Raw genomic sequence first — 115,220 nt, 5'->3', positions numbered from 1 at the left:
AGTTGTCCTTTGTGTTTGTTGTGGTGTAGGGAGATTTTGGTTGTGTACACTTGGATGGAATGGAATGAGGGGAGAATGGAATGAAAAATTATAAAGAAGTTTTCTTGAGAAAGAAGAATGTATGAGAAAATAGTGACTAAATAGGAGTGAGTCTAAATTCTTTATAATGAAAATTTTAAGAAAACACGAGGAAGAAGTGGAATGAGCATTCCTTCCAAAACATGTGGGTTAGATTTCGATTTCAAATAATTTAGAATAAAATGGATGAAGGAAACCACAATTTTAGTACAGATTTCATTCCATTATCCCCTCATTTCGTTCCATCCAAGTGAACGCAGCCTTAAACACAAGATTGTGGACAATGTGGATATGTCCACATTGAGTCAAGTCATGAATGTACCTACTCTAAGTCTGTAAGCCTGGAAAGGACTACTTCAGTATGCTGAAGAATCAAGGGGGGTACGCCACGGTGCGGTACGCCAGGTGGCCTAGCGATGAATTTCGGTGATCGATACGTGGGGGTGCAGGAAACTCGGCGCGGGAAGAGCAAAAAGTGTAATTTCACAAGGTTTTAAACAAAAAAAAAAAAAAAAAAGATCGGGTTTAAGTTCTTTACCAATCGTAAAAGCCCCAACTGAAGAGAGATGATTCGGAGCCCTAATTGAAGCCCTAATCGACAAACCCCGGCCACCAACCACAGACCATCGTTCAAATCTGGCGGCTACTTCTTCTCGTAAGTCCAACTCCTTCACTCCTGCTTTCCTTTCTTTCACTGATTTCCTTCATTGATTGATTTCTTTGACTGATTTCTCTGAGATGTCAGATTGTTTGATGGTGAGATTGTGTGCATCTGCTATGCGTGTATATCCATATATGGTGGGATGGTGCTAGGCGGTATATGTCTTGTATTGGGCCTGGTCTTTTTCATTAAATAAATATAGCCGCTGTTGAGCTGTTTCTGTTCCCTTTTAATTTTTTAATTTTTTGTTTGCTGTTTTTTTTTTGTAATTCTGTTAATTCAGTATTGTTATATATGTTTATTAGATAACATATAAACATTTAAAGTTTGAATTTTGAATTTGTATTCATCTTATACTTTTATTAAATGTCTATTTGGTTTAATTGGAATGCTACTTCTAATGATTAAATATTTGATATCTTTTATTTACTTATCCCCGCACCCGCACCCGCACCCGTGCCTCCCACTTCCCAGCTGTAAGCTTATCAGGAAGCTTTACCCCGTCTTGCTTTCTAAAATTTGTACAAATGTGCATCCTGAAAACATTTTTCAAAAATGTCTGTTCGCTTGGTACAGTCATGTTCTAATGCTTGCTTACTAACATGTCAATGAGAATACTAAATTTTTATTGCTAGTATTTCGAAGAAAACCATCTAAGAATCTTATAAATTCATCTACTTTAATGTAACCATCTTCCATATTATAAGTATATTGATAAAATTCTACACATATCAGTCGTAAAACTAAGCAAATATAAGCATCAACTAACCGCTTTACTCATATCTGTCTATCACGTATTCTCCACACTGTTCAGACAAAAGACAACTTAGGGCTTGAAAGTCAATTAAGATTAAATGAACTCGACTGTTGGAACATATTGAGCAGATCTAATTACCAAATGCATTGAACTAATGCAGCTACAAGTGCTCAAACTTGAGACCTAGGATAAATTCTGCTGAGAAATCATGATCTATGCTTAAACATTAAGATTCTATGTTTTGGGCCTAGAGCCATAAGTGTACATGAAGCATTCTCGACAAAAAGAAACGATAATGTATATAATAAGGTAACAAGTATAAATCATCAAAAGATACTGAAAAAATAAATAGCATGCTTTAGATAGGATGGACATGCTTAAAACGATAGCAGCAGTAAAATCAAGCATTAAATTTGCAGGCAGCTAATGAAGAAAATAATATAATCAGAGGGGACACCAATTTAAGCCTATTGAAAATGTGTATGTAAGTTTTATAGATTCAAGAATGAAAATCCGTTACAAGATCATATGAAAAATACAACGTCTAGGCCAAAATTTAGAAGTGGGGGACACCATATGAAAAGCTATCATGATACATTCAATATGCCACGCCGATATAGAGCAAGGCTTCCTGCAGTAAATATTGACCATACAAAAACAACCCACCATGCCATAAACAAAGCCACTTCATTTACTAAAGCAGTGCAAGGAAGCAAACCACATAACAATTGGATATTTTTATGCAAGTCATCACCAATTCGAGATAAACCGAGAAAGAGAAGTACCAATGCTGGTGGCGCAAAAAACTGCAACGCTACAAGACACAAGTAGTGGTTGTGCAGGAAAACCTTTGCCCTGCTGAATTCCAAGTCTGGAACCTTACTAGCATGCAATCTCTGGTACCAAGATAACACTGCTTCATTTAAAAATATTTGTAAATTTGACCGTAAAGTCACCATCTGCAGGACACCTACAACCAACAAGCACAATTGCCTAAACTTATCGAAATCCGAACTTGACATACCCACATTACCAACCAACTCATCAGACATCGATCCCTTCCGGCCACTGGCAATATTCTTATTAATTAATAAATCTGCAAATGGACTGATCCAAAGCAATGCAGTAAATATAGCCAACAATGAACTTCCATAAAGAAGCAATCTTTCAATCCATCCACAAGATATAATCGACAAATAACTACGACTTTGATCCGTCCCAAGCCAAAACGCGCGAGCATTCCTAGCAGCAGGCATATACAACAGACCGGCTAAACAACCCATAGCCACCGAAACAACAAACCTACCAAATCCATCCAAAAATCCCAACCTAATATCAAAAGCCCACTTAGGAAAAACATCTAACACAAACATAACCCCTATCACAAACCCTAAAATCCCCAACACAACACTACATTGCTTATCCAATCTCTTCGAAGCCGACCGCTCAAACGACACCAGAAAAACCAAAACACACACCCTAAAAACCCCCACAAAACACAACAAAACAGGAACAATAGTAGCATTCTCAAGAACCCCATTATCTCTATCCACCTTCAAAAACAAATGCATCACTACACTAAAAAGGGCAACAAAAGCTGAGCTAAAAGCCTTATGAAACTGATCAAAATGCAACCTTGACTGAAGATGGGCATGACTGAGCTTAAGCCTAAAGATCTGAGCTTTATTCTCATCAAATTCAAAGCTTTGTTTGCCTTTTTTCCTGGGTCTGAGCTCAGCTTCCGGAGCACCAGGGCGTCGAATAGCAGCCCTTGTGTTGGAATTATTGGGGGAGACATCATCAGGGTGAATGTAAGTGTTGAGAGCATAGAGAAAGAGAGAGGGGATGTTGAGGAGAGAGATTAAGAGAGTTAGGAGGAGAGAGAGTGAGGCGTGGAGGAAGAGATTGAGGTATGATGTGAGAAGTATTGATGATGCAAACATGGTGTATGTCTATGTATGTATCGATTTGAGGATGAAAGTGAGATGGGTTTGGTCTGAATCAAAAATGTTGTTTGTTTTTAGCAAGTGTTTGATGAAGGTTGTTTGGCAGTCTTCTTGTCTACAAGTACATGGAATTGGGAGATGCAGATGTACTATTTTCAACATACATGATTCAAATAAGGACGAATTGAGAATTTACGACTTCCAATTTGATTTTACAGTCGATTATAATCACTATTTGAGTTGCAACAGATGTTGAGAGAGAGAGTTATACAGTGTCCTCACGTACTTTAATATTTTTTAATTCTTTTGATTAAAATTTAAAAAAATAAATTTTCATTAAAAAGTCTTAAAATTAGATTATAAAATAATATTTCATATGAATATTAAAGCATGTGCAACATCCCGAGAATATATAATTCAGGACACTCCATAAATTGAATTGATATAGAACAATTTAAGAGACAATTTGCAAAAAATAAACAAGTCAACTTGCAATTAGGTTAACCAGATAAATTACTTGATATTTGTAGGAGGTAACAAAAATTTAAGATCACATATAAACATTTAGATAATAACAGGAGAAGTATATATTTCTGTAAAAATATTTAGAAAATTAAAGATATATTCTTACCAAATATTAAAGACATTATGGGCTTTTTACAAATAAAATTTTTGATTTAAATTCTTTTCAAAAATATGATATTTTATAAAGTAATTTCAGAAATACTATTTTGTAAGCTTTATTTGTAAAATTACATTTTGGAGCATTTGCAACTTAAATCACAATTCAATTTTTATAGTTTTCAAAACGCGGTTGATTTGGATTGCAGCCAGAAACACTATAGACACAGATGAATAACTTCAAAATTAATTTTTTACAAATAATATATGGGTGTGTTAGGTTGCAAAAATTACAAATCGTGTCTAGAAATATAATATTTAAAAATCAAATTTTAGAATTTCTTTGAAAAGTGAATACATTTTCATGAAAAAATTCAAAAAAAAATAGATATTTAATATAACCCCTTTATTTTACAGGTGATTTTGTACTCCAGTAACCTGCATAAATTATTTGATGGAGTGTGCAAAGAAATACTGTGTTAGTTCATTTCACTGTAATGATTCACCCTGAAGTTCATTTCACTCATGTCAAGCATGCAGTGCAAAATGATCATTTCAAGTGTTGGCCAGGGTGCTGCTATCATCACATCTGTTCAATTTGCTACGAACATGTCACAAATATATGATATCTGTAACAATTTAAACTCCTACAGTCATGGAAAGGGGACGAAGGGATGGGTATAAAGCAGCTATCTCCATATCCCTCGAGTTAGGGTTGTTTTACAAGTCAAATTCTTCTTCCGTCCAGAAAAATGATGTTTAGACCAGAAGATGTATTTAAGAAATTATGCGAAAACTGACAAGCCAAATTCAAACCAACCAATTCTCAATCTAGAATATAACAAGTTAATCTAGCTTAAATATATAATACAATCAACTGGAACATTGGCAACCCAGCTAAAAAACCTGATTAATTTTCATATATTACAGCATATAAACCGGTTTTTATTTGATTCAATCTGATAGCATATAAACAAACATCAATAATAAGCAAGTTTATATCAAGCCAGCTAAAGTCCATGAAATGCTCATGAACTTAGATATACATACTAATAATTAATGACCTTAATCCATCAACAATGTGTATCCATTACTATTCGATTAGGGAACACATGATATCTAAAACGAAGACAGCAACCAACTACTAATTGTAGATGTCTGGAAGCAATATATGAAATTCATGCTAATTCATTTGAGCATCAGAACCTGGTGCTTTGAGCTTGGCCTTTACTACTGGTTGTGAGCCTGCACAAGTGTATATAATGATAAGAAAAAGTCCAATGATAATACTCCACAAGTTTGTTCTCAGCTAACAGATGGACACAAAGTAACGTGACACAGTGAAATTTATTTGTACTCAAAAGAGTGTCAGCAGACAATTTATCATGCAAGGGCCAAGGTGCCTAAATATATACACGAGATTTGAACCATCTTATCATGAGATTTTCTCCAATTTCTGCCATGTACGATGAAATTATGAATAACCTTAACATTGAGCATACTGAGTAATTATCATTAGTCTGTATGTAAAGAAAACTTAACAGGATTCAGCCCTGTTTTATTTTGCTTCTTTTATAAGTCCCCATGTCATAATATATACAGGATTTTAGAGTCCATTACCAAAAATAATCTAGCACCCAAAATGTAGAGAGCTCGGTACATTAACTTTTATAAACAATATAAAATGTAGTAATTGACACTAACCCAACACAGGCGTTATTAAACTTGAGTAACCACATTACGAATCGAAGCTGTCATATTCTGTAGACATTACACCCTCCAATTTGATATAGTTTTTGTAGGTACCTGGGGGACATTTGGATTGTTGATGGGAATAGAAAACAGAAAGATTTGGCATCCCATAGGTATGTGTGGAATGGGTTACACAGTTAACAGGAAGGATTTTATTATTCCAACCATGTAATCCGCTCAACAAATACTAACACTTAAGAATAATTTTCCAATTTCCGTTAACCAGGTTGAATTCCATGAACCAAACAACCACTTAGAAGAAGAATACATATCATCCTGTCTGTTATGACACTTAACTCAAGTTTATTTAACACAGGCAGTCGCAGTAGTATTTTCAGTTAGTGCTATGGATATAGAACCAAACACACTTAGGTGCATCCTGCTTGTAGAGCAAGGTCTTTGCTCCTAAGAACAGCTGTTAATGTACTTACTTTTTATGTATATTTCAAATTTTAAAAAATGTTAAGAGGTCATGTCAGATGAACGAACTGGCAAGACTTTGAGGATCAACATATAAATTATAACACATAACAGTAAACAAACACAGCAGTTGCAGCCAAATCAAGCGAGCATCTTACTAGATATCAAAGCCTTTGGTCTGTTCTTGAACAAAATCCGGTGTCGAACAATTCCAATAACCTCCAATTCCACCTTAGACGATAAACCAGTATCATCGTCGCCCTTACCCGCAACAGAATGCTTAATTTTCTTCATCACCAAAAACGGCTTCTTTAGAGGCACCTTTGACCCACTCAATTCATGATAGCCAACAGTAAAAGTATAGTTCTCCTTAATTCATCAAGAAAACAAACATATTATTCAATACACACAATTTTCACCAAAGTCAACATTTTTATTCATTAACAAAGCCAAATTAAACAAACCCATCATTAAAATTACAAGATAATTATTTATCCGAAAGTAAAACAAGCAATTGGGTAAATATGAAATTACCTCTGAAGAGGGGCGACAGAGTTTACCCATAGGGAGAGTACGAAAAGAGTCTTTAAAATCAGGCTGAACTTCAACGACGCCTTGAAGCTCAACAATGGCCCATTCTTTACACTTCTCTTCTCCACAGCTGCACTTCACTTTAATTTCCATTTCTTTTTGTGATTTGGGGTTTGTTGTTCTTGGAATTAGGGTTTATGAAATTAGAGGAAATGGGTCAATTAATTTTCGACCCGAGTAGGTTTTGGCGGGAAATGGAACTCGTGTGTGCAAATAAAAATAGTGATTAAACAAAGGGAAAATCAATTTTTTTACCACTAAACTCTTGGGTCTATTAGAAAGTAACCACTGAACAATTAAATATTTGATAATTAACACTAACGTTACTGATGTATTTGGTTTTTATCATTCTGTTTATTTTTAATAGCTGGCAGTGTATGACATGGCTATTAGTGCTGAATAGGCTGATGACCTGGTATAGTTTAAAAAAGAAATTTTAGAATATAACCACTAAACAAACATGATATTGTAAGGGAAAATCAATTTTTTTACCACTAAACTCTTGGGTCTATTAGAAAATAACCACTAAACCCTTGAATATTTAATAATAACCATGGACGTTAATAGTGTATTAGATTGTAATCATTCTGTTTATATTTTTTAACAGACGTTAGTTTTCAAGCTGAGGTGTCATGTGAACTACATCTGTATGTGACCTGGCATCTTACATGTCAATTAAATTTTATTGTCAAAATATGTCTAATTAAAATTGAAAACTAAACTATATCAAAGGACATATAACCCACTGACCCAGGGTTTTTGGATAAAACAGAGCGGGTTGTAGACTTATACATCCTCGACGTCTTTCCACGGCAATCAACACTATCAGAAGGTATGCAAGCTATTCAAGTTCATTCTTTTACATATATATTGTTCTTATCAGTCGATTAAAGGGTTATATAATATATTTATAATCTTAGGCAGATTGTATGGATTCTACGATAAAAATTGAGTTTAGTCATGGCGGAGAGTTCAAAACAAAGGATGGAATCTACTACTATCATGGAGGTAAGACAGAAACAGTGTATAATGTTGCGATCAGTGGTTTGTCTATTGAAAGAATTCGAAACTATCTTATACAAGATGTGGGTTACAGTAAAAATATAAAAGTATATTTTAGGAAACCTGGGATGACTACAATAGATTGGTACAAGATTTTGTGGAATGATGATGGTCTTAAGGAAATGAGTGAATATGCAAGAGAGTTTGGCTATATTGAAATTTTTGCTGATCATAGTTCCGAAAAACAGAGTAGTGCTGAAGTTGTGAGAGATATTGGAGTCGGAAATGATGGTGGTGAATCTGATGATGATTATGAGGACGAAAGTGACGGGGAAAGCGATGAAATACTATCTGATGTGCCACTGTCGGAAGATGATGAAGATACAGAATTATATGATGGTAGGTTGTTATCAAAGATGATTATGGAAGGGCAAATTAATCCATTACGGAACAACAACCTGATTGATATGAACATAGAAGGTGAAAGGTATGAGCCTGAAAATGAAGTCCAATATGAGGAAGATGTGGTCCAAACCAAGAAAAAGGTTGCTAGTGATAATCATGTTGGTGATAAACCGACATTTGGAGATCAAATGCAAAATGTAGGAGGAACTCTGTACGAGGAAAATAATAAATTAGGTTGTGAAAAGATTGCTAATGTGTGCGAAAATAGTGATGATGAGGACTCTTTTGGCAATCCAGAGCTTCCATCGACGGATTCTAGTGAAAGTGATGATTTGGCCAGCATCAAAGATAAATCAGAGAAAAAATATCCAACATTTAGTCCATGTACATCCATGGAACTTATAGAGTTTCAGCCAGGCATGATTTTTACTTCGAGGGAACAATTGAGGGAAGCTATAAGAGACTACGGAGTTGCTCAACAGAGGAAAGTTTGGATTAAAAGAAATGATAATCTCAGGGTGCAAGCAAAATGTAGAGAAGGTTGCAATTGGAATCTTTGGGCTAGTAGAGTAACAGGTGATGTTTCATATCAAATTAAGACTTATGAGAAAAAGCACAGTTGCATAATTGTGAGCAAACAAAGGATGGTCAAGGCTAATTGGCTGGCAAAACAATTTGGTAGCACTATTAGGAGTAATCCTAGATGGAAACTGAAAGACTTTCGAGAGGCAATACAAGCAAAATATAAGATCATTTGTACTTCAAACCAGTGTTGGTGGGCCAAAAAAATTGCCATGGCAGAACTTGAATCTGTTTTAGAGGAACATTATAGTAAATTGTGGGACTATGGAGCAGAAATATTGAAGACTAATCCAGGAAGTTCAGTTTATATTAAAGGAGAGACTAGTGACACATGTGAACAGCTAGTTTTCCGAAGGATGTACATTTGTTTTGATGCTCTAAAGAAAGGTTTTGCGGCTGGATGTAGAAAGGTAATAGGATTAGATGGATGTTTCTTGAAGGGTTATGTTAAAGGAGAGCTACTATCTGCAATTGGAAGGGACGGAAATAATCAGATGTTCCCTATAGCGTGGGCAGTGGTAGAAGTGGAGTGCACAGATTCATGGCAGTGGTTTATCAGGCTACTAAAAGATGACCTCAATCTTGATGATGGATACAGTTACACTTTGATAACGGATCAACAAAAGGTAATTATCTATTAACTTTTGAAATTACTACACATTTTATCATAATCAGCGTTTAAATATACTTTAACTTACACATTTCTTATTATTGTAGGGATTAAAAAATGCTATTGATGAACTTCTACCAAAGGCTGAACATAGGTGTTGTGCACGGCATATTTACGCAAATTGGAAAAAAAATCATCCTGGTCATGCTTTAAAGTGTGCATTTTGGAAAGCTACATGGGCATCAACTATTGCGGACTTCAACGCAGCTATGGATGAGATCAGGTCTATCTCTCCCTTTGCTTATAGTGACTTGCTCAAAACAAATCCTAAATACTGGAGTAGAGCATACTTTGCAACATTAACACAATGTGAGGTAGTGGATAATAATTTGTCAGAATGTTTTAACTCATGGATTTTAGAAGCAAGGTATAAGCCAATTATAAGCATGCTTGATCACATTAGATTGCAATGCATGGAAAGGATTCACACAAAAAGAGATTATATGGCCAATATTAACAGTGATCTCTGTCCTAGAATAATTAAAAGACTAAATTTTAGTATTGAAAAGTCGAAAATGTGCACTTCAATTTGGGATGGAAAGGATAAGTGTGAAGTGAAGGATAGGGAAGGAAATCAGTTTGAGGTGGACATGAGAAAAAGAATTTGTAGTTGTAGAAAATGGGATCTCACTGGAATTCCGTGTTCTCATGGATGTCAAGCTATTTTATCTATAAATGACGAGCCTGAACGATATGTTGCTGATTTTTTTAAGAGGACAACTTACATGAAATCTTATTTAAATTTGATGTCTCCGATGAGAGGAAGTAAGGACTGGCCTGTGTCAAATCAAACTAAATTGCTACCTCCTAAGGCCAGAAGAATGCCAGGAAGACCGAAAAAACATAGGAGGAGAGAGGCGGATGAGGAAGGTTCTGGTACGAAACTGTCTAAAAAGGGTATTGTCATGAAGTGTAGTAGGTGCCTGATAATCGGTCACAACAAAAGTACATGTAAAACCCCTGCTCCCGAAGTTGAAGAAAATCGAAAGAAGGCAGAAGAAGCAAAAAGAGTTCAAAGTGAAGCTGCAAAAGCACATGCTTTAAGAAATAAGCAAAATATCAGAAAGAAAACACAGCATGTTCGGAATCAAACACCAAGTGTGAGTAACTTTAATTTCTTAAATAATTAATTTTAGTTATACAATAATGTACATTGGTATGTACTCTAATCATAAACTCTTAACAGGAAACAAATGGGAGGGAAGCAACAGAGCCAGTGCAGAAGAAAAGAAGAGGAAGGCCGCCAAAAAATAACAATGTTCAAGCGACAAAGAGGCCTGCTGGTATTGGTGTTTTAGCTGCAGATGATGGAAATATATATATATCTTCAACAACATCAGTTGTTAAGTTGCCAACGGCACAGTAAAAGTGGCATTTGATGAAAATCGTACCAAGACCTTATTTTGTGATATTGAATGATTTGGCAGCTAGATTATAGACTAGTTTGGTTGTAGCGCTCATGTCGGATCATATTTTTAATTTGTTGAAAATTATTTTCAGATGATGTTAATTATCTTTATAATATAATGTTTGTTTAATGGCTATATCTTTTTAATCTCGGTCTGCTATGTTTAATGAAGTCTGGCTGATTCCAGCCGGTGCTTTTGTTTTGATGGCTGCTGCGTTCTTATAGAAATTGGCTGTTGCTTTGTTTTTGGCTGGCAAAAAACTATTTTTTGTGCAAATCAGCGATGCTGGTTTATGCAGATCTAGTGGTGGCTTTTTATTAAACCTTGTTGGTTTTTTCTTCAGGCTTGGGAGTATATTAAAATAGTGGGGATGTTCTTTTTATCCCCGACAAGTTTCTGTGTGTGGGAGTTTAATGAGGAATGCCATAGTAATTCTCAGATCTTCGAGTGTTGGTGGGTCTATTATATTATTCGCAAGTATTCCAGGAATTTTCGGTGTTGCATGTTTCTATTAACTCACTACTGGTATACAGTGTGTTTGGTGCATTCATTAGGAGATTTTTGAAGTCTATTCTGCGGGCATGCGGGCATGAATAGTACATTCTGGGTGCTGTGATGAGTTGTGCTGGGTCAGATGGTTAGAGTGTTGTTTTATATGAGTGTCATCTTTACAATATCATGTTTGTTTAGTGGTTATATTCTAAAATTTCTTTTTTAAACTATACCAGGTCATCAGCCTATTCAGCACTAATAGCCATGTCATACACTGCCAGCTATTAAAAATAAACAGAATGATAAAAACCAAATACATCAGTAACGTTAGTGTTAATTATCAAATATTTAATTGTTCAGTGGTTACTTTCTAATAGACCCAAGAGTTTAGTGGTAAAAAAATTGATTTTCCCGATATTGTAAAGATGACACTCATATAAAACAACACTCTAACCATCTGACCCAGCACAACTCATCACAGCACCCAGAATGTACTATTCATGCCCGCATGCCCGCAGAATAGACTTCAAAAATCTCCTAATGAATGCACCAAACACACTGTATACCAGTAGTGAGTTAATAGAAACATGCAACACCGAAAATTCCTGGAATACTTGCGAATAATATAATAGACCCACCAACACTCGAAGATCTGAGAATTACTATGGCATTCCTCATTAAACTCCCACACACAGAAACTTGTCGGGGATAAAAAGAACATCCCCACTATTTTAATATACTCCCAAGCCTGAAGAAAAAACCAACAAGGTTTAATAAAAAGCCACCACTAGATCTGCATAAACCAGCATCGCTGATTTGCACAAAAAATAGTTTTTTGCCAGCCAAAAACAAAGCAACAGCCAATTTCTATAAGAACGCAGCAGCCATCAAAACAAAAGCACCGGCTGGAATCAGCCAGACTTCATTAAACATAGCAGACCGAGATTAAAAAGATATAGCCATTAAACAAACATTATATTATAAAGATAATTAACATCATCTGAAAATAATTTTCAACAAATTAAAAATATGATCCGACATGAGCGCTACAACCAAACTAGTCTATAATCTAGCTGCCAAATCATTCAATATCACAAAATAAGGTCTTGGTACGATTTTCATCAAATGCCACTTTTACTGTGCCGTTGGCAACTTAACAACTGATGTTGTTGAAGATATATATATATTTCCATCATCTGCAGCTAAAACACCAATACCAGCAGGCCTCTTTGTCGCTTGAACATTGTTATTTTTTGGCGGCCTTCCTCTTCTTTTCTTCTGCACTGGCTCTGTTGCTTCCCTCCCATTTGTTTCCTGTTAAGAGTTTATGATTAGAGTACATACCAATGTACATTATTGTATAACTAAAATTAATTATTTAAGAAATTAAAGTTACTCACACTTGGTGTTTGATTCCGAACATGCTGTGTTTTCTTTCTGATATTTTGCTTATTTCTTAAAGCATGTGCTTTTGCAGCTTCACTTTGAACTCTTTTTGCTTCTTCTGCCTTCTTTCGATTTTCTTCAACTTCGGGAGCAGGGGTTTTACATGTACTTTTGTTGTGACCGATTATCAGGCACCTACTACACTTCATGACAATACCCTTTTTAGACAGTTTCGTACCAGAACCTTCCTCATCCGCCTCTCTCCTCCTATGTTTTTTCGGTCTTCCTGGCATTCTTCTGGCCTTAGGAGGTAGCAATTTAGTTTGATTTGACACAGGCCAGTCCTTACTTCCTCTCATCGGAGACATCAAATTTAAATAAGATTTCATGTAAGTTGTCCTCTTAAAAAAATCAGCAACATATCGTTCAGGCTCGTCATTTATAGATAAAATAGCTTGACATCCATGAGAACACGGAATTCCAGTGAGATCCCATTTTCTACAACTACAAATTCTTTTTCTCATGTCCACCTCAAACTGATTTCCTTCCCTATCCTTCACTTCACACTTATCCTTTCCATCCCAAATTGAAGTGCACATTTTCGACTTTTCAATACTAAAATTTAGTCTTTTAATTATTCTAGGACAGAGATCACTGTTAATATTGGCCATATAATCTCTTTTTGTGTGAATCCTTTCCATGCATTGCAATCTAATGTGATCAAGCATGCTTATAATTGGCTTATACCTTGCTTCTAAAATCCATGAGTTAAAACATTCTGACAAATTATTATCCACTACCTCACATTGTGTTAATGTTGCAAAGTATGCTCTACTCCAGTATTTAGGATTTGTTTTGAGCAAGTCACTATAAGCAAAGGGAGAGATAGACCTGATCTCATCCATAGCTGCGTTGAAGTCCGCAATAGTTGATGCCCATGTAGCTTTCCAAAATGCACACTTTAAAGCATGACCAGGATGATTTTTTTTCCAATTTGCGTAAATATGCCGTGCACAACACCTATGTTCAGCCTTTGGTAGAAGTTCATCAATAGCATTTTTTAATCCCTACAATAATAAGAAATGTGTAAGTTAAAGTATATTTAAACGCTGATTATGATAAAATGTGTAGTAATTTCAAAAGTTAATAGATAATTACCTTTTGTTGATCCGTTATCAAAGTGTAACTGTATCCATCATCAAGATTGAGGTCATCTTTTAGTAGCCTGATAAACCACTGCCATGAATCTGTGCACTCCACTTCTACCACTGCCCACGCTATAGGGAACATCTGATTATTTCCGTCCCTTCCAATTGCAGATAGTAGCTCTCCTTTAACATAACCCTTCAAGAAACATCCATCTAATCCTATTACCTTTCTACATCCAGCCGCAAAACCTTTCTTTAGAGCATCAAAACAAATGTACATCCTTCGGAAAACTAGCTGTTCACATGTGTCACTAGTCTCTCCTTTAATATAAACTGAACTTCCTGGATTAGTCTTCAATATTTCTGCTCCATAGTCCCACAATTTACTATAATGTTCCTCTAAAACAGATTCAAGTTCTGCCATGGCAATTTTTTTGGCCCACCAACACTGGTTTGAAGTACAAATGATCTTATATTTTGCTTGTATTGCCTCTCGAAAGTCTTTCAGTTTCCATCTAGGATTACTCCTAATAGTGCTACCAAATTGTTTTGCCAGCCAATTAGCCTTGACCATCCTTTGTTTGCTCACAATTATGCAACTGTGCTTTTTCTCATAAGTCTTAATTTGATATGAAACATCACCTGTTACTCTACTAGCCCAAAGATTCCAATTGCAACCTTCTCTACATTTTGCTTGCACCCTGAGATTATCATTTCTTTTAATCCAAACTTTCCTCTGTTGAGCAACTCCGTAGTCTCTTATAGCTTCCCTCAATTGTTCCCTCGAAGTAAAAATCATGCCTGGCTGAAACTCTATAAGTTCCATGGATGTACATGGACTAAATGTTGGATATTTTTTCTCTGATTTATCTTTGATGCTGGCCAAATCATCACTTTCACTAGAATCCGTCGATGGAAGCTCTGGATTGCCAAAAGAGTCCTCATCATCACTATTTTCGCACACATTAGCAATCTTTTCACAACCTAATTTATTATTTTCCTCGTACAGAGTTCCTCCTACATTTTGCATTTGATCTCCAAATGTCGGTTTATCACCAACATGATTATCACTAGCAACCTTTTTCTTGGTTTGGACCACATCTTCCTCATATTGGACTTCATTTTCAGGCTCATACCTTTCACCTTCTATGTTCATATCAATCAGGTTGTTGTTCCGTAATGGATTAATTTGCCCTTCCATAATCATCTTTGATAACAACCTACCATCATATAATTCTGTATCTTCATCATCTTCCGACAGTGGCACATCAGATAGTATTTCATCGCTTTCCCCGTCACTTTCGTCCTCATAATCATCATCAGATTCACCACCATCATTTCCGACTCCAATATCTCTCACAACTTCAGCACTACTCTGTTTTTCGGAACTATGATCAGCAAAAATTTCAATATAGCCAAACTCTCTTGCATATTCACTCATTTCCTTAAGACCATCATCATTCCACAAAATCTTGTACCAATCTATTGTAGTCATCCCAGGTTTCCTAAAATATACTTTTATATTTTTACTGTAACCCACATCTTGTATAAGATAGTTTCGAATTCTTTCAATAGACAAACCACTGATCGCAACATTATACACTGTTTCTGTCTTACCTCCATGATAGTAGTAGATTCCATCCTTTGTTTTGAACTCTCCGCCATGACTAAACTCAATTTTTATCGTAGAATCCATACAATCTGCCTAAGATTATAAATATATTATATAACCCTTTAATCGACTGATAAGAACAATATATATGTAAAAGAATGAACTTGAATAGCTTGCATACCTTCTGATAGTGTTGATTGCCGTGGAAAGACGTCGAGGATGTATAAGTCTACAACCCGCTCTGTTTTATCCAAAAACCCTGGGTCAGTGGGTTATATGTCCTTTGATATAGTTTAGTTTTCAATTTTAATTAGACATATTTTGACAATAAAATTTAATTGACATGTAAGATGCCAGGTCACATACAGATGTAGTTCACATGACACCTCAGCTTGAAAACTAACGTCTGTTAAAAAATATAAACAGAATGATTACAATCTAATACACTATTAACGTCCATGGTTATTATTAAATATTCAAGGGTTTAGTGGTTATTTTCTAATAGACCCAAGAGTTTAGTGGTAAAAAAATTGATTTTCCCTTAAACAAATTAAAAGATAGGAAAAACTATTAAACAGGTTTTCGAGATTGTATTTAAGGTAATTGTATTAAAAGAAGGTCAATTATTTTGATATGTGAAGTGGTAACAGAATAACATATATTGAGATGTATAAAAACATTGTGCATTATAAATTAGTAGCTTCATTTCGCTGATTACAAGATACCACAATTTAAGTTTCTTTTAATTTTCTAACAAGTTTTTTGCTTAAATTTTTTGTGAAATCAAATAAATGTTATAAAAGTAAAAAAAGAAAATCTAGAAAATATTTTTCTTAATTTTTTTAAAAATATTTATTTTCCTACTCGTATTTTTTAAAAATACCCCCATCCACTCATCCAGACATTTTTTCATCCACCTTTATTATTGTTAACGTTTTTCATCCAATTATTTTTCCTACTCATTTCATTCATTTCCACTAAACGCTGCAACCTCTTTATAGTGTGAAACATGGCCTTGACTTGGACATTCTTCTTGTTCCATATGTATCGGTATAGCTTCACCTAGTCACCTACGGTTGTGATTTTGTTTGTTTTTGTGGCCACAGACTCTGATGGAGCATCTTTTGCATCACCTCTCATAACTCCAGTAGCTTTGGCAGTTCCAATGGGTTTTCACTCCTCTGGTCACATATTTGCTCTTGAAATTATTTTCTCATTCTTGCAAGACTGAGCTCAATTACACCAGGACCAGTAATGCCCGAGTCAGATCTTCATCCTTGATAAATATCATCTTCGCAAGAGCTCTATTCACGTCCTTTCTGGCAAACAATGCATGTGGCATACCAGGTTCATAAAACATTCTCCATCTCAGGTAGTAGAATGCATCTATTTATATTATAAAGCCTGAAGGCTAATACACTACCTGATTACTAAAAGGCCTCCAAAAAAACCACGTATTTACAAGAGAATGCAACTCCTCACATACGGTTTGCTGCTCCAAGCCTCACACATGTGTTGAAATACAGAATAAAAATATGTGAAAGATTGTGTATTGGGCTACTTTACCAACACTGAACTGATCCACCATTCATTTCAGAAACGTGTCGCCGGATTAAGCAACTCTTACACCTACAGTACTAAACCTAATATCTTTTCAAATCGGTGATGAAACAATTTGGTTCAAAATTCAAATCGACGCCTCTCACAAAATTTTGTAAGCGATGGATCAAACAATGGAGCTTCGAAAAGACTATGGTGATTTAGGTATTCAACCACCAAACAGCCACAATGTCTGTAAGTTGCTTGACGTTTTTGTTATTATCTTCTTGGTTGATTGAGTTGGGTCTTTTGACTTCATACAAATTGCATTCCGTATGCAGTTAGACACGATTTATCCATGATGAAGGGGAACAGAAAACCCAGGCTTCCATATACTTTTGAAGATTTGATACACGAGGAAGACGAGCGTGGTACTATAGCCAACTTCTGTCCTCTGATTTTATCTCATTTATAAATAGATTATTTAACCTCAGCCACTGAAATATTGTTGGGTGTGTAGTAATTAATTTCTCACATTTATTGTTGGGTACTCAAAGGATGAAGATTGGGTTTCAAAGGATGTGATACGTGTTCAAATTCATCGACAATGAAGCGCGTGATGAGGATCGGGTTTCAAAAGATGTGATAATTTCAGAGACATTAAAGGTAAATCACTGTATAATTGTCTTTGTATGAATAAAATGTTTGGCTAAAATTCTTTTCAATTTTATTGTACTTTTTGGAAGCTGATATGCAAGTACATATGTGATGATGGTGATGATATGATTCAAATAATTATTATTGCGATTGTATATGAATATGGTAGTTGTTATGAAAGAGTAAATTTAGTTGATAATAAATACCTGAAAATTGCATATCAAGTGTCTGATTATAGTTCTGAAAGAATTTTTATTGATTTTAAGAGTTTTACTATACTTCTCAAAGATTTTTTATTGATCTGAAGTGTATACTTCTTTTGACTTATACATATACAAGTGTGTTATGTTGTGATCATGTTTCAGAACTCAAATGATTGACCAGTAATTGATCCTTTAAATCAAATGGTATTTTACTGGGGATGTTGGATTATTTATCTTAAAGTCTTGAACGCACCCAAACTTCTGAGAACATATACACAAGTTACAAACGTGATCATTCTTTTTTTACTGTAGAATTTTTAATGTTATCTGCAGTCAAAGTGTCGAAAGCAGAATAACAAAGAGACGGGAAGATTGTGATGCTTGCAAGTAAGGATGATTGCACTTCTAAATGAGCTTACACCATTCACCTCATAGAGATGATTATAATAAAAATTGATTGAAATTTATTTTTCTTTTGTTTTGTTTTACATTTTATAGGGAAACAAAGGAGAGACCGGGATGGTGTAAAGATCCTCATTTACCACCCTGCACAGCGTATGGATTTCTATTTTTTCAGATTTTACTATATAATGCGGTTGTTTCGCATGGTAAATGCTCAGGGAATATGGAGTTTTTTTCTCACTGACCTCTTCTGATTGCAGGTTCATGGAAATCATGGCCCCTGTATTTTTAAAAAGGCATGGTAATGTGTGTGGCATATGATTCAGGTATTCATTATAGATCAAAAGAGGTAATGTGTGTGTAACAAGAAACTGAGGCTCGAGCCAATTTTTATTTTTGCAGACATCCTATGACTCCAGATCTTGAATTAGAATACTCCGATGATGAGATTTGCGCGACTACAGGGCAGCCTAAAAAGGCCATGAATGTAATTGGTATAATTTTCTAATGTATTGAATCTGCAGGGGACGATGACAGTGACCAGAGCAACAGGATATTCACCAGCATGTCTGAATTTGTGTATGGGAAGCAGGTTAGTTGCTTACATAAGCATCAGAAAATATACATGCTGAACAATAGGTTTCAGCTATTGCTTTCTTTGGTATTTGAGTTTGCGCCTAATGGGACCCTATTTCAGCATTTGCACAATAAGTATTCAATTATCTACATTCTTTGGTATCCTGTTGTATCAGGCTATCAGCAGCAAACTGGCAATGGTATGTTTTTTTTTTTTACTCTACTATTGCAATTCAGTAGTTTCCACATATAAACTAAAATTAAGTGTATTTGAAATATTTTCTATGCTCGGTTGTATGCCTGATGACCATAAGGCAAAAGCATCATTGTCTCTCAAGGCATTTATGAGATTACTCCTATAAACAAACGACTGTGTCCTTGTGGATAGCTGATATATTTTCACGTCAGATTTTCTATTTAATCACAATATGCTAATATGTTATCCCTTTGCTGTAGTTCAAGAGTTGTAGCTGTTTTAGTTCTTCAATTCCAATGATTTTTGATGAAGAAAATGAAAATCTTAATTATTTATATTGTTATTTTGGCATAGGATGCTCAGCTGACTCCTTTATTGCGCCTTGGAGCTGGAGCTTGTGCTGGAATAATTGCAATGTCTGCCACTTATCCTTTGGACATGATGTCACTTATCAAACCTTCTGCTTCTTCTTGGAAGCTCCCAGAGGTTGAAACATGCTATTTGGTAAAATTTTCAGGTCTGCAACTTTACTCTCCCCAGGTTTGTGTAAAATGATAAATAGTTTCACACTCAAGTTCAGTTGTTGGTTTGAGTAAGAAGTTTAATCTTTTGTATTCACCAGGTTGAATCACTCAAAGAAAAAGTATTCAAGAAGAAGTTTGAGCTGCGAAATGTAAAGAGCTCAGTTGATCCCGAACCAGTAAATATGCCATCATGAAGTCCAGTTTTTCAGGATATAATTTTAATAGATGATCCCTTTTATTGTGAACTTATATGTGTGATATTTGGTGGTATATTGTTGTTTTTAAAACAGATATATATTATTTGTAGTTGGGCAAAAATGAGAATAGATATTTTATTAATAGTGTGGTGAATCATTTTGATGCCGGCCGTATGAGATGGAGTGTGCCAGTAAATTAAGTTTGCAACAGTAAGTTTTGGATGAGAAACTGATGATTTAAAGATGCAAAAGGTTTCTGTTCAATTTTTTTTGAATTTGGATTGTGCTTTTGTATATCATATGACCTGAACTTAAAAAACGAGTTGATAGTTTTCAAGTTAATATTTATAATTAAAAAATGTAAAAATTTGTGTGAATTTTTATAAGATAATTTAATTGAAAATTACTCTAAATGTCGAAATGACTAATTAAATTCTTTTTCATATCCATGTCATGAATGTAATATCATTTATTTTGATACAAAATTCAAAATTCTAACTTTTAGTATGTGCCGTAAAGTATTATAAATTACTGTTTTTCTATTCACGTCTTGATTCAAAAATTAACATATTTAATATGTGCACAATTTTCACATAAAATATTATTTAATATTAGTGGATGAGCAAATTTAATATTATTTGAAACTACTTCTAATACTATTTAATATTCTTTGAAACCACTTTTGTTGGATGACATCTGTTTCTGGCTGTGCTTTAATTATATGTTTGTGTTTTGAGATTGCTGGCTACAGAGTGAAAATCCAAAGAAAACTCGAACAGCAGAGTCTCATCGCCTTCAAGCTTGAAGTCGTTGCAAACTTTCTCACCGTCTTTAAATTTGAAGCTATTGGCGGAGGAGATCTTTTACGGTGAAGGTTTAGTCGTTTCATAGAAGAAGCTCTCTGTTCAGCTTTTTAATATAAAAATGGGTGTAAATACTCTTTATTACAAGCAAATTATTAGTAACAAAAAACAATTAATTTTAATTTTTTGTAATTGCCCACAAGCTAACATTTGAAATCATATGAACTCAAATTAATGTTCACTTTTATTATGAGCATAATACATTTTTCATCCACAAAATCAGAAAATTGTTTCAATAAATTATTTTTTTATTGCATTTCTTTCTCAAAATCTTTGCATAATTAATTTTAATTAAAAACTCATCTCTATAACCATGCGTAGCGGGCAAAAAATCCTCAAAAAATCCTAGTTAGATATAGTCTGTCATTATGTATAGATACTTGTATAGAGACTGATAATATTAATTCGTCACCACCATGAATATCCGAATTTTAGCTGCCCTTTATCCCATCTACAAATGTTTACATAAGTGACAACAAAGTATTGTTAGCTTGTCGCACTTTTTTTTGCTGAAAAGTAAGAACACGTCAATTCACCAAAAGCAATAAATTAGAATTAGTTTCATCACAAAACCAGATGAAAGGTGAAAATCTTGAGCTGATGCCAAAAAGTGAGTTTAGAAGAGGTGCCCACGCTGCAGATTGGATTCCTGTTTATTCAGATAACAACGGCATTAATTCAACAACCTGGTAGTTTGACACGCAGAATTCATTATTTATTACAGCTTAGTATCGAAGTTTAATCTGATCCCCTAAACTTGGAATATGCAATGACGTTATGTATATATAAGAAACACAAACACCAAAACATCATTCACACTTCCATATATATATCTTCATCATTAGTTTCTCCACCAGAACATCTCTGCAACACTTCTACGACATCCATGAAATAACACTTTATCAGGTTTCACCTACTGCTGGGATTTCCTTTGGTTCTGTGGCCACAGACTCTGATGGAGCATCTTCTACAGGCTTAGCATCACCTCCAATAGCTTCGGTAGCTTCAGTTGTTCCACTTGCAGTTGACCCATCTGTCACCGGCACTGTCTGCTTGATGGTTCCAACTTTAACATACTTGCTCATGAACTTATATTCCCAATCTTGCAAGGCCTCAAGCTCAAATACACCAAGACCAGTAAGATCTGAAGTCAGATCTTTGTCCTCAAATGACATCTTCGCAAGAGCTCTGCTTGCATCCTTTCCGGCAAATAGTGCATATGGCCCGCCAGGTCCATAAAACATCCTAAATGCTCATATAGGTTCAGTATACCAATTAATAAGACGTATGAGATATGTATATTGTATCGCATCAAATGTAAACAAATACGAATTTATCAGCAATAGCTTGTTAAGGTGTGTTGTTTTTTGATATCATCACAAAATGTATGATCTACATGCTCTATAAGTCAATATCTTGTGTTTTTTTCTTTTAAGGGGAAACCTGGGGGAAGGAGATAGTTGTGATATAGCAATCTTCTTGACAAATATATATTTTCGTAAACAACAATTTTGTTAGCTCATTGTCGAACACTACTATTCCATTTAAGGCTATTAGTCAAGACAAATGTCAAGGTTCTATTTTAGATACACAAGCAAGCTCATTCAGACATTCACAATACATATCACATATAAACTTATCAACCAATTCCTCTCAAAACACATATCTACTTCCCAAAAAAAACACCTTTACAAATCCACCAACAACATTCTACAAGCCAATCAAAATTGACATAATCGAACTAATTCATTATAAACCAACACACAATTTCACAAATCAAGCTCAAAAATCTGAAATTAAATTAAATCAACATATCAAGACACCTCAAATCAATCATACTAACATGATTCATATAATAACAATCAAATTCACACACACGAGGGGTGGGGGAGGGAGGGGGGGGGGAGAGAGAGAGAGAGGGAGAGGGAGAGGGAGAGAGAGAGGGAGAGGGAGAGGGAGAGGGAGAGGGAGAGGGAGAGAGAGAGAGAGAGAGAGAGAGAGAGAGAGAGAGAGAGAGAGAGAGAGAGAAGGGGGAGGGGAGGGAGAAAGATGTATACCTGCTCTGAGAGACATCATAGATCTGACCTTTAATAGCCATAAGCAGAGGCTTTTTAGGATCAGTCCCATCATAAGTTTTCAACTCCTCCTCGGTAATCTCGCCGAGCTGAACCGGCGGGGGAAGAGGCTGCGCATCTTCATCAGCATCTCTATTTCTCTTATACTGAGCCTGAGGAGACGGTCCAAACAGCTCCGAAACGACGTAGTACAAGGCAAGTCCTATAGCCACAACCGTGAAAAAAGTCGCCGGAGATAGACCGGTGTAAACCGTAATAGACTCTTTGAGCGTCTCCCATAACTCAATCGCCATTGATCAATTAGCTAGGGTTTCAAAGTGTGTAAGTATAGATTATAGATACACAATTGAAGAGCTGCTGCTTATCCGCTACCTACTCGCCTTGTTGTTGCTCTATAATTTAGGCGTCTTGTCTTCTCTCTTCGTCCGGCTTTGACTCCCTCATTAAAAATGCACCTACCTAAATTTTTGAGAATATTATATACTCCCTACATCCTTTTTTATGTGTCCATTTTGGAAAAAAAAATACATACTAAGGATTAATTGATTGTATGAACTTTTTCATTAAATACCTCTAATTAATATCTTGAAAATGGTGGAATACCTCTACTTTATGTCTGGAAAACATGAATTCAACCAAGTTTTAAATAAGTCAAGCCTTGAAAATTGAAATTATGGAGATATATTTGAAAAACTATCATTAAATTAGTTTTGAAAGTATAAATAGACAGATAAATAGGGATAAATTTTTACTTCCAAAGTGACAGATAAATAGGGACGGAAGGAGTATTAATTAATTTTAAATTACCATACAAATCGTTTTCATAATTGCTGAATACACTTCACTTTTACTTTGTGCAGTTCACAGAGATTACAAATATGTCCTTCCTAAGGTTTTGTGCAGCTGGTATACGGAATTAAATTTAGCCCTAGTTTTTTGTGCGAGTGAACAGGATAGATGAATGCAATAAACACATTCATGCGCCAACTAAGTAATATATTTATTTATTTATTTCGATCAATATATTATGTAAGTGTCTACTAATATTTTATCAATATATGTTGATTTATTTTTTTATTATTTTTTGTTTAAACATTACTTATTCATTCTCAACTTTAATTTAAATAACTTAAAATTTTGAGGTTATATTAGATGATATTTAATATTTTTATATTATAACTTTAAACTGGCCTAGAACCTTTAATATGTATTAAGAATTTAGAAAGATAATTTAAATATATATATATATAATATTTATTCATATAATTTTATTTGACTATATATATAATTTTATTACTAAAATATGTGATTTTAAATATAATTGGGAAATCTACAAAACTACCTAACTTTTCTTTTATTGTTTTCAAAAATACTACCTTCCAGAATTATTTTTAAAAATACCTTTTCATAAAATTTATTTTTCAAAAATACAGTTTGCAACTTTTGGAACCTCATTTGCAACTACAGGCGGCGCCAGCCGTGTTGCAACCTGATTTCCAGTTGGAACTGGAAATAAGGTCGAAAATGAGGTCGAAAATGAGGTCGAAAATGACATTTGAAAACTGGAACTCGAAATCAGGATTTGTAATTGCATATATGGTTGCATATGGTTGTATTCAGTTGCATATGGTTGCATTCAGTTGATTCTATTGTAATCTAATGGCCCCGCCAGGGGCACACCAAACATCTGTTGTTACTTACAGTTTTCAGTTGCATTTAGTTGCAACTGAGGTTGCAAAAGTTGCAACTGCAGTTGCAACCTCATTTGCAACTTTTGCAACCTCATTTGCAACTATATATAGTTTTCAATTGCATTTAGTTGCAACTGAGGTTGCAAATGAAGTTGCAACTGCAGTTGCAAAAGTTGCAACTGCAGTTGCAACTTCATTTGCAACCTCATTTGCAACTTTTGCAACCTCATTTGCAACTTACAGTTTTCAGTTGAACTAGTTGCAATTGCAGTTGCAACTTTCCATTTTTATTTGCAACTTTTGCAACCTCATTTGCAACTTTTACGGCTGCGCCGCCCAAGGTTGCAAATGAGGTTGCAAAAGTTGCAAATCGTATTTTTGAAAAAAAATTTTATGAAAAGGTATTTTTAAAAACAATGAAAAAGATGGTAGTATTTTTAAAAAACTAATTTTACAGATGGGTATTTTTAAAAAGATCCCAATATAATTTTATTCACTTTTTTGATTTTTGTCGATGTGGAAGTTTTTTTTACTTTGTTCATTCTCATTTAATCAAAACAAGTTAAAATTTTGAAACTTCACTACGAGTCCAGTGGCAAAAAGTCATTATGGCTGTAATTGGCTAAAATCTCAATACATAAAATATTAAAAAGTTAACACTAGTGTTCGATATAAATATTTTAGTCAAATAGAAAATACTTAATTTTTAATATTAAAAAAATAATACTAGCGTTTGATATGATATTTTAGTTAAAATAAAAAATACTTGATATTTTTTATAATATAACCTTTAGATGGTCTAGAATCTTTAATATGTATTAAAATTTAGAAAGATAATTTATATATTTAATATTTATTCATATAATTTTATTTGACTTTATATGTAATTTTATCACTAAAATATTTGACTTTATATATAATTCCATCCATCTCTTTAAATTTTTATAGACATGTTTATTTTATTTTTTACTTTGTTCATTCTCATTTAATCAAAACAATTTAAAATTTTAAAACTATACTGTCAGAGCCTGATAATTGGGATGGACTAAAATCTGAATAACATAAAATTTTAAAAAGTTAACAGTTTCTTACTCTATATATATTTTATAATTTTTCTCTGAAGAGAATATATGTTTTCGAGTTAAAATCTAAGCATCTTAAAAGTTACAAAAAGTAAGAAAGTGTTTGAAGTGTGAGTGCTAACAAATGCTACAAATATACACGTACGCGTGATATCATTACCTGAGAGTCACAAACGTATTTATTAGGGTTGAATACAATTAATAAGTTAAGGGTTATACGTGATATCATTACCTGAGAGTCACAAACGTATTTATTAGGGTTGAATACAATTAATAAGTTAAGGGTTATATTTGGAATCTCTGTAATTTCTAAGAAGCACAAAGTAAAAGTGAAGTGTATTTAGCAATACCCATCGTTTTTTATTAGAGAATCTTTATTTTCTTTTTTATTTGGGTGTTTTGAGTAATAATATAACCGTTTTACTATTTTAATTGATTTTCAGCAAGAATATTTGACTTTTTCTTTGTAAGTTGAAGCTGTAACTTACTTTTCTAGTACATACAGGGTGGGTGAGGTGCAATCTGATCAAACTTAAAGCATTGTTTGGTTTTTAATGAAAGTATTTAATCTTTGTGAGTGAAAATTTATTTATAAATAAGAAATGGTTTTTATGTTACGTATTCAAATTTTTTGATACTTATAAATTATCAGATATAAAAGTAAATAATTATCTAAAAATTTAGATGATTATTCTAAAAAGAATTGATTATCTAAACTGGTTTTGTCTGAAAGTTTAGTAACCCCAATGATTATTATCTAAATTTGAAAAATTATACTCATATAGTTTTTGGTTTAAATTTTGATATTTTAAAAAAGTTATTACAAATTATAATTTATGACTTTTAGAAATTTTTATATATACTCCACTTTTAAAAGATATAGAAGACATATTCAAAAATCTAAAGTAGTAATGTTAATTCTGTTCACAAGAAAAATTTATCATCATTTATCAAAAAAAATCAGGAGATCATTATAATCAGCACAACTCTGTTGGCGAATCCTTTTCACCAACACCCGTTGTAGGAGCAAACACTCTACATGGATGCTTCTTGGAAACTTCCGGTTCGGTTATATACTTAACTACAGAATCATTGATCTCTCTAAGAACAAGGGTCCGCTTCAAATAATGTCAAACTGATTGAAGTTGAATGACAAGGATGCAACCTCCCTAGCAACTTCAAGCAGTTTGATCTCTGCTGTTAGCTCATTCATTGATGACGCGCACTGTTAGAAAGCTTAAGGCTGATGCCTGGTTTATATCTTGCAAAACCAATATTCATGTGTTACCCTTACTCCACATTTGTGTACTTACTGGCCGATTTGCTGATCTTTTTTTCTGCTTCTTTTATAGTATAAGTGGCTAGAGATCCGAGGTTTGCAAAAACCAGACAACGGACTTGTTCCTGTCTCCAAGAAGGCGTAGACAGCTCGCTGCCAAGATGAGTTGGACAGAATTTATTGCAATCCCGATTAAGAATTGATCAAGAAGTGTGTTCATGTGATCAGCTACTTCCGTTTTTATTTCCACAAATAGACAAAATTACTAGTATCCACCATACACAATATTATGTATAAAGCATAATATCTGCAGTTAATTAAACACATGTTACTTCAGATATTAGAAATAAATAAATAAATAAACAAATAAGCTCCAAAATTTACTCTATAGGCCACTGTAGATGTTCCACAATCGACATCTAGTGATTTAAACTAATATTAAACAGTAGAATTTGGAATTTGTTTACTATTTTTCTATTTAATTTGTACCTCTTGTAATTACCTTTAAGAAACATGCTTACCAACTGCAATCTCTCATTCTTTACATGAAAATTCATATATGATAACTATACGTTTCTTTGAATATATATGTTCAGACTTAAAAATAACTCTTGAACTACCAAGATCCAAGTCCTTGATCATATTCACAGCTTTCACCTCTACAATTCTCCTTCTAACAGTTACTGATTTTCCCAACTCCCATCTTAAAGCACAAGTCTTACTATCAAAATATTTACAATATCTCTCATCGTAACAAGGATTTAAAAAAATCGAGTGAGATGGAGAAATTTATTTGATAAACACTTACATCGTAACAAGGACAACCGAAGAATCTTCAGTAACCTGAGCAAGAAATGGTTAAGAAAAGGTTACGGTGAGTAACAAGATATATTTCAAACAAGCATCTTCTAGTACAAATCTTCAATTACTCCGTCAATACCTGTAAAGATCAAATTTATCTAGTCGCCCGAACTATCTCAATCTTAATCTTAACGACTTATACCAATATACAACAATATTATTTAGATGAGAGGCCATATATAATCAGCCGTAACTTGTGTAGCTAAAGTGCTTAGAATGGCTCCCATTATTTGAGAAATTAAGATACTAGCCTCAGATACTATTAGGTGGATCTTGCACTAGTGTTCTATGGGCTTTGTGGAACATTTTCTTTTGAGGGTGTTGTATCTTCTTTTTGTTATCGTTCATCTATAAACATTTAGCAGTACTATTCAAGCACTCTCCTGGAGTCCTGGTCCTGTGTTTAAACATATTTGGACAGTTAAATGTCAACACATTGAATTTTCTGGTGAAACTTCTTACATCAGGTATAAAACATGACCCAAATTAGATTTTTTTTTTTTTTTTGGTTGCTAAATAACTGAATAACAATTTTGGAGATCAATATAAATGCAAATCTATTCACATATATTCTCTACCTTTATATTTATCAGCAATGGCTCCTATCCATAATCTGTCTCTGTCGTTATAAGCAAAACTGATGCTTGAAGCAACCAGAAGAAAACCCTTAGACTGCTCCTCAAAGAGCACAGGTTGCACCAGAAGAGAGCGAGTCCCAGCTGGGAGAATCTTCCACAGTTCAGAGTCTGAAGAACGGGAAATTATACAAATTCAATATAATTCATCATGGTTGGCACAAAAAATAATAAAATAAAATGATCACGATACAGAAATCTAAGAATTAAGGATATACAAGCATCATTTTGACTAGAAAAAACCCATTCTTTGACGTTTTATGACTGTTGTAAGGTAGAATTAAAAAATAATAATAATTATATATTTCTCACCAATGGTGAGGCTTCAAACAAAAATCTAACACATCAACAAGACCATTAATATTATCTTTAGTTAGCCCATTTTGGTCGCATGATTGTAAGATATGCACACCTGACTCTATTTGCACTACGGAATTAATGAGCCAGCAACATAGCGTAAATTATACGTTTACAAGTCTCGATATTAATCCCTAGCATTTTTGTCTAGTGGATATCCCTCTTTTCTTAATAAGAAGTCTGAGGGATCATTTCCTTTGCAAAGGCACAGATGAGGGAGTATATAAATTCTTGCAATTGAATTGCAATTTGCAAGAAAAGGTCTTGATATTAGAAATTACTAACAGTAATCACATATGGAACAAAACTTAAGAATATGTTTTATAAGCAACTATTATACTTTTTGGTTGATTGCTTGGACAATTGAATTGTTCTATAGCATTGGGCAAGAACAAATCACAGACTCCTTTTCCTTTCTGTTTAAAAAGTGCAATTGCATTACTGTTGATTTTATATATAATTTTTGATTACATTATGTAAATAGGGTCATGTTCCTCTTAGAACCCTTAGTCTAAGAACCCTTGGAACCTTCGACTATTAATAAGGATTCTGCAACAGAACTACACATGCAAAAAGTGTCGTATTTATATATTATATTTTAAAATTACTTTTGTACACACACAACGATGCAAAAAACATGTATTTAGATTTAGATCCTAAAAATCTATTTAAAATTTAGGGTTCTGCAGCAGAACCTCAGTAGCTCTATGGTTCTATTTTAAAAATTGGTTCTCTCTTGAGCGCGACCCGTAAATATGTGTCATGATTAGGGTATACAAAAGGTTCTGTGATTATGGTCAGAAATTGTTGCCACAGTCCAAGACAGGGAAAAACTACAGCATACCTGTGCTCTGCGGAAAATAAAGAGTATCCTTCAAATTAGAGAGACCAAATTGTTCAATTTGTTTCTCAAACCAATCAAGTGCATTACTTTTCGGGATATTTTCAGGTGTATTCCAGTAGCCACGCACACAGAATGCACCTTGAACTGAGATAAGCTAGAAAATCAAAAATTAATTATTGAAGAGTATCCATTAATACAAATATATATAATCTATACTAGTTTGTTATAGAATTATCAATAATTAAGCAAATATAAGTAACAATCATAATCTTCTTAGATCCAATCAAGTTTTATGAAACCTGGCACTTACCACTGATACAGTGTTTGTATTGCGCAATAGAATATATGTTCCCCAAGCCAAATCTTCCTTTATGCTATCTGAAATATCTCGTGACATTAAAAAGACTTGCTCAGAACCATCAGGAAGAATTGCTTCATCCACTTGAGAAGCACCCTGCATAATGTTTTACTGTACTTAGCAGGTATTAACCTTGCCTAAATGTCTAATTAGCAATCGACACAGAATGATTATCTTAACATACTTACAATATCATGCCTGCACACTGAACTCTTTTATAATAATTATTACTGGCACAGAACTCAGAAGTTGTCTAGTCTACCAACATGCATATGAGAAGCTCTAACGAAGACGGTAGATTTTGAACTCTAATTTTCGGGGTAAAGGCCTACGGTCTCTGATGCTAACACATAATGTCACTGCAATCAAAGTCCTAAATAATTGATTGGACATGTATATTTGAATAAACTGGAATGTCATATAGCTTGACACCTTCGACTGTTCTGCAGTTAAACCAAGAAAAAGATAGTTCTCCGAAAGGTTCACCAATATATAAACTCAGTACCACAGTGGTAACATGAAGAATTTCCGTCCTTTATTTATACTGAAGCACACGCCTATATATAGACACATAATCCACAGCATAAGCAAAGTAGGAGAAAAGAATTACCTTCAAAAATTTGCCAAGAAAAGGCACAAAAACCGAAAAAGCAGCCAATGAAATCCCCAAAGCTTCAGTTCTCTACACAGTAAACACAACCCCTATCAACAACAATCATCATAACACAAATATAATCAAACAGAATCATCTTAAAGAGAGGTTTTGTTGTATATATACTCACAAGCTGGGAAGGCGTGATGTAATTTGAGTCAGAACCCACAAAATGGTTCAACATTAGAAGTGAACCAAAAGCATATCCAATCCATTTGGGCAAGTTTGATTCATCCAATCCAGGAATCCCTGCAATATATAAAAACACAGACACACACACAGTGAAGTTACAGTTATATACCTAAATATGTGTATAATGAGAAAGAATTAGTAAGTACCTAGTGTGAAGCGAAGAACAGAGAGATTTAATTGTTGCTGTTGGTCTTGAGAGTCATTGGTGCAATAGATTCTTGAGTTTCTCAACTTGGATGAGTGTGTATATTTATGAGTGGAAGATGTGTAAGTATTGTGGGAGCTGCTAATGTGGAGAGGGAGATTTGAGAGAACTGACAAGTGAGTGGCCGAGGAGATGCTCATTCTTGATCGAACCCGGCAGCGTCTCTAGTTTATAGAGTAGTTGCAAACTCAAGCCAGCATCGATCCAAATGAGTCCACCCAACACCCAAGTGTTTCTGTATTCGAGTTTGAGGTTGCTATCGGATCCAACAGAGATAGCTTGCAGGTTACAGTATTGAAATATTGAATTGAGTTCGAATTTAATTTTTTATTTTAAGTCGGTTTCTCGTCGATTGATTCCTTTTCAGATTAATAAGCTAAACGGTTGGATTAAAATGACCATAAGACCATTTGGTAGATGTGTTATGTTTGAATTATTTATATTATAATAATTTATGAGTTATTAAAAATACAATAATTAAATTTATAAATATAAATAAATAAATTATGAAAATGTATTTTAACAATTTTTGATTTTAGACTGGTTTTTAATTTATTTTTAAATTTAAGTTGACTTCTAACTCAGAGATTTAAATCAAAAATACTTGAAAATTATTACTGATGTGCTTCATAAATCGATAGAAAATTAGAAAATAATTATTAATCAGATATATAAAATCAGTATAATATTCTATTTGTGAATTTTAATTTAATAAGTAAATTATATAATATTAATTTTAATTGTAATTTAATAATTAAATTATATAATATTAATATGACGAATAAAAATTAATAACATACATATTTGTTACCACCCCAAATTTTAACTCTGACTAAACGAATATATCTGTACTAAATAGAAATTTAGATGCATAACTTTATTCAAACTGAAAATATATTATAAAAATATTTTTTTGAAGAGATAAAATATTATTTTTATATACACATATTTTCTCTCTGATTTTTTATTCGAAAAAAACCGAGAGAAAACTGAGATGGCTCGTAAACTAAAAAACAGAACATAACATAACAAAATTACAAAACTGAGATGGGCATCGATTGTGTGACTGTGCGTGTGTGTGTGTGGGGACTGTGAATTGTGATTCTGTGAACTTGTGAAGTGGAAACCCAAGAACAAAGAGTTTATGCAATGAAATTGAGGTAACTTCTCAACTCAATACATACAATGTCTCTATTTTCAGTTTGTAGATACCTTTCCACAACTTCCCTTAAAATCACTAATCCTATCTTCCCCAAAAATTTGAGCCCATCTTCATCTGCACACATTTACTGGACCCATTTACAGAAAGATGTTCCTAACATTGAAAGAACCCTTGATAGAGTCAAGATTAAATTAGACCCTTTATGCTTAATTTCTGTTTTACAGATTTCTGCTGATTTTAATCAGCCTTTGTTGGGTCTCAGATTCTTTATCTGGGCTGGTCTTCAGCCTAGTTATGGTCATAGTTTGTATATGTATAATAAAGCTTGTAACTTGCTGAGAATTGATCGAAACCCGGAGATTATTTATGATGTGGTGCATGCTTATTGGACTGAGAGGTGTTCTGTGACTGTTAAGACTTTTAAGGTTGTTTTGTGTTTGTGTAAGGAGGCGAGGCTTGCGAATGAGGGGTTATGGGTGTTGAGGAGAATGAAGGAGTTTGGTTGTGGGGTGAATACGGTGGCGTATAATGTTGTGATTAGGTCGTTTTGTTATGTGGGGAATGTGGAGGAGGCGGTGAGGTTGGTGAGGGAGATGGGGTCAACTGGGAATTTTCCTGATATGATAACGTATGGTGCGATAGTTAAGTGTTATGTGGATGGGGGTAGGTTGGATGAGGCGTTTGGGTTGTTTAGGGGTATGAAGGCGCATGGGTGTGTGCCTAACACGGTGTTGTATTCGATTCTTATTGATGGAGTTTGTAGGTTTGGAAGTTTTGAAAAGGCGCTGGAGTTGTTGTGTGAGATGGAGAATGGTGGGAAGAGTTGTAGACCGAATGCTGTTACTTATACTGCAGTAATTCAGAGTCTTTGTGAGGGCGGTAGGTCGGTGACAGCATTGAGTGTTCTCGACCGAATGAAAGCATCTGGTTGTTCACCTAATAAAATTACTTTGAGAACTTTGATTAATGGCCTTTGTGTGGAAGGGAATGTGGATGATGCTTATAAGCTGATTGAACGAGTTGTGGAAGTGGGTGATCTTTCTGTTGGCGAGTGCTATAGCTCCCTCGTTGTGTGTTTGTTGTGGGTTGGAAAATTCGAGGAGGCTGAGAAGGTTTTTAGGATATTGTTAGTAGGTGGAGTGAATCCCGATGGTTTGGCTTCTAGCCATTTGCTAAGAGGCCTTTGTTTGAAGGGAAGGATTCTGGATGGCTTTCGCTTACACAAAGACATCGAAATATTGGGGAGTGTATCTGGCATAGATTCGGATATATACTCTCTTCTTCTGGCTGGACTTATTGAGAACAACTATTTGGTCGAAGCAGAAAATCTTGCTGGGCTAATGTCCGAGAGAGACATCCAATTGAAGCCTCCTTACCTTGAACATGTAGTTGATTATCTTAAGAGTTCTGGAAAGAGTGAGCTACTTTCACATTTTTATAGGAGTCAGAAGTGATGAGTAGGCCATACTGAATCAATGTCCTGCAGTTCCTGGATCTTAAAAGGTTGTGCTTGATACGACTTATATATTGATCTTTTAATAGCCAGAATAATGTTCTGGTTTCTTTTTTGGAATTGTTTATTGTCATGCACAGAAGTTGAGTGGATGGTTTATAACAATGTTACATTTACCTATATGGATATACATCAGAAGAGGTTCGAGATAAAGATCTTTGAGTTCCTCCAAAATTCACTTCTTTTACGTGACAGCTCCATTTAATATTTTTGGAGTTCGATCACTGAAGTACTTCTTGATGCATGGGGAAAGTCCTTTTTTGTTCGGAAAAACAATGCTATTATACAATTTCAATGGAATAACTTTCAACAACATTCAAGATATAACGAGGCTATCAGTTGAAATCAAGTTCTATCAGTATTAAATTTAGTGAGCTCTGAAGCTTAATATCAGGAACTGTAGAAGTGTAAATTGTAAGGAAAATCTATCAGCATAGCAATATCAGTATGTTGTCTTGATATTTGGGGAAGATTCCAGATATGCCCCAGGTAATGAGGATTTGGGGTGACCTGGAGGTAGAACAGACTTTATGTGTTTTTTTGTTCTGATTTATGCTGTGAGCAATTCTTCTCAGCAGCATTAGCTGTATGCATTGATATACAAAGGTTAGTAAGAAATAATGTACTGCAATGCATGGAATCCTTTGGACTATTGGCTTCTTGAGAGGTTATAATCAACAAATGCGGTTGATGGTTGAAGATTTTGAGAGGTTATAATCAACAAATGCGGTTGATGGTTGACCATCTTCTTACCCTATCTTTGTGATTCAGAAGATTCAGTTAGGTGGCACTAAAAGTGTATAAGATGAGTACCAGCATTTTGCCCCTCACACGCTCTATCTTTAGCTTTGCCAGTATTTTCATCCATATATCTATACACTTCTCCGTTCTGCAGCTTTTCTTACAATCAGCTATCTATAAAACTCTAACTAAGAAGTTTAAGCTTCTCAAGTTCTTAGTATTTCTTTTGTCCACACTTTAGGCTGAATTTTGTTTTTCCTTAAAGTTATGCTCTCTGTAATTTTATACATATTATGTTCTATCATCTATGTTGTATCAAGTTTTTTCAAGGTACTTGGAAGATATGTTAAGGTGAAACCAAGTGGTAACTTTTCTGGACTCACCAAAATATCCTGGGTCCCATGGTCATCAAGTCGTCTGACTAATTGGTAATTCAGGAAGCTGCAGCTGAGTAGTTGACCAGGTTTTTTTTTTCGTTTTTGAAAAAGTTAATAATTGATAATGTGATGTTGGGTAGTGGTGGAAATTGCTGGGTCACTGGGTTTGATATCGTTTGATATCAATCTTGAAATGAAATTTTATTTGGAAGTTTAGCTTATTTATAAATGCGTCATGCGCTTCAGAAGTTCAGATTGTATATTTAGCATTACACAAAAGAAGAGCTGATGTAGAAGTATATCAAAATGCTTAAAAAATGGCTTCTAGATTTCTTTAATATCTTTAGCTTGTTATGAGTTATGAACTTAAAAGATACTGTTGGTATGTTGAGTATGCTTGAGTGTGATGTGTATGAGATATACTAGTTCTATGAGTTAGAGACTTCGATCTGTGTTATACTTGTAGATGGCAAAATTAAAATTACGTTTAGAAGGAAGATAAGCTGAATTACAAGTGCAGGGTAAACTTTAGATTCCATCAGAAGTGTCGCACAAAATGAAATTAAAGATTGATATCCAAAAAAGAAAAGATCCAGAGCTAACCATATATAGTGCCTTTTGTTGCACTTAGTTCACCAAATCTGAGAACATTTAAGCAGTTAAGTTCGGCAACACTAGCCACCAAAGACTCAGGTACAACCACTATCCTCTTTCAGAATAAACTTATAGCCTTTGAACATCTCTATCGCTCACACTATTTCTTGTACATTTTGATTGTTTTAATTAAATTGATCATTTGTACTTTTTGTGGTTATCTTTTACTGCTATAAACAGTGGCTTAACTTTTATCAAGTCACGGGAGTACCTAGGTAAAGAAAAGTACTTTGACAACTCAAAAATTAACACTTGTGAGATCAGCAATTGAAATATCAAACTTCTGGGCTGTTAATTGTTATGGCTCTGTTTGAGAATTAGTGGTTAGCGGTTAGCGGATTGAAACAGATGTTTTGACTAGCTGATTAAAGTAGATGTTTTGACTAGCGGATTGAATTAGCTGTTTGTCTCGTAAAACTGTTTGGTAAATAGCTGATTGATTAGCTTTTTTTGACATAAACCAAAACCTCTAACCCAAAAAGCTCATCAAAGTAGCCTTTTCAAAATTAGTTTTTTGGATCAAAACCTCTATTTTAATCCGCTAACTACCAAACACTAATTTTAACGGATTCTAGTGGTCAAACCTCTAAAACACCTCAAACCTCTAATTTTGCCCCAAAACTCTGACTTACAAACATGGCCTATATAAAACTTCTGAGGAATAGATATGTTTTGGCATGAACATTCTAAAGTTAGAAATGTGATACAACAATGTGATGACCTGTTGCTTATTGCATAACCTTAATCAGAAATTGCATTCCCAACATAGAAGAGACTAATACACGTGATGATAATGAAGTTGCTAAAACAGTCCAATCATATAATTTTTTCGAGAACAGATTCTTGAAAACTGAAGGCAATGCTACTCATAAAAATGCTATTGTTTTTCTTGGCCTTCAGCTAAGTTGTATATTTGCACCTTGATCTATATTTGCTTTCAGGACATGTACTCACTATTTTGGTTCATAACTAGTGATATAGACCTTGAATATCGAACAATATCTTGCGTGTCTGTTGACTGCTGAAGTGAATGTCTGGACTCCCGAGAGAAATCAACTTCATTTGATACATTGGATTGCAGTTCAGAAGCTTTACGATTTCAGGTATGAATTTTGAATATTACAGATAACCTATGTTGCATTTCACACTTAATTACTGACGAGGCAGTATCCTTATCTTTAGGTTCCAATGGCAGTGGTCGGTCCTGGACTGAGTACCTGGAAGCAAATTACGCAAGGATGCCCCTGACATCTTTGAGACCCCTGTTAAGGTTGTCAATAATTAAGACAGCATTGTGATTTTCAGTTGTAGTGTCAGGCAGTGGTCTGTTAAGAATGCCTGCAGAGACTAGAAATTAGTCTGAGATCAAGAACACATCATGTCCTTGCTGTAGTATCTGACGAAACATGCACACGAGTGGCATTATACTCTTGCTGCTTTTTAATTCAGGGCAGATATTCCCAGTGCTGCCAGCCAAAATTTTATCAAATTCAAATTCTTTTTTTATCAGATGTGCAATATTATCAAATTTCTAATTTCAAATAAAGTCCAAACTCTGGAATTTACCTGCATAAACCTTTTATGGCAAATTATTCTAAAAAAATTCTATGAGGCTCCATTACTTGTTGTATCGGTTAAAACTTAAAAGAATAAATGATATTGCTGATTATTAAGACAACAATATTGCTAACGGAACATAAATGTTTAACAATAACGTGTCTTCTGTCTTTGACAACGGCATATCCGTAATAACAAAAGTAAAATCTGTCCAAAACTCATCCAAGAGTTAGAGCAGAAATATCTATCATTCTCAAATAAATTCTTAAATATCTATCATTCTTATTCATGCATGGAATTTTGTCTTCTGCCTTCTGGTATATCGATGCAGAAGAATATTAACACAAACGGAGGGATTTAACATAGACTATTTATCTAATGTCTGTTGCTAAATCAAACAATCGATCCCTCCTTTATTCACATTCATCAATTTTCTTCATCTGTTTCTTCATTTCTTCATTCTCTGTCACCTTCTCTTATGGAGCTCCTCGTGTCCTACCTGCACCATTCTCAGGTTGTCAGCATAAATTATTCGCGAATGCGTGATTTTTTATTTATTTTTATGTTAATTAGAATCAAATTGTTGCATGCATGAATGCAGATGGGAGAGAGATCAGAAATGCGGTTGATACCAGAAGGATTGCAGCTGAAATTCATTTGAGCAATAGCACAGCCCCCTCCCCTGAAGCCGCGTCGACTAAATTGATATTAGCAGCAAAGAGAACACATCGGAGATGCCCCGCTGATGGCTTCAATTATTATGATGGTGGCTGGAATGTCTCCGATTCTCATTACTTGTATGTGAGTCACCTTTCTTCTGAGTCTGTTTTTTTTTTTTTGCACATAAATTATGAAATTTCCTCATTTGCAGAAATTTTTTCTGGTTTCGAATAAATATTGGTTTGTATCTGCAATTAATTAGTTCTTGGCAGGCTAATGTGAATGAAGTGAATTAGTTACGTTAATGTGCAAATGCGTGAAGATATTGTATTGTTCACGTTATTTTTGCTGCCTGTAATTTGATCTGTTTTGATAATTTGTTACAAATTTCATTTTACTTTTTGCAATTGCACAATTTAATTCCTCTTCAGCTGTATGTTGATTCAATGAATTAAATCAGTTCCCTCTTGATTGCAGTCGGTTGCTTTCTCAGCAGCTCCACCCCTGCTAGCTGGTATAATATGGTTCATACTATTTGGGCTATGGCTCCTCGGCATGATCATCCGTTTTTGCTGCTGCTGTTGCTGCAGCTGTTGCCGTCCCAGAAGGCAGCGTAATATTGACCATAACCGGACTGCCTACACGATCACCTTTTCTTTACTCCTACTTTTTACACTTGCTTGCATGTACGTACCTTACCCTTTCCCCAATTCGTGTTGATCATGTATAAAATTTCTTAAACGCATTGTTACCTAGGTACGTTTTGTTCTAGTCTGGCCTTGCCTAGGAATAGGCAGGCAAGGGCAGCTTCCTAGCGTCGCTAATTCTGGAAACACTGCTTAATAATGTGATATGGTACCATTGTTGATTGATTAATGAATCTGTCTTGGAAAATTATGAAATTTTCAGAGTCGGGGGTATTGTGGCTTACGTGGGAGAGGAAAAGCTGGAGAGAAGTGTTGTCAAAGTAACATTATATGTTTTGGATCAAGCAGACGTTGCATTTGGTAATCTGAGGAATCTGATCAATAACCTTCTGGCAGCTAAGAAGATAGGGGTGGACCAGCTTGGTTTACCTGCTGAGGTACAGTCTCAAATCGACCAGATCGGAGGAAAGATCAACTATTATGCTGATAAACTCCATACTGTATCCAAGCATAGTACAGTAGATATTTGGATGTTCATGAGACCCATGTAATAATATTCATTATTGGCATCTTCTTTCTTGAATACATGTCTTGATATCGTAACTTACACATATTCTTTGTTCTGCAGAAGGCGCACCCTAATTAGCGTTGCCATTGGACTGCTTGCACTGATATTACTTGGCTTTTGTAAGTCCACTATATACAATACTCGTGATTCTTAGTTTTTCATTTAGTTATAACATTGTTATTGCTTAATGGTCCGTTTGGGAACCTGGATTCCATTTGAAATTTTGAATTTGAACAAATAACCTATTTGGGAATATGGATTTGGATTTCAATCCAGAACATTCAGATATTAGCATAAACATAAAAATCTGAAATGACAACTCAAATCCTGTCAATTGAAATGAAATGCACATTTCTAAACGCCCTCTAATATTGATCTTGTGTTGACAATGATTGCAGTTATTGCTGCTTTTGGCCTGAAGTTTCTTATATACTGGTACGATCCGAATGATTGATTACACGAATTCCAGTCAGTTAGATGCATGAGTTCAGTTAACTCTTGTGTGTTATGTTTGCAGCTTAGTGATCATCGGTTGGATTGTTGTCACGGCAGCATTTATATTAACAGCCATGTTTCTACTTATTCACAAGTAAGTTCTGTTAGGAAAACAGTTTCTGTATAGAGGTTGTGATAATAGAAACAATGTAGTTCATATATTGTCATACTAATAAGCCTTTTTCTGTCCAACTTGACATATGAATACAATCAGTGTTGTTGCGGACTCTTGTGTTGCCCTAGATGACTGGCTTCAGAATCCGATGGCAGATTCAGCCATCGAAAACATAATTCCAAGACTGGATAACGAGACTTCCCAGAAGATCTACTCGACTACTAGAAAAGTAACTTATGGAGTTGTCAATGTTATTAATAGTGACATTATCAATGTCACCAATGTAAACATGCCGCCAAGTGCTGGACCTCTGTACTATAATCAGTCCGGTCCACTCATGCCTCTCCTTTGCAATCCATTACACCCTGATCTTTCTGATCGCAAATGTTTGCCTGGTGAAGTTACCTTTGACGATGCAAGTCAGGCAAGTCTATTATATAATGTACTTTGCATTTCATTCATAGTTAACTTGTACTATTTGGAGCAATTAAGTTATAGTATCATTGTATGCAGGTTTGGAGCAATTTTGTATGTCAAGTATCAGATAAAGGGATTTGCACGACACCAGGGCGGCTGACACCTAACGGCTACAATCAACTACTGGTAACAACAAATATAAGCCAGGTATTGTACGAAGAGGGGCCTTTTCTGATGAGCTTGGTGGACTCGACTTTCGTAATTAATTTGTTTCAGAGCCTGATGGACAACAATTGTCCGGGTTTAAGCAACTACAGCAAAATGACCTATGCTGGACTCCTGGCAGCCTCCATTTTGCTCTTGTTGTCCGTCGTGGCGTGGATTGTTCATGGAGAATATGCCAGGCAGCGTCGACTGGCAACGTAAGAGACTACAAGTTCCCAGCCATGCCATTGAGTGTGCAATTTATGTCATCAACAAAAGTGTTCTTGTAATGTACTTAGTTCTGATATTAGTTCTGATCAACGGCTACAAAATCATTCAGCTGATGAGATTAAAACGACACGGAGGGGTGAGTATAAAATTATGTGTATTCTAAATTCTAATCGAAATTTTGAATTTTCGATCTAAAAAACAAAGAGTTTGTTGTAACCACCTAACTCGCACTAAACCAGAAATATGAAGCCGAGCTTTGGGCGCCAAACTAATAAAGTCGACCAGTCGTTTTCGGGCCATACATTCTTAATGTAAACCGAAGTACATTAAGCAGGCTTTTTAGTTCATGAATCAATTGTATATACATAATGTTTCTGGTTGCCATTTGCCAACAACTGTTTGATGTTTTCTAGCACAGACTGTTATGTCTGACTAGCGTTTGATTTTTGGCATTACCCGGCTGGCACATTGTGAATCACCAGGATATATAAATTTCAAACAATATTTGTGTTTACTAATTTTTTAAAATTATAATAATTGTTGTTTCTTATTCTCTTTGTTGAGCAGAAACCGAACCGAAAATCAAAATCGAATCGACCGCAAAAACCGCACGAAACCGCACCGAATAAAAACCGAACCGAATACAAACCGCACCGAACCGCAATAATATTTATATTAATTTAATTATTTGTTTTATATATTTAAATATAATATATAAATTATATGTATAATAAAATATATAATTAGGTATGTGAGTTTTTGTACGCTGCCCAGTGACTTTATTTGAGCCTGGCTGCTTTTTCTGCTTGTGGAATCCTTCTCTTTGTTGTTTGCTAATTAGTAATTAGCATGTATTGATGGAATTCTTCAATTTGCTGGTTGATCATGTATTGTATAGTGTAGTGTTAGTCTTGGCAGGAGTTAGTAATTTTCACATTTAGCCATTCTCAAGTGCTGGGAAATAGTTCTACTTGGTAGCAAACTACAGCTATATTTATGGAATTCTAAAATGTATCTGAACTCTGAAGCGTTGGACAATTCTGGTAAACTTGTTAAGGCTCCGCCATCTCCCTGATATTCTGGTCTACAATGTAAAACGTCCACGGTTACCAAACCAAACCGCACCATATAAAACTAAAACCGCTTATATTATAAATCGAACCACGCCATTGATATTTAGTTTGGTTTCGATTTTAAATTTTAAAAACCGCACCTACATGGTTCTGGTTGCGATTTTAGGTGTAAACCGCACCAAACCGCATCATGCACATCCCTAGTTTTTACGACGCTTGACTTTTTACGCACATTTTAACGTGTTTTGATCGGACTCTTAAAAATATTACAGTATCTTTAAATTTTCTTTTTTTTAAAATAAAAATAGGTAAGAAATAGTTTCATTCAAAAAAAAAGAAAAAAAATTAAGAAACCGGTCAAAACACATTGAAATGTTTGTAAAAAATCAAACGTCATATAACAAAACAGAGGGAGTAATTGAACTCGATCAATTACGGTTAAAAAACAAACAATCGAAAATAAAGAGAAAAACATACGATTATGTTGATCAACGATGTTTCAGAGTATTCCATTTGAAACGCGCTATTGCAACTTTCCAATGTGGACACTTCTTACTTTTCGTAGAATTTGGTTTGGAGCCAAAGTTGAGGTCGACTAAAGTTCTTCCTTCTCGAACTTCTTTAATCACTCACCGAAGAAACATTACTATCAATCTATGCTAAAGAGATCTTTCTAAAATAGAACTAAATTCTATTCCGATTTCTGACTAGAAAATCAATTAAAAAAATATATTATATTCCTATTAAAATAATCTACTACTTTTGTAATTATTTTAACTTTTGATAAAATTTTGAAATCAGAGCGCTATAATTTGATCGAATAATGTAATTTTATTGTCCGATCGACCATAACGAGATCAATTTACATACAATTCTGTTATTTTTTTTTTTTACTAATACAATTATATTATTAATTCACAGGATGACTGAGTACTGCTCCTTCCCCCTAGATTGTTTAGTTTGGGACGGATTTTTACACTGTATTTTATAATTTTTTATATAAAATATAATTTCACAAATTATTTTAAATTTTTTGAATAAAAATTTAATGTTCAAATATTTATATAAATATTTCATGAATAAATTATCAAATTATATTATATATATCTTAAAATATGTATTAAATAATATAAAATGGGCGACTGAGGAAATAATATTCAAGAGTCAAGATCCCGTGATTAGTGAGCAGTGTTAAGTTTCAACCTTTGCGAACCAAGAAAAGAAGGCATTCCACTATAGAACTTTCTAACTAAACAACCACTTTCTTGCTTAACAACCACGTTAGTACTTAATACTCCTTTCTTTAACGGCTCCCTCTTCCGTGCTTGAAAACGGGGGCGCACAAAGTTTTAAAGAATTACTACGCGATTTTTTAATTTGCGTTTACGTTGACAGGGCACTGTTTATATATTCTGATTATTCTCTAACAATAAATCCACCTCCAATATGTGATTTTGATCATCCATGACTCTTTCCTCTGTTGCTTTTTCATCTTAGTATCTAATGACTATTTTCCTTTAAATATATAAGGGATCAGATTCTTTAATAATTAAGACTCGTTCATCTGAAAAAACATCTGGTTTATTTCGACAATGTTAATATTCATAATTGCACAAGTTCCTGACAGTAGAAAAAGTGTTTTTTTTTTCATTAATAAAAAGAAATATCATCTGATAGAAATTAAGCAAGTACTCTGGATATTTAGACAATATTACATTCAATGTCCCAAAATAGGTATTCTGTCAAAAAAAAGTCTTAAATGAAAAAAAAAAAAACTGTATTTTTACGTAGGAAGCCACAGCCGCTACCTCATGGGCACGTAATAAACATAAAATTTGATAATTTTGTCTTCGTGTAATTGGCTTACATTCGTATGTGTCCCTGGGCACATACTAGACAAACCCAAAAAAACTATCTGCATAAAAAGAAAATACATCATTTATAAACGTTCTTTTTTCTATACAAGTTGTTTGAATTTTTTATACACGCTTTCTCTTCTTCTTTTTTTCACTTTATAAATATTAGTTTATTTATCAAATAATGTGATGACCTATTTTAAAACATGAGGAGTATATAATTAAATTACATACCTCTTTTGCTTTGTTGTCTTCATGGATAGACATGCAAAGATAAGGATCATGATCAAGTGAGTAATATTTAAGTGTGTGTTATTCTAAGTATTTTTAGGATATCTCGTCAATGCCTCTAACTCCCCATAAACGAGGCTATACAGCTCATTTGTAACATTAATAATGTGATTAACAAGTTAAAACCTTTTGTAATCAACAAGTGATAGCATGTCGCCATTGTATTGGCCAAAGATTAACCCAATAACTAAAATACTATATCTTACCAAGATATACACACACTAGTACACTATTGTATCAAGTCCATACAACAAGTTCAAGCCAAGCAAGTGATTTACGCATTGGATACATGTTTATAGACTAAGCAACTAAGCAAGTGCCAATGGATTAGTCTTACAATAGAACCCACTTAGGGGTCGTTTGGTTCAGCGTTTTCAAGTATCAGGTATGGGTTTGGTTCATTCCAAACCCATACCTGATGTTTGGTTGGAAAATTTATTCGTCCAAACCCATACCTCAAACCCCCAAGATATGAGTTTTTGATACCTTAGGGGAGAGGTGGGTATGGAACATGGGTATGAGGAATCAAAATTATTTTTATTTTATATACAATTACATCAAATGTTTGACACAAAATTAAATCAACAACTCAAAATTGGATAAAATAAAATTATAAAATTATTTTTCATCAATAAAAAATAATAATTTAAAAATATTTAAATTCAATATATTATTCATTCCATCACTCAACCAAACACATGATATCAAGAATGATACCTCATTCCCATACCACCTTAACCCGATTCCTCATTCCAACCCCATACCACTCCATGAACCAAACGACCCCATTGCTACATTGCTAATAGAGTGAAGGTATAATATTGTTAATAACAGCCTCCTCGTGTCATGAGACTAAACGAATATTAATAATGTTAATTATGCGTAGAAAAATTTAAATTAATTGAAGACAGGAGCAGACTTTTAGCTTCCAACCAGCACTACTGATTATAGAAGGATCCATTAAATTATGTTTACAGAGTAGCTTTTTTATTACGCGAGGTGGCTGTGATATTATTGACCTTCTGCCTATTAAAAATACAAGTTGGTCATTATGTAGTTGCCCAACTTGGATGTTGTTAATATAGTATAAAGTTTCTTCACGTTATTAAATTATTTTTCTAGCTCATCAATACCTATAATCAAGAAAATTGAACACCAAAAACCGAATATAGTTTGTCACCAAATTTTTCAATAGATTTTTTAAGAGACGAATAAATCAGTGTAGTACATACGCATGTCATGAATAAGCATATAGACTCCGGACCGTCGTTATGATTGAGACGTTTTACATATATTTTATCAAGTTATTCTTATCAAATAATACGAACATCTACATTGCTTTAAAAAAAAAACTGTGATGGTATGCATAATTAAATATGGTAAATTAGTCGAGATTTATGGCCCTTGACTCCTTGAGACCGGCGAGAGGAAACAAGCAAGCTAGGGACATATTAGGTGTTCGAAATTAAAAGGAATAAATCTAATTAGAGCATTGTTGGTTATAATTGTTGGCTAAATGGGACCTGTAAGATATTATGTAAAATTTGCTAAACCTGCAAGACATTTTGCTTCAATAGTATTGGCTATATTGGTTGGCTATAATTTAAAAATAGTATGTTATTAATATTTTAGATTGTTAAAATAGAATATATCAGTTCAACATGGTAATAAATGATGTGCAATCTTCCTACAAATTTCTTACAGACCTGTAGAGGTTCGACAAATTTAGTCATCCATAAGAGGTTGGCTAAAATTATAGACAACAGCTCGATGTGGTTGGAGTATGAGTTTTTCGAGCTGTTGGCTAAATATTTTTATTTATGGTATAACACCACCTTTTAGCTAAGGATTTTAAATTGTTGGAGATGCTCTTATGCAATTAATTAAAATCGATTGATATAAAGAGTAATGAAGAATGCACAGTTGAAAATTTAAATTATAGATGACTTGCTTGCTTAGAGCAAGTCCAAGAGTGTCTTAGTGGATGCCCTATATAAATAATAAAATATGATGTCCTAGTAGTTTAGGACATCACTTTTATAAATTCACTCCAACAAAAAGCCTTATCCACAAGCCCTATTATTAAAATATTAATATTTTGAATGAAAAAGTAGAGGGAAAAGTAGTGGGGAGAGAGAGAATGATAATATTTTATTATTAAAAGTGAAATGAGGCTCAAGTAGGTGAGCCCTAAAAATAGGGCTGAAGTAAGTTGTCCTAGTGATTTAAGGCATCACTAGGACACTGTTGGAGCAATGTTTTCAATCAAATGCCTCAAATTATGACTTAGGACATTATTTGAGGCAGCTGTTGGACTTCCTCTTAGAGGCTTAGCGCCTGTGGAAGTTTCAACAAGTAGCGTAGTCTTCGCATCGTGCGTTCAAGAAAAGTGCGCATTTCAATAGTCCATCGTTCAAGAAAGGACCTTCCTCAATAGAGGACAAAAGGCACAAGGAAACGCATTTTAGTCAAGCCTTCAGACATACTCCCTCCGTCCCAGTGAATTGTATACAGTTTCCTTTTTGGGACGTCCCATCAATTGTATACATTCCAAAAGTAGTAAATTTTTATAATATAAAATATCATTACACCAACTACTTTCCTCCACTATCTCTATTTTATAATAATATAAACATTATTACACACACTACTTTCCTCCACTATCTCAAATCTATTATTAAATATTAATGGGTCCCACCACTCTACCCACTTTTCATCTAACTCTACTCATTTCTTACACAATTTATTGGTCTCCGTGTCCCAGCCATTTGTATACAAATGACTGAGACGGAGGGAGTAAGACACAACATTTAGAAATTAGAGTAATTTTTTTGGTTAGTTAATACTACCTCCGTCCCATTTTAACTGATTTTGATTTTTTTACACGTATTTTAAGATGTTAAAAAAATCACATCTAAACATAATTATTTCTTATAAAATTTATATCAAATAAAAGTTTAGAATCTAAACTTTTATTTAATATAAGAATTGAATTTTTTTATTAAGTGTAGATATTGTTTTTTTAAACCTCAATATACGTGTCAGAAAGTCAAACATCAGTTAAAATGGGACAGAGGGAGTAAATTTTATTAGCTCAAATTAAGGATGCGTATTCAACCCGCCTTATTCGATTTTGATCCGGACATTCACCTTACCTTACTCGATTTCGATCCTATATCCGTCCCCTTCAAGTCGGAAATTTGGGGAATTTTTCAAGGACGGGGGATGTAGAAAGTTTTATAAAAAATTCGAAGTTCGGGACGGGAGCGGGAATTCGTGTCTCCACCCCCGATCCATGACTCAATTGTATGTATATATAATTATATATATAATAATATATTTATATATATTATATTATATAAATTATTATAAAAAGATACCTTATATAATAGGGGAATTATCTTGTATATCGACTCCAAAGATTAGGTCGAAAATGACATTTGAAATCTGGAACTTGAAATCAGGAATTCGGTTGCATATGGTTGTATTCAGTTGCATTTAGTTGCATATGAGGTTGCATTCAGTTGATTCTATTGCAATCTAATAGCCCCGTCAGGGGCACCCATGCATCAGTTGTAACTTACAGTTTTCAGTTGCATTTAGTTGCATATGAGGTTGCATTCAGTTGATTCTATTGCAATTGAATGGCCCCGCCAGGGGCACCCATACATCAGTTGCAACTTACAGTTTTCAGTTGCATTTAGTTGCATATGAGGTTGCAACCTTATATGCAACGGAAAATTGTAAGTTGCAACTGATGTATGGGTGCCCTGGCGGGGCCATTAGATTACAATAGAATCAACTGAATACAACCTCATATGCAACCATATATGCAACTGAATTCCTGATTTCAAATTTCAGTTTTCAAATGTCATTTTCGAACTCATATTTGAAAACTGAAACTTGAAATCAGGATTTGTAGTTGCATATATGGTTGCATATGCAACCACGGTATTTTTGAAAATATTTTAGAGAAAGTAGTATTTTTGAAAATAAGATTGAAGAAGGTAGTATTTTTAAAAATAAGATTGAAAACGTGGTTATGAATAAAAAAAGTCCTATATAATATTATTAAAATTAAAAAATAATCTTTGTTTTGTTGATCCAATATCAATATATTATGATATAATATAATTTATAATATTAAATTATCATTTATATATATATATATATTATACAGTTTGTATTATGAAATATGAAATAATATCATTCTATCAGCACTAGAAGTTAACAGTTTGTATTTTTATTAAAAAAATTATATTATATATAATAAAATTATTATTTTTTATTAACTAATTGAAATTTTCTGAATCTCCGCGGTGATCCTCGTTCCTAGTTCGGGATGGAGATCGAGAAGGAAAATAATTCTCATTTCAAATTCGGGACGGATATAAATTTGTGGATGGATATTGAACTCGAGACGGATCTGGTATTACACCGAATCTGTTACATGTACATGTACCAGCCCATAGATCGAATGAATCAATGAACTAATGAGTAATGAGTGACGAATGTAACGTGGGAGAGAGATTGCAATGTGTGATAGATACTCCATAGAAACAAATTCTACTATATTGGTGTACATATGTAACAAGAGTAGAGATTCGGATTTATGTCTGCCGTCCTCAAACGTCGGATCAGTAGTAGTCACTAGTCAGGGCAGGCTCGATGGTAAAAGAAGTCATCTCATAAACTTAAGGGGCCGTTTGGGTGAGTTTAAAATAAGTGCTTATTACTTAAAATAAATAAGTGGAGTAGAAGTTAGAAGCAAGATGAGACTTATAAGTGATTAAAGTGTTTGGGAAATAAGTAGAAGCCCTGAAACAAAAGCTAGCATTCCTAACTTTTTTTAAGTGCTTCTTGACTTCTTACACAAACGGTACGAAATAAGTGCTTCTAACTTATAAGTCGAGAAGTCGAGCTTATAAGGGGGGCCAAACACCCACTAAATATTACAGTAGAATTTTTATTAGAAAAGATTTATATTTTATAAATAACTTCATTATATATTTCAATAAAATTTAAGATTCTCATTATACTGATCATAACTTGACCATAATTTATATATTTTATTATATAAAAAATCAATAATCGCCAAACTTTATTCTTTTTTTTTATCTTCTTTTTTCGAAGGTTGGAATCCTATTATGTTCGATACATATGCCAATGTATGGCTTATACAGTCATGAACCAGCTTCACCGATCTACTTACTCCCTTTTTTTATGTAACACTTTTACTTTTGACACGACTATTTAGATAATTTGACTCGTTAATTTTTTTAGTTAATATTTTTTTATAAACTAAAATTCTGATTATATTATTCAGAAAAAATCAAAAATAGTAAGGTACTACCTCTGTCCTATAATATTTTTCATGTTTATTTTTACCACGTTTGCCCATATATTTTTGATCTTTTATATTTTTAATTTCATATTACTATTAAATATAAAATTTTCACCGTATTAAAGTACTCATGAATACGAATCCAACAAGATCACTCACGACTATATTTAGTCTTATAAATTAGATGTGAATTAATAATTTGTCTTATGTTATGAACAATCCCGATATATCAAACAGGAAAAATAAATAAAAACGGAGGGAACATCGCGTTATAAAAAAAAGCGAGTATCCACTGTGATTGATGCGTGGGCTCCATTGTCGTTCTCCGCCTTTAAGTTCAGACAGATCATCTATTCAACAGGACAGGCGATACAAATTATTTATGACCATGTTCCGTAGAAGGAGCTAGCGTTATCCGATGAATTCATTGCATCTTCAATTCATCAACATTAATATATTTCGAACCTGTCACAAATTTATAATATTGGTATCATCTCCGATGGTACTTATATATGTATTTTTGATTGATAATTATATCCTAATAACTTTTAAAAAAAATTAATATAGTTCGGTAATAATCTCTTTAGAAGTAGATTAGAAGCCAAATTGTCACGCACATACGATAGGAGATATTGCGTAACTAATACCTACCGGTGGGTGGTAGGGATTGAACCACTGTCCAGTCACTAATGTCGCACCAAAACTAGTATTTAAAAACTGAAATTCAAGTATGATGCAGCAGAGATGATTTTCTAAACCTAATTTCCAATATTCAAATTGTTTTATTTACGGCATCATCGGTGTTGTATAGCTCACGGGGAGTAGCAAATTATTTCATAAAATTCACAATAACTTTCTGAAAATGAACTTTAGTCTAAAATATTGTTCTAAATCTAATACCTTCCCATATTTTAAAAAGTAGTTTTTTTGGCAACAATATTATTATTATTCTTATTTAATGACACAATATATACTCTTATCATAGATATTATTCAGCAACATTGATATGGATTTTGCAGTAACATTTTTTTATCGGCGTTCGGTCGAATTTATAGTTACTCATAAATTTACTTGCACCATATATAAATTACCGTAAGTTATAAGGTTTTTGTGGATTATTTTAAATATCTTTAAACGAGTTGTATCAGTGAAGTTATTTGCATGAATTTGTATTACTCATCAAATTTGAATGCTTTAACTGGATTTGAATTGTTCAATCCCACTTAAATTGTTAAATCGGTTAGTTGGTCAAAATAAATTTAGACCATCCTTGAAAACTACCCACGAAGTTAAAATCAAAATAATTTAACATATAAATATATGAACCGAAATATATTATAATAAATTTAAGAAAATATAAACACCATGCTCCTAATAAAACTACGGTTTTTCTATAGTGTGCCTATGGGCACACAATAAGCACAAAATTTGATACTAATTTTTTCTTGTTTTGATTGGCTCACACCTCTTTAATAACGATGGGCCCCTTGCATTCACACCAACCACACCAATCAAAACACACCAAATTAATGAGTTTCCGTGCTTAGCATGTGCCCATGAGCACACGCTAGACAAACCGATAAAACTAATCGAATCTTACCGGACTCCCATTATCCTCACAACAAGCTCATAATAACTGTTTAATGTTTGCAATAATTGGGACAAAACAGAGCCTAATTTGAAATAATCTGCTGGGCCCCACATCTACATATGAATCTCCCACGCCTAAACCACACGATCTTCCCGAATCCCAATTCTTAAACTTAAAATACTCCTACTCGTATTTACTACTCCTAAGCAACAGCTCACACTTTTATGCCTATATCGCAACGCCACGCCGTTAGTTTGAGTAAACCTAACCACGGTTAATATCTAACCATGGTTAATGGATACACCATTTTTTATCCTATAAATGCATACCTTGAGTAAAGCTAGGTTTGCCGAATTGAACTCCCAAACACACCTTTACAAAAATCTCTCCTCTCTCCCCCCTCTCTCTTCTCTCCGCCCCCAATCTATACACACAGTCACACAGTAAAAACACACACAACTATGGTGGATACATCACGGAGAAGAAATGGTCCGGTTCTCAGATCTCACTCGCCGTCGGGGAGATTCTACTCTCCTTCTCCGGCTTCAGCTTCTTCATCTGCTTTTGCCTCATCCACGTTTCGATCTACATCCCCGACGCGTGTCAGTCTCTACAGCACTCCCTCAGCCTCGTCGGTGAAATTCTCACTTGACCGTCCCGGTTCGCCGAGCCGCTCGATTTCTACAACCTCGCGAAACCAGATCGTAAAAAAGCCGAGTCACAATCCGCTGTCGAATCAGAAGAGGACCTGTATGTGCTCTCCGACGAATCATCCAGGTTCGTTCAGGTGTAGTTATCACAAGAATTTGGCGAATCAAACAGCCTCGTATCCGGCGAACAGATTGAACGCGAGGAGATCAGCTATGACGAATTCGCTGGTTCGAATCGGAACAGTTGAAGGAGATCTGGTGAAACGAGCGTTAGCAGCGTTGATTCGACCTTCTTCGCACCACCAGAAGCGACGAGGTTCGTTCGAATCGAGGCCGAGTAGGCTTTCGGTTATGTCGAAAGCTGAAGAAGATTAATAAAACAAATTTAATTAATTATGTTAATTTTGATTAGTTTTGTGTCCTTTACTTTTCCTAATTTCTGACGATCGACGGTGATGACGTGGATCGGAATGGCGCAGGAACGGAACGGACTGTTTTTTAGTTTTCCGGTACCGAAACGATAAGGATCCGATTGAGAAGGATCTATGAGATGCTTTGTGTGTATGTATATACATCATCCATATATATAGAAATCGATTATATGAGTAGTAGCTGTGATAAGAGTAATCTTGGCAGCTTCAAATTTGATTTCTCCATCAAATAAACCAAATAATCCTCTCATAATCGATTTTCGCACATATCCACCTTACAAATTGATCACACAATTCAATCAAGTGTCGCCGTGATATTTCCGTCATTTTTCTGGTCACCGCCTTGATTTCTCCGTCATGTGCCTCGTCAGCGTCGTCGTAATTCCGCTGTGTTCTCATCACTGCCGTGATAAGTCCGTTGTTCTTCTCGTTATGTTCCCGTCAAGTTTCTCGTCACAGCCTTCAGGATTCCGTTGAGTTGTCGTCACCGCCGTGATATGTCCGTTATTCTTCTCGTGACCGTGATTTTGTTGTGATGTTAGCCGTGACGTTAAATTAGACGGTGAATGACTCCGTATGATGATTCCGTCGCGTTCCGTGAGGTTTGATTTGACGGAGGTTTGTATTGTACGCAAGGTATTATTTATTATTTTTATTTTATCGTCATTGATTTAACACATATCCTGCTATTCTAACTTTTTTTTTTTAATCTTTCAGGTTTTGCCATCATTATTTTTTAATTCTCGTGACATTACAGGCTGGATTTATATGGATTTGAGACATTGGAAGACATGGGACGTGACTATTGTACATATGGGAGAATAATTGACTTTGAAAAAATAATTTGGAACCGGTGGTTCAGAAATTATTCATTATTAGGTTCGCTGGAGGAGATTAATTTATTGAATACTAATCGGCATACGGAGAAAAAAATGATTGACGAGCATATCATTATCAACTGTGTTTTAGGCGAGATTTGTGCTACGAGATAGGCCAGTATGAACCATTGACAAATGAACATATACTTTGGGGGATGACAGACCGAGGGTATGGACCAGAACGGGGACTATATTGAAAATCTCGAAAGGAAAAAATAATATCGCTAGCTACTAATTAAAATTGAAGGATGGGCCAAACAGTGGGCAAAAATAATATGGTTGAAAGTTGAAGGATGGACCAAGCAGTGACAGGATGGGAAGCAGACGTATAAAGTATAAACTGAAACAACGTGAATACTCAATAAACAAACGAAAAGAGTGGCGAAAAATAAAACTTGAAAAAAACAAAGGAAAACTGAAGGCTAAGTTAAACATACGTATACGTCGTGTAATTGACCAATACAGTAAAAGGGAGCAAAAGAATTGTTCAAACATCTAAAATTCAAGACCATGATTAAATAGCAAAAACGACAGAATACTGTGCTGGATCGGCTTTTTATCCCGACTCATCTCAAAAATGCCGCTCATTTCATAATTCTTAATTTAAATATTTCTTTCATCTCAAATAAAAGGTAGTATATTTTATCCAATTTAATATATAAATTATAGAAGGATAAAAGATACTCCCTCCGTTCTTCTAATTTTTATACAGTTTCCTTTTCGAGATGTCCTATTCAATTCTATACATTTCAAAATTTCCTCAAAATAGTAAACTTTTATAATATAAAAATCTCATCCACCCACTACTTCCATATGGGTCCCACCATTATACATACTCCCTCCGTCCCAGTCAATAGTATACATTAGGGGACGGGGGCGCGGCACGGACTTTAATGCTTCAATATAGTATAGTTCTGTAAATTATTTTTAAGATTTTCTTTTTTTGTATAAAAATATAACATTTATACTTTTATACAAAAAAGAAAATCTTAAAAATAAGTTGTAGAACTATGTTTTATAAGAGCCTTAAAAAGCGTGTCGAGCAGTGAAAAAGAAACGTATACAATTGACTGGGACGGAGGCAGTACTTTTTTTTCTCCTACTCATTACTTTACACTACTTTGTATACTTTTTTTAATCTCCGTGTCCATTCCAAACATATACATTCCATAGGGACGTAGGGAGTAGAGTACTACTCTACAATACCCATTTTAAAATCTGCTCCAAGGACCACCTGAAGTGGATGGAGATGCAGGGGTAGACAGAGACATTGGGACTAAGATGAATTTATAGGAGTTGATATATTAATGTTGTAGACTAGTACTCCTTCCGTCCCTAAATACTTTTTCTGTTTGTACTTTTCACGTTTGCCAACACACACTTTTTATCGTTAATATTTTTCATTTCGTAGCAGCATTAAATATAAAAACTTCACCGTATTAAAGTACTCGTGAATACGAATCTAACAAGATCACTCATGACTATATTTAGTTTTATAGATTAGATGTAAATTAGTAATTTGTCTTATGTTATGAACAGTACCGACATTACAAATAGGAAAAGAAAAAAGATAGGAGGGAGTAGTATTAAGTATTTAAGTTGAAGATATTAACGCTGACATACATTCTTATGCACGATAACGTAAAATAAGTAACTACATATGTTTATGACTTCTTGCTATCACCAAGGGCCACAACTCCGTGAAAGGCATTTCTATTCTAGCAAGGTGGATTGTTACAAATATCTGGCGATATCAGGATGTCGATTGAATATCTTTCGGAGCACTTTATCTTCTGTACCAACCACATCTCATTTTTACATTCCTATTTTTTTGTTACACTTAAAAATTTGGTTCATATGAGCGGGTGGAATTGAGAGAAGCTCTAGGAATTATTACTGTACTACAGTACTAATTACAATGAGAGTACCTGACTCAAATGCATATAAAATATAATCTTACAAATTTCCTATTTTATTTTTTCATGTAAAAATACAAATAGTAACACTTTTATTCAGAAGAATTTTTTAAAATTTATGGGATTTTGTTTTTATATAAATCTTTGAATAAGTGTCACAAATAAAGAGAGCGAAAAGATATGACAGATATATTAAACAAGAATTTCAATTTCGCATATAACAAGTCAATTTGTGTTCAAATTACTTAACATATGTAGCTACGGTTGAAGCAGTATTGTCAAGGATACATAAAATGCCATTTTGCCAGTGAAATTATTTGTCGCGACGAACCCGGTCTAGATCCAACCGTTTGCTGTACAACGGTCTTAAGCCCAACAAAGTAAGAGAATCTCCAGACAAGTTGGACAGCGACAATGATAACAAGTGGGCCCGCGTGATTGAGTCTTATCACAGAATTCTCATCTAGGAAAACTGGTAGTTGTGCGCTGGAAACTACTCAAACGGGCCACTTCAATCCACTTTAATCCCAGGTCGGTTTGAATTATGAATATCTTATGTACAAGTAGTCGAGCATTACATATCCATACTTGTGTGTCCAGCTAGAAGACGAGGGAATTTTTTCGGTGGCCGCCTAGCTGGCCCCTTTCTATTCGGTTTTATCGACACATTATTCATTTATATTCCACATCTCGCTTTAAAATTGTCTTTATTCCGCGTGCCGGCTCTAAAATCTCAACTTGACGATTTTAGGGTGGGCGCTCTACCATGTTCTTGGAGAAATCATTTTAAAATTGTAAAATTTTTTAGGCACTTTAATCAGATATTAACATTATTCTTATTAAAGATTTTATATAAATAAAAATCATATTGAAAATTTTAATTTATGGAAGAATTGAAAATAATAATTTTTATTCTGCGGTTTATACTCCTAAGCTTGTATATATAAGTCAAACCGACCTCTATAAAATGTGTACGTATATTTCTGTAAAATCGATTTTGTGGGATAGTCATTTTTAACTATATTTCAAATTATTATATTAAAACGGCATAGAAAAGTAATAATTATTTTTGAATATCTTGCTACCCCTTTATAGTCCGAATGTCATTATTTTTGTAATTGTACAAGCTGAGAGGCAAAGAGGCAACCTCAATAGAAATCACTAGAACAGGATCTGCCTGGGATTAGAATCCAAGTAATGAGCGTCAGTTGGTGACCACACCCAACTCCACCACCTTTATCTATCTCTTATCTTCGTTTTGTTTTTACACGTGAAATGTCTCTTCTGCCTGCCGCTCACTTTACATAGAAGAATCATATACTCCTGCAGTCCTGCCTGCAAGACTGCAATTTATACGAGACATGTTTATTGGTCATGTATTTCATTTTTAGATGATGCATACCATATTTATCCAAGGCTAATGAGTTTGACATACCACCTGCATTTTATTTTAAAACACGACTACTATTAACAGTTGCTTCTACGAAATTACGAAATCCTGATAGACTGGTCTAAAAATGCTAGTAATTTAGTATACATTACTTATTCGATTATACTTATAGGAGGCGCAAATACTCTTTGTCTAACCGATGTTGGAGGTCACATATCCGAAAATGTAGCAACCTACTATTGGCAATTCAAAACATCTGGCTCTGCATACAAGCAGGGAGGGAAACTAATCAACAGCGGAGGAAAGGCAAGTTACACATTGTAATCTTATTGGTGAAAAGCATTATTCTCAAGAAATTCAGAAAGCGTGAACAAGTAGACTGCATAAAACTTCTAAACGTATCATTCACCGCGTCATAAACTTGCTATTGAAAATATGTAACAATGAACTAATTTAGCTCAATTCACTTGGTCAACTACTTTGACTGAATAAAGACTGTGGGTTCATAGTAAGTATGTGTGTTGTGCCCACACTGAATTATGATAACTACAATTCAGAAGCTGATGAACATCACATGTGCAACATTATATGCTTTGTTTCTAAATAATACGTTGATAACTTCACTTCAGTTTAGTTGCTTAACCCTCCAAGTGCAGCAAGGCTCTCAGTATATGCCACAACCGACATTTATCTAAGTGAAGCTGGAACTTCTTAGTCACTTTCTTTCTGTAGTCATAGAAGATGTATTCAAAAAATTTATGACCGCAGCAAATATTCCAGTGCCTAAATAACGATTTGCACATAACTATGTGCGACTGATAAAAAGCTGATCTTGCTGTCTGCAATAGCATTCCCAAACGGCCCAAGTCCAGATTTTATGAGCCTCAGAGTTGATGATCATTGCAAGAGAACCTGCAAAATCCAAAATATTCAAGTTTCTTTCTTGCCACATAGAAGAAGGAAATTCTTACACTTCAAAGCTCATTCTGCAAATCGAATGACAGTAGCCCATGTCTATATTCTACATACAATACCTTAGATATGGAATATATGAGCAGTAATTTTAAACATCTGACAACTCTGAACTTCCTACTATGTTACAATGAACATTTATTTATCTCCTTTCAAGAATCAATATCTGATGAATACAATTCCACTTCAAATATAGAGGGAACACAAAATTGAAAATTCTCTTGGAATCGCGATCCTAAGAATTTTGTTGACACTGGAAATTAAATTAAAACCTAATCAGGAACCAAGTTGTTCGTAACCAAAATGTTTCTGAGGTTTAGGAAGTGTCTTGAACCACTTGATCGATGGTTTCCATGAATAAAAATAAGCATCTGAAGAATTGGCAGGGAAACAAGCCCATTAGAAGCAGTAATGTGTGCAAAACAAACATAGGGTGGTGTCAACTGAGGCCTAACGGATTCTGCATGAGTATCAATCGAGTAAGCCTTAATATGATCCTCAATGCTGTAAAAGAATTTCAATACAGAGGTTTTTCTTTCTGGGAGTTGTTGAGGTGGGTTCAGAAGAACTGGGGTTTTGATAACATTGATAGAGCAGTAATGTCACCCGCAGCAATGAAACTATGAAATTATATTGAATATAATTTGACAAATAAGAAAATAACACGAGACCTCGTATTGTCATTGAGGCCACAGGGGAAGGTAAATTCACAGAGCGATGTCCTCTTCTAAACCCAGATATTAGTATATATGTGTACATCTTCTTAAGAAAAAAGTTTAAATTCCTGCCCTAAAAGTAGTTCAAATATTGTGGTCCTCTTCTAATTTATAAAAATATGAGTGAGGGTAACCCATCATATGTAATGCATTTGGATAGAGCACAGTACAAAATAATTGTTTAAGCCTTCAACATGAAAGAGCTGCTGAACTTGACCCTTATAACTTAGTTTTCGTGTTGGAGGCTCACAATGGTGCTGCAGCCGGTGCAGTTTAGTTTTCGTGTTGGGGGCTCACAATGGTGCTGCAGCTGGTGCAGTTGGCATTACATGTTCGTATAGTGCTGGAGTGAGGGAATTCCTTCTTGTCGGGCATCTCTCCTATTTAATTTAGTAATTTACTACTAAGAATCATTTTTGCAGATTAAACCATTATAACAAGGTTTGATAGAATGATAGCACAGAATTATGTATATATGTAAGCACCTAAAAGAGTATTTATGACTACTTCAATGGGGGAGCAAAACTTGGTAAGATCCAATGTCAATATTAACTATACTAGTTGTAGCCTAATTACACTCTTTTTTTTTTTTTTTTATGGCACATTGAATTCTCAGGCTGGAAACATAAATGAAAGCTTCATGTCTGAGGCTAATCAATATCCAAAAATGCTAGCAATGGCATCCATTGGGTAGATACCCTCTGGTTTTAGGCTTCATTTTGTTACAATTTTTCTCTGCATGGCTTGATTTCGTCAAAAACTCAGTATGATATGACAAAGACAAATGAATTTGAGAAAGATGAGAAGGGCTAATAAGTTTCTGTAAATGGTTCATCAAATTTAAAGGCTTCTGGTTCTAGTGCACGCCTCTTCTGTATATATTTCATATACATTTTTAATCGCAAACAACTTTTAATAAAATTCAAAGCATATCTTAAAACATCTGCAAACCAAAATAGATAAAAAGAAAGAAAGAAAAAGGAGCACTTATTTAGGTAGGCTTGATATCTTCAAACATCAAGGACCATATCGAGTGAAGTTCATTATGGCTCACTGTATCCTTGTTTTTGTACTGATCACTCTCAAACCTGGGACTCATACTCCATTTACCCCCAACTCCAGATTCATTGAAGGTCTTCGTGTCGCGCACTGGACTCGGGACACACACTGGTGATGGAGAATTCCAACTTGAAGACATCAATCTTTCCTGCACTTTCCAATCCACAGGCCCTGATTTACTACCACTCTTATTTTTCAGTACACACGTATCTCCATTTGTTCTTTCCATTGGCCCTGATTTCATAATGCGCCTCTTGTTATCATACACCCGTGCATCTTTTTTCCTCCACTGTGATGTCCAAGGCTTCAGCTGCTCCAAGAGTGCCATTCTCGGCCTAGTCCAATATTTACCCAACAAACTCTTTGTTTTCCTAATTGCCAAAGCAATGCTCAATTTTCTGCTGTCTTTCTCAACTTTCTTATCACGAAGTTTAAGTATCTCGAGCCGGTGTTTGGCTACGGAAATGCCTAGACTTTGAAGAAAATCATGGTCGAATCGGATCACATCCTCTGCTCGGAGCTGGTTGTTGGTGAACAGGCGACCGTATTTGTATGTGTGTAATGGGTCTAGCGCGGTTTCTGAAAGCCACGAGTACCAGTCCATTGCGGTACTATGGTTTGCTAGCGAGTGAAGAACGGATAATTTATAGACAACGACGGAATCAGGATTTTAACAAACCCCAGGCCAAGAAAGCGATGATGAATAAAAATAAGGTGAGGGGCAAGTAAATAAGTTTGACAAAGGAGGAATTTTACGTTAATGGAGACGTCAATGGAGGGCAGGTAGCTGATATATTAATGCATGCGACCATGCTAAATTTAAGTTACTCGTAATTGTTGTCAAAATTAGTTGTTGAGATTGTACATTGTGATAAAGTTAAAAGTTATTGATTGCAAATTTCATGGAACTAATTTCTGTCAATTCGAGGATGAGGGCATCCGAATTCCGAAGGTAGCAAGCTGAGTCAAAAATAATCCTCATGATAAATCTGATTTCCCGCCTAATTAAAGATTACTGTTACCAATTACCATCGAGAGATCAGTGAAATATATTTTGACTAATTTAGCTTATACTACTATTTTGGAAATATTGAATGTGAAAATTCTCCATACTTAAATAGGGAGATATTCTAGGTTGATGACACTGATTTAAATTTGAAAATTCGAAAGAAATCTTCAAATAGATATATGCAGAGATAGAACAAATGTGTTTTTTTTATACAAATTTTATTTTAATATAATCAAACATATTAAGTAAAATTTATTAATTACTAAACCTCTGTATCTTTAAATCATCAAACATTTTAAATAAAATAATCTAAACACTTAAATAATCTATAAATTACGTCATCCAAACATTTTGACATTTTATTAGTTCTGATGTGATTTTATTAGGTTCGTTCAACATACACCTGATGTGATTTTATTTAAGTTACTCCTAATTGTTGTCAAATTAGTTGTTGAGATTGTACATTGTGATATAAAGTTAAAGTTATTGATTGCAAATTTCATGGAACAGTTATGTAATTTGTCAATTCGAGGACGAGGGGTATCCAAAGGAAGCAAGCTGTGTCAGAAATAATTCTCATAATAAAATCTGATTTCCCAAAATCATCTACCTAATTAATAAAAGATTATCTTGATTCTAACCATCAAGAGATCAGTGGAATATATTTTTACTAATTTAGTTTACATTATTTTGGAAATATTGAATGAGAAAAATTTCCATACTTATATAGGGAGATAGTTTAGGTTGATTACACTGATTTATATTTGAAAATTGGAAAGAAATGAGTTGCACACAAATGTGTCTTCAAATAGATACTCCCTCCATTCCAAAATAATAGTCGCTTTGACTTTGTGCACGTATTTTGAGGTGTAAAAAAAATATACTTCCACACATTATTTTTGAAATTTTCTTTTTCTGAATAAAAATTTAACATCTCTATTTTTATTCAGAAAAAGAAATTTTTAAAAATAATGTGTAAAAATATGCTTTTTTGACACCTCAAAATTCGTGCACAAAGTCAAAACGACTATTATTTTGGAATGGAGGGAGTATATGCAGAGATAGAACAAATGTGTCTTTTATACAAAATTTATTTTAATATAATCAAATATATTAAGTAAAATTTATTAATTACTAAACCTCTATATCTTTAAATTATCAAACATTTTAAATAAAATAATCTAAACACTTAAATAATCTATAAATTACGTCATCCAAACATTTTGACATTTTTTTAGTTTGATGTGATTTTATTAGGTTCGTTCAACATACACCTGATGTGATTTTATCCTACAGGAAGACATGCATGATGCAGTAGCTAGTAGCCAGATTTGAGGTACTATTCAATTTGCAGAGGCTTCAAGAATCGGCTCAAGAGGTTATTTATGAAGATTTTATGCATGAAAATGGTTCTATATTTTGGTGGAAGAATTTGTTGTTTCTCTGCTGCGAACTGAACTGTGTTTTCTTGACGGAAACTAGCGGTCCGGTCCCCCATCCACCATATTTAAAAAATACGCTAGCTTTGATAAATATTTAAATCAAGAGAATAAAATGGAGAACAAGAAACTTAATAAATATGGGTGCCGAATAAATACAGTCAAACTACAACATTGTTGTAACCGCAGTGATAATAGCAGTAATAACCTTTCCTCCCTGTTTCTAGCTTCCTAAAACTCTGCACAGCCTCTTATTATTATCAATGTTCTTGACACATGCTCCACACAATGTGAAGTACTTAAAAGGGGTGTGAAATAAAGAAACAGAAAGAATTTTCACAAATAAAAACTATAGATTGTGAGTATGCATAGTTCTTGGGCAGTGCTGAGAAAACCCAGATCATCAATCATATTTACCTTTTCCAGAAAAACTTACCGTCCCTTCTTTAACCAGGCCAATAAAAATAGTAGTGCACCATTAGTTTCATTGTCTAATCTTTGTGGTGGTGGTGGCTGGAATAACAGGTACAAATACAGTGGCAATGACAAGAGTAATGATGTGAAATGTAGTTATTTTTCATGGTTTCTTAGATCAGTGTGTTTGGGAGTTGTCGTCGGGTCTAGCTCTAATTCTTGTATAGCCTATGCTGATGATTCTCAACAGCAGTATGCTGATGCAGCTGTCAAGAAACCAATGTTCTTGTTTGGAGGTAATATGCATGCATATCTAATTTGACTTCTGCAACATGATTCAATAACCTGATATGAATATTTTCTATATTGTGATGTTTGAAACTCACTAGAGAGTCCGAATGTGGAATAATGTTTGGTGTAGCATAAGATCAGGCCTTCCTCCAGTTTTGGATGAACTGATTACTTAACATGGTGTAAGAGCTCGGTTTTAGAGTAGAATTGGTATATGTTGTTGTTGCAATGTATGATTGAGGGGGAGTGTAATATTTAGGAGAAAGCAAATTTCGTGTCATTTGTGAAGGGATGAAACTGTTATGATAACATGCATATAGGTCTCTGAGTCATTTGGTTCAATATTCTGTCAAAGCAAGGGGACTCTTAAATTCTTGTTCTACATTGTAGTTTGTGCTTGTTCTCATTGTCCATATAGTTACTGGATCTCTATTTATGATGCTTAGTACTACTATTCTTTCAATTACAGATTCATACAGAAAAAAGGTTTTCTTCAAGTATGAAAAGCGCATTAGAATGCAGAGTCCTCCTGAAAAGGCAAGTGACTTCGTTATTATTGATATGTATCGATGATCATAGGCTCATCATATGTTCCTAAACTATTCTTGTGTTTGTCTTCATCAGGTGTTCGAGTACTTTGCATCATACCGAGCCCCTGACGGAGAAGTGTTTATGACACCAGCTGACCTGATGCGGGCAGTTGTTCCAGTATTTCCTCCTACTGGAGACACTCGTGTAAGAGTGGGAAGTTTGAAAGGGGAGTGGTCTCCTGGAGACTTACAGTGTGCTCCGTCCGAGTTCTTCATGCTTTTTGATACTAATAATGATGGACTAATATCTTTTGCAGAGTGAGTGCCTACATTCTTTTCGATTTGCATTTCTTACTTGCATTTAGACACTTCATGAAAAAACTGGTGAATTCCAAGACCGAACGTCCGGCCTTATGAAATTAGCTCTTGAACTCAGTTACCTACTTCCGTGACAGGTACATCTTCTTCGTGACACTCCTAAGCATACCCGAATCAAGCTTTTCTGTGGCATTTAAAATGTTTGATCTCGACAATAACGGGTAGGCCTTTCTTTACCAGAAAACCTAAACCTTTTCCAAAACTCTAATGATTAAATGAATGATCTTGTTTGTACACGTATAAAATGTTTGTTATTTTGCACATCTGACACAGAGAGATCGATAAGGATGAATTCAGGAAAGTGATGAACATAATGAGGTCCCAAAATAGACAGGCCTCTAGGCACAGGGATGGAAAGCGTCAAGGACTAAAAGTTTCGGGTTCTGTAGAGGAAGGAGGCCTTCTTGAGTACTTTTTCGGCAAAGATGGTAAGGCCTGCCTTGAACATGGAAGATTCGTGAAATTCCTGGAAGACTTGCACGAAGAAGTAAGCAAGCATTGGTAATTTATAAATGTTGATATGCAAAATGTGTTTATTTAGTTTGGATAATGACCCTTTTTTCACTTGCAGATACTGCAATTAGAGTTCAAACATTATGATCACAAGTCAAGGAAAGCCATATCAGCCAAAGATTTTGCACTGTCAATGGTTGCTTCTGCTGACATGAAACACATCGATAAATTCCTCAAAATTGTGGATCAACTAGAGGACGAACCACGTATGAGGGATATCCACATCACATTCGAAGAATTCAAGAACTATGCAGAGCTACGTAAAAGACTCCGCCCCTTGTCTATGGCAATTTCCAGCTTTGGGAAGGCGAATGAACTGCTCACCAAGGCAGATTTTCAAAGAGCTGCTGATCAGGTATATTCACATTCAAGGCATACCACAATATACCAGAACGAACTACTCCCTCCGCCCCACTTATTTTATCCTCGGAAATCTATCTTTTATTCACTCACGTTAAATAAACTGATAATTTCCAAAAAGTTGTATTATTTTTCAAAAATATTAACATAATTATTAAGATGCTTGTTTACTGTGTACCAGGTCTGCGGCATTCAGCTGAGCAACAATGTAGTCGACGTGATATTTCATGTGTTCGATGTAAACCATGATGGAAGTTTAAGTGCAGAAGAGTTTCTCAGAGTCATGCAAAGAAGAGAAGGGGATGGTACTCTGCCTAGGGAAGCAGGTGTTATGGGATTGATTTCATGCTGGTTGTCTTGTACAAAAAGCTGTAAATCTGCCCAGATTTTTCGCTAGACTTGCTGGAGTATGCTTTATAAGATTCAAAAGTTAGATGAAGAATATTATTACATGTAATCTACTAGTATATAAGTTTCATGAGCAATTGTATATAAGTTGGAGCTAAACTTATAATACTCCTTGGTGGAAAATCCAAACTTGTTACTACTATTTTCATGACAATTTTCCTCTATCCAATATTATTATTACTGCTATTATGTTGTTACCGTTCATATTAGTACTAAGGGTGTTAAAAATTGTTGTGTTAGTCAGAAAAAGTGTCGGTAAAAAAAACGACGTTGTAGAGATTAGATAACTGTTTAATAAGTTTTTTTTTGATATTTTTCTATTTTGAGTTATAATATATAAAATAAAAATCATAAGGTTTGATAATGAAATTTATGATAGGTTCCCGACAAAACTAAAAAATAGTCGGTATTTAGATGAACTATGTAAGTATAAGGAATTTTAATTAAATTATTGTATTAGATATTTAGTTAAGTTATCTAAATACGTATTGAAGAACATTTTTCCCATTATTATATACAATCTTGTTCATTGCCAGTTTTCTTTCTGTTCATTGTCAGATTTAAGTGTTGTTCAGATACATAGATAAGTAAAAAAGTTCGTCAAATAAAAAAACAATGACTTATAACTACTGGACAAAGCTACACAAAACTGATGATAATATATCTAAATACTAGACAATCTGAACGCTTGAACAATTATAGCCGCGAAAGAAAATACAACAAAAAGGTTCAAACATCATATTAAGAAAGTTACAATCTAGACTGTCGCTGCATCATATGACCGTCTTATACAACTCTTGGAGTTCTCGATTGTGCAGCTGTATAATTTTTATATACACGAACTACATTAGGGTTTAGCCTTGTATAAGCTTTATAGGACTGATGAATTATCTTGTCCCCAACCATGTTGAAGTGATAATGAGCGAAAAATCAACTACTGCAGTAACAACGCAGACACTAACCCCATGTGGAGTACAAAGCAATTAAATTTGCTACAGCCTCTTTACGCATATGCTCCTGTAATGTAAGCTCTAATTTGTAAGTTTTACAAATATTATATGTCTGTGACCATGGTTATCTTCTCCGGTTGATAACTATCTTCCTCCACTTTGGATTCTGTGTAATCTTTTGGAAGTGGATTACAGTTAATATTATGCCACACCGGTCTTTCCTCCTGAAACAATCTGCAAATAGAAAAGGTTTACAAGTACAGAACATCATGGGCCAGTACATACAATTACATAACAACATTTTTTTTTACCATCCTTCTCTGGGAAGGAGGGAGTACTGTTTAGCTTAGCATTTTAGTAAATAGTGATTCTTATTATGTCGTTCTCCTAATAAGTGTCGTCATTTAATTGGAAGCAACTTCAAGCCCTGCTTGTCTGTATTTAAATGTATACCACTCATTTACCTTTTCTTCTGTCCTGCCTTTTTCCAAGATTCATATGCTTAAAGACTTTTTTCCCCCTAGGATTATACTATAATTTCTTTTTCCTCTTTGTATTCTTACCATGTTGCTCACAAAAAGATACCAAAACAACAAACAATAAGAGTTCTAACTAAGATTTTAACATTTTTTTCGTACAAAGTAGATTGTTTCTGGCGACTCTTGATAATTAAGTATTACTATCAAGTATCAACAAGTCCATATTTATTTCCCAAACAAACCACAAAGGCCTATTACTTTCTACCTAATTCTATATACTATTCTAAACGGCCTTTAATTTGCAGTGGACAACTTTTACAATAGCAAGTGAAAATCATGACAATAGACCAGTGTTTAGTTATTCAATCAAGAGCCAAACTTTGCTAAGAAGTCATTTTGCTCAAACTGTAAAGTCGTAATCACAACTATAGATTTAGAAGCAGGGGTCTTTATGGAAACATCTGAACCTTGTAATTTTTAGATGTAAATGATCTTACCAATCACTTCCACAAAACAAATATTTTTAACCTTCATAAATTAACAAGAAAATCACTATAATTATGCAATTGTTTGGTTTCGTTAAAATTTCGATACAGATGCAATTGCCAAAAATAATATAAAGCTGAGTGATTAAAAAACAATATTGAATATTCTATTTTCATACAGAAGTACAATAACGAAAATATAAATAATTCAACTCTGACTGCAACTTCAACAATTGTCCAACTAATAGACTAATATTATAAATTGATTTAATCAGATTGAATGATAAATCATTCTGATTCTAATATTTTGGAGATATATTTCATAAACAAATTATATCAAATTAATATATTAGAAGAAGGTGATACAATTACAAATGCAACCCCCTCCTCCCACCCTCTGGTTATATCTTCCAAGTTCTATCAGTACTTAAATCTATTATCATCATTTTCTACGAGGGACCATAGAGATTGAAAATTCACACATTATAACAGTTACACGTTTGCATTTATTATTTGAGAGAGAGAGAGAGAGAGAGAGAGAGAGAGATTGAGGCTTACGGGTGCTTGCATAACATTGGGCCTTGGATTGTGAGCGCATACTTGCAAGTGGCTAACTCAGTGATAGAGCTAATCATAGCTCTAGGTTCAGAGCAAACATATCTCACCTATAAGACATATTGAAGTCATATAGATCCGGATAATGTGATCATTAAATGAGACAGAAAATGTCATACCTCCGTCTCCCGAGGTTGGTTAGTGAGATCACACATAGTTCCATTTGTGTATTGATGAGCGTGATACCTGTACCAGAACTGTTTGAGTACCAAATAATTTCATTTGAAAATATCTTTAAGACTACAGTTCTTTAGCTTTCATTGCATGCCAACAAATACATCCTTGATCCTTGTATAAAGGCATTATACCTTTGTGATGCATCTTTGGAGCGAGGATCTTTCAGCGTGGAAATGTCAGAGAGATTTTGGTTGTAAGCAGCTGTAGCTTCATCATCATACACACCCAAAACAAACTCTTGAACTACCTAGAAACAATTTTAAGATACAAAGAAGTCATGGAGAGCCAAATCACAATACACACTCTTAAGGTGATTTTCAAATGGGGTTAATTATCAAAGTTATCACTCATTTGTTCCAAATGTACCAAGTGAATCACCTATTGCAAAAGTGAGCAACTTAGTCACTACTTTGAAATTTTGTATCAAGGAGACTATCTGTCAATGATTAAGATGATCTAAATTTTTTATTTTTCAACAATTAACTTGATACAAAATTTTAAATTTGTGACTAATTCGAGGCACTTTTGTAATACATTTGAACCAATGCGTGATGAGTTTGATGATCAATACTTCTCAGAAGTTGCAGAAACTACAATTGCCATGTTGGTATATAGTTCCTAAGCACAATGAAGTAAGCCTACCAACCCATGCATACGCCATGAGACACATTCTAAATAAATATGAGACTAATTGCATATAATGAACTAATAAAAATATGGTCGTATCAGTTGCTACCTTGTCATCCTCTAAATGTATCTGCCTCAACTTCTTTTGATAACGAAATTAGACACATTCTAAATAAATATGAGACTAATTGCATATAATGAACTAATAAAAATATGGTCGTATCAGTTGCTACCTTGTCATCCTCTAAATGTATCTGCCTCAACTTCTTTTGATAACAAAATTCATAGGACCACCACCCCTCTTGCTGCAACAAAAGAAATTATCAAGAAAATAATAATAACAATGCAACAAATAAACTTAGACTTTTGTTTTGATTCCAAACATCTCAATTGTGTCTATTCTTTTTCCTTAGAACGGAGTCCATCTGTTTCTACAATTTCGTAAATCTAATATATTTTTTGAAAAATTTACAAATATAAGACAAGTTTCAAGTTAATCCTAACTCTGATAAAACATCGGTCCTTCAAAACTTCAAGAAGCTCATCTGGCGTCTTTGGTTTTAAGCGCTTCTCAGTCCCCACAATTACACTACTAGTGTTCTGCTGACTAATTGGCTTTTCACTCTTCGATTTCTCCACTTTAGGCAAGAAACATATAAATTTCTGCCCATCTTTTCCGGGCATGATCACAGATTCCTGATCATCATCCTGAAAAACATAAAGTATACCGAAAATCATATTGCTAAATAAAAAAGTTATGTGAGTTAACACAAGTATAATTATGTGCTAGAAGTGCTGCCAGCTCGATTTGCGACTTTAGAGGCATGTGCTTATAACATCTTTTGCGTGATCACTAGGCAGTTGAGAACAACTTTAACTCTAAAACTGGCACTGAGTACGAAAAGGTAAAAAGCATAGTACCTTAGGATTGGTTTTACAATTCTACATTTTTTTGTACGCACGACGACAATCAATCGGTCATCAGGCTACAAAGTAAAGAGTGAGAGTTCGTCTATCTTTAAAGAGTCAAGCATGATCAGTGCAGAGCTCATCTTGATGTCAGCACTATCTATTGTAGGATGATAAAAAATAATATTGTGTATGTGCATTCCGTTATAGCAATATAGCGTAACTTTCAATTTACAGAATAATACTAATATTTGTGTCCGTGTGTGTATGAGAGGCATATTCCTATGTGAAAAACTCTTCTATATACACTAAATCGATATTCACAAAGTAACTTGTTGATACCCTATCTAATCAAAAAAAAAAAGACATAAATTTAGTTCATCAAAGACTTATTGTACTTGACTGCATTATAGAAACAGCTTCTTGCATTCGTGCACAAATATGTCATGGAAGGTATACGAATACGACTACATTAACCTATTGTGTAGAAATCATTAACATATACAACTTGCACATGGAATTTACGCAAAAACGGAAACTAACATTGAAATTAAAAACTGATAATCATATAAGATCTACACCATTCACTAATTACTAGCAACAACAACAATGCTTCAATCGAACATTTGCTTGCATACACGTTATAAGCATAGTACTTACAGGATGAAAAGGTAAGTCTGGAGAATGAAACTCAATTCCGTAATTTGGTTCGCGGGAGCTACGACTAAATGATCCACCTGAAAATCCAGTTTTTTTAAACTTGTTATAACAAAGTGAGTTTCACCTATTGCTAAACAAGCCATTAAAAAGATAACTCACTTGAGGAAAACCTAAACAAACCAAACATACTGATATAATTGAAAATGTAAATTCGAAAACCACGAGAATAATCAAACAAGAAAGCATATACATATACACACACACACACACATAAATTTATTTACGAATAACAGAAACACTAAAGGGGGGACCTGTATGAGCTGGGAAGATCTGATCGGATGAAACGACGACGTTGAATAGATGAATTGATAGAAGTATGGCGCGCCATAAGATCAGTCTCATTTTTTGAAGATTGGGGCTTCTTTAATCAAAACCCTAATTTTGTGATGAGGAAGATGAGGGATCGATCTGTGTTGCTACTCGACTCGTTTTGTGACTCACTCTTTTGTTTGATGACACCGCTGTAGTGTAATCAACCCAATAATAGCTCGCCACGTCAAAATTGGAGTTGAGTAAGGTGCTGTTTGGGGTTGTTGCTGTCGCAAACAGCAACAGCAGTTTTTTGCTGAAAAGCAGGTGAAGAACTGTTTGGTAACAGCTTTTCCGAACAGCAGCTTTTAGCTGAAAAACTGTTGTTAGAAAAAGGCAGGTCCTCCCATGCTTTTGGAAAAAGTTGTGTTTCATCTTTTGCAGAATGCTATTATAGATTTCATTATAAAACCTCACCAAAAACATTATTATTTTTTATATTATAATAACTCAAATAAGTTAATATTAAAAATTACCAAACAGTTATCTGATTTCTAACACAACATTTATTTTACCAGCACTTATTCTGACAGCACAGCAATTTTTAACAGCACTCCCAAACAGATCCTAAATGTGTTTGCCTCATTAGAAATTAAGGTTTATTTTCAAAGATGAAATATGTATTTCTTGAAAAAAAACATATATATATCTATTCATTAACCAATATGATCACTTTCTTAATATGTAATATTTAAAAAACTATATAATTTTATTCGGAATTAAATATTTATTTTCATAAATCATTTATCAAATAGTTGATTTATATATGTTATGAGACGATGTTAAATAATAATCTTTTAGGGCACAGTAAAATTTGAGAAGTTGTTAAGTATTGTACTCATTTGTTTTTTTATTTAACGTTTTAATTTTTGACACACTTCTTTAGTTGGCTGATTGGATAGTAAAATTTATTAATTTTAATTGATTTTTTTGTGAATAAAAATATTGGTTATATATCTTTATTCAAAAAATGAATTTTTTAAAAATAATATATTTTACGATCCTATCAAAACACTTAAAAGTGTGTATCTAAAGTCAAAGTGTCAAATAAAAAGGTAAAGAGGATAATATTTTGTAGCGATAATTGGTACTTATTACATATTCAATTTTTCTTATAAATTTTTGCCTTCAATACAATAATCAATAGTAAAATCCTTCAAAATAAATACTCTTCAAATTGATAAATTTTTAAATTGATAGAAAGCCTCAGTCCGAAATCAGGACAAATAAAAAACTTGTATATATAAGGGTTCATGGAGGAAAACAGGGAGTAGTGGAAGAGATGAGCTACCGATATTCCCCACAAATCAACTTTAAACAAATAAAAAAATAAATAATTGCAGTGAGATTTCTAAAATTCTATTTTGATTTCCCTTTTGTACATAGTAGTACATACAGTAATATTGTGATTTGTTAGCATAAAAAGAAGAACCTCTAGCGGTGTAAAATTAAATTCCTGACATATTATTTATTAGAAAAACAAAACATCCCTGACAGAACAAATTAAAACGAAATCTCTTATCATTAATTCATTATCATTAATTAATTAATTAATATAGTAATGCAAGCTTTATGTTTTTGGCGTTCACGTTAAGCAGTAAAACAACCCTGCCACGACAAGTCAAATATCCCCGGAGACTGCCAGACCATTTCTTCAACATATACACACACACATACGTACAAAAATCAAATCTTGAATAAACATTTCTTGCATTTGAAGGCTCCAAAGCTTCCCCAGATAAGTTTCTTCTTATAGTCAATTTGTATTTTTATCTTTTTTAAAGATTTGTTTGGTCTTAAAAGATACAGGGTCTTGTGTTTGTTTGTTCATAGTTGAGCTCAATAAAAGGTTTCTTTTTGGAGATTATGGTATGATATTGAATTGGGTTGTGTTATTTATCTGTGATTAAGTGAATTTGATTTGGGTTTTGGTTGTGGTACAAGGGCAAGTAGTATATCAAGATTTTGTGGGTTTTTTAGTCTAATTAGGTCAATTGTCTAGCTGAATTGTGAAGGAGTTTGATAGGTTGGATTTGAAGTGGTAGCTAGCAGATAGATAGCAGTAGAGGTTTGTAAAGTTTCGATCTTTGCGGTCATAATGGTGAAAAAGTTTGGGAAGAAGAAAAAACATGCAGGAGATATATCAGGAAGTTCGAAAACTAGACAGAATAAGGTTGGGGAAAGTGCGCAAAATGTTTATGATAAGGATACAGCAGTGTTCATTTCAATGTCGCAGGAATTGAAAGACGAAGGGAATAAGTGTTTTCAGAGTAGGGATTATGAAGGTGCCATGTTGAAATACGAGAAGGCTCTAAAGTTGCTTCCACGGAATCATATAAATGTATCATATCTACGGAGTAACCTGGCTGCTTGCTATATGCAGATGGGTCTTAATGAGTATCCTCGAGCAATTCATGAGTGTAATTTGGCTCTTGAAGTCACGCCTAAATATAGCAAAGCGCTTTTGAAGAGAGCTAGGTGTTATGAGGCAATGAATCGGCTGGAATTGGCATTGAGAGACATTAGCACTGTTCTGAAGATGGAGCCAAATAATCTTATGGCATTGGAAATTGCCGATAGAGTGAAAAGATCAATTGGGATAAAAGGTCCCAAGGGGAATGAACCCGAGATTGATTCAGTTCAAATCCCTGAGTATCTGGAACCTACTTATACCGTGCCGACAAAAAAGAAGAGTAACAGAGTAAAGGAAAAAAGGGCTGGAGACAACACTCAGGAGAATACAACTATGGAAGAAAATGAGGAGGATGAAGTTAGGGAGAAAGCTATAGAAAATGTTGAGGAAGGGAGTCCTGAAGATAAGTTGATAGTGGAGGACCATATAGATAATGTTATGGAAGAAGAGCCAAAAAGGACCCTAAAATTGGTGTTTGGGGAAGATATACGATGGGCTCAAGCTCCAATAGGTTGCAGTATCTTGAAACTGAGGGAAATAATACGTGATCGGTTTCCAGGTTTAAATGCTGTCCTTGTCAAATACAGGGACCAAGAAGGTGATTTGGTTACTCTTACAACTAATGAAGAATTGAAATTGGCTGAAGCAGCTGCTGAACAACACAGTTCTCTCAGGCTGTATATCGTAGAAGTTAATCCGGAACAAGACCCATTCTTTGAGGTGGTTAAAAGGGAAGAGAGAGGACATGGTCGTTCATCTTGTATTGATGACTGGATCGTCCAGTTTGCTCAACTATTTAAGAACCACATTGGAGTGAATTCTGATGCCTATCTGGATCTTCACAAGCTTGGAATGAAGTTCTACACAGAAGCTATGGAGGAGGCAATTACAAGTGAAGAAGCCCAAGACATTTTCAACACAGCATCAGATAAATTCCAGGAGATGGCAGCTCTGGCCTTGTTCAATTGGGGAAATGTTCATATGTCCAGGGCAAGGAAGCGAGTGTACTTGACAGAAGATTCAGGAAAATCTGTACTTACGCAGGTTGAAGATGCATTTGATTGGGCACGGAAGGAATATCTAAAAGCAGGAGAGAGATACCAAGAAGCACTAAAAATCAAACAAGATTTTTATGAAGGAGTTGTAGCTCTAGGACAGCAGCAGTTTGAGCTCGCAAAACTTACCTGGTATCATGCAATTGCTACCAATGTTAATTTGGAAATGTGGCCTTCGTCAGACATGATTCAACTTTATAATTGTGCCGAGGACAATATGGATAAGGGAATGCAGATGTGGGAGGATGCAGAAGCGCAGCGTCAAAATGAAATATCCGATGCAAATAAGGTGAAAGCCCTTCTAAAGAAATTGGGTTCACATGGTTTAATAAAAGACATAACTGTGGATGAAGCTAAAGAGCAGGCTGCAAATATGAGGTCTCAGATTAACATGTTGTGGGGAACCATCCTGTATGAAAGATCAATCATGGAATACAAACTAGGCCTTCCAGTTTGGCACGAAAGCTTGGAGGCTGGAGTTGAAAAGTTTGAGCTTGCTGGAGCCTCTCAAACAGACTTGGCTGTTATGATAAAGAACCACTCTTCCAATGGCACATCATCAGAAGGTAGGAGATTTTGGTACTATATGAGATGTTATGCATTTTACATTCTTAAGAAAATCTATATCAACTTCTCAGTTTTTTTTCATCAAACTGATTGCAGGATTAGGATTTAATATCGATGAAATAGTACAAGCATGGAATGAAATGTATGAAGCAAAAAAATGGCAACCTAGTGTTCCTTCTTTCCGACTGGAACCACTGCTTCGCAGACGAGCTTCAGAGTTCTATCAAGTCCTGGAGCATTCATGAGTGTTTGCTGGCAGCTGACAAAAAAAAACTCGAACTGATTTCTGCTGCACTTGTGATTTGCACTCTTCTGCGTCTATTTATGTAAGTAACTTATGTCGGATTACCTATGTGATTTTTTTTTGTGCCGATTACCTATATGATTTTTTTGTGCCCCCCCCCAAAAAAAAAAAATAAAAAATAAAAAAATAAATAAATAAAAAGAAATCCCCTCAAAGTTCCCGTCTAGAGCTGCAGCCTGACACAATTCCGTCATATTAGAAGTTAATAATGAATGTATATTTGATTGATGATGAGATATTGTATCATGTAAAATTTACCAAACAGAGATTGATAGGTGTCAAAAAAGTCATACACATATACATCAAGTGTTATACACCCTGTATGAATAATTATTAAAAATTCTCGCGTATAGTATCCCGCTTTCACAATACACTAGATTACAAGTAAAAATTATATTGTGATTCTAGCATTTAGAGTGGATTTTTCTGGTAATTGAATACCTTGGCCGGTGCCAATCTGCAATAGGAGGATCTTTGAAATTTGGGGTGTCACATGACTACTGAGTGTTGGATAGTAAGTTTATAATTTGGTACATAAAAACCTGTCCATGTCTTATCATTTATTATAGTCTGGTGTAAACTCTGTGCCACAATCTCATTTAACAAGTATGGACATGATTGTGTCTCCCTGTCTTTGCTATATTATGTTTTTGCCTGTGCATCCACTTAGCTTCTTTAGTACATAAACTGTGGGTGTAGAATATCAGATGGCCAACCCAGATAAGTGACTACTGACTAGTCAATAATTTAGTTCCTCGGGCAGCTGGGTTTGTTTCTGGGACCATCTTCGTGGATGGATGTGACTGCTGGTGAATCTAGAGCTTAATTTCTAGCCTTTGGGTAAACTTGGCTTGTGATTATGACATTACTAAATCCCTTGACTGTTAGAATTTGGAAGAAATATGTTCTAAATACAAGTCACCCATCTAACATAAATATTGTGCATTAGATGTCATGCATGGGCTGGTCTGGAACAGGGTTAACATTCGTTAATAATCATGAATTATGCACTTGTATAGCTCTTATGCTAAATTTTACCTAGGCTTATCTCAAAGATTTCATACTTACTACCATAATCACGTTATGCAGGTTCATCGGCATCATACGCATACTTTGGTTTCAGCTGCACCATTACTGTAGACGGTCAATTTATTGGTTGCTTAGATTTGTTATTTTATACTTAATTACAAGGGAAGCAGAAGGACATTGTTTATTAATTTTTGGGGGACAAGATGAGCCAGCAGAGATTTGGGTTTTTGTTAGTTGCTGCTTTACCCTCATCTCCTCCCCCGTACCCATATTGGTTTGGTAAAGTGAAGATATTCAGGAATAGACCTTAGTTTTATGCAGTTTTGGTTTATCCTTTTTCTTTTTGGTGCATCATTTGTGTAAAGTCATTTGTAAGCTCGAAGCTTTCTTCTGCATCATCCACCTGTTATACTCTGTTGTTACTGGATGACAGAAACACTATTTGGTTTTAATGGTGAAATGTGTGTTTGTTTGTTCACACTTGCATTGCTATAAAATAAATATCTTTTTGGATAAGTTATGCATTTTAATTTCTAAAGAGTAAATTTTTATTTTTGCATGTTAGTAGCCAACTCTGTAAACTCAACACTGAAGGCGTGAAGTGTTGAATGGAGGAAAAAATGATAAGATAAAATTTATGTTTGGAATTATTTTTGTCGTGAACAAATAAATATTTTTCATTACCAATGCTCTTTGATAAAAAAAAAATGTCAACCTTGCTTTCTTCATGAGATCTACAAAATTCAAAATTCACAAATTTTGGATAGGAATGGACATCGAGTTAGGTCTAGAAGGCACCTAAATGAGATTTAGTAGGATCGAGATAAGATTTAGTGGTGATGAGACTAAAACTTGATTTTTAGGACAATTTAGAACCTGTCCAAAGTCTTGACGAGGCTCTAAACTCGAGATGAATTGAGTGAGAGTAAGGGAAAGCCTAAATTGATGATGACAAATAGGGAATGAATAATGGGCGTACAGAGGATGTGTAATGGACCTGAGATGAATTAAATAAGAGCAAATAAAAGAAAAGGAGAATCTTAGATAGGTGATAACAGCCTAAATTGATGATGACAAATAGAGAATGAATAATAGGCGTATAGAGGATGCGTAATGGACCTGAGATGAATTAAATAAGAGCAAATAAAAGAAAAGGAGAGTCTTATATAAGTGATAACATATAAGAAACGCGTAATATACATACAGAGGAGGAGTAATATCATTTAGAAATGGTTTCTCGTTTCAGTTATCTGTATTTAAATAATTGTCTATATATACCCCATTTCACTAAGAATTATACTCCACTACAAAATACGATTGAGTTCTATTGAGGTTGCACACTTTGAAGACTATATATCCATCACAAACTACGATTAAGTTTTACAGAGCTTGCACACTACGAATTCACACAACATATATATGTAGTCTGCAAAGATCTTAAATAACATACAAAACCTTATTGCCTATATATATAATATTTTGCTTTTGCATTTTGGTATAACATTTTTTTCTCGAGTTAAATATCATTATACTTGATAGTTGCGCATCATCTTAGGATAACCAAGTGATTAATTCAACTTCCGTACTGCAGGAGCATAAAGTTAAAGCACAGAACTTGTATAAGCAGTAACCAACTGATTTTACAATGTACAGATTTGTGCCTATAGATAGTTCCCCACAACAGAAATATCAGGCTGAACGATAATGGTATTGTTGAATCATACAGCTAAAATGGACCGGGTAGAGTTCCTTCCCAGACCAAGACCCAACCCTAAGGGAACTGAATCATTTTTACTATCATCGCTATGGTTACATTGTGACGAATGTACATGGCCATGCCGGTGATTCGACTGTCCATTCATATTTATGGCAACATGACTATTTCCATTGGTTGGTTTAGACAATCCAGAGACCCCATTTTGCAAGAGTGAATTTCTGTTCATATGCATCAGACTGATTCCCTCAGGTTGAGCTGATTCTTCCTTGTACTCTACATCTTCATTGTATCCAGTTCTCAAGAAATCAGAACAGTTTTTCCTGCATCCATGATCATATGGATTTCGAAATCGACCGCCTGGTCCTTTAAGGTAGTTATAGCGCATTGCATTGGCCAATTCATTGGTTGTAATATTGCGCGAAATCTGTCACACAATAGTTTTGGATCCATAAGGTGTCTTCTCAAAAACTTATAGTATTAATAAGGAAAAACCAAAAACAAATATTTTAAAAAGAAATAACATTTAATTCGACATCAGTGGAAGAATAGAAACCACAGTGAATGGGCAGCTCAAAACACGAATAATGCATACAAATAAATCATATTAAAAAGGGCCAAGACCCATGGGGCACCTGACCCTCTACAACAATATTTCTAAGCTAATGGTATGCAATTTATATCAAGTGTGATGCATGAATACTCATAAAACAATGGATATATGGACTAAAACCTCAGAACCTCAGAACACCACTACCCTGATGATTTCCAACCGCAGCAGAACGGAGAGAAACTACACATTGCCAACCCATGAAAGACACCCAACTCAATATTTTTATATCCCAATAAATCAATAACCAAGTCTGATTTTAATATGGGGACTGCAATACTTTATATAGGGCATGTGGACCCTAGTTAAGTAACCTAATAGACCAAGGCCTGATAACAATTGGGCTTATTATATAAACCTAACTACAAATTTGTTAAATTACTAATGCCACAAATAAACATATAATTTTAATCCTCTCAACCCCCCCCCCCCCCCCACCCCCCCCCCCCACACACACACCCACCCAACCCACACACACATGTCGAACTCCACTACAAATCTTCCTTAAAAGTAAAAAACTAAAAACTAAAATAAAAAATTTCTAAATCACATCCAAATATAGCACATATGGGGTCTGCAAACTGATCGTTGGGAGACGAGGAAAAAACAGTAAAGTCGGATTTCAAAAAAAGCTCACCGATTGACGGGAAAGATCAAATTAGAAACGAAGAGGATCATGTGAAATCACGTACGAGAGGGTGTATTTTAACTGTGTGTGATGACTTCTAGGAGGCCATTAGACTAGATACATCTAAGGACTTGGATTAGTTTATACTATCCATTATAATTTTGGTTTGTATATGAGCAATTGCCTATATATATATGCAGGTGCTCAAATGAGAACCACATACATATGTGAGATATGAGAACTAATCTCAGCCATATATTCAATCTAATCTGACAACCCGCCAAGGGCATCACACACAAATACAATACACCCACACACACACAACCCCACCTAATCCCTGCTGTTTTTAATTTAATTTTTCACTTCAATCGTAAACTTTTTTCAAAATCCGACTTCACTGAATTTTTATTCATCTCCCAACGATCAATTTGTATACCATATATGCTATGTTTCGACATGGTTCTCATTTAGTTCTCATTTTAAGGGTTCTAACTAGAGTAATATATATGACTCTATCCTTAATTCTGTGCTGAATTCTGTTCGCGATTCTATTATATTTAATTTTAATAAATTAGATGAGATTCGATGATAGATTCCATGTATTAAGTATAAAGCACAACTGTACTATCAGGAAACACTGTCGAAAGACACATGCTGACATGTATTCAGAATACTTTACAGCAGAAGGTGTCAAAAATCAAGGTTAATATTATTTAAGAGGAAGAAGATCAAGATAATAATTGAAGAGGCTGGAGATATTCGGTGGTATAACGAAATCCGCAGATGTGATGGTTTAATTCAAATCACAGGTAAGTCCGAGGTAAGCCCCATTAATGATAACTATGGACTCAAGTATTTTCTTGATTACTTGACGAATTATATGATCAAATTTATATTTGTGGATGTATTTGATATATCTTGTTTATAATTATTTTCTTATATATTGTAATCTTCACTTAGGACATAATCGCACACAAGCCAAGTGTTTCTTAAGAGAGTCTCTCCATTCTTTTGAATGAAGGTAAGACTGTGTACATCTTTCTCTCCCCAGACTTTGCGATAAGCGAGATACACCGGATACGTCTGTTTGTTGTTTAACTAAGTGGATTATAATCTTAACAAATATAAAAGAAGAAGTATTACAATAGTGTTCTTTTTCTAAGGCATTCATCCTGGAATGCATTCCGGAGAGAATCTTCTTACAGAGAGTTTTGTAGCATCCCATCACAAATCATTTATTTTATTATAAAATCTATTATAGAATACACATAAAATGTGATTCTAATGTAGTAGGTGGCTCTGGAAGTAGTGAAGGGTAGTGGAGCAGGTAGGAGGTGGGTGTGGGTGGATGAGAATGGCCGATAATCACTGAATAGAACTGCAGTGACCACTCATGTCTTTTGTTTCACTTTGACATAAAAAAATTCCTAAATCACGTCGAAATATAGTACACATAGTATGCAAATTGATCGTTGAGAAATGGAGAAAAATATAGTGAAGTCAAATTTAAAAAAAACTCACCAATTGACGGGAAGAAATCAAAGAACGAACAAAATTATGTATGTGAGGGTATATTTCTTTTGTTTGTGGTGCCTCCACGGGCCATTAGATTAGATTAATCTAAAGGCTTAAATTAGTTTATATTTGAGCACTGGCCCCCTCTCCCCTCTCCACGAGAATGGGAAGGATGGTGGGGCCCGAGAATGGATCGTGGGCCTTGATGAGCCTAGTAGGAGTGGAGTGGAGCCCTGTGGAGGCTCTTAACGTGTCTAGAGCCTATCAAAGGCCTGTTTAGAGCCTTCATGAGGCTCTAGTGAGCCCAAGATGGATAGAGTGGGGTCGGAGGTGGCCCTCATTTTGGTGATGTCATATTAGGGCTAGGTGATATCTTATGGGTTTTTTTTTCCGTTGTTTCTATTTAATCATTTGGGTAATGCCGTAATGGTCCCCAACAAGCAATTATAAGCAACATACTTTCAGCGAGAGAAAAAATAATCCTAGGACGAGTGATTCTTCTGCTGAAAGATACAATAGCCCCCTAAATTTTCATCAAAAGTCTAGGGTTAACACCATAAAGTGGGAAAAGCTGCTAATAGTATGTTGTATCATACGTATGTCAGGAACCCGTACCTTACACACACACACAGGGTTAAGTTCTATGGAGTCCACACTTTTATTGGAGTCCATATATATTTTGCAAGTAAAATATAGCTTAAAATGTTGTACAACATATTATTTTTCGAATGATGTTCTACAAACATCACTATTTTATTGAAAATATTTTGGTTACAAAATATATTATTCTATAAAACATTTTTGCAGAACATACATGTTCATGTTGCAAAACATACATATTGTACTTGTGAATGTATGAGATTTGTAAGATTTTATTGAAGTAATGATATTTGTGAAACACGTTTTACAAGATATTTTATTCGCAGAACATAAATGGACTCCGAAGACTCCAATAAATTAGTAGACTCCATAGAAATTTACACACACACACAGATAAATGATCAAATAGAAACCACTTAAATGGAAACTAAATAAAAACCAACGAAACCCCCTTATAACATCACCCACCTGAGACCTTGCTCAATCCACCTCGGGCCCACTACAACCTCACTAAAACTCCAGATAGACCCAAAGCCCCCACCAGACCCCACCCCGACCTACCTCGGGATCCAATCCTGGGCCCACAAACCTTCCCATTCTCCTTAATAGCATAGGTTTTTTATTTAACTAGTTTTCATTAGAGTAGGACCGGTTACTCATCAATATCTATGTAATTTAATTATCACATAAGAGACTAGAACGGAGCCACTTGAAAGGAATGTTATAGCAAAAATGTGATAATGCATTATTAGATGTTTGTTACTCGCATATAAGAGACAAAAATAATTTTTTTATACGATGAATTGTTGTGCTTGTTATGTAGATATATAATTCAATGCATAAAATAATATAATCCCAACAACATATATACTATTATGGAGCCACTAAAAGAACTTTATTTTCTTAAAAACGAGTTCACCTAGAATATAAAGACTTTGGAGTCCACATGTACCATAATGTTAAACCTGAAACTCCTTTATAATATTTAAAATTTTACCAATTGACAAGGTCACAGCCTTTTCAACCCAACCACCACATCAAAATTAGCTGACATAAAGACATACTTAAACTGCTACCAGTGCTAGAACCCTATTGCTTTCTTAAATAAGAGCCTCAACTGCACTACAGGGATTAGTCTAGTAGTACCTCACAGGGTCAAAAGTTTTCATGTGAAAGAGCTAATAGAGAATCATATATCAATCATAAAAGAGTTAAACAAAAGCTACACACATAGTGTGGACTCTTGTATAAGTGCTTTTTAGTGCATCCTATTGTGCTCTAATGTAGAAGATATAACTTTCTTGTTTAACTATATAAGTAAATCGCAGGCAGGCAACAATTAGGAACTAATAAGGAAAAAAAAAGATGATCAAGATTATGACACTAACATAATCTGAGGACATACCTGAGAAGCTTGTACAATAGTCAAGATTGCCACACCAGGAAAGATGAAAGAATCTAGAATAATAAATGCTATAGCACCTATGTGCTGATTACCAGCATGATTTAGCCACGCCCCAAATGAAGATGGAGCTAAAGGATCAGTCAAAACCCCTGCATCGCGTTACCAGAAAAGAAAATCAGCAGGATAACTTCTTTTGTGGCAAAATAAAACCAGGCGCATAATGAAAGTTATGTTGTTAAACTAAATAAACAAAAACATGGGACTTACTTGTGAGAGCGATCCCACCAGTTAACATCATAGCCAAACATTCCAACACAAGGAACAACATGAAATCCCATTTATTTTTCTGTATTTAAAATTTATATTAGTAAAAGTATAACTGAATCAGGCACTGGTCAATTTTTTAAGCAAGGTACGACATGGGTCTATCGAACTAACAGTATGACACATATATTATTTCTAAAAACCCAGTTCTCAAGAACTCCAAGTATAATGGTGAAGAAGATCTCAAACGAAAATTTTATGAAGGTGAGGAGCATACTGGAAAGAATCAGTTCAACCTTGAACAGATCTCATGGTCATCATATGTGATCTTTCACAAATATATACGCAACTTTAGCAGAAAAGTCCGCATCAGATGCATTACTTCGGTATTAACGAATTTGCCGCTATGGTGCTAAGTCGAAATATTTAATCTGGTCTTATTTCCTCGAAATTGAAGATATGGAACTATCTAAAGGTAGATAGGTCCTTACGATTGATATTAAATTATTCATATAGCTACTAGGATAAAACAACCACAAACCTTGCCAACGCAATTAGATACCCAGGGGCAATGATGGTCAAACTGTTCAACACATCTATCACAAGTAGAACAATGCTTTGCACGGAGAGGCCTAACAATCTGATGGACATCATAACAGAGTTCGTTACAAATTATTTTAAAGGCAAGCGAATGCCGAGTTGAAATTGTGAATGAAAAGAAGACAGCACCTTGCAGGTCGGGCAAAGCAAAGACCAATTACCATCAAGCAAAGCAGGATTGCCAATTTCAATCTTCAGCAAAGGTTCCTAGGAAACCATAATCAAGTAAAAGCAAATAGATCAAATCATGCTTCTCAAAAAAAGTGCGATAAGGAGCATCAGAAAAAAGAAAAGTAGCTCCAAGGACCAAAATATACTAGACATGGTAGCAGTATTAACTAAACTACTTACATCATCCTTCATATTTTGTGAATCATGAACATTCATCCTGATGTAACCTGGATCCTTTCTACATAAAAAAGAAGTGTATAAAATAAATTAGGAAAACTACCATGTGAAGTTACACTAAGCAACAAAAGAAAGTCTCTTGTTAATATAGCTGATGGTGGCAGATAAAAAGCTGAAGAAAAATTTGTTCTAAAACAAAAGTTTCACCACAACCACAGGTAATAGTAACTATATATACCAATGACCTCTTGGTCAGATGAAATCGTCTGTGCTCCACTGACCGAGGGTTCGAACAAGATCAGTGCATGAGTGTGTTAATTATCAGCAAAAAAAATAAATTGTAACTATATTTTTCACTATGCAACTGAAACATAATTAATCAAAGTATTTCGCAAAAAAAAACAAGAAGAAAGAAAAAGAAAAAAAATAAAAGATCAACACAAGCATTTAAATGAAGAAATATACATGGAAAACGTCATGAATACACAAAATTACAAATACAGCATTATAATAATTAACTAAATAGAAATTTCTGGCCAAAAAATTGTTTAGCGCTGATAACAAAGTTACTAATAAGAACCATCCTGTCTGAAGTCATGAAGACGAACAGATGCATTCTATGCTAAAACTAAAAGGATATAAGAAATAAAATTGGTGACACTACTAAAAAACTGATTGTATATGCATTGTTTCCTTGTTTATAAACTCATATATAATTATAAACACTTCAATTCAATTTCTTATCGTTTGGTATATTATACTTATTGGTTTAATTTAAATGCTAATTAGTTAATATATTTACTATTAGTTAATTAACATGGTGTGGCAAATAAGGTCTGTTTTTGGATACAGTGTACTAATTCTTTGACACCCTCGAAAAATATTCACCTATATTATACAATTATTGGGCACAGTGTTTAGTAGTCAGAACTCAAGATCTATTAAATTGATGCAGTATCATATATTATGAGGAGGCGATTCTTAAATATTGACATAGGGGACTGTTTCTTTAATTAACAATAGCATATATATAAAAACTGTCAGACAGATGTTTTGCCCCCCCGGAACAGCACATACCTACTACACCTATAGAAGAAAAATAGTCCAGAAGTTGATAACAGCACACCCAACCATGCAAAAAAGCCGAGCCCAGTGGTCAACTTGGGAAGATTTGAAACTGCATTGAACATGGAAATAGTCAAGTTCACCTTGTTTTGCAACCCTTCTAATCAATAAATACACAAATATGTTACAGTCAGTCATACCCATGATGACTGAGTGAACATAGGTCACAAGTAACAAGAAGATCAAACACCATAGTATTGGTGCTAGTCCTAATTTTGAAAGTTGTCCAAGGCGACTATTTACATCCCAACGTTTGTCAAGCAGCCTCTTAGCATTACCCTGTTGAAAAGGATTTGTCAAATAACATAACAAACAAAGGAGGATAGTTCCAAAAGACAAAACACAACCGAGTCGACTAAATAAAGGAAGACTGACATGGGAAAAGTGTAGATGCTAGAACAAATATAAAGACCTAAACTTAGTTACTTGCGAACGTAAGAATTCATCATCGTGATCAGCATCCAATATGTGAATGGTACTACACCTGAATCACACATTCACTTCCTAGTAAGGGTAGTGATACTTACATGAACATCTTAGTAATACATTACAGAAACCAGATACTGTGACAGATATATATTGGTATCACTTGTCCGCCAGTCACGTTTTAAAACAGGTTAATTTGATCAGTGTTGAATTACTTCTGTGTTGAATATATTCCATATAGATTTGGTATTTGATTCAGACTTTTACATAAAGAGAGCATCATCTCACAATATTACACTCTTTACTAGTAATATAGGATGGCCATACATTGCAAATATAATTAAATGGAAGATCAGTTCACCTATCCAATAATCATAGTAATTAGACACATTAGTTGGAAAAACAAAGACTCTAATTAAGTTCAATTAATAAAGTTGACAAGGTATATATGTATATATATATATATATAGTCTTATATGGGTTTTAAATTTTACAAAACGCCAAATTCTGTAGGACAGAGGGGAGTATAGTCTTATATGGGTTATAAATGAAAGTGATCACCGTTTTAATCAAAATAACTCATTTAGCTATCTGATCTCCACGGGGACTCGTTTAAAGCACTCAAACCACTACATATACTCTGTTAAATTTTGGGGGAGAAAACAGAATTAGGGAATTTTTTTTCCCCTAATAGATTAGTTTTGGACATAGGAAATGCGGACCTTTTGGTTTGACCACTAATAATCAAGTACAAGAACCAATTATGGTTGAAGGTGTTAAGAAAAGAATTACAAAAAAAATTATATATGTCTTTAATGTTATGTTCCTTAGCATGTATAATTGTGATTTACTATTATTATGTGTGCCATATAATACTTTTCATCTTTTGACTAGAATTTGGTTAAGTTTTTTGTCAATTAATTTTCTAGAATTAACCTAGTGATATTATAGTGATTTGAGTGTTTAAAATGAGTCCCCGGGGAGATCGGGTAGCTAGGAGAGATATTTAAATGAGAATATAAAACCCAATCTTATATATAGAAACGTGAGTGTTAAAAATAAAAACCAAGAACCTAATTTCGTTGAAACTGGTACTTATACTGATTTAAATTTATGCATTACTGAATGAATGAACAACAATGGCATCATGGTCTAGGCTGTGTCATATCTTACTCTAAAGAACGAAAACAAAGAAAATATACAATAACCAAACTCATTTTTACAAGTACAAAGGAATACCTACAAGGAAAAAGGCAACTTGTTTGTGATTCTTATCAGAAGCAAGCTGTGCTGGAGTAAGACCTGTGTTATCTGTCACGACTAAATCCTCCTTTTTCCCAGCCTGCACCAATACTGTGCATGCTTCTAAGTTTCCCTTAATAGCAGCCCAGTGGAGAGGTGTGCAACCTAAGATTTCAAAGCAAAATTGAACTAAATCACAGACTATGATCTCACTTCCACTATATTTTACTTGCAAAATAATAATTAAAAAAAATGTAACAAGACCAGACAAAAAAATTACCCTCCCTGTCTTGCCGTCCTCGATATGCATCTAAAAATAAAAGAAGGCGTATGCAATCGGCAAAGCCTTTATATGAAGCCCTACAATTACACAGATATATTAATCCTCAATACGAAAATGAAGCTGGGAATGTTCGAACTTGTAGTCGCAGATATCCAAGAAATGGGAATGGCCCTCTAATTAAATATACAAGCACAACAAATGAATCTACTAAAAATAGTGACACTAAAAAGATATTATATTTTAAATGTAAGATTGACGATTTCTTACCAATGCAAAGGGCTTCTTCCATCATTATCTGGAACGTCTGGATCTGCATTCCACTTTGTAACAATGTGATAAAGGAATGCTGTCTGGCCATATTGAGCTGCAACATGTGTTGCCTGCAATTGAGCAAAGACAACATACAAAAACATATTTATGTGTTCCGGCATATGAATGTCAAGATAAAGAGAGGACAAGAAAATTACAGATATGGCACAGAATGATTAATGACAATAGTTATATTAGATATTACAATGAAAAAGGAAAGAAAAAAGAGAAAAGAGCTGATCAGGCAACACAAGATGACATTTTCTTTAAAAGTTCTATCTGAACTTCAAAGACCAACAGGAATTAAAAAATAAAATCAAAACCCTTCGGCCTTCCGTAATAAGTGATAAATAATTGTCCTAGGTTTTAAGGGATACTCAATTTAAAGTGAGTAAACATAATTCCATACTCGATTTCATAGATACATATAGAATTCTGCGGAAAGCTGTCCTGTATCCGCCACTTTATGTAGATAATTTACCTTTTAAATTGAAACTATGAAACACCAGACCTTAATTTTACTTGAAAAGGTGGGTCCAACATTTGAAAGGGGTATTCAAAAAAATATTGGAAGTTGCTAGTAGCCTTTTGTTACAGTCTAATGACAGGCTTCTACTACCATCTCTGTACCTCTATATAAAAATATTCGAAATGTGCTCATATTAAGTGAGTTGCTTGGTCGTTGTTGTAGTGACTAACTGAAAACTAGCAAGTACAATTTCAGTTACTTACAAGTGTAACATGCATTACATTTAATGTTAATCATACGCAGTGCAAACCACCTCCTCCCCCATACTGCTTATATATCTAAAGGACAACCAGGCCTATTTCCTTATTCTATAAATTATTTGTTATTTTGCTATCTATTTTACTTCAAGCTGAATTTCATGCATGTATTAATATTACCAAAGAATGTATATTCCCATTTTGGCTACTAGAAAGCATCACATGGCGGAACATGCAAAATCCTTTTAATCCAACTCAGCTAGTTCATTTGGATACACAGCTGTTCTAATATGCTAAATATCCTAATCAAGAGTTCGGTTGCACTATTCAAAAAATTACGCTTAGGAAGAGAACCGGAAAGTTTAAATGTCATAAATGCCTCTCAAAGTAAGAAAGGTGCTTAGGCAAACTATCAGAGAATCAGTCAATCGCCTATAAGAGCCCTACACCTACGTATCAGGATTAGCTAAACGAAGTCAGGTATGCTCAAAGAATTCAATAACATATCCACCATAAGATTAGATTCAATCATGAGAGCACAGATGCATGAGTTATAAAATCCTCAAATACTTATCTATAGTCATGTATACCAGTGCTGCTTTTCTGTTAATAAATTTCTTTTAACAAAAAAATACACTTTCAATTGTAAGTCAAAGTTTATAATCTTTGGATAAAGCTCGGCTCAATAATAAAAAATATCTTCAGAGAATAAATAATGTAAACACAATGAGATATCAACCTGATATCCATACATGTCAGCAGCACCAACACTGGCACCCTCTTGGAGCAAGAGCTCTGCAACCTGAACAGCTCCCCGCACCGCACTCCAGTGCAGTGCTGTTTGTCCAGTGTGATCTGCAGCATTCACATCTCCCCCATGCTGCCAGAAGAAATTAATGATAACAAAATGTTAACTACAATGGCATAGAAGATTAATAAATTCAATTCAATTCAGCGTACCAGATTAATAAACCCTGTTGTCTTTTAAATTACATATATTAGTAGTTGAAATTTTTACAACTACAATACTAAAATAAAAGAATAAACCCCAAATAAATAAGGGTAACACTATGATTGCGGTGTGGAAAATGGTTATAGCTCGGTTTGTAATCGAAATGTGCCCTGTTTCAAACAGAATATTTCTAAACTTCAAAATTTATTAATAATTCCGAGAATTCATCCTAAAATCTTAAACAAACTAATTTCCTATCATAACAAACTTCATAGCTCCTACTTGAGCTACTCGCAACCCTCCCAGCTGAAATTCTCGGTACTCATCCTACGCTTCTTTTAAAAACCTCGCAATCAAACTACATATACAGCTCACCGGACTTGTAAATTCCGAAAACTTGAAAACCACCACTAAACATCAATAAAACAACACACACACCTGGATGATATACTGAGCAGCAGCAGGACGATTGTTAAGCGACGCCCACTGCAACGCATAATAACCTAGAGAATCCGGCTGCGTAACTGAACAACCTTCAATTCTCACCAATCTCTCTAACTTCTCCATATCTCCGTACGCCGCCGCCGTGTACACATCGTTTTTCAAATTATCTTCGTCGGCGGACGGCGTCGCCGCCACCGCCGCGTCTCGCGATTCCACCTCGCTAACAACCTCGATCTCCGATGACATTGTGAGAGTAATTGTCGTAAATTAACACAATCAAATTAAAATGGTTGTGTGTATAGGTGTATGTATAGATGAAATGTATCGGAATCGGTGATGATTGGAGGAGGAAGATGCGAAGAGGGAGTCCGTGTTGACTCGGTCGAGATAAATGTCTGTCCAGAAAGATACAACGACAACAATATTATCGAACAGCGCCAGACGCCCATTTTCACTTGCTATTTTTTTCTATGTTCACGAGTATTACATATTTAAATTAATATTGAATAAATTTATTTATTTCTAATTTATAATTTACTGAACGGATTAAATTTCCTAATTTCTAATTAATTTTTGTAGGTATATTTACTGATTAAGATCGATTAAAATCGATTTTTCATTCTCTACAACACTGATTTGTATTCATTGTAAGGATGAATGTTAAATTGAGAATCATTTTCTCTAAAAGTGAAATATAATATAATTAATGCTATAATTTTAGGAAGAATTGACTATTCGTTTGGATCAAGTGGCCTAGTTGGGCTGCATCAGTTGTCAAACAGACAAAAAAGAAAGAAATCTACTCTACATATCATTGTCTTCTGGGAAGCCTGCTGAAAGTCTCCTGCCAGGATAATCCTCAATTTATTAGTAGCTGGTACAGGGCTTTTTTTATTAACAACTATGCAAATGCAGATTCATTTGACATTATAAAAAATATATATTTCAAAAATCCTCAAATTATTAGTTATTACCAAATATGTTTTCTAATTTCTATGAACTACTATGCAAATGCAGATTCATTCGATTTTATACAAAATAATATTTCAGAAGTGGATTCATGTTGGAGATGATAATGATGCACGTGTGTGATGCTGATGGTAATTAACAAATTGGGTGAACTCGTAGCTATTTTGCTGCATACATTGGGCAAACTTGTGGTTGTTTTATGCTTTAAACCCATGATTATGGATCTAAATCCATTGGACAATGAATGTCTGTGAATGTGGTGTAAATTTGTATATCAATTTCATGATTTTGCTCCGGTATGGCAATGTTTTGAAACCGAGAAGAAGATAGAAACTAAGCCAGCAATTTGCATCAAATGTTGAAACCTCAGAGTAAAGAGGGGTGAACCCTACGATTTTTATTTTTTTTGTCACAGGTGAACCCTACGATTTATATTAAGTAGAGGTGACATTAAAATAATGGGAGCAATATGATGCCAACAATCTAGATAAAGTACCCATCCATGTTTATTGTAAATTGCAATTTATAGAAGATAAACTTTGAAGCTGATACAAGATGTACTGCTGAAGTCACCCAGATCTACCATCTTCGATACAGCAAAGGTTGTCTCACACCCCACCATTTGTCTTTATGAGCCATTCATCAAGAAACCTACATTTAAAAATAATTTTGAATTGTAATTGGACACAAATTTCTAGTATGTACAAAGGAAACTGATAACAAAAGTACTATGCTTGGCTTATGTGTTTTTTAATGAGATAGAAATATTAAATTGGGCAGAAAGGCTCCAATTGTTTGATGTAAAAAGAATAGTGCATATTGCACTTTTTGCCTGCTTGACATAAACTAATCCTAGGACCCCTACTCAGTCCAGGTTCCTTCATTTTTTCCCCCCCTGTTATACTTGCAATCACAAATCAAAATTTCCCTAAATTAAGATACCCATTAAATCATATCAGTGGTTTTGAAATAAGTCTAATTTTTTGTAACTAGTAAAGGATGCATGTTTTAAACAAAATCAGTGCCTTCACTTCATTGAAAAATTTGTTACCACCAATATTGCTGATCACAACATATGCAGACGCGATAAATGTATTAGTGTAGGTATATGCATTCATTAGAGCATCATGGAAGTCCATAAATGCCCTAGAGGCTGCAATGCAGATTACTGGCATCAATATACATACACACATAATTTAGACGATTGTGGTGCAAAGAATCACAAATGCCATGATCATAAGATAACCATGAAGGAGATTAACTTACTACGGCAATTTCCCAGATCGGAAAATAGCAAATTTTGAAGCTTCAGAGTATGAATAACTGATCCCATTCTCCATCAGAAACTCCTCGATTAATTTCTTAGCCTTCTCCGGTTCTGTGCTTTCACATTCAATCTCATAGCAGGTTCCAAAATCATACATTGTCTCGTCCAATTCTAACACCAATCCTTTCCACTCATAAACCCCTCGGACATTCTTAAACCCACCCAAACACACAAATCCTTTCTCACTCACCCCAAACTCATCTACAGCCCTCTTCACCACCCTTGATTCCACAGATCTGAGACGAGTTGGGTCACGCACACATTCCTGCCCAACCAATGGATCAATTTCCTCCTCATCCTCCTCAACTCGGCTCACACCATCGACTAATACAGCTTTGGCTTTGAGAGAGACTACACACTTGGCATCGCCACCGTAGAAGCGAAGCCGGAGAACAGCACGCTTGGCAGAGAGCTCAGAATTGGCGCCATCAAAGAAGATGTTGTGCTGACTGTGGACTGCCGACTGAAATGGAGTCAGGAGAGCTTGAAGATTCTGGTGAGCAGTCGAATCTGGTAGCTTGATCTTCACTTCGACCTCCATCAGTGAAAGAAACTGGAATTTAGTTCTGGTAGATTATCTATAATTTACACATAGCAAACAATAAATTTAGTAATCAAATACAATATATCATGATAATAATTATTCTGAAGTCCAAGTTACGCCAATCTGAAAGAACTAGTACTTTGAAAATTCAGATTACATCATTTGTGCATCCAACTTATGACATCAAAGATTTATAAGTTCTTTCCGTGCGTCATTTTTTAATCTCACAAACAAGGAAACTTTAAATGAGAAATCAACTGCATTAGCAGAAAACAAAATACACACGAAACCTTAACATCCTCAAGAAACTCCTACTGACATAATTCAAATAGTCTTGTCAATGCTCAAACCCGCAGTTGACTAATCGATGATCTATATTACTTAATCCTACTCGTATCGCCATAAAAATATCAACAATCATTTTCTTCAGTCTCCCCTCTTCTTATAATTGTTCATTTCAACCTCTAATTTTCCTTAATATTTTATTCAATTCACTCCTAAGCACTGAACCTTTCTTTAATCTAATCATCTAATATCAGTCATAATATTCAGCTCATACATAAACAAACATATATATGACAAACAATTAATATAGAAAGTGCCTAAAAAGTAAAGAGACTTATCATACTTACAATTATTAATTTGACGAAGAAAGACCGATGCGAGAAAAATTGGAGGAAGAGTCGTTGGATGATCTGTCAAAGTGACGGAGAAGAGAGTTGACTCCGGCGCCGGTGGCTGAGCTTGCGGCGGCGCGTTTGCGAGCTTCCTCGAGTTCGTCTTTGTCTTCCACCACCACTTGTATTTTGCTAGGCTTTCTGCTCAGCATCCTCCGTCTCAAAAGCGCGCACACACTGGGCCAAGATTGTTTTGTAATATTTTGATAGGCCCATTTCATATTTGGGCTTAAGTTATTAAAGCCTATCAAATATGTTGAGAGTGTTTAAAAATTTTCAATTTATTGAAAAAACTTGATTAATATTTTTTTTTTTTTCAATGCGACTTATATGTTTTACAGAGGATAAACCCATCACTTGGGATATCCAATCGTGCTCGATTTTTTTATATTACTGTAATTTATTAATCACCTTTCGAATTTTTTTTTGAAAATTATTACATTTCGAGTTAATTATATATTTTTAATTTATTTAAAAGTTTCAAAAAATATGAAACAATTAGTTACGATTTACAGTTTTTACTATAGTTGTATAGTAACCTCTAATTAACACAGCTTATTTAACATTTCAGAACTTCCTTGTATTTACTCTTTGACTGTTACTGGTGACACTTCTATAAAAATGCAACACTAGTAGTGATGTTCAAAACTCGCCACACTGGAAAAGGCGATGGCAAACTCAAACTCGTGGGTGTCGAATTCGATGATTTTCATAGCAATGCTGATGTTCGTTTTGGTTTCGACAACAGCAGAGCATAAACCAGACGCCCCCTACGACTATGTCAAGAATTGCTATCATCCTTTATCCGCTGTAGACAAATGTACAATCCAAATAATCGAGTTCCTTTTTAACGAAGATCGTTTCAACATTTCTGCGAAATGCTGCAAGGCAATTGCTGTCACGCCGCTAAAATGCTGGAAGGGAATGTTTCCTAATCACCCCAAATTCCCTCATCTTGCTAAGGAACACTGCAGAGTTTACGCGCATCCTCCTCGTCCCTCAATCTAGAATTCTAGATCAGCCAACTCAAAATGCATTACATATAAGAGGATTTCCTAGTTGAAATGCTTGAGTTTCCTTTGTTGTTTTTCATTATGGTGGGAATAAAGATTGTTCAGGTTTCAAATTAATCAGCGGGACTTTTTATGTATAAAAATTTTGAGAACATTTTCTGGGGTACATAACATTTTCCATAATTATTTTCCTAGTTTACCTGTCACGCATAGATGACATTTTAATATTTTATAACAAATCTGTCACATTTAAACACAAATTTTAAAACATCTAATGCTAAGAACGACTAGCAGTTATATAACAAAAATCAGGAACATGATGATGAGCCATAAAATGCAGAGGTGACCATTTTAAGCACACTTCATCAGACCGCTATCATCTCTGACTTCCCATCAAATTTTTGGTGATATAAAGTGATGTATAGTTGATTAAAGGTGTCGGAAAAAGATATTATCCATTGATTTATGAAAAGAGTTCCATTACAGATCACTAAGGTTGCTTGATGTACCGATGTCAATACTCCTTTGCTCAAATGACCAACTTGCCTAGAATCAGACTAGTATAACTATTTTTTTTCTTTTCTTACTTAGCATGAAGGATACTGCTATAGTGTTATGGTCACAAGCTCGTCGTAAATTTTGTACTTAGCAGGTTATAATCCAGGAATGCAAATATTTAGATTTTAGGTTTTAGGTCACAAGCTACTATACAAACTTCTGAAATGGAAAAATAGCTGTTATAAAAACCTGTAATTAGTCTAGCTAAGTTGTGCCCATTACATCACAGTGTTTTTCTATGTAATACTTTTGAAATACAAGTTATATGACAACCATTTAGCTTTCCCAGTCCAAGAATCAGCCCTTTTGATTGAAGTTATTGTTTTTCTGCATAATTGCCTTAAAAACGTGCTTAATTTGATCTAAAATCTTCTACGATAATTATCAATTATAAACACCTGGATATTGCAACCAAAACAGTTATTAATATGGATCATTAAGAAAGTGAAAAAGAAAAGATAAAATTTTAATCTAGTGCAATGCCGAAAGCTGTTGCACCTGACAAAATTGTCACCAAAATGAAAAGCGCGCCTAGCTAGATAACTTTCAAGCGAACTTATTTTTACTTAGATAAGAAGTTGGAGAACCAACACGAACATCTTCCAACTACAATAACATTATTCTCAGTGCTCTCCAATTTTGTTAAAGGAGAGCTACATTATTAGAATTCAATCCGTCGCATTTTCATATAAGCAAATGAAACTCAGGATTCAGTACCGGATCATGCATCTTTACGTGCAGGAGCCGGTGGAGAAGCCAAATATTTTGCATATAAGGAGTGTTTCTGGGACGGCGGTGGAGGGGGAGATTTGCATAATGCACGGAGCAACCAAGGATAAGAAGGAGCTGCATAAGGAAAAGTTTGTCTCCAACACTTATCTTCGATGTGAAGCAAAGCATTGCAACATTGAGGCCCGATCTTTGTCCGAATAGTCAAGAAAGATGAAAGAACCTCTTTAAGACAACCAGGTACATCATCTAATGTTTTAAGACAATTATCTATCACCTTTAAACCTTGGCTTTTTGGTGTTCCTGCTAACACACATATCATTACGAGGCCAAGTACATATCTCATGTTGATGCTCATGTTTTTACTGAGCAACTCAGAGGAGAGGATGAGAATAATGTGTTTAGTACTTCTTGTTTGTGTTGGCCAGGAGCTAGGCTCAGGCTCTTGTATGTTATTAGTGAATTGTAACCCATGAATTAATTGACTGTGCTAACTGAAACTGTACCTAGCTAAACTTTATTATCTTCTCCAAAGTTTCTTTTCATTCATGTTGAGAGACGAGAGTAATTAATATCTTGCAAAGTTCATGTATAAATATCGAATATACAACATGATGCATTTGAATATACAACATGATGCATTATTTGAGTTTAACTAAAACTCTTTTTGGTAAATTTTGTTTTTAATTTATTTGAATTTTGTTTATCATCGATGTGGTGTTTTCTTTGTCTGTTTTGAAGTAATTCAACATTGATTTTCAAGATTTTATGTAAATATATTAATTTCAACAATTTTTTTAATTATTTGTTCATGGACATTAGATTAATATAATATGATTTCCTATATTCAATATAATAGGATTATTGATTAGTATATATTAAATTTTTTGACATTCAACCAAAATTCATGGAATTTTGGAATCTTTGTGTAATACTCTATATCAACTTTGTGATATTTTATTTAAAATATGTATAAAATAAAATTCAAAAAAATTATTTATAAACTATATATAATATTAAAATCTGACTTCGACTCTGTACACGGCTTTTCTCGATTCGAATATGCATCGATACATGAGCCGCGCATTTTAACATCTAATGTTAAAGTTCAGATGATAATTATGTTGGGCCAGTTTAAGGAAGCCTAACTGTACAATAATAACCGTTTTGAACCCGGCCCGTTCGATTTTATTTTGGACACCTTTCAATAAGCCCAAACTTGAAGGCCGCCTCTCTTACTCTTAAGCTCATTTTGGATAGCCTATCTATTTCGGTTAAGCCAATTATGAAGCTCATCATTAGATTGTTATGGACCTGGTAGGATATTGTACACTTTGAGCCTCTCCGTATCATGAGTGTAGGAACATACATTTTATTTCAAAGGACAGAAGTTGAGTTATCATTTCAAATTCTCAGATTTATATTGATATTTGAATGTTTCAATTTCAAATGAAATTCAAATTCAAATTCACAAACTGATTATTTGATTAAATCCAGAATTTCAAATGAAATTCAGATTTCCAAACAGGCCCTAAAAGATTCTTAATTCCATTCCGTAAATTTAATATTTATATTATGCAATAAAATACACGTAATAAGTTGTTAAAAATATTGGTTATAATGTGATATTAGAATTTAAAATTCTAATATCTAATATATGGATATTTTCTCTGTTGATATTATACTCTCTTTTTTTTTTGACAGAATCTGTTGATATTATAATTAAATTAAAAGAATTCTCAATTCTCATCCTCAATATAACATTCTTATAATGGAGTAACATTCGATATCTTCGGTTAAAATAATTTTTGAACACCGAAAAGAATGATTATACTTGGCCAACAAAATAAAACAGCAATCGCATATAAAATTTAAGGAAAATCAACAACATTCAATATTTGTAAAATTTTGTAATTGGATCCAAACGCACAATATCTCATTCATTTCAACTTTGTTCCACAAATCCATAGATACTGAAATAATCATAACAAAATGAATAGCTTTCAAAACAACGTACTCAAGAAACAAAAATAAACAGCACATGCACTGTGTGCACCACCATTAATCTTAAAATCAAACACTCATTGCTGGGGCTGCAGCCACGGGTGCGGGTGCAGGGGCCGGACCTTGAGTCTGACGAGCACAAAAAGTCCGAAGCTCAAAATTGTAAAACGGATCCGGGAACAAGAGTATCCAACACTTCTGGTGAAGATCCATAACGGCGCTGCAACAAGACGGGGCGATATTGTAATCTGTATCGAGCGACAGTCCTCGGGCCAGTGCTCTGAAAAAAATAAGTATTTCATCGTAACACTCGCTGACAGATGAATAGCATTGTTCGAAAGTGGCCAAATCTATTTTATTGTTATACGAGGTTTGTGTTTGGATTGTGTTAACGTTTGATGAAGCTGCTAGCATTGCCATAGATGCAGCGAGAATGAAAAGGAGTGAAAGGTTGATATGAGAAGCTGAGGCCATGGCTGAAAAAATTATGAGAAAATATTTGTGGTTTGATTGTTGAGATGGTTAGAGATGGTGCACGCAGGGGTATATATATAATCTCCTTGAGGGGTTGTTGTGGTATGATATTTGTATAATACATGATACATTAGAATTAGTATCTTATTATATTATTATTTCGAATGGTATATTCAAGTCGATCAGATTAATAGATTATACTACTACAGGATACAGCTGTAAAGAAAGAATGAATATTTTTATGCATTTTGAGAAAGAATGAGTATTTGACATACAATATTAACCAAGGGAGATGAGTATTTCTGATTAAAATTGAGCTGTTGTCCGATAACCATTTAACATGAGTACAGTATTTCAGTTATGATTTTGTTGGAAATATATATTTGTTTTTATGGATATTCAATCAAAATTATAAAATTGTTATCTTGTAAAAAACGATTATAAAAAATATAAATCATATAGAATTAAATGAAATACAAAAAGGTTTGGACAAAAAAAACGATGTGCTGCGAAAAAGTTCTAATAAAGAATTATTATTGTAAAAATAAATAGAGTTTCATATTTTATATATAATATAAAAATAATATTTTGATTTCACTTTGACATTATAAACATTCCTTCCACACAAGCTAAAAAATTGCATTTCTCAAAGAATGAAAGTACCTGTAAAAAAGACTTTTCTTTCAGATTATTGGATATAATTTTTCTGAAAATAAATTTTGAGTTTTCAACTTTACTAAGACTTTTGTTTTGTGCAAAAAATTGGTTGGCAATTAGAGATATGGGGTCGTTTGGTTAGTTTAAAATAAATGACTTCTTACTTATAGTAAAGAAGTGGAGCAGAAGTGATGGGAAGTAAATAAATTAATAAAATGTTTGGAAAAGAAGTAGAGAGAAACTAGCATTCTCAACTTATTAAAAATATCGGAATACAGATTTTAATGGATTTAAATAACTTCAATTGAATATCATTAAAATTTTATGCATAATTTAAAATCCTCATTAAATATCATCAGATTTTATAACATAAATTAAAATTCTAATTTTGATATCTCAAGATTATGATATATTTATTAAGTGAGATTTCACAAATGAAAAAAATCTCTTAAAATCTAAATTGAATACATTCGTCCTCATATCAAATCTACGTCATACATCAAAATGAGTTGTACTCTGCATAAACCAAAATAAGCAAAATGCATTAAATTCGCATAAGATCTGGAAAATACATGCCTTATACTTATAATCTCCATGTGAAACTTTTGAGCAACAATGAAATTGACTTTTGGGATAAAATTTTATGTGTATATCATTATTTCAGAAACAATTGACAATAATTTTTGGATACCTGGCATCACTCGTCACATAGAATAATGTATTTCAATATATTTCTCTTCAGATTGGGGGACATATGTCACTATGTCAGTCTTTGCATGTTTTCCTCTGTTAATTTTTCTTAGTCGATTCACGAAAGTAACGGAATCCAATCTGGAATTACATTTCAAATGCCCAATCGAACACAAAGAATTATGATACGCTACATTAATACCCAGTTTAAAATGATTTTACATTCATAAGATCTCATGTTTCAAACTACATAATTTTATTAAATACTGAATGTAATTAGTACAAAATCCAACACACTGGTTATATTTTCTCAGTGCGCTGCACAATGTTTAGTCACTACTGGTCCATAGAATGGATTAATCGCTAATCCTGGGCAACTCTTTTGCAACTCTGCTAATGCATCACAGCAGACCTGGCTAAATGGTCCTTGAAATCCTGGTAAACCCCCACCAATTCCCGGGATCCCACCACCTATTCCAGGGATTCCCCCTCCGATTCCAGGGATTCCCCCTCCGATTCCGGGGATTCCTGGTAGCCCTCCTGCCCCACCCGCCCCTGCATCATCATCACCATCCAGCACTGTTGTTGCTGTATCTGTGGCTGCTGATGATCCTCCGGCAGGGGCAGGTGCCGAAGGCGCATCGGCTGCAGGAGGGTCATCGAGGGGTAATCCCCCTCCACCCGGGAGGCCGCCTGGTAATCCTCCGTGGAGGAGCTTCAAGATGTCAACCAGGCAGCCTCCCGTGTGGAGCCATGCGTCATGACAGTCTTTCCAGTAGTTTAGAAGAAGGAATTTTTGTTTATAGGCTTGATCAGGAGAGAATTGTAGGAGGGGTTGACCAGGGATGGGCTCTAGTGATTCAACTATGTGTAGAGACACCATGCATGTTATTACTAGCAAAAACTTCATTTGTAAACTTGTAGTGGTTGCCATGGTCAATGCAGAATGCAATGCAGAGATGTTTGGTATATATAGCAGCTACTGGTGGTTGTGCATTTGTGTGTGATATGATTCAATTTACTTACAGCTACACACAATTAAGGACTTGTTTTGGCCTTTTCGCAAGTAGTTCAGCAGTTTTCTACCTTGAATTTACTGATATTTGTATTTATTTGGATTTTGTCAAACTGCAATGAATACAATAAAATGTTACAATATCTTTCTTATCTCTACTATATTATAAATAATTAAAATAGGATGATATTAATGTTTATTTTCCCGGATATCCTCACTGTATCTGCATTCTGGTTATACAGTAGTAGTACTAATTAACGCTCTATGCTTGGAAGTTTTGGATCGCAAAGAGATGCTATTAGTTGGGCAGTTACTACCTTAAAACCGACACTACTACAAACCACAAATGCGTTGAATGCATTGACATGCAAATACTCCCTCCGTCCCCTTTTACATGTCCATTATGCATTTCGAGGAGTCAAATTGACCAATTTTTGACTAAATATTACAAATTATCTACTCATTATTTTTAAAATCTGAAAGTTGCGTATTAAAATACACTAAATGTACTTTCTATTGATATAATTTTTATTATTTTTCTCAATTATATGATACATGTAAAGTTCAGTCAAAATAAAGTCAATTTGACTGGTCAAATTGGACATGTAAAAAGGGACGGAGGGAGTATGCAATTATGTATGCAAATAGTCAACATGGTGTGAAATCTAAGCTGCCGGATTGCAATCTTGACGTTTGAGTGTCGCGACTCGCAAGTCACACTGCATAGGTTGATTAATTTCAAAAATTCCCATTCACAAACTACTCCTGCGGTACACCTGATTAAGATTTAGCACCCCTGTAGTTTACAGGAATGAGTTGGATTTTATATATACATTTATTGCTAAAGAACATGATTGGCTGGACTTAAGGCCCATACTTTAAATTGATTTTAAGCCGAAAAATAATTTTTGTGTAATAAATCACTTAAATTGAGAAATAAGAGGAATCATATTTTGTTATATGAATTAACTAGTTGAGAGGCCGCGTGTTGCGGCGGCCTATAAAAATTATATTAATAATTCAATAATAATAATTGTATAATGCAATAATTTTGTGTCTGTTTATAAAAAGTATATTAATGATTAAAAATTAATATTTGTAGGATAAAATAAATTTTATAATATAAAAATCTTGATGTAATACCAATACTAATATATAAAATTGCAAAATTGAACTATAATTCATGTTGAAAAATGAAAATAAATTTCTACACGTAATTAACAATTCAAAGCACGACGAATCTTAATTTTATTTGTGTTTTTGTTTTTTAAAAAGTAATTATTTTCTTACATTGTCACCTTCCTCCAATTTTTTTGGATTAATTGTGCACAAAAACATCTAACTTAAATCCGTGAGATAGCAGTCTATAACTACCCATACTTGTAACAACCTATATTTTTTAATACTGTATGAACAGTCTTCACTTAAAAGTTGTTTGAACGGAGCAAACAGATAATGCATTAATAATTTTTTCCTGTGTACAAAATAAATCATATAAAAATTAACAACAAACATGTCCGATGAATAAAACAAATATTATAAAAATATAACCAACAAACATACATCACTAATAGTTATTTTATTGATATCATCCATCAATATCATGTCAAGACTATATTTTTCTCCCGTGTTTGGATTTGTCGACTCTCACATAGCGGTCTATAACTATCTTTGCTTGCAACAATCTTTATATTTTTTAATACCGTATAAACAGCCTTTACTTATCGTTGCAGAAGAACGGCACCGTGTTAGAAATCGAGCAAGAGAACTATCACCAGAGAGAGGTAGGGTTGTGGTATAGAGGGAGAAGGTTGTGTTTAGATGATCCAAAACCCTACAACCTAAGAGGTATTTATAGGTGCAGAGAGACTTGTGTGTTATTTTTTCCCATAATTAAATAATCTGAAACAAAATCAGATTAAAACTTTCAAGCTGCTATATTCCATAAATAATTTGAAACAAAATCATATTCTGAAACTTGCTTCTAATATATCCGAAACTAAAAAAGGTAGTTTTAATTTTTGATATTTTTTATCCAAAAATTCCTGAAAATTAGAAAAATAGAACGGAGCGATGTGAGAGACGCCACCTACACGCCCCTCGCTTCTCCTTTATATAAGTATATTGAATATTGATTGTTTTGAACCTTTTTTGGATAAATCACTTTTATTTTTATTAATATATATTCATGACCAATAAGTCATTAATTAGTCAAAAACGCAAACATGTATTTCAAAATCCCATTTATCACATAAATTACCTTAAATCATAAATCACGTCATAAGTTATAAATTCGCCCTAACAGGGTCATGGTCAACGTATGGATATCTCTTTAAAGGGTTGATTGGATTTTATGAACTTAAGCTACTTAAGTTAAATTAAATTGTGTTAGCCTCACAGTTACAAATAACAATATCTCAAATACCACGTGTGAAAAATACAGTATCAAATATTATTTTATGATATTATATCATTTAGTGTTTAAAATTTGTTTTATAAGATAAAACTACATCAGGTAGCGTTTACTATTTTTTTAATCCAAGACCATAATAATAGACCAATAAATCTTAAGACGATGTAACGTTATATATTTGATATAAATAATATATTTAATGTTTATATCAAATATCAGTTGCAGTAGATATAGTAAATGATTTAAATCTCGATTTTTAATTCAGTTTTTGGTAATAACTGAAATAATAATTTCCGTTTCGATTATAAACTGAAAAAATTTCGATTCGATTTCCGATAACTAGTTTTTACTCATTTCGGTTTTGATTTCAATTTTGATTAACCGAATGCTCATCTCTAGGTTTGAGGGAAAGATACTAGGTATCGCTTTATTATTTCAATTTTATTTATAACTTAAATACAATCTCAAAACACGTGTGTTTAATATATGTAATTTGATCTCATATAAGTTAGACTTTTTTTATTAAGTACTAATCAGTAATTTTTTATTTGTTCTTATAAGTAATAATAATATTTAATTTTATTACAAAATAAATAATAATTGTAATATAAAAAATGTACAAATATTACTAACAATGAATAAAAATATTTAAACAAATTCTTTCCTGTAAAAATTCTATTCAACCAATGACTCAAAAATATATAACTTAAATATATTCATTGAAGTGTTGAATCAAACATATGATGCATCAAAGATAGCCAGTGTCCGTCAAAAGTTTTGGTTCCAGCTCAATCGGCCAAAAGATGGCTGTCAAGAAAACAGGATGTGTTGTAGTAATATCAATAAAGATTCTGCACTCCCATATCATTCTAATTTGAAACTCATTATCCATACCGTCTCGTGAATCAAACGACCGGCCGTAAGAACAGTGGCGGATACACAGGGGTCAGGTGGGGGCCCCTGACCCCACTTGAATTTTTATAAAAAAAAAACCTACTTTTTTATGTATAAAAAATCAGAACTGTAATATAAAATGGGGCCAATAAAGATGATATGGGGCCAAAAAATTCAAGCCCGGGCCAAGAAAAGTAAACACAAAATAATAGCAAGTCATTTGTGCTCACAGGTGCAGAGTGATGAAGACAAGACTGAAGAGCAACGCAACGACCGGAAGAACGGCCGAGAAAGCTCAAAGCTTCTTTGTATAATCAAATCACATCAAGCATATAGAGGTATGTTTTCCCCCAATTTTTATAGTTGATAATTATTTTAGATTGTTATTTGAAAATTGTTTTATTATTTTCAGAACTAGCTCAGACCATGGTTCAGAAACAAAAAGACCTGACTTTTCCCTTGGTGTATATGTTGGTAAAACTAGCACTTATCTTGCCTGTGGCAACGGCTACCGTAGAAAGGGCATTTTCAGCGATGAATCTGATAAAAAATGTACTCCGGAATGCAATGGGAAACACATGGTTGAATGATTGTATGGTGACCTATATTGAAAGAGACGTATTCGAAACAATAAGTAATGAAGATATTATGGAGAGATTTCAGAAAATGAAGAAACGGAGAATGCTGCTGTGATAGGTAAACGTAATATGCAGCTCACATATGTAAATATTATAACATCAGACTTATTCTATGATATTAATTTTGCTACCTATCATGTTTAAAAAAAATTGGACCCCACTTGGCTCGGACCCTGGATCCGCCGCTGCGTAAGAAGTCGGAGAAATGAAAGACGCGAGAGGGAAAAAAAAGCGGAACGGGAAAGCGTCCGGTCAAAGGCTTGGCTCCCATGAATTTAGTTAGTAGGAGTATTTGTTAAATGTGTTATGGTTTACTAGTTAAGCCGAACAATTTCTTTTGTCTCTTACTATTGGATAACGATATGAGTCATATGACTAACCAACGTAACAGGGTTAGCTATAATATATGTACACACGTAAACTGTATATACATGTAGTATTACATAAGGTGACGCCTTGTGCAAAATGCAGAGTCATATAGTCAAGGTTTAGGTAGTAATTAAACGTATAATCAGTTAAACCTACTCACAAAGACAAGGAGTGTGTCGATACTCGATAAGGTCTGTTTGATTAGATTAGTGATCATTTGCAGGGACGAAGCCAGCAAACATCTATAAGGGGGCCAAAAAAATTTCATCAACACAGTAAAAAATTTCGTCAACACGGTAAAATATTCAATATAAAATAAATTCCAAAATACTAGTAAAAACATAATAGCAGAGTAGATTTTTTTTTTTTTAACGTGGAACCCGCAGCTGCTACGCTTTGGTGCGCACTCGGTAATCAAATAGATAATTGTGTCAACTAAAACATTTAGCTATTTTTCTTTCAATATATATATAAGTATAAAATGATCAGTAAACTCATCATAATAACTCTAAGTTATATAATAATTTTTTATTAGCAAGTAACACACATTAAATGAAATTGTATTTTAAATAGGAGTAAGTAATATTTTAACAATCTCTCAAAAACTAAATATTATGCTTATTAACCTTACAAAAATAATATTATGCTTGTTAAGAAGATGATAGGTTATAGTTTGAACAAGTAAAAATATTACCGGGATGATGAAATTTGAATTGATGATCAGTAGATAATTAAATATTAATATTAATTAAAAAACTAATAATGCACGAGGACTAACTCTATTCTAAAAAATGAAAAAGTGGGGTATAAGTTTCTCATATAACCATATTGACGTGTACTTTTATTACATAATACATTCCACGATCTTTTTTTTTTAAATAGTATAATTGTATATATGCATACTTTTGTTATTTTTGAATTTGGTCTAATACATAAATTAGAGAAATCTAAGAATAAAAATTATATTTTATAATGTTAAATAGTTCTTAAGAGCGAACAAATATTTTTTTAGAGGGGCCAAATTTTTATATTTATATAAATGTATAGATAAAATACAATTTTTTCAAAATTATATAATACAAATTTTATTAATAGGGAAAACCTAGGGGGGGCCATGGCCCCTTCTGGCCCCTATGTAGCTTCGTCCCTGATCATTTGTCTGTTCTCACGTTTCCATCTGATTGGAACAAAGCTCTGGGATGTTGATTATTTAACTAGTAGTCTAGTAGTGATTTAGATGTACTGACCAGTGACTAGAGCCGGCCAAACGGGCGGTTTGGCTCGGCCCGAACCGGCTCGAACCGACATTTAGCCCGTATTTTTACGTGCCGGTTCGAACCGGCACGAACCGGCCCGAACCGAGGTTTAACGACGAGCCGGTTACGGTTCACATATCTTCGATTCGCAAACCGTCACAAACCGGCCCGCCAAAACCGGTAAAACCCGCTCGAACCGTCTGGAACCGTGACCCGTGAAAGCCCGCGGTTAACCGCGACCCGCGAACCGCGGTAGCCCGCCAACCCGCGTGAACCGCGGTTCCGTGAACCGTGTTACTTGTTTGAGCATGTTTGCATGTAAACTATGTTTGGTCAATCATGATGTTAAGTTCATGCAAATTATTACTAGAATATATGAACTAGTAGTAAATATACTGAGGTGTGTTAGATTTTGTTAGTTTAAAAATTCTACTCCTTTTTGTGGCTAGTTTTTATTCTTAAAATTTGATTTAACAAAGTATAAAAGATCATTTTAAAAGATAGTTTTTAATATTTTATTATATTATTAATGATTTTATACTCGATAAGTTGTGAATATAAAAAATATTCAAATATATAAATTAAATATTATTTTTCACTTATAAATAACTTAGAACTTCTACAATAAACACTTATTTGTAATTAAGTCAAAGCTTCTTGTTTAAAATAAATAAGTGGAGCAGAAGTTAGAAACAAGATAAGATTTTGAAATATTAACATGGTGGAGAAGTCATGAGATACAATTTCCAGTTTTAGCTAAAATTGCAAGGGACGTATTAGTAGTCCCTGCCTCTACAATTGCATCGGAGTCGGCTTTTAATGCAGGTAGAAGAGTTTTGGATGAGAAAAGATCAAATCTCGCGCCAGATGCGGTAAAGATTTGTGTTTGTAAAAAAGATTGGGATCAAGCTGCGAAAAGACAACAAGGACTTCAAGAAGATGACTCGGACGAGGAAGAAGATCCTTGGATGTTGATGGATACTTCGTCGTCCGAAGGCGGCAATTCGACAAATGAACAAGAATAAATAAAAAATTTCTTTCATTATGTATTTTTTTATTTAGTTTGTACAAGCGGTTTGTTCCGTTAAAATTTTTAGAGAGGAGTCCTCACACATTATTTGTAAAACCTTTTTCTAATTTATAAAATTTATAAGAGGTACCGTCCTCTTTTTACCATTTATTTATTCGTTTATAATAATTTATTATTAATTAAATTAAACTATTAAATTCCATTACAAAATCAGTTGCACTTGCGAGTTGCGCACACATACAAAAACAACACACTTAGCACTAAAAAACAAAAAAACATAATCATATCACCTACCCACCTGCTGACTTGACTAGTGACTAGTTTACAAGTACACTATGTCTACATGAATGCACTGCTCCAAGTAATGCACAACCGTGGCACATGAACCGTCTAAACCGTGAACCGCTTGAACCGTTAACCCGCATAACCCATCAAACCCGTGGAATCCGTATTATACAGTTTCGGTTTTCAATTTCTTCAGCCCGGCCCGGCACGGACCGGACCGCCAACCTAGACGGGCCGGTTACGGTTCCACCTGTGACGGTTCGAAAACCGTCTGAACCGGCCCGAACCGCCCCGGCCCGCCCGAATGGCCGGGTCTACCAGTGACCATAACATGGCATTTGCATGCACCACCGAATCTCCCAGAGGTTACGCTTACACCAGCTTCAAATTTCCGCCAGCTTAAGACACGGAATAAAGTTGTGTTTCGAGTTGTATTTAATTGAGATTTTTTTAATTTTTTGAAAGATTTTTAGGATATACTGTACTCAACTGGAAACTTATTTTATTTGAGAAATTTTGAAGCAGTATACACATAAGCCAGTATCTGGAGGACGCAAAATTTAAACGACTCGTAATAGAACAGATTCTGGAAAGAAAACATATATGATTCTGATTGCTGTCTGTCATGGCTAGCATTTATTTAATTAGAAATATAATATATAATTTTTTTTTTTGAAACAAAGGTGTTAATCTGATAATAAAAGACCATACGGCATCTACATCAATGATCGAGTCGAACAAACAGTAAATTGCAATCATATGTTCTCACAAAGACAGTTAAACAATATTTTTGATATTTTGAAGAAAATGTATGTAACGAAGGTAACAGTGGTTAGTGTGTCGGAGTGAAAATAAAGATATATATGTACCAACTAATTTAGCAAGTATCCGTATTAAAGTATCGAAAGGTATTTCTGGGGATGGGTAGGACTCGGGAGATTAATTCACATATAGTCCGTTCCCATATCCCAGCTAATTAGATAAGCCTACATACAGGAAGGGATTGGGTTTCAATTGAAGAAACGGCTGTTTTTTCAGTATAATTTAAATATTGCTGGTAAGTCTATTATTATTCAGTTGAGTAATATTTTGAATTCGAAGAATCGACGATCTCAACTCTCGTCACGCAGTTATAGTTGGGTTTTTTTTAAAAAAAATAATTGTTGATGATGATTGTTGATCGACTTCGTGCAGTATTGCTGTGAGTTTCTGATGTTAAAATAATAAATTATATTTTCTAGAAAAAATAATAATGTATTTATTTGTTTTGAAATATTGAAAATGCCGAACTAAAAACGAGATATACGCCTTTCGGTATTAAGTTAATTATCTTAATATTTTCTCATTATCTGTTTAAGAATAATAATATATCTCAATCGTGTTTCACATATTCATCGAGTTTTTATGGGTAAACTATAAAATTTTCTATAATCCATTTTAGTTAAAAAGGATACAAAATTATTATGATTTGAATTTTGTTAATTAGTATAACGTAACTAATAATAATGAATTTACTGTAGTTTTATAGTAGTAATCTTCAACTAATATATCATACAAAGTTTACAATATTAACCTCTTTTTTTATAAAAAATAATCAATTCATTAATTAAAAATCATACGACATTTACAAACACAATCGAAATTGGACAGACGCTAAAAAATATCGTTGTTGAATTCTTTTTTCTTGAAGAGGCAGGCAGGCAGCTGAGCGATTTGAAAATAATTTGAATATACACACTTGTTTCCATCTCATTGGTTTCACTTGAGTCTTCTGAACAATCGACCATAGATGCGATCCCATAATAACTTTCAAATCTGAATCAAACCCATGAAAATCATGCCGATCTATAACCTTGGTCATGAAGAAAATCAAAACATACCAAAACAAAATAAACCGACTCTCACAATAAGAAGTGACTAACAAAACCCAAATAAATTGGGAACTTATTGAATAAGAAATAAGATTTCAAAACAAGAAAACGGAAAGTTGTTTACAATTATCGTTAACCCTAATTCTCTCTAGCATCTCTCTTGTCGTAGCCGCCGGGGGCTTCCATCGGTTTTCACCGGTGGAAAGCCCCGAATCACTTGATTGTTTTGTTTTTCTTCCTAGTTTTTGAATAATACATCTTCCCGGGAAATTTTGATCTAAAACCATCGGAGATTTCGCTGTCTCTCTTCCAAGCGGGTGAGTTTTAGCCCGATTTCTCTTGTTTTTGTGGTTCTGCTCCGGATCTGTTCTCGGGAGAATTCTTAGATCTAAAACCATCGGAGATTTCGTTGTCTTTCTTCTCTGTTTCAAGCGGGTGGATTTTCAGTCCGATTTCTTTTGTTTCTGTGGTTTTGCTTCAGATCTAAGGTTGTTTTCTCTCCCTGGTGAGAGTTTGTTTTTCGCTTCTTAATTGTAAGCGGGGTTTTGATATGGTGATGAGAGTTTGTATGGAATCGCCGTTTTGGTCGATAGCTCAAACGATAGCTCTGTCATGGCATGATGAAGAGGGTACCAGTAATTCAACGAGGATGCATGAAGCGGGTACTTGTATTTGTATATACATTTTCTTCAAAATATCATTTAACTGTCTCTTTATGAGAATAGGCGATTGCAAATCACTGTTTGTTCGACTCGATCATTGGTGTAGATGCCGTATGGCTTTTTATTATTAGATTAACACCTTTATTTCAAAAAAAAAAAACAAGAAAACAGAAAGAAGAAAAAAAAGAACTGAGACTTTCCACCGGTGAAAACTTAATGGAGGTTAGGGACGCTAGGGTTTTGAGGGAGAGGGGGGCTCCTTCTATAGTTACAATACTAGTTGAGAAACCGCGCGTTGCGGCGGCCTATAAAAATTATATTAAAGATTAAATATTAATATTTGTAGAATAAAATAATGTTGTGGCTATTTATAAAAACTATATTAACGTTTCAAAATTAATATTTGTATGATAAAATTAATTTTATATTATAAAAATCTTGATGTAATACCAATACTAATTGCTGTAAAGCATAATGTAACGTAAATGTAAGTACGATAACTCAACACAACAAAAGACAGGAAACAATACGTAAGTATAATACAGGAATCTACAGGTTGGAGATTCGATACGAACAGACAAAGACAATCAAGGTATCTGAGACGAGCATCCATCCACTGGAAGAAGTTCATTAACATGTTCAAGCCTCAGTGAAGAATAAAGTTCAATATGTTTCTGCTATCAAGATTGCCTGAAGATCAAGTATCAAAGACCAGAAGATTCCAGTATATTTAATTTGATTATTTATAATCAAATTTATCGAAGCAATATCTAACCCGGAATGACTGATCAAGTATTTTATCAAGCAAAGGATTCAAAGAATCATTTCAGTTCGAGTCGTTCGTGAACCAGACCAGTGCACAGGACGTCAGGACGTACGAAAGTATTTAGTGGATTCGATCAACGAATCAATTGATCAAGTCAATCGAGCTACTCCAGAATATATTGCCAAAGAAATTTGATTAGATATATATATATATATATATATATATTAATTGTGAATTATTTGAATGTATTTTATTCAAATAATTAATTCACCATAATTAATTATATATATATGTATATTTAATCATTATGCAAAATAAGGAGGCTTGTGAATTCTGTCTAAGTCACAGACAGTATACACACTCAATGTATGGCGCAAGGTTTGACCATTTAGTCAAAACCTGCGCTTACAATATCCAGTGTATATGTGTGTTGAAGTTTTTGGCTAAGTGCTCTACAGTGGATATCTTCACTGTAATGAGCGCAACCTTTGACTAAGTCAAAGGTTGCGACTCTACTCTCTTCACTTGAGTATTTAGCACAAAAAACACTAAGTCACATTCTCTGTGACACTATGGTGGTCTGTGAGAGCGCAACCTTTGACTTTAAGTCAAAGTTTGCGCCTCAGGGCAAAGCGCAAGTTTCTCTACAATTGTCTAAGTACCACTACAGTGTAGCACTGATGAGGCGCCACATTTGACCACCTGGAAGCGCACCCTTTGACCTTTTATATATGTACACATATTCAAGCGCAAGTTTGTGATATATATATGTGTATATATATATATATATGTAATTGGCGCCACTTCAACTGTTCCTTGGAGATAGTTTTATTTTTATAAAACGAATCCGTCCAGGACGAACTCGTTAACCATGGTTAGATTTTGTAAAGCCTATAAATAGAGCTTTGTGTTTTCATTTGAAAACAACTACACACTTTGTAAGTGCACACACTATACACGTTCTCGAGAGTTAAATTAGAAGATCGTATTTATCGAGAGTTTGTAATAGAGTGATTGTAGTCTCTGCAGCCGACACTTGTGTTGGAATTTGTAGCACCCGAGGTTTATTTCTAATACAAGAATATTCCCCGACTTGCTGGAGTTATTTATTTACGATTGATTTAACATGGACTGAAACAAAGATTATCCGCAATTAAATTAAATCGAAGAAATTGGTACGACGTATTCAACCCCCCCCCCCCTTCTACGTCTGATTGGACCTAACAATTGGTATCAGAGCTTAGCTGATCGATATACAGATCTGAGATCCGTAACCAATCTGAAAAGCTAGCTGTCCGTACAATCGTAATTTTATCTGATAACAATGTCGACACACAAGTTAGGAATCAAAGTACCTCCATTTGACAAGGATGACTACAACAACTGGAAGATGAAGATGTTGCTGTACATCAGAGTTGCTAATCCCATGTTCATTGGGATTCTGGAAAATGGTCCATTTGTGCCTATGAAGATTATTCCTGAATCTGTTGAAAATGGTGTTCGTATTCCACAGAAGTCTGTTCCCAAAGAGAAAAGTGAATACACTGACACTGATAAGGAATATGTTGCACAGGATCATAATCTGCAACTCATAATTGTTGAATCAATGACCAAGACAATGACACATCTGATACTAAGTCTGAAAACTTCAAAGCAGATGTGGGACACTATTGAGGCATTGATGGAGGGATCTGAAGAAGTCAGGGAAAACAGATACGATATGCTAATTGCCAGATATGAAGCATTTCAGGCAATACCTGGAGAGAACATTTCTCAAATCTATGAGAGATTCATGTTGTTGTTGAATGAACTCACCCTGCATGGAAAGACTTATCCACAGAAAGAGATAAACAGAAAGTTCTCATTTGTGATGCCACCCCATCTAGTTGTTAAGACAGAGACCATCCGGGAAAGAAGCGACTTCAGGACTATGACTTTGGAAAAGCTGTTTGGAAAACTGAAGACGTTTGAGATGGAACTTGAACAGAGAAAGATTATATATGGTGGTGGATCAACAGAATCCAAGAGTATGGCCTTACAGAAGACCACTGCACTGATTGCTGATCAACCATACTTTGGTTATCAACAATTAGTTGAATATGGTATCAATGATCACACTGTTGCTCAGAGTGATTGTTCATCCATCAAAGCTGACTATCCTTCTACCATTACTGAGATTGTAGAAGCTGAAGTTGATGAAGTTTCCGAAGAACCGGAGGATGAGTTCTACACTCAAGAAGAGCTGGAGCAGCTGGAAGATAAGTCAATGGCTTATATGGCTGCAAGGTTTAAGCATATCAAGTTCAGAAAGAACCCCCGGTACAAGAAAGCTTCAGGGAACAAGTTTCAGGGTAAAGGAGGATACTCAGGCTCAGGGTCAAAGAGTACTGGCAGTTTCAAACCAAACATGTATGACAAGAGCAAGGTCAGATGCTACAACTGCAATGACTTAGGGCACTTTGCTACAGAGTGCAGGAAACCCAAAGCAGCTCCTGTCAGAAGCAACTCATATGATAAGAAGAATTCTTATGAGGATCTGAAGAAAGAAAATGAGAAGCTAAAAGCTAAGTTGGAAGCAATGGTGGCCAAGCACAAAGGAAGGGCTTACATTGCTGAGGGAAAAAGCTGGGATGACACAGATTCTGATGATGAACCTGTCCAGAGCAATTATGCTTTTGCATTAATGGCTGACACTGTCGAGGAATCTCCATCTCAGGTATCTCCTGAAATTTCTGTTGATGACATGACTACTGCTGATTATAAAAAGACTATAAATGAACTAGGTCAAGAGATGTATAACTTGCACACTAGTTTATTAGCTTCAGAATCAGATAACAGTAGTCTTTCTCTAAAGATAGCTAAACTTGAAGAAAGAGTAGATGAATTAGCTTTAGAGAAACTCATAAACACTAACCTTAAAGATAGAATTGAATATCTAGAGAATAAGGAGAAGTGTAGTGCAGAAATTGAGGAGTCCCTTAGGTCTCAGATTGCTGACCTAGAAACTAAGCTTAGGGCCTATCAGAATTCTGCCTTTCTACAGAAAGAGATCTTGGATAGTCAAAGGGTTGATAAGAAGGTTGCTATTGGCCTTGACTATAGTTCCTTGGAAAAAGCCAAAAGAAAGAAGAGAAAAGAGAATGAAGGCATATTTGTTTCAGCAGGAACTGAGAATGCTCCTGAAGGAACAAATATACCTAAAATTCTGAAGAACACCAAGACCCCTATCTTTAGAATGGCACAAACAGAACCTCTGATAGAAGAAGACCTTGTCATCAAGGAAGAGTTGAAAAATGAGGAAGTTGTTAAGCCTCAAGTAAAACAGGAATCACAAGAAGTACCTTCTAATTCACATGTCAGAGATGACTCAGATAAAACTGGATTAGGAAGTACTAGTTCCAACAAAAAGAAGAACAACAGGAATGGCAAGTTAGATCCTAAGAACACCAATTCTAGGAATTCTAATACTAGAAAGGTCTGTAATAATTGCAATTCTACTAATCATCTTACTCATGCATGTAAAGTGATTAAAGTAGATAATTCTGTTTCTAGCATGCCTAATACTGTTAACATGAATGCTGTTCATTTGCCATGTGGTAGAGTAGGTTGCATGCTATGTGCTATGAATATGATGTCTGCATGCTTTACCATGTTGAATGCATCTTTTTCTGCACCATCTACCATGAATATGAATATGCCTGCACCTTCTATTGCCCCTGTGGCAAAGACTGCTAGTCCTTCTAAGAAGAAGGAAACTCCCAACTCCAAGTCTAAAAGCACTTCTGCTAAGACTAAAAAGGAGAAGAGTCCAGTCACCCCTGAACAAGCACATGTTAAACCAGTTTCTGTTGATAATCCTGTTTCTACTAAATCACCTGGACCCAAGAACGTCTGGGTACCAAAGAAAGTTTAATCCATTTGTGAATGCAGGGCACAGGAAGGAAAAGTAAAGTTGTGTGGGTTCTTGATAGTGGTTGTTCAAGACACATGACTGGAGAAAAGTCCCTGCTCACAGATGTGGTGATGAGAACCGGCCCAATTGTAATCTTTGGAGATGACAGCAAAGGATTTACAACGGGATATGGTAAGCTGAAAGTTGGAAATGTCATCATTGAAGATATCTCTCTGGTGGAAGGACTCAAGCACAACTTACTGAGTATCAGTCAGTTCTGTGACAAAGGATACGACGTAATCTTTCAGAAGGAAGTTTGCTTAATCCAGAACCGGAAGAACAAGGATCTTACACTCCGTGGTGTAAGAAAATCAAGTTTGTTTATAGCCGACATAGACTCAGCAAGTAAGGGGGAGGTCAAGTGTTTCTACACCAAGGCCTCTGCTGATGATAGTTGGTTATGGCATCGGAAGCTCTCACACTTGAACTTTAAGACTATGAACTCTTTAGTCAAAAGGGAACTTGTGAGAGGATTACCACAGAAAGAATTCTGTCAAGAAGGACTCTGTGATGCATGTGAAAAAGGGAAGTCAAAAAAAGCATCACACAGGAGCAAAGGCATGACTGACATTGGTTCACCCCTTCAACTGATTCATATGGATCTGTTTGGACCAGTCAACATTCCTTCTATATCAAGGAAAAGATATGCTCTTGTGATCGTCGATGACTACTCAAAATACACATGGGTATTATTCTTACATTCAAAGGATGAAGCAGCACTCGTCATCATTGATCATATCAAGAAGATTGAAAAGGAAGCAGATCTGCCAGTAAGGGCAATCAGATCAGATAATGGAACAGAATTTCGTAATGCTGTTCTTAATGACTTCTGTACTGATAAGGGCATCTCTCGTCAGTATTCAGCTCCAAGGACTCCACAACAAAATGGTGTCGTAGAAAGGAAGAACAGAACCTTGATTGAAGCAGCAAGGACAATGATTAGTCAATCAAGACTTCCAATCTATTTCTGGGCTGAAGCTGTAAGCACTGCTTGCTACACTCAAAATCGTACCCTGATTAACAAGGATTTGGATAAGACTCCTTATGAAGTAATGGCCAACAGAAAACCATCACTGAGTTACTTTCATGTGTTTGGTGCAAAATGCTTTGTGTTAAAAGAAGAGCATCTGGGAAAGTTTGATGCCAAAGCTGAAGAAGGCATATTTCTGGGTTATTCTTTGGAGTCTAAGGCCTACAGGGTTTATCTGATCAATGACGACAAGCTGATTGAAAGCATCAATGTAAGATTTGATGATACCAGACTCCCAAGTCTTCAAAAGGAAAATGAATCTGATTCTATGGAGTTTGAGAATTTAGAAGACATTTATTTAGGAGAAGATCAACCTGAAGCTGATATAAGGGAACCTAATACAAATGAAGGAAATGCTGATCCTGAACCATCTGGAGGAAGTATTGGTAACAATACAAATGATCATCATGATCACAGTGGTCAAAGTGGAGGATCAACAAATAGAATCTACATCAGCTCAGGGGGAGTAAGTCAAAGTGGATCTACTAGTCATCACACTCAACACAACTATGATTTTGGTGAATCATCAAGATTGAATCTGCCAAGACAAAGAGTATGGAGTAGAGACCATCCTGTTGAACAAATCATTGGTGATCCAGACACAGGAGTGCAGACTAGAAGAGCAACTCCAAATGAATGCAACTTTGCTGGATTCTTGTCTCAGACAGAACCAAAGAAAGTTGAAGAGGCTCTAAGAGATTCAGATTGGGTATCTGCAATGCAGGAAGAACTCAATCAATTCGAAAGGCAGAAAGTATGGAAGCTGGTGCCAAGACCTAAAGGAAAATCTATAGTTGGCACTAGATGGGTTTTTAGAAACAAACTGGATGAAGATGGTATTGTTACGAGGAATAAGGCAAGACTGGTTGCAAAGGGTTATTCACAAGAAGAAGGAATTGATTATGATGAAACCTATGCTCCAGTTGCTAGGCTTGAAGCAATCAGGATGTTCTTAGCATTTGCTGCACACTCCAACTTCAAAGTATATCAGATGGATGTGAAAAGTGCATTCCTGAATGGTGATCTGGAAGAGGAAGTCTATGTTGAACAACCCCCTGGGTTTGAAGACAAAGAATTTGAAGACTTCGTATACTTTCTCTTCAAAGCACTCTATGGCCTGAAGCAAGCCCCTCGAACCTGGTATGACACTCTTTCCAAGTTCTTACTTGAAAATGGTTTCACCAGAGGTATCATCGATAAAACTCTTTTCCATAAAAAGCATAAGGATGATATAATTCTTGTACAAGTATATGTTGATGACATTATATTTGGTTCTACTAATGATCTTTTGTGCGAAAGATTTGCTAAGTTAATGCAGAGCAAGTATGAGATGAGCATGATGGGAGAATTGTCCTTCTTCCTAGGACTTCAAGTCATTCAGAAGCCTGACGGTATTTTTATCTGCCAATCTAAATACATCAAGGATCTTCTGAAGAAATATGGAATGGAAGAAGCATCTACTGCCAAAACCCCTATGCCAACTGCTGTCAAACTTGATCAGGACAAATCTGGTAAGTCAGTTGACATCACGAAGTATCGAGGTATGATTGGCTCTCTTTTATACTTAACTGCTAGTAGACCAGATATCATGTTCGCAACTTGTTTATGTGCTAGATTCCAGGCTGATCCTAAAGAGTCACATCTTATAGCTGTTAAGCGTATTTTTAGGTATCTTAAGGGAACCCCCAATCTAGGGATTTGGTACCCTAAAGATACAGGTTTTAATCTGGTTGGCTATACAGATTCTGATTTTGCAGGATGTAAGATTGATAGGAAAAGTACTTCAGGAAGCTGTCA

General features: G+C 34.5%; 14 protein-coding genes across 23 annotated transcripts; 6 read left to right on the top strand and 8 right to left on the bottom strand.

Moving 5' to 3' along the window:
• Window positions 1-1,966: 1,966 nt before the first annotated feature.
• On the bottom strand, window positions 1,967-3,661 carry LOC108215361 (uncharacterized). The gene has a single exon (XM_017387834.2). It carries the CDS (start codon window positions 3,437-3,439, stop codon window positions 2,084-2,086), a length of 1,356 nt encoding a protein of 451 aa, XP_017243323.1. The 5' UTR covers window positions 3,440-3,661; the 3' UTR covers window positions 1,967-2,083.
• Window positions 3,662-4,953: 1,292 nt separating this feature from the next.
• On the bottom strand, window positions 4,954-7,043 carry LOC108213501 (uncharacterized). Its single transcript, XM_017385300.2, has 3 exons — window positions 6,770-7,043; window positions 6,394-6,604; window positions 4,954-5,308 (listed from the first exon to the last, which is right to left on the bottom strand). The coding sequence occupies exons 1-3, from the start codon at window positions 6,917-6,919 to the stop codon at window positions 5,247-5,249; spliced, it is 423 nt and encodes a 140-aa protein (XP_017240789.1). The 5' UTR covers window positions 6,920-7,043; the 3' UTR covers window positions 4,954-5,246.
• Window positions 7,044-16,477: 9,434 nt separating this feature from the next.
• On the top strand, window positions 16,478-19,922 carry LOC108211580 (uncharacterized). 7 transcript variants are annotated; one of them, XM_064088668.1, is made up of 11 exons: window positions 16,481-16,879; window positions 17,130-17,326; window positions 17,413-17,502; window positions 17,629-17,737; window positions 18,265-18,318; window positions 18,430-18,486; window positions 18,594-18,659; window positions 18,736-18,925; window positions 19,031-19,109; window positions 19,460-19,645; window positions 19,728-19,922. In XM_064088668.1, exons 8-11 carry the CDS (start codon window positions 18,864-18,866, stop codon window positions 19,821-19,823), a joined length of 423 nt encoding a protein of 140 aa, XP_063944738.1. In that variant the 5' UTR covers window positions 16,481-16,879; window positions 17,130-17,326; window positions 17,413-17,502; window positions 17,629-17,737; window positions 18,265-18,318; window positions 18,430-18,486; window positions 18,594-18,659; window positions 18,736-18,863; the 3' UTR covers window positions 19,824-19,922. The 7 variants fall into 7 exon arrangements, 6 of the variants coding, with proteins under 6 accessions (XP_063944743.1, XP_063944739.1, XP_063944740.1 ...); XM_064088673.1 differs by having other exon boundaries at window positions 16,478-17,326; window positions 19,460-19,622; XM_064088669.1 differs by having other exon boundaries at window positions 16,479-17,326; window positions 18,594-18,634.
• A 1,402-nt stretch (window positions 19,923-21,324) lies between these two features.
• LOC108210438 (membrane steroid-binding protein 1) lies at window positions 21,325-23,217 on the bottom strand. Its single transcript, XM_017381720.2, has 2 exons — window positions 22,747-23,217; window positions 21,325-21,934 (listed from the first exon to the last, which is right to left on the bottom strand). Exons 1-2 carry the CDS (start codon window positions 23,055-23,057, stop codon window positions 21,592-21,594), a joined length of 654 nt encoding a protein of 217 aa, XP_017237209.1. The 5' UTR covers window positions 23,058-23,217; the 3' UTR covers window positions 21,325-21,591.
• Window positions 23,218-26,428: 3,211 nt separating this feature from the next.
• LOC108211323 (protein COFACTOR ASSEMBLY OF COMPLEX C SUBUNIT B CCB2, chloroplastic) lies at window positions 26,429-31,214 on the bottom strand. 3 transcript variants are annotated; one of them, XM_017382888.2, is made up of 8 exons: window positions 30,862-31,214; window positions 30,654-30,772; window positions 30,482-30,553; window positions 29,824-29,967; window positions 29,514-29,667; window positions 28,256-28,423; window positions 27,625-27,659; window positions 26,429-27,123 (listed from the first exon to the last, which is right to left on the bottom strand). In XM_017382888.2, exons 1-7 carry the CDS (start codon window positions 31,058-31,060, stop codon window positions 27,652-27,654), a joined length of 864 nt encoding a protein of 287 aa, XP_017238377.1. In that variant the 5' UTR covers window positions 31,061-31,214; the 3' UTR covers window positions 26,429-27,123; window positions 27,625-27,651. The 3 variants fall into 3 exon arrangements, with proteins under 3 accessions (XP_017238377.1, XP_017238378.1, XP_063946988.1); XM_017382889.2 differs by having other exon boundaries at window positions 26,429-26,969; window positions 30,862-31,213; XM_064090918.1 differs by lacking the exon at window positions 26,429-27,123 and adding an exon at window positions 27,375-27,537.
• Window positions 31,215-31,977: 763 nt separating this feature from the next.
• Window positions 31,978-34,247, top strand: LOC108210704 (pentatricopeptide repeat-containing protein At5g47360). The gene is made up of 2 exons (XM_017382095.2): window positions 31,978-32,080; window positions 32,307-34,247. Exon 2 carries the CDS (start codon window positions 32,394-32,396, stop codon window positions 33,534-33,536), a length of 1,143 nt encoding a protein of 380 aa, XP_017237584.1. The 5' UTR covers window positions 31,978-32,080; window positions 32,307-32,393; the 3' UTR covers window positions 33,537-34,247.
• Window positions 34,248-37,191: 2,944 nt separating this feature from the next.
• LOC108213620 (uncharacterized) lies at window positions 37,192-40,464 on the top strand. The gene is made up of 9 exons (XM_017385427.2): window positions 37,192-37,438; window positions 37,526-37,725; window positions 38,062-38,270; window positions 38,494-38,778; window positions 38,860-38,918; window positions 39,198-39,234; window positions 39,317-39,388; window positions 39,509-39,833; window positions 39,923-40,464. Exons 1-9 carry the CDS (start codon window positions 37,303-37,305, stop codon window positions 40,250-40,252), a joined length of 1,653 nt encoding a protein of 550 aa, XP_017240916.1. The 5' UTR covers window positions 37,192-37,302; the 3' UTR covers window positions 40,253-40,464.
• Window positions 40,465-50,751: 10,287 nt separating this feature from the next.
• LOC108210724 (uncharacterized) lies at window positions 50,752-51,674 on the top strand. Its single transcript, XM_017382114.2, has one exon. It carries the CDS (start codon window positions 50,878-50,880, stop codon window positions 51,439-51,441), a length of 564 nt encoding a protein of 187 aa, XP_017237603.1. The 5' UTR covers window positions 50,752-50,877; the 3' UTR covers window positions 51,442-51,674.
• Window positions 51,675-58,360: 6,686 nt separating this feature from the next.
• Window positions 58,361-59,032, bottom strand: LOC108211256 (uncharacterized). The gene has a single exon (XM_017382805.2). The coding sequence runs from the start codon at window positions 59,030-59,032 to the stop codon at window positions 58,361-58,363; it is 672 nt and encodes a 223-aa protein (XP_017238294.1).
• Window positions 59,033-61,115: 2,083 nt separating this feature from the next.
• Window positions 61,116-63,954, top strand: LOC108211254 (calcium uptake protein, mitochondrial). Its single transcript, XM_017382804.2, has 7 exons — window positions 61,116-61,586; window positions 62,051-62,118; window positions 62,206-62,429; window positions 62,567-62,650; window positions 62,763-62,976; window positions 63,061-63,357; window positions 63,544-63,954. Exons 1-7 carry the CDS (start codon window positions 61,241-61,243, stop codon window positions 63,757-63,759), a joined length of 1,449 nt encoding a protein of 482 aa, XP_017238293.1. The 5' UTR covers window positions 61,116-61,240; the 3' UTR covers window positions 63,760-63,954.
• A 531-nt stretch (window positions 63,955-64,485) lies between these two features.
• On the bottom strand, window positions 64,486-69,273 carry LOC108215453 (protein OS-9 homolog). Its single transcript, XM_017387961.2, has 8 exons — window positions 68,984-69,273; window positions 68,673-68,749; window positions 67,608-67,811; window positions 67,337-67,408; window positions 66,608-66,723; window positions 66,419-66,485; window positions 66,243-66,349; window positions 64,486-64,954 (listed from the first exon to the last, which is right to left on the bottom strand). Exons 1-8 carry the CDS (start codon window positions 69,072-69,074, stop codon window positions 64,825-64,827), a joined length of 864 nt encoding a protein of 287 aa, XP_017243450.1. The 5' UTR covers window positions 69,075-69,273; the 3' UTR covers window positions 64,486-64,824.
• A 1,349-nt stretch (window positions 69,274-70,622) lies between these two features.
• LOC108214952 (protein PHOX1) lies at window positions 70,623-74,887 on the top strand. The gene is made up of 3 exons (XM_017387225.1): window positions 70,623-73,075; window positions 73,173-73,402; window positions 74,470-74,887. The coding sequence occupies exons 1-2, from the start codon at window positions 71,140-71,142 to the stop codon at window positions 73,319-73,321; spliced, it is 2,085 nt and encodes a 694-aa protein (XP_017242714.1). The 5' UTR covers window positions 70,623-71,139; the 3' UTR covers window positions 73,322-73,402; window positions 74,470-74,887.
• A 1,118-nt stretch (window positions 74,888-76,005) lies between these two features.
• On the bottom strand, window positions 76,006-88,087 carry LOC108215006 (protein S-acyltransferase 24). Its single transcript, XM_017387307.2, has 13 exons — window positions 87,595-88,087; window positions 86,944-87,084; window positions 85,437-85,549; window positions 85,167-85,246; window positions 84,888-85,051; window positions 83,359-83,497; window positions 83,171-83,270; window positions 82,097-82,154; window positions 81,875-81,952; window positions 81,687-81,785; window positions 81,149-81,227; window positions 80,882-81,030; window positions 76,006-76,550 (listed from the first exon to the last, which is right to left on the bottom strand). Exons 1-13 carry the CDS (start codon window positions 87,844-87,846, stop codon window positions 76,128-76,130), a joined length of 1,875 nt encoding a protein of 624 aa, XP_017242796.1. The 5' UTR covers window positions 87,847-88,087; the 3' UTR covers window positions 76,006-76,127.
• A 952-nt stretch (window positions 88,088-89,039) lies between these two features.
• LOC108210593 (triphosphate tunnel metalloenzyme 3) lies at window positions 89,040-91,284 on the bottom strand. 2 transcript variants are annotated; one of them, XM_017381946.2, is made up of 3 exons: window positions 91,073-91,284; window positions 89,836-90,474; window positions 89,040-89,220 (listed from the first exon to the last, which is right to left on the bottom strand). In XM_017381946.2, coding segments are annotated over exons 2-3 (603 nt in total). In that variant the 5' UTR covers window positions 90,438-90,474; window positions 91,073-91,284; the 3' UTR covers window positions 89,040-89,219. The 2 variants fall into 2 exon arrangements, with proteins under 2 accessions (XP_017237435.1, XP_017237436.1); XM_017381947.2 differs by lacking the exon at window positions 89,040-89,220 and having other exon boundaries at window positions 89,835-90,474; window positions 91,073-91,214.
• Between the last annotated feature and the right edge of the window lie 23,936 nt (window positions 91,285-115,220).

The sequence above is a fragment of the Daucus carota genome, chromosome 3 (assembly GCF_001625215.2).
Source record: "Daucus carota subsp. sativus chromosome 3, DH1 v3.0, whole genome shotgun sequence".
In the NCBI taxonomy this organism is placed as follows: domain Eukaryota; kingdom Viridiplantae; phylum Streptophyta; class Magnoliopsida; order Apiales; family Apiaceae; genus Daucus; species Daucus carota.
The sequence above is the reverse complement of the archived record's forward strand: the minus strand, read 5'-3'. Positions and strand labels throughout refer to the sequence as shown.

Excerpts from the sequence above, each read along its gene's own strand:
- LOC108215361 (XM_017387834.2), bottom strand. The coding sequence starts at position 3,439 with ATGTTTGCATCATCAATACTTCTCACATCATACCTCAATCTCTTCCTC.
- LOC108213501 (XM_017385300.2), bottom strand. The coding sequence starts at position 6,919 with ATGGAAATTAAAGTGAAGTGCAGCTGTGGAGAAGAGAAGTGTAAAGAA. Across the intron at positions 6,605-6,769 it reads TCTGTCGCCCCTCTTCAGAG|GAGAACTATACTTTTACTGT; the intron begins GTAATTTCATAT and ends TGATGAATTAAG. Across the intron at positions 5,309-6,393 it reads ACCAAAGGCTTTGATATCTA|GCTCACAACCAGTAGTAAAG; the intron begins GTAAGATGCTCG and ends ACACTTGTGCAG.
- LOC108211580 (XM_064088669.1), top strand. The coding sequence starts at position 18,864 with ATGACAGTGACCAGAGCAACAGGATATTCACCAGCATGTCTGAATTTG. Across the intron at positions 18,926-19,030 it reads AATTTGTGTATGGGAAGCAG|CATTTGCACAATAAGTATTC; the intron begins GTTAGTTGCTTA and ends ACCCTATTTCAG. Across the intron at positions 19,646-19,727 it reads TGCAACTTTACTCTCCCCAG|GTTGAATCACTCAAAGAAAA; the intron begins GTTTGTGTAAAA and ends TGTATTCACCAG.
- LOC108210438 (XM_017381720.2), bottom strand. The coding sequence starts at position 23,057 with ATGGCGATTGAGTTATGGGAGACGCTCAAAGAGTCTATTACGGTTTAC. Across the intron at positions 21,935-22,746 it reads TATGATGTCTCTCAGAGCAG|GATGTTTTATGGACCTGGCG; the intron begins GTATACATCTTT and ends ATGAGCATTTAG.
- LOC108211323 (XM_017382888.2), bottom strand. The coding sequence starts at position 31,060 with ATGAGCATCTCCTCGGCCACTCACTTGTCAGTTCTCTCAAATCTCCCT. Across the intron at positions 30,773-30,861 it reads TGTTCTTCGCTTCACACTAG|GGATTCCTGGATTGGATGAA; the intron begins GTACTTACTAAT and ends TATATATTGCAG. Across the intron at positions 28,424-29,513 it reads TTATTTTCCGCAGAGCACAG|ACTCTGAACTGTGGAAGATT; the intron begins GTATGCTGTAGT and ends CCCGTTCTTCAG.
- LOC108210704 (XM_017382095.2), top strand. The coding sequence starts at position 32,394 with ATGTATAATAAAGCTTGTAACTTGCTGAGAATTGATCGAAACCCGGAG.
- LOC108213620 (XM_017385427.2), top strand. The coding sequence starts at position 37,303 with ATGTCTGTTGCTAAATCAAACAATCGATCCCTCCTTTATTCACATTCA. Across the intron at positions 37,726-38,061 it reads CCGATTCTCATTACTTGTAT|TCGGTTGCTTTCTCAGCAGC; the intron begins GTGAGTCACCTT and ends TCTTGATTGCAG. Across the intron at positions 39,389-39,508 it reads ATGTTTCTACTTATTCACAA|TGTTGTTGCGGACTCTTGTG; the intron begins GTAAGTTCTGTT and ends GAATACAATCAG.
- LOC108210724 (XM_017382114.2), top strand. The coding sequence starts at position 50,878 with ATGGTGGATACATCACGGAGAAGAAATGGTCCGGTTCTCAGATCTCAC.
- LOC108211256 (XM_017382805.2), bottom strand. The coding sequence starts at position 59,032 with ATGGACTGGTACTCGTGGCTTTCAGAAACCGCGCTAGACCCATTACAC.
- LOC108211254 (XM_017382804.2), top strand. The coding sequence starts at position 61,241 with ATGCATAGTTCTTGGGCAGTGCTGAGAAAACCCAGATCATCAATCATA. Across the intron at positions 62,119-62,205 it reads TGCAGAGTCCTCCTGAAAAG|GTGTTCGAGTACTTTGCATC; the intron begins GCAAGTGACTTC and ends TGTCTTCATCAG. Across the intron at positions 62,977-63,060 it reads TGGAAGACTTGCACGAAGAA|ATACTGCAATTAGAGTTCAA; the intron begins GTAAGCAAGCAT and ends TTTCACTTGCAG.
- LOC108215453 (XM_017387961.2), bottom strand. The coding sequence starts at position 69,074 with ATGAGACTGATCTTATGGCGCGCCATACTTCTATCAATTCATCTATTC. Across the intron at positions 68,750-68,983 it reads GATCTTCCCAGCTCATACAG|GTGGATCATTTAGTCGTAGC; the intron begins GTCCCCCCTTTA and ends CTGGATTTTCAG. Across the intron at positions 67,812-68,672 it reads CAGACTTACCTTTTCATCCT|GATGATGATCAGGAATCTGT; the intron begins GTAAGTACTATG and ends TATGTTTTTCAG.
- LOC108214952 (XM_017387225.1), top strand. The coding sequence starts at position 71,140 with ATGGTGAAAAAGTTTGGGAAGAAGAAAAAACATGCAGGAGATATATCA. Across the intron at positions 73,076-73,172 it reads CAATGGCACATCATCAGAAG|GATTAGGATTTAATATCGAT; the intron begins GTAGGAGATTTT and ends AACTGATTGCAG.
- LOC108215006 (XM_017387307.2), bottom strand. The coding sequence starts at position 87,846 with ATGTCATCGGAGATCGAGGTTGTTAGCGAGGTGGAATCGCGAGACGCG. Across the intron at positions 85,550-86,943 it reads CTGACATGTATGGATATCAG|GCAACACATGTTGCAGCTCA; the intron begins GTTGATATCTCA and ends GCTCAATTGCAG. Across the intron at positions 85,052-85,166 it reads AGGACGGCAAGACAGGGAGG|GTTGCACACCTCTCCACTGG; the intron begins GTAATTTTTTTG and ends TTGAAATCTTAG.
- LOC108210593 (XM_017381946.2), bottom strand. The coding sequence starts at position 90,437 with ATGGAGGTCGAAGTGAAGATCAAGCTACCAGATTCGACTGCTCACCAG.